General features: G+C 40.4%; 6 protein-coding genes and 1 long non-coding RNA gene across 7 annotated transcripts; 4 read left to right on the forward strand and 3 right to left on the reverse strand.

The window, feature by feature from the left end:
- Positions 1 to 26,671: 26,671 nt before the first annotated feature.
- On the forward strand, positions 26,672 to 28,043 carry LOC122724699. Its single transcript, XM_043960449.1, has 4 exons — positions 26,672 to 27,154; positions 27,240 to 27,321; positions 27,403 to 27,469; positions 27,558 to 28,043. The coding sequence occupies exons 1-4, from the start codon at positions 26,926 to 26,928 to the stop codon at positions 27,966 to 27,968; spliced, it is 789 nt and encodes a 262-aa protein (XP_043816384.1). The 5' UTR covers positions 26,672 to 26,925; the 3' UTR covers positions 27,969 to 28,043.
- A 208-nt stretch (positions 28,044 to 28,251) lies between these two features.
- Positions 28,252 to 30,460, reverse strand: LOC110621884 (AT-hook motif nuclear-localized protein 10). Its single transcript, XM_021766162.2, has 5 exons — positions 30,004 to 30,460; positions 29,201 to 29,268; positions 28,980 to 29,111; positions 28,647 to 28,805; positions 28,252 to 28,545 (listed from the first exon to the last, which is right to left on the reverse strand). Exons 1-5 carry the CDS (start codon positions 30,458 to 30,460, stop codon positions 28,267 to 28,269), a joined length of 1,095 nt encoding a protein of 364 aa, XP_021621854.1. The 3' UTR covers positions 28,252 to 28,266.
- Positions 30,461 to 35,383: 4,923 nt separating this feature from the next.
- LOC110622049 (protein PSK SIMULATOR 1) lies at positions 35,384 to 38,464 on the forward strand. Its single transcript, XM_021766399.2, has 2 exons — positions 35,384 to 35,630; positions 36,498 to 38,464. The coding sequence occupies exon 2, from the start codon at positions 36,525 to 36,527 to the stop codon at positions 38,145 to 38,147; it is 1,623 nt and encodes a 540-aa protein (XP_021622091.2). The 5' UTR covers positions 35,384 to 35,630; positions 36,498 to 36,524; the 3' UTR covers positions 38,148 to 38,464.
- A 148-nt stretch (positions 38,465 to 38,612) lies between these two features.
- On the reverse strand, positions 38,613 to 41,259 carry LOC110622048. Its single transcript, XM_021766397.2, has 5 exons — positions 40,661 to 41,259; positions 40,029 to 40,570; positions 39,767 to 39,949; positions 39,478 to 39,679; positions 38,613 to 39,381 (listed from the first exon to the last, which is right to left on the reverse strand). The coding sequence occupies exons 1-5, from the start codon at positions 41,196 to 41,198 to the stop codon at positions 38,744 to 38,746; spliced, it is 2,103 nt and encodes a 700-aa protein (XP_021622089.1). The 5' UTR covers positions 41,199 to 41,259; the 3' UTR covers positions 38,613 to 38,743.
- A 7,385-nt stretch (positions 41,260 to 48,644) lies between these two features.
- LOC110623189 lies at positions 48,645 to 49,591 on the forward strand. Its single transcript, XM_021768118.1, has 3 exons — positions 48,645 to 48,693; positions 48,772 to 49,210; positions 49,297 to 49,591. Exons 1-3 carry the CDS (start codon positions 48,645 to 48,647, stop codon positions 49,589 to 49,591), a joined length of 783 nt encoding a protein of 260 aa, XP_021623810.1.
- Positions 49,592 to 80,363: 30,772 nt separating this feature from the next.
- Positions 80,364 to 82,555, forward strand: LOC122724697. The gene is made up of 3 exons (XR_006352146.1): positions 80,364 to 80,815; positions 80,887 to 80,961; positions 82,468 to 82,555. It is a non-coding gene; the product is annotated as an uncharacterized LOC122724697 (long non-coding RNA).
- Positions 82,556 to 86,447: 3,892 nt separating this feature from the next.
- LOC110608319 (iridoid oxidase) lies at positions 86,448 to 88,260 on the reverse strand. Its single transcript, XM_021747543.2, has 3 exons — positions 87,791 to 88,260; positions 87,265 to 87,712; positions 86,448 to 87,176 (listed from the first exon to the last, which is right to left on the reverse strand). Exons 1-3 carry the CDS (start codon positions 88,255 to 88,257, stop codon positions 86,559 to 86,561), a joined length of 1,533 nt encoding a protein of 510 aa, XP_021603235.2. The 5' UTR covers positions 88,258 to 88,260; the 3' UTR covers positions 86,448 to 86,558.
- Between the last annotated feature and the right edge of the window lie 23,916 nt (positions 88,261 to 112,176).

The following is a 112,176-nucleotide window of genomic DNA, read 5'->3' on the forward strand; positions in this document are numbered from 1 at the left end:
GATCACTTCGTTATTGTCTTCATAGATGATATCTTAGTGTATTCCAGGAATGCAGAGGAGCATGCCCATCATCTGAGGTTGGTTCTGCGGACCTTGAGGGAACATGGCTTGTATGCCAAGTTCTCTAAGTGTGAGTTCTGGCTGAGGAACATTTCGTTCTTGGGGCATGTAGTGTCAGAGAATGGGATTGAGGTGGACCCCAAGAAGACAGAAACTGTGGCTAACTAGCCTTGACCCACTTCAGTGACGGAGATCAGGAGTTTCTTGGGTTTGGCAGGTTACTACAGGAGGTTCGTTCAGGACTTCTCGAAAATAGCAGCTCCTCTGACTAGACTAACCAGGAAGAACCAGAAGTTTCTGTGGACCGACCAGTGCGAAGAGAGTTTTGAAGAGCTTAAGAAGAGGTTGACTTCAGCACCAGTGTTAGCTCTGCCATCTAGTGATGAGGACTTTACAGTCTTTTGTGATGCGTCCCGTGTGGGACTGGGTTGTGTACTAATGCAGAATGAGAGGGTGATTGCTTATGCTTCTAGGCAACTGAAAAAGCATGAGTTGAATTACCCCACACATGACCTAGAGATGGCAGCAGTAATCTTTGCGCTCAAGATGTGGAGGCACTACCTCTATGGGGTAAAATGTGAGATCTTTACAGATCGTAAGAGCCTGCAGCACATCCTGAGTCAAAGAGATTTGAACTTGAGACAGATGAGATGGGTAGAGCTGCTGAGTGACTATGATTGCAAGATTCAGTATCATCCGGGTAAGGCGAATTTCGTGGCAGACGCCCTAAGCCGAAAGTCACTAGGCAGTCTATCCCACATCACGGCAGAGAGGAGACCAGTGGTGAAGGAGTTTTACAAGCTCATTGATGAAGGTCTACAGTTGGAGTTGTCTGGTACAGGTGCCTTGGTTGCTCAGATGAAAGTGACACCCGTGTTTCTGGAGCAGGTGGCTCAGAAACAGCATGAGGACCCAGAGTTAGTGAAGATTGCCAGGACTGTTCAGTCAGGCAAGGACAGTGAGTTCAGATTTGACAGTAAGGGGATCCTCCGCTATGGGAGTCGACTGTGTGTACCAGATGACATAGGGCTAAAAGGAGACATTATGAGGGAGGCTCATAATGCAAGATACAGCGTTCACCCCGGAGCCACCAAGATGTATCAAGACTTGAAGAAAGTTTATTGGTGGCCAGCGATGAAGAAAGAAGTGGCACAGTTTGTGTCAGCCTGCGAAGTGTGTCAGAGGGTGAAGCTGGAACATCAGAAGCCGGCTGGAATGCTTAACCCGCTACCTATTCCAGAGTGGAAATGGGAGAATATAGCTATGGACTTCGTAGTGGGGTTATCGGCGGCGTCCAACAGATTGGACTCTATATGGGTGATTGTGGACAGACTCACCAAATCTGCTCACTTCATCCCTGTCAGGAGTGGCTATTCTGTGGACAAGTTGGCACAGGTGTATGTGGATGAGATCGTCAGGCTGCATGGGGTTCCTGTTTCAATAGTGTCTGATAGAGGGCCCCAGTTCACCTCCAGGTTTTGGCGGAGTCTGCAGAATGCCATAGGTACCAGGTTGGATTTCAGTACTGCCTTTCATCCCCAGACGGACGGACAATCAGAAAGGACCATCCAGACTATAGAGGATATGCTTAGAATGTGTGTGCTGGACTTTGGCGGTTCTTGGAGGCAGCATCTACCTTTGGTGGAGTTTGCCTACAATAACAGCCATCATGCTAGCATCGGGATGGCTCCATATGAAGCTTTGTACGGAAGGAAGTGCAGATCACCTGTTTGCTGGGAGGAAGTTGGAGAGAAGGCCTTGGCAGGGCCTGAGCTAGTAGAGATCACCAGCAGGGTGGTACCCATAATTAGAGAGAGAATCAAGACTGCTGCAAGCAGACATAAGAGTTATGCAGACATCCGCAGACGGCAGGTAGAGTTTCAGGAGGGGGATCTGGTATTGCTGAAGGTGTCTCCAATGAAAGGAGTGGTTTAGTTCGGAAGGAAAGGTAAACTGGCTCCACGATACATCGGACCCTTTGAAGTCTTGCAAAAGATTGGGAATGTGTCGTACAAGCTAAATTTACCTGCTTCAATGGAAAGAATCCATCTGGTTTTCCATGTTTCCATGTTGAGAAAGTTCGTGTCAGATCCGGGCAAGGTTCTTAGTGAGCCTGATGTGGAGATCCAAGAGGATCTCACCTATGTTGAGCAGCCAGTGCGGATCATAGACACCCAGATCAGGAAGCTGAGAAACGAGGAAATCCCGATGGTGAAAGTCCTATGGAACCACCACAATTTGGAAGAATGCACTTGGGAGACACGGGATTCCATGCTCCAGCAATATCCTTATCTTTTCTGAGGTTAGTTCCTTGTGAGCGTTATGTGTTTCATGTGTTTTATGTGTATGTTATGTTGTATATGCCTTGCTATGTACTAGTTGAGGAACATTCGGGGACGAATGTTCTTAAGGGGGGGAGAATGTAATACCCGGCTAGACTCCGGTATCGGAATTCCTACTGTCCGGTGGAATCTCGGATGTCGGAGACCTCTAGAAGGGTAAAACCATGTTTTCATGAAATGTTTTAATGTTTTTGATGATTTTAAGTAAAGAGGAAATGAGTTTTTGAATAAAAACACCCTTGGAGGAAACTCAGGTTCGGCCGCCGAAACTCAAAGTTCGGCCGCCGAACATGCATGCTTTTCGGGTGAGCCTTAGGCCCCCGAAGGCATAAGTGAGGGAAGCCCAGGTTCGGCCGCCGAACCTCAAGTTCGGCCGCCGAACATGGCATGCATGCGGAGGCACGTTCGGCCCCCGAACGTGGCCTGGCCAGCCACTATAAAAGGGTCCCTTAGCCGAAAACGAGCGAGCTTTTCCCCATTTTCGGCCAAGGTGAGCTCTCCGCCGTCCCTCACCAATCTTTGATGTTTTTCCTTCAAATCTTTCAAGATTTTCACAAGCTTTTGCTTTGTTTTGAAGATTTTCGAGTTTAAAGCAAGTTTTGGAGCTTTGAGGTTCAAGAACTCAAAAATCTCCCACCTCCGAGTTTAGGACGTCTCTCTCTCGATCTTCAAGAGGTAAGAGCCGATCTTAAGCTCATTTCATGTTTAAAGTAAGTTTTATGCAAGATCTATGGGGTAGAATGCATGTTTAGCTCATAGTTAGGTTTTTGAGTTAATGTTATGTTTTGAGCAATGTATGTTGGATTTGTGTTGTTGTTGTGTGTTGTAGTTGAGGTTTTAGGTAGTTTGAAACCCCTAGGAGCCAATGTATGTATATTTGCATGATTTGGTGAGTTATATGCATGTTGGAATGGAAGGGAGAAGTTTTTGTGCAAAGGGAGCCAAGTTTCTGCCCTTTGGTAGAAACCAGGTTCGGCAACCGAAGGAACTTTCGGCCGCCGAACATGGCTTGGGAGGCAGGCCTTTCGGCTGCCGAAGTTGCCCCCGAAAGGAGACTTTCGTCTCTGTCTGGGACTTTCGGCCGCCGAAGGTGCCGCCGAACCTGCCTGGGTTTCGGCTCTGGAGGGACTTTCGGCCGCCGAAGGTGCCGCCGAACCTGCCCTGTTCTGCCTTCCTTTGCATGTTTTTGCATGATTGTTTTGAGGTGTTTTAGGGGGTTTTTGGGGGATGTTTTTAGAGTCATGTTCTAGTTGTTTGGTCTCTCATTTGAGTCCACCTGTATAGGTTCGAACCCGAGGAACCGAGGACCCCAGCAGTGAGTTCAGCTGCTTCTGAGTCAGTAGAGCTTCAGCCAGAGGTGAGTAGAACTGAACTTTATGTTTAACAAATGAATCAAATGTTTTGAGCATGTTCATGCATCATGAATGCCATGTGATTAATTAGGTTGTTTGCATTAGAATTCACGAATATGTTGCATTGCATTTATGATGTTGATGTGGATTGGTTATTGAATGATCCTTTAGTCCTCATATGGTATGATGATGCTACGGCATGATATGGTATGGAAGTCCAGGTTGTACCCATTCTACGTCCCTGGCACTATGTAAGAGAAAGTCCAGGTTGTACCCATTCTACGTCCCTGGCACATTGGTATGTATGATATGTTATGTTAAGAGAAAGACCGGTTGTACCCATTCTACGTCCCGGCACTTTGGAATGTAGAGGACTATTGGTGACAATACCATCCGAGATGTGATTTGTTGTGATGTGTTGCATTACATGATGGCATGAAATTTAAATGATGTTTTCTATTATTCTGCTCAATGGGCTCTAGTAGCTCACCCCTTTTCCCTAATCCCCCAGGATTGCAGGTACGGGCTAGACAGAGAAGTCAAGAAGAGTAAAGTCTTGTAATTGTAATAGTTAGAAAGTGGACATGATAAATTGTAAGATGATGTATAACTGAATAGTTATGTTATGTATATTGATATTGAGGATTAGAAGTTGTGCTTGACCCTATAGATGTTGTAATCCCTTTTTGTTACATGATCTTAATGTTCATTGACGACTATGTTAGCCAACTCAACATTTGTATGCCACCCATTGGGGGCATTGATGAGATCCCATAGAGGGGTCAAGTTTATGATGATGATTATGTTCAGTGCATGCACAGGTTGAGTTTGGCGTATGATAGAATGTATGAAAGAAAAGTTTTAATTTTTATGTATGTCGTTGATCATGTATGGGATTAAACAGGTTAACAGGATGCATGTTAGGTTTGCTACGGGTCTCGGCGGCCTTAAGTCGACCTGGATCCTAGCGCCGGTAGCGGTCCGATTTTCGGGTCGTTACAGAAAAGTGGAGGTGTACCTCTTGATGTTAAGTGTCCTTTTTATGATATGGATGAGACGGTGGTTCATAGTCTTATTCACTGTGTTCGGATTACAGAGGTTTGGAGGCTTGAAAATTTTCTTTTTATGCCTAATCTTTCTTCTCAAGATTGCTTTATGCAGGTTCTTCAATCTAATTCGAAAGAACTTGTTTCTCTCTTCACTGTGATTGCTTGGCAAATTTGGAACTCTCATAATGATCTTATTTGGAAGATAGTGGCATCGTCCATCTGATATTATAGTAATGCATGCAGATATTCGCATGAGTGGTCTTCTTCTTATGTTGGGGTCGCCTCTGTGCATGTGGTTGCGTCTCCAATGGTGTTCAAAGAAATTTTTCTTCAAGCTCTCAATCAGTCTTTTCATTGTCAAATAATCATTCTCGTCGCCTGTTGGTTATTAATGATCTTCAAGACTGGCAAGCGTATGTGGATGGAGCTATTTTTGAATCTTCTCTTTTTCCCTGGAGGATGTGCAAGGAGTGCAGAAGCCTCATGACGATGCCTTAATCATCAAAGCTGTCATCCATAACTTCAGGGTTCAAAAGGTGTTGGTAGATGATGACAGCAAAGTAAATTTACTACCTTACAGAGTCTTCTAGCAGATGAAGATACCTGAAGAACAGCTGGTCAGGGATCAACCCCCGGTCAAGAGGATAGGGGAAACCCCGGTAGCAGTGAAAGGGAAAGTAAAAGTAGCCCTCACCTTAAGGGAGCCGCCCCTGTTACAGACTTACTACACTGTATTTTTGGTGGTGAAGTTACCTCTAAGCTACAATGTCATTCTGGGAAGACCGATGCTTTATGACTTTGAAGCAATGACCAACATTCGATATCTGACCATGAAGTTTCCAATAGAGGCAAGGGTTGTTTGGGGAAGATAGGAGGAGGCCAAAGCTGTATGCATGGCCATAGTAGAGGAACAATGCCCCTAATCAAAAGAATTAAACCCTAAAGTTATGGAGGTCCGAGATTAAAAGAAGGAGACCAAGACTGAGCCTGTGGATAAGCTGGAGACCTTTCCATTATCCAAAGAAAAAAGCGATAAGTTCTTCAGGATCAATTCGAGCTTAGAAGAAAGCCAGAAGGAAGCCATTAGATGTGCTAGGGATTGATCCAGAAGTAATGACCCACAAGCTGAACATCCTCCCCGGAGCCAAGCCAATAAAATAAAAAAAGAGTCTTTGGGAAGGAGAAACAACAGGCTATAAGGGAAGAGGTAGAGAAGTTAGAGGAGGCCGGGTTTATTAGGGAAGTAATGTACCCATAGTGGTTAGCTAACTCTGTGTTAGTGAAAAAAGCCAATGAGAAGTACAAAATGTGTATAGATTTCACTGATTTAAACCAGGCATGTCCAAAAGATTGTTACCCCTCTCAGATATTAATAAAATAGTCGATACTATGACCGGTTTTGATTACTTATCATATTTAGATGCTATGTCAGGGTATCATCAAATCTCTATGGACAGGTCGAATGAAGAAAAAAAGACCTTTTTCATAACTGAAGATGAGACATATTGTTTCAAGGCTATGACTGTTGGTATGAAAAATGCCGAGGCAACATACTAGTGGCTGATGAATAAAATCTTCAAAGATCATATAAGGAGGATTGTGGAGGTATACGTCGATGACATAGTAGTGAAAAGCCAGACTAACTGTGCGGTTGTCGAAGCCGGTCAAAAATAACCTTTTTGGTTATCAACAATTTTACAACTGTAGATAGTGGCAAAATAATCGAATCCATATGTAATTGATACTTACTTATTTTTCTAATCAAGACCAAGTAAATAAATAGACAATAAAAGTAGATTGGGGAGTTTTGAAGTTTGATGACTAAACTAGAATTAAAAATAGCAAAGTAAAGCAAGTAATTAAGTAAAGAGAATTCAATATGAGAAAAGCTCTAGTTGAAGAATTGGATCCACTTTAGTTGTTGGGATTGATCATTGATACTTATATCCTTTTATTTGACTCAATAAATTAGTTATGGAGGTGGAAGACACTTCTCGCCTCCATATCCCTCCTTAAGTATAGATTAATTAGGGAATGTCCTCTAATTAACCACTAATCAACAAGTTGTCAAGGAACGTCCTTGGGCCTTTGGTATCTAACAACTGTCAATTGCATTAAGAAATAGAAAGACCTAATTCTAGCTACCCAAACGTATGGTGATATTACTAGATCATGCAATTTCCTAGGTTTTTACACCAAGGGTTACTTGTGTTTGAATAATTTAAGCCATTACGGACTTTAAACTATCCAAACTAACAAATTATCACTTTGCAATCAAGAATCAATGGGCCCTATTGATCTAAATAACAAAGCAACAATAGAATTAAGCATCAAATTGCATAAATATTGATAAATAAAAGATTAACATAATATGTTCAGATCTCCCAATCCATAAACAACTAAAGTTTCACCTAATCTTCAACTAGAAATAAGGGTTTCAGCCATTCATGGCTGAAACAAACATAAAAGAAAAGAAAGAAAGCAAGAAAAAGGTAGAAGAAGAGCCGGCTGGTGCGGTTGGAGGTGCGCGAGGCTGCTGGCCTTGATTCCTAAGATTGGAGATGATCCGAAGATGATAGGTGCTGGTTTGCTGTCTTCTATTTATAGATGAAGGGTTGCCTTAGTTTTCTTGTTTGGATTAGATTCCTTTTCCTAATTGCAGTTGAATTCTTGGAAGGTAATTGTATCTTGATGAGATTTGGCTTCCTAAATATGTAGGATTAAGCATTGAAGTGCCTTGAAGGGTTGCTGAGCTGTCCTTACGTGTTTGGTGCGAAGAAGACTTCTTGAAGATTCAAAATTTGAATTTCCCGCAATCTGCTGTCTGCTGGTGCAAGTGCTGTTTGTCCGGGTTGTTTGGGCAAACAGCTAGGGCAAACAGTCTGTTTTCCTTGCTGTCTGTGTACTGTTTCTGTCCTGCTAGTCTGTTTGCTCAGTCTGTTTAGGCAAACAGTCTGATCAAACAGCAGATTATTCTTCTCCCATTTCGGCTTCAACTTGGATTTGGGCAAATAGATTTGGGCAAACTAGCTTCTCTTTTGCTCTCTTTTGGGCAGTTTTAAGGCTATTTTTACCAAATTGCCCTTTTTACATCATTTTCTACAAAGTAAGATCAAAATCACAAAATTAGGTAGAAAATGTGTAAATTAACATAAATAACAATATAGAAAATGAGTCTAAATTTGGCTCTATCACAGACTTTCCAGCAACACCTGATTGACTTAGAAGATGTCTTTCTGGTACTATGGCGATATAGAATGAGACTAAACCCAGTGAAATGTGTCTTCTTTATCAGAGGAGGAAATTTTTGGGCTACATGGTCAGTGGGAAAGGTATAGAACCAAATCCAGAGAAGGTAGAAGCCATTTTGGGTATGCCCAAGCCAACTTGGGTATGGGATGTATAGAGACTCATGGGAAGAGTGGTAGCTCTTAATAGATTCATGTCTAAGTCAGCAGAGACATGTCTACCCTTCTTCAAGAATCTACGGAAAGCACCAAATTTTGAATAGCCGGAAGATTGCCGAGAGGCCTTCAAAAGTCTTAAGGAATATCTCAGCTCCCTACATGTGCTTAGTAGTCCCCTGGCAGGAAAATAGTTGTTGATCTACTTGGCTGCATTCGAACAGGCAGTAAGTGCCGTGCTAGTGAGAGAAGAGGCGGGGATCCTGAAGCCCATCTTTTACGTCTGTAAGATACTTAAAAACGCCGAGGTCATATATACGAATATTGAGAAATTAGCATTCACTCTCTTATTGGCAGTGAGGAAATTTAGGATGTATCTAAAAGGCCACCAGAGAATAGTGGTGACTGATCAGCTCTGGAAAAAGGTCTTACATAGGCCTAAAACTTCAGAATGAATGCTAGCATGGTCGATAGAAATTAGCCCATACTGCCTCATATACCAACCTCAAACTGCAATTAAAGCCCAAGTCTTAGCTAACTTTATAGTCGAATGCTCCTTCAACTTAGACAAGAAGGAGCAGGATAATGCGATGCCGAGTTCAGTGGAAGAAGGGGAAGGAAGTCAGCACCAACACGAATTCATGTGAAATCTGTTTGTAGATGGGGCATCGAGCACCACAGGCAGTGGGACAGGAATTTTGCTGAAAGGGCCTGATGAGTTTAAAGTATGCTATGCCTTGCGCTTTGGATTCCCATCATCCAATAACATGGCAGAATATGAAGCTCTCCTGAATGGAATGTAGATAGCTTCAGGAGTGGGAGCCACCAACCTTAAAATAAACAGCAATTCTCAATTAGTAGTGAACCAAGTGACAGGAGTGTACCAGGCAAAGGATCCCATCATGCTGTAGAGTCCTTATACTCCTGTAATCACTCCTTGCATGCCTGCTAAACCTTGTCCTCTACAGCCTAGGTATCCTTCAGCAATGAAGTACATGTCTCCTCCAGGGCAGACACCTCTTAGTGGATTTACTGTTGCTGAAGTTGAGACTCCTCCTCCGTCGAGTTCATGTCTCTTAGCTTCTCAATATATTTGTTGAGCTCTTGCTGGAGGACGGTGGCATAAGCCAAAGCCTTGTCGCGCTAGGCCCGGGCCTCATCACACTGACAGTGGGTCTCCTCCAAGGCAGACAGTTGTGCAAAGCTTTATCTCGCTGAGATTTCACCGCATAAGCTCATTGGGAGCCCTGGTTACCTCCTCCCTCATCTCCCCTAGCTGCTTGGTGAGGTCTTTGATTTGCCCTTGGAACTCGATAATATGCCCGTAGTCCTCACCAATGGCAACTATATTCTCATCCTCGCATTCCTCAAAGGTACACTGTTCCACCAAACTCTGGAAGGACTAGTTCCTCTAAAAGCCTGCCACAGAAAAGAAAAAGAGAGGTTAAGAAAGCTAAAAGATTAAAAATACTCTCAAGAGGACATATAACTTACCATGAGGAACATCTCCCTCAAGCTGTCCCCAAGGTCCTTCAGGGAGCGCAAGCTGATGGCCACCTGTTGCTTGGTGGAGTAGGCTAGATGGCTGACGAGGGCTAGGAAGTGGGGATCAGAAGCATCCAGGACCCTTCGAACATCCTTTCGCACAGCATCCTGGCTGCAGAGGTCGGCGTGGACTCAGCAGTCACCTCAGCAGCATTTAACAACTCGTTGTCTGGGGCAGATGATAGGTGCTCCACCACCTTTTTCCCTTTATCGATAGGAGGAGAAGGGGCTACCTCAATAGGTCCCTAGGTTCGGGTGTGCTTAGCAGCTCTGCCCTCGATTGTAGGTTCAGAAGTCTGCACCCGCTTGGCAGCCTCGTTGCAATAACGATAGCTCTCACAGCCTGGATAGGTGGGACATCCAGGGGAGAAGTCCTGATGCCCTCTTCTGAGCTACTCCCAGCTGACTTGCTAAGCATGATGGGCTCCTTAGGGGTTTCCTTGGGAGCAGAAGGAGTCTTGGCAGAAGTCGGCGCTTTAGAGGGGATCGACATCCTCAAGACGGCGGAGGGGGAGAGCCTCCTACTGCGGGCACCAAAGCCAGAGAAGGCGCAGGGATAGGGGTAGAGCAACGAGCTGCAAAAGCAGGATCTGTAGCCTAGAAGACCTCCCGGGTCACATTGGCTACAATCTTATTAGCCTTAAAAGCGGCCGGAGTCACCTTCATGCTCTCCTAGGACAGAGTGAAATTCTTTGGGAGCTTGATGGATTCCATCGATACTGCAGAAGCTGAAAAGAAAATGCCAATTTAGTTAGAGCCCGAAACAACAAAAAGAAAGCATAAAGGGAAAGAAAACCAGAAAAGAAAACCAGCTTCCCGCAGTCCCCCAGGTTAGACATAAACATGCACTTCTCAACATTATATTTTTTCTTTATAGAGGTCAGTCGGAGGGGCACATTCAATCCTTCTTTGTCCATTAGATTAGTCCCCAGTTCTTTTCTTCATCACGCGGGGTAGAGCAGTTTGGTAGCTCGCAAGGCTCATAACCTTGAAGTCACGAGCCTCCGCTTGAGCCTCCAACGATAAGGGTATATGAACAGCCATTTGATCCCCATCAAAGTCTGAAAAAAGTATAAAGGCCCAGCAGAAATTACTTGTTTTTCGAGACCTCTCCAGACCACACAAGTGCACGGCGAGCCCATGCAAAGGGTTTGGTTAAGATATGCCAGATTCCACCAAGTATACAAATGGAACCTAACCATACATGCCCTCCAATTATATCTTCCAAATCTTCCACACTAACAATCCATCCTATATTTTATATTATTAAATATTATTAATATTTTATTAATATTATTAATATATTATTAATATATTATTATATCTTAGAATTATATCTTAGATTATTATTAATTATTATTATATCTTATATTATTATATCTTATTTATCTTATTATTATTATATTTTTTATATTATTATTTTTATACGTATATATATATGTTTATACGTATTAAGAAAGCAAACTTGATCCACTAGGCTTAACCTAGAAAAGTCATTACAGCTCTAGGAGACCTTCCCCCAAGGTCGCTTCGAACTCTCTTTTAGCTCGACGACAACGAAAGCCTTGGCCCAACCTTTTATTGAGTTCTTTTACCCAGTAAATATTGATAATCCAGCCAAGACCAAAGTAGTAGAACCCATAGGTAGACCTAAAGGTGCATAATAGCTCAATAGAAGGGACAAAACCCCAGCACAGGCAAACAAAATCGAAACAGCACATGAACAAGATGGAATTAGGGGACAACATCCGAGGATTCATCCTAAAATGATGAAAGACCTCAATGAAAAAAAAGGGTAAAAGGGAAGGTCAGTCTGAAATCGCATTGTTTGACAAAAAAGACCAGATTGCGCTCCTGTTGGGCGTCTATCAGACTCGTCGGCGGTAGGTAGGGGAGAACGATCCTTTCATTAAGAAGGAGTGTCCTAATCCTATAGATGTAATGAGAAAGAGAGGAAGGGGGTAATGGAGGACACCAAACCCACTACGTCAAAAATTTTAGTAGAAGTCATAAGAAGAGTAGGACGTACCTCAAATCAGAAAGGCAAGAATCACAAAAAAGAGAAAGAGCAAGGTAGCAGAAGCAGCGTAAGAGGCAGAGCAACAAGTGAAATCAAATGTGCAAGTTTGAAATAGGTAAAGGCGAAGAGGAGACATTTTGACAAGAACTCTCCTAGAGCCACACAGTAATAATTGAAGTTTCAGGATTTACCCCTTCATTAATTATGAAATAATTAATGAGCAGGTAAAGGGGTACTTAATGATAATCGGACCCTAAATATCCCGGCTCAGGTTAGGCCCATACCGGAAAGGTCAAGCCTCAACTCTATTAAGGCCCATACTGGAAAGGTCAAGTCTCAACTCTATTAAGGTCCAACACTTAGGCCTATCTTACATATAAGCGCAGAACTTGTGTTGACGAGCCGGACCGGTCTCGAGCCTAAGCACGGGAGGCCTGACCTTATTCATTCCTTTGGCCCTATAAGATAACAAATCCCGTAACGTTCAGGATCATGTCCATATGGCGTCGGATGAAATTAAATGGCCGCCTAATGATGAGAAAAGACACAGTACATCTGTAAATACGGCCAACATGACTATGGTAGGAGAGTACAAACGCAGAACGACAGTTACACGTTATTAAAAGACAAAAAGGAAAAGGAATAAAGGAAGCAAGACAGCAATACACCAATACACCAAATCAAACTTACCAAAATATATTTAAATCTATCTTTTACTGAATTTCAAAACATCAATTAGTGTTATTTAATTAATTATTTATTTTATTAATAAATATTTTTATCATTTTTAATTATAATAAATACAAATACAACTCTCTCTCTATATATATATTTATATTTTCTTTTCAGCATTTTTTCACCCTTAATTTTAGGGAGAAATGATTAGAAAAAAAGCATATAATAATGGGTTTTACAAAAATTTAACTATTCAGCTTCTTCCCTAACAACCCTTCAATAATGGAGCTAATCAAATGTGTGGTTTAAAAAATGACCTCAATTCAAATTTCGAAGTTAAATATTTTTTCAATCATTAAACTAATAATTTAACGGTAAACCATTAGAATCAAACTTTTTTATAAATTATTTTTAAAATAAAAATTGAATAAAGAAAAAAGATTGATATAATAGTGCTTTAATGCCCAACTTCAATAATATATGATTAGTACAATTAATTAGTTAATAAATTGCATAGCTTGATTTCCATGACCATATATTATGAAAAAATTATATCATATATTTTTTTTATATGCATGAACCTAATATTTTCTGAGCCTAAATATTTTATAAATACCTGCTTTAATAATTAATTCGTTGCTGGTATCTTCCACCCGCTTACCAGAAATGATATATATATAATCTCCAACTATGCCATATTTATTAACCATTTAAAGATTTTTTAAAGTAAAATAAAAAATATTCGTAAATATATTTAATTTTTTTAAAATGTATTTAGTTGAATCTATAAGCTCCAAGGTTCAACATTTTAATCTCCAATTTTTATACTTTTGCCACCATAGAAAAATTGTGGCAAATGTATTGATATGACTCATCCCTCTTTAATCAGGTGTTAACTTTTTTGACAAAATCTCATTAGGTTCTAATTAGTAACATGACATTGATTCGGTCCTCACCTCTTAAGCATAGGTCCGCAAATGCTTCAGTTTTGAAATTTTGGCATGAGATTCTTAATTTAGAATATTTGGATTGACACCTCATATTTTGACTATTATAGGGGTTATCATTAGTCATGATATTTTTAAAATTGCTGGATCAAATAATTTTATTTTCTTACATAATAATTAAGAGGTCATCAACATTAAAAATATATAATTCCTAAGATTTAGGATATTATTTGTCCATATTCTTAAAATATTGTTCAATATTTTTATTAATTTAAACATCTGAATAATTGTTAACAAGCGTATTTATTTTACTCATAATTCCGTTCTATCACCAAGTCTAATGAAAAGTGATGATCGCCGGTCTTTTGACACCTGGACTTAGGCCGAACTCTAGAGAAAAAAACAGGTCTAAAGTCCAGTAGACCCTACCAAGCAGACCGACCTATTAGCGTGTCATTCAACCCGTGTATAAAACAGGCCGGACTGGCTCAAGGCTTGGATCCATAAGAGGAGAGCCTAGCTCAGGTGACGTAACGGGAGGTAGGAGAGCAGGTTCAGCTACCCCGTAACCCTATCAGTATGCGCACCGGAGAGGAATTAAATAGCTGCCTGATAGGAATGGGTACGCTAGTACATCAATACGTACGGATTTGTGTGATAGAGATAGGTGGCACTATAGTAGGGTGGCGGTTATGTGTCACTAGAGCACAAGAAAAAAGAGAATAAAAGAGAATATGTGATCCCTTAGACCAAATTTACACACACTCTTGTAAACTCTATCTTCTCTGAATTTCAGAAACATAAAAAAGATTGATGTCATAAAGCATGCTGTTTTATAATTTAAGAAAATGGGTTAGACACATCACAAATCAATGATTGTAAAATCTAAAATGTAAATTTTATATATTTTTTGTATACATAAAAAGTTTCATCATGGCCATTGGAGAGTAAGGTTTTTCTCCAATTACAATTTAATTACGAGGTCCAATATCCAAATCATTCAAGCCCAATTAAAAAATCTAGGAGCAGAATTGGTATTCTTCAAGGTCGCCTTGTCTCTAATAAAGGAATGCAAACCAGCGCCGTCATATCTAAAAATCTAGCGATTCAAGGGTGATATGTAAGCTCACTTCTCACTGGAACCAGGCCAAGAAGAAAAGGACGAGCCACGATATAGGGGGACATATTAGAGAGCTTTTTTTTTTCTTAAGTCATACGTTATTAATAAAATATTTTTTAAATCATGCAATTCAAAAAATATATATATTTGTAGAGTGTGTGTCAAAAGTACATGTTTAGCGGTGTGAAGTCATTATTCAACACTATTAGTGTCCAACATTGAATTCCCGTGGCAGGGGAGCTTGGGTGCCAAACATGCCATCCATCATTTTATCCAACACTCAGAGTAATGGCTAGTTTGCACAAAGACTAGTTCGGCACTGGAAGTATTGAACTAGTCCCAATGGCTACCAACCCCTCTATAAATTGCTTGCCAGCTCCCTATATCAATTGCTTGCTTGCTTGCTTACTTTCTCTGTCGTTGTCGTTGTCGTTCTCTCTTTTATAAATTTACAATTGTTTGCTTCCCTTGCCATTCTCTCCTCTACAAATTTGCTTGCTTTCCCTGTCATTCTCTCTCCTATAAATTTGCTTGCTTTTTGCTTCATCCTTTATAAAAATTAATTTTTCTTCCTCTACAAATTTCACAAAATTACTATATTTAATTGTTTTGACTCGACTATAATAAAAATGAATGTCGATAAGTTTTATATATATTTTACTTAGAATTTAAATTAATTTTATATTTTTATTAAATTTAGTAAATAAAAATAAAATTTTAACTCAATGAAAACGTGATATAGTGATTCATATCTAAAAGGTAAGTATATGGAAAATTATAAATTTTTATTTAAATAATGTATCATATTTATTGTACCTAATTTTAATTTATTGTAATTTTAAAAGTAAAAAAGTTTAATTAACAATCATCGAAATATTGATTTTTACATATTTATTTTATTTATTCTCAGAAAATGGAAGTTCCTACATATGCTAATAATCACTGGGACAAAAATATTATAAGTAGTTCTCATAGATATGATTATGATGGAGGTTTTTTAAAGGTTGTTCCAATAGGTAAAATGATAAGTTTTAATTAACTAGTCGGAAAAATTACTCGTGCAATTGAATTAGCTGAAAAGAATGAATATATAGAGACAAATAATTTTAGAAAGTCTACAATTTTGGATGGATCACTAAAATTTGAGTGCATGGAGATATGGGATGAAAATGATGTATCTAGTATGTTTAATTACATATATCAAATTGGTGGTATGACTAGTATAGAAATATATGTTAAGATATTTCGTTGTGTTGATGCGACGAATGATGATGCTGATATTGGTCCCTCTAGAATTATTGTGGAATAAAATGTTGAACGATGTGAAGAGCAGAATTCAATGGACGATTATAATTTATCTGATAGTCTTGGAGAGCAGTCAAATAATTTATCTAGTAGAGCAGAGGATGATGATGAGGATGGTGATGACGATAATTCATGGATGTCTACTGAGGATAATGATGATGATAATGGCAAGGAGGATAGTTTGAGTATGCGTCAATACTACAACACTTAATTTCCTAATGCTATTGTGCCTATTGTTCATCCTCCCCCATACTCAGATTTCGATTTACTGATGGTGGATCCCTATGATAAGCCAGAAGGTCATTCATTTTGAGATCCATCTTGTACTACCCGGCTAGAATCCGGCATCAGAATTCCTGCCTTCCGGCGGAATCAAGGGTGTTGGATCTTTCTAGAAGGGTAGAATGTGTTTTCTAAAATGTTTTCACATGATTTCATGGTTTTAAATGAAAATGAATTGAGTTTTGAAGAGAAGAAGACCAAGGAGGCAATTGCCAGGTTCGGCCGCCGAAAGTGAAGTTCGGCCGCCGAACATGGAAAGGCTTCGGGAGCGCCTTTGGCCTCCGAAAGTCTTGTTTGATCGAGCCAAGGTTCGGCCGCCGAAAGTCAAGTTCGGCCGCCGAACCTGCATGAGTTTAGGGGGCACGTTAGGCCGCCGAAGGAGGTTTTGACGGCCACCTATAAGAGGCCCTCAGACCGAAAATGGGAGAGTTATCTCCCCATTCTCGTGCTCAGGTGTGTTTATGCCTTCCTTTGGTCATTTTCATGCTTCTTCTTCAATCCTTCACATTTTTATGAGTTTATGTTGGTTTTGAAGAGCTTTAAAGCTTAAAAAGGAGTTTTGGGAGTTTTGGAGGCTTTTGGAGCTTGGATTCTCCACATCTCCAAGGTTCGGGTCACACCAACCCTCGATCTCCAAGAGGTTAGTGTAGATCCTTGCTTTTCCTTATGTTTAATGAAGTTTTAAGTAAGTTTTATAGAGTTTGATGGTTGAGTTTGGGTAGAAATGCATGTTTAAGGTTTATGTGGGTTTTATACCCAATGTATGTTATGTGATGTTTGTGTTGAGGAGTTTATGTTAGTTTATGCTCCTTTATGCTTGTGGGAGTGAGTATGCATGATTGGGAGAGAGTATGTGAGGATTTGGGTATATTTGAGTTTGGTTTTTGGCTTGGCAGAATCGGACCTGTCGTCCAGAGGGGACCAGGTTCGGCCGCCGAAAGGAGTTTCGGCCGCCGAACCTGCATGGGAGGCAGTCTTTAGGCTGCCGAACGTGCCCCCGAAGGAGGGACTTTCGTTTCTGTCCAGGGGTTTCGGCCGCCGAACCTGCCGCCGAACTTACCCGAGTTTCGTCTCTGGAAGGGACTTTCGGCCGCCGAAGGTGCCGCCGAAAGTGCCCTGTCCAGCCGTTTCTTGGGTGTTTCCTATGCATGTTTTAGTGATGTTTAGAGGAGTTTTTGGGGGTATGTTTATGAGTTGTTTAGAGTATGTTTGGCACCTCATTCGAGTCCACCTGTGTAGGATCGGACCCGAGGGACCGAGGAGGCCAGTAGTGCTAGCAGTTGCAGAGTCTGTCAACGTCTGCCAGGAGGTGAGTAGAACTAACTAAATCTTTTATTTTTAAGAAATCAAATGTCTAATGCATCTTTTATTTTAAGGAATTCAATTGCCTAAAGCATATGCATGCATCATGTTTATATGTAATAGGATGATTGCACTAGTTTCACGAATATGACGCATTGCATAAATTGCTGTGTATATGATGTGATGGGTGGACCAAGGCGACCCTCAATAGCCCACAAGTCTGTCAATGAGTCTTTGTCAGTCGGGCAAGTACATGTAGGAAAGCCCTATGAGAGCTCCTTCGGGGCCAAGTTTTGACAGAGGGAATGTTGGGGTCATGTCTAACCCTGAGGGGAAGGACGTTTCGAGAACCCTCTAAAATCACCCGCAAGAGGAAGAGATTGCTAGCGTGAACTCAAGCGGGGAAGAAATGTTTGATGTGTATTCGTTGTGATATGACGCATTTCATGAAAGCATGAAATAAAAAAATAAAATGAAATAAAATAAAATAAATAATGAATAATAAAATGAAATCATAATTAATGAACTGTTTTCTCTGTTTCTACTCACTGGGCTCTTGTAGCTCACCCCATTCCCTTAACCCCAGTTTTGCAGGGCCAGAGTAAGTAAGCCAGAGTAAGTCAGATAGAGCTATGGGAAAGAAGAGGTTCAAGCATGGGTTGCCATGTTTGGTTGTAATAGCTTAGCTATGTTTTGTTTATGTTTGAGTAAGGCTTGATGTGTATGTTTATGGTTATAGCGGATGTTATGTAAGGAAGTTGTTAAAGAGATGATATGTTATGTAATGCTATGCTTGTTTAGCTTAGTAATGGACATGATAGATAGATTTGATGTATGGTCCTTATGTATATAAAGAATATGATGAATGGAAAGAGTAATGAGTATGTTTTAAGAGATAGAGCCAAGCTAAGAAAAGTATGTGAGATGTATAGTATAGAGTTGTGCTTTGCCTAGTGTTGGTAAATCCCTTGGTTTTGCAGGATCAGTATGAAAGTTAAAGAAATGTTTTAAGAATGTTTTCAAGCTATATGAAATGTTTTAATGGTTTGAAGTATGTATGGCCGTAAGGGAAGAAAGGGTCTCAATCCCTTGACCCAAAGCGGATATGTTTTTACAGCTAGCTTGATGACTCATCTAGTATGAAGTGTTATGTTTCTATACATAAGTCAAGCTGAAATAAAGAAAAAGTTTAAAGATTTTCTGAAAAGCTTAAGTTTCTATGAAAATGCTGATCATGTATGGGATTATACCTAGAGTTCAGGATGTCTAGAGGCTTACTACGGGTCCCGGCGGCCTTAAGCCGATCTGGATTCTAGTGCCGAGCAGTTTGGGGCCGTTACAAGAGGTGTACCGGTTTCCGGGCTGTTACACATCTAAAAAGTTTTCAGTTAAGATGATATTTTCTTCGATATATGCAGTGGCTACAAATGCAAAAGAACATCACCTAAGATGTCATCATCAATTTTGCTAGCATGAAACTAGAGAGATGACATATTCTATAAAGTATAAAGACAAAGACAGTGGTTGTGCATTGAAACTTCGAGCATCCAAAAAATAAGGAGAAGATATATAAAAAAATTAGGAGATATAATAGACCGCACACTGACTCGCGGTTGTCGAAGCCGGTCAAAAATAACCTTCCTGGTTATCAACAATTTTACAACTGCAGATAGTGGTGAAAGGATCGAATCCACAGAGAATTGATTACCTATTTATTTTTCTCAACAAGACCAATAAAATGAACTGAAACAATAATAAATTAAAGATGAGATAAAAGACTGAAAGTGGGATCAAATGAGATAAACTGGAAGCAGAATAAAAATAAATTGCAATAAAAGTAAAATGGGGGGGTTTGAGATTGATTGTAGTAACTAATAATGAGAGTAATAATAGAAAGCAAATAATTAAAATAAAAGAGGAAATCAATATGAGAAAAGCCTAGTTGAAGATATGGATCCACTTTGGTTGTTTGGGTTGATCATTGAAACTTAAATTATCTTGATTGGTTCAATAGATTAATTATGGGGATGGAAGACGCTTCTTACCACCATGTCTCTCCTTATGATTAAATTAATTAGGGAACGTTCTCTAATCAATTACTAATTAACAAATTGCCAAGGAACGTCCTTGGGCCATAGGCATCAAAACAATTGTCAATTGCATAAAGAAATAGAGAGATCCAATCCTAGCTATCCAAACGTATGGAGATAACGCTAGATCATGCAATTCCTTGGTTTTTACACCAAGTGTTCTAAGGTCAGAATATTTCCAGCAATTACGGACTAAAAATAATCCCAACTAACAATCAATTAACTTTGCAATTAAAATCAAGTGGCCAATTTGATCAAAAGAACAAAGTAATCATATAATTAAAGCATCAATTGCATAAATATTGAACAAAACCAAAGACAATAATTTATGTTCAGATCTCACAACCCATTAAACAACTTTAGTTTCAACCAATCCTCAACTAGAATAAAAGATTTCAGCCTCTCATGGCTGAAACAAAACTAAAAATAAAATAAAAGGAGAAAGGTAGAAGAAGAGATGTGAATTTCGTAGGTGTCTCCCAAGGGGGGCTTAAGGGTCATGTAGAGGCTCCTTATGTGGCTTTTTATAGTTGAGAAGTGTTGCCCTAGGTCATACTTACTGCCCAAGAGGTATTTTCTGCCCAAGATGTGTCTGAAAAGGAAAGAATCGCGCTTTTCGGCTTCAGAAGGAAGGCTGCGCGAAAATGCACTGCGGAAGGAAGTTGGTGCGCGCGGTTTGGTCTCGGAAAGGGAAGGAGGCGCAGATTGTGCTTCCTAAATAAGTTTAGATGCTGACCTTACTTCCTAATTAGTATAGAGGCTGCCCAAGATGCTGCCCATGTGCAACTTGCTGCCCAAGTTGTTGCAGAAAAGGAAGGTGGCGCGCAGATGGCTCTCAGAAGAGGAAAGCGTGCAGATTGTTTCTGAATAGGAAGGATGCACGAATTTTGATCTTCAAAGGGGAAGATATGCTTTTCCATACATTCCTTTTTAGGTGGAGCCTCTTTTGAAATTTGAATATTGAATGCAGAAGAGGAAGAGCATCTCTTTGAGATCTTGCTGCCTAAATAGGAAGATATGACTGCTGCAGTGTGTGCACATCTTTGAACAAGGAAAGAAAGATCTGCGATTTGAATTTCAAATAATCTTCTGACTGAGCTTTCCATGTTTGCTTTTGCTTCTGCACTTTCCTCATTTGAAAACTTTCCTTTTCTGAAAACTTTCCTTATTTCGAAACTTTCCTTTTTTGGCACTTTCCATATTTGGCACTTTTTGGCAGTTTTAAGAGCATTTTCTCCAGATTGTCTCTTTACACCTAATATCTGCAAAACATAATTAAAACCACAAAATTAAGTAGAAAAGATGTAAATAAACATCAAGAATATAATGATAAAATGGACTAAAATATGCTCTATCACACACATATACAAATTCTCAATTGTCGAAAAACCATAGCCAATTGGATGAAAACTTCATCTATTCATTCATCTTTGCATTGATTAAACAACAGTCTAATATAAAAATTGCAGCTCTACAAGCAGAAGTGAGAGGTAAATTTGGGTACGAGCCGTCTTATCAAATAACATGGAAAACAAAGCAAAAGGCAATTATAAAGTTTTATGGGGGTTGAGATGAATCATATAGTCAGTTGCGTAGTTCATGACAGCTCTTCATTATTTCACTTTGGAAACAATATACATGATTGAGGAAAATTCACATTGAATAAATAAACGATTAAATCCGATGTGTCGTGTATTTGATTGAATGTTTTGTGCTTTTAAGCAATCGATTGAGAGATTTAAACATTGTCGACCTGTAATCTCAATTGATGGGACATTCCTTTATGAAAAATACACTAGGTATATACTGTGTGCAACCGCATTCAATAGAAATAATCAACTCTTTCCCTTAGCTTTTGCCATTGTTGATAAGGAGGATGGTGACAATTAGTTATAGTTTATAGACTGCATAAGGATATTTGTGACCAAAAGAGAAGAATTGTGTATAATTTTAGACCGTCATGCTGGAATTATTAAGACGATACAGAAAGATTAGTGACAACCTCCAGCCGGTCATCCTCATTACTGTATAAGATATGTATTGAGTAATTACAACAAGACATTAAAAAATGATGCAATAAAGGAATCGCTGCGTAGGGTAGGTAGGTATCATGTCTTTAAATACGATTTTCTTTATCTATTTAATTTAATGATACATTTTGTTGATAATAATTTTATTTTAATAAACTTGTAATTTATATTAGCAAATCAAAATGAGAAAGTTTTACGAGTCCATGAACAATATTCGAGAGATGCACCCTGAATCATATAATTGGACAGTTAAAATAAATTTAGAGAAATGGAAGAGATTATATGATGGTGGCCAAAGATATAGCGTGATGACAATGAACATGTTTAAATCCCTGAATGGCATGATGAAAGGATTTCGAGCGTTGCCTATAACGACAATGGTCGAGAAAATATTATTCCAATGTGTTTATTATTTTGATACGCGACGAACAACATTTTTTGATCAGCAAAGCAAGGGATTTATTTTCACTCAAGCTTGTAGTGAAACTCTGCGCGCTAATACAATTAAAGCGAATAGACATATAGTGAGAAGGTTCAACAGTCAAATAATGGTTTGTGAAATAATTACTGCTTAGGGTAGGCAAAAGCAAGTGGTTAAACTTATGGATCAAACATGCACATGTGGTAAATTTTAAGAGACGAGGATATCATGTTCAAATGCTATTGCTGTATGCATGTCTCATTCAATTGACTACGAGCAGTTTGTCTCTGATTATTATAAATTAGAGCATACCATCCAATGTTATGTATACACATTCCATCTTCTTGGACTTCTTGACTATTAGTCTGCAGCACATGGACTTCCTCTTATGCCTGACATTTCTATAATAAGGAAGAAAGGACGACTGAAGTCTTCTAGGATTCGTAATGAGATGGACTGGAGGTCGAGCAAAATAAAAGAAATGTCTAGAGTCCATTGTTCAATATGTGACAGGGTGGGGCGCAATAGGAAAACTTGTATGGGTCGGAAAGCAAATGGATAAATGTTGATGTTTATATTTACAATCACTTGTGTTTTTTATGATTATTATAAGTGTAATGTATTTTTTAATATCCATTTATTTTTATTAGTATTTTATATTTATTTTTAATTGCAAGCCAATGATCACATTTACAGGTTAATATGGTCGACCGCATTGTGTAAAAGAAGTCAGATAAGTCATTCATGTTGATAACATCTAAAAGTAGTTCAAATACAATAATTGAAAAGTATATTGATCCTAATTGCATAATATGGTATGTAAAAAAAAACCATTTATAAATATGTCAAATTACTCATGCCTTAATTATGATAATATACCACATATTTTCATTGGTTTACATTCAAATTCGTTACAAGATTTTGAACAAGTGATTGTATCGAGCATTGAACCTCCATGGGGAGACTATGGGAAAAACATTGTGAGTTGGAAGCATTTTACAAATTTCATGATTTGTCCATACCTAAAGTCATATATACTAATTTACAAAAAGATTCTAATGACGATATAGAAAAAATAAAAGCTCAGTTACTTAAAGAGATAAATATCATAGAGAGAAGACTCGAAGAATATCATCAAAGGCATTATCCATATTTTAATATATACAACAGTCTCACTCAAGACTCACATGCAGTTAATGCTAGAGATGTTTTTAATTTTAGTGATAATGATGAGTGTAACTTTGTAAAATTTTTGCCTAATTCTTTAACTCCATATTATTATACTAAACTCTTATTATGTCATGTTACTATGTTATTATTTTCTAATGCTACAATTATTGCTACAATTTTAGAATAATTAATAGTATTATTAATTTTATTCATCCTTATATCCAAATTTTCTGATATCATTATATGGAGTTTTTTTTTTTTTGAATCAATATTATTTGGAGTTATTATTGTTATCACATGCCATATTGAATCACATTTTAACAAAATCAATATAATTTCAATAAATACAAAAAAATAATGAATATAATTTAATTGAAACACATTTTAACATACATATACAGTTTACATATCAATTATGATCACCAGTACCACAACTTGAATGCCTTCTTTCATGTGGAGCCCGTAAACGACCTTGCTATGGTCTCAGTGCTAGAAATTATTAGAAATATGGATCATTCTGTGTCGTTGACATATTCAGATATGGAGTGAGCCCTTCAACCACAGATAGATCGGTCTGACCAAATAAATCGACACGAGGCATATACCCCAGTCCATCGCTATACCCTGCAAACATATGCTCTTTGCAGGTCTCTAGTCGCCACCGCTCATAATATATGCTCATGTGAACTTCTGTACAATTTCCTCATCAGTATCATCCGGAAGTTGACTAAACTCCTCAACTAGCCATATCATATTCAAATAGCACCCTCTGATGGCATTATTAGGTAAAACGACACCTAATAATGCTTCACATACTGTCGGCCAATAGTGACGTGATCGGCCCGTAATAGTTGCACCATCAACGGGCAATCTAGTAATCAACCCCACATCCTAAAGGGTAATGGTCATTTCCCCTTCTGGAAATATAAATATGTGAGTCTCTAGTTGCCACCGCTCAATAAGAACAATAATTAAGTGTCAATTCAAAACAAAAAATCTAGACGTATAATGCAATAAAAATTCATACACCGTATGTGAGGTATAGTTTGCTCTGAATTATCGTTCATATGTAAAATCGTACACGTTCTTCTACAGCCTATCGCTGCAGTTTCTATAGTTTGTTGTCATATGATCTCAGACCGATATTCTGATTGCACATATAGCAACGATGGGTCATTAAAACACGATAAAATATAATCACGATAGTTATGGCGGTCGCATCTTTCCTTCATATCTACTCATACAGAATAATACACTATACCACATTACAATAAAATATTATATTATTACACATTTACTAAATTTATTCTATTCAAAATCACAATAAATATTTAAAACCATATTAAATTATCATTTACAAATTTTTAGGACTTAATCACAATTAATTTTTTTATTAAATAAAAATTTATCACTACACTAATATATATTTATTAAATTTTTTCTATCCAAAACCACATTAAATATTTAATCATCATATTAAATTATCATTTATAAATTTCTAGAACACTTAATCACAATTTATTTTTTTACTACACTAAATACAAATTATTAATTCTTTCTACTTAAATCACATTATATATTTTAAAACTTAATTAATAATCAATATTACTAAATCACAATAAAAAATTTATCACTACACTAATATACATTTACTAAATTTTTTGCATCTAAAACTACAATAAATATTATTAATTGATTCTACCTAAAATTACTATAACTTATAGTAAACTAATTTCTTCAACTAAATCATAATTATATAAATTTTCAATATAAACAAAATACAATTACAAATTTTATTTTTATATATCAAACAAAAAAATATATATACACATTTAAAAGAAAAGAGAAAAAAGTTTTAAACATACTTGATAATTTGATGAAATAAATTGATTAACTGTATAAATGTAGAAGAGAATATTAGAGAGAAAATAGAAAAAAAAATTAATATTTAAGGTAAAATTTCTAGTGAATGAAGAGAAGATTTAAAAGAAAATTTAACCGGTGTTGTTGATGAAGAGAAAATGAAAATAAAAATAGTGTTGTTGATGAAGAGAAAACAAAAATGAAAATGAAAGGGAGAGGAAGGTGCTGCGAAGGAGAAAAATGAAAGGAAAAAAAGGTGTTGTGAGAGAGGGAAAAAAAAATAAGGGAGTGGAAGTAGACTGGCTTTTAAAGCTAAAGTCTCCTCCAACTCTCTTCAGTTAGCTAAGCAAAGTAGTGCATGTTCAGCATTTATAGTTTTGGAGTGATTGACTCGTGGATCGACGGATTAGGAGCGTAGAAATTCACTTCACTCCAACACTGATTGATTGAAGAGTCAATCAATGCTGAAATGATTTTGGAAATTAATTTTCATGGCATGGAAGTTTACCGTTTGACATTATTAATATCGAACATGCATATTCAATATAACTATCCAACATATTATATTTACCATATAAAATTTAAAAATATTTTTTATAATTTAAAATATATATATTTTTAATAATGCATGATTTAAAAAAACTCCACTACTTGCGGCTCAAGCTATTAGTAATCACCAACAAAGACAATGAACCGACATAGTCAACAAGAAATACAAAAACCAACAAAGTGGGCTTTCAGTGTGGCTTTCAGTGTGTTATAGTTTCCGAGTCATCTTAAAGAGCAAATTATTAAATACATATGGAAGTACCAAGGTATTTCAATTCAATGAAATTACAATATATTAATAAAAAATTAAGAAATTTATTTTTTTAACTAGTAGTGATATGGATTTAACTTCTAATTTTTATAATGTAATTTGATTCAATATACTATCTCAGCACGTAATACTTTTGGAGCATCCAATAATCTCTTCACCTTGAGGCACACAGCAAAATTGAATATTTACATTCTTTTATGTTGGGGAGAAAAACTCTATTATATAGGATAATTATTTTACAATATGACATTACATATTTTTTATATAATATTTGATAGTCTCCAAAATAAATTAAAAAACAACTGTTTTTAATGAATTTAATAGATGTAATGTTTCATTCATAAGAAAAATTAGTTATTTTATTCACTAGTCAAAAATAAAAATTAATCAAGTTTAATTTGGTGATAAGTATATCTGAATAAATATAAGAGATCTCGGTTCTAGTTTTTCGATTTCTAATCTCCATCTCAAAAAAAAATAAAAGCCTTTTGCTGGGAAAAGTAACTCCATACATGGACTGAATTTATTATTTATAGCAAATTCTTCCAAGCAACCCTTGTATAAGCTCATTTTTACGTCTAATTAATTAAAATTACTCCTCCCGTGCTGTGTGTTTGTTTCCAGTGCAGTCTCAGAATAAACTATTTTCTGCGAGAGTTGCTTGACCAGGAGAAGTTAACATGGGCCTGGAAGTGAGCTGAGGTCGATATGCCAGGCTTAGACCCATGGTGGTGTAATGGGTTCATATTTTGAATGTAGTGTAGACCTGTTTACGGGTCACGCCTTGAAAACTGAAAAGTTGATAATGATCATCCCATTTTCGAAGAGCTTTGAATTTAATAAATGTGAGTATTACAGAGCTCTTCTCAATGGTTTGAAGGCAATTGTATTATATGGAAACTTGAATTACAACGAGTCGATTCAATCCAGGTAATGGAACTCCTTCCCATGAAAAATCCAGTAACCGATGTGTGAGAGGAGAAAGGTCCATTCTCCTTCTGCATGGATCTCTGGGAAGCAAGAGATGGGTCTCTGGTATCATTAATAATTAACAGAAGCTCAAAATTTGGCAGCCGAAAATATAAATAGCCTAGTGAAAACTTGCTTCTCTAAAGCTTTGAACAAAAGATGGAAGGTAAAAGTGGCAGCATGAAGCAGAAGGCTGTGTGTTACTCTGGAAGTGATAGTGAAGAAGATAGAGGAGAGTTGAGTGGAATTTTGCTGGAGAAGCTGAGCCTTGGGCCGAGGAAGAAACTTCTTGTGTTTGCCCCTGGCGTTTTATGTCACAGGATCAGGTTCTTCAATAAAGAAAAGCCTAAAAATTGCACTCCTGATGCTACCTTTGGAAGCATTTTAGGTAATTGATCAACTCATCAATCTGGTTTTTCATTTTGAGGGATTGAGTCTACTTATCTTCTGCACTTAATTCATTTCTTTCTCAGTTTACAAGAGACCCCACTGTGAGGACTTCATGAAATTTTGTTTTGAAAGATTTGAAGGTGGAGTCTGGTCTTCTGCTATTGAGTAAGCTGAATTAACCGCTGTACTTTGAACTTGTTCTAGATTATTGTCGGAACTGATCTGTCCTTTAATGCCTATAATCAGGAAGAACTTGAATAATGCTCTTGATTGTGTTATGGGAAGATTGAAAAGCAAGCTTTTGTTTGTTTGGGTACGTACTCAAACTACGCATAACAAACCATGCAACCTTGCATGCAGTTACATATTAAAGCACTGGTTTGTCTGGATTTTCCTCGCAGGGACAAGAATATTGTACTGATTCAGGATTTAAGACCTTGGAGAACAGTAACAAGCCTGTTTTCTTGAAAGAAGTGAAGAAACTCTGGGAGGAAATTGGTAACTCCTCCAGGAATAAATATTCTCTGTTGAACACTTTGTTGATTGACGATGAGCCTTATAAGGCTCTTCTGAATCATCCACATTCTGCCATTTTCCTTAATGAATACAAGGCAGGCGAAAAAGATGTTGATGATGTTTTAGGTCCCAATGGAGAGCTTCGTCAATTCTTGTATGGCCTCGCCGAAACAGATGATGTCCCTTCATATGTGAAGGAGAACAACCTTGGAATCGGACAGCCTGCTATTACACCTAGTCATCCTGATTGGCGTTTCTACTCCAAGATTATTAAATTTTGGAGTGGGAAGGATTGATTGGCTATAGTGTATTTTGGTATTTTTACGCCTACTATGTTTTCCGTCAATGACAAATGTTGTCTTGTTTCCTTTTGGATTGCTTTTTAAAATTTTGAAGGTATGCAAATTGTGAAGCAAATGAATAGGTTATAAGATCTTGGAGATGAAAACTATACTGTAAGATGAAGAAAAGGAAACATAACTGTCTTCATATAGTTTCTTTTGGTTTGTCTTGAAAGTCTCCAACTTTCTATTGTAGTTATAAGCACTAAACATTTTCATAACAGACAATTTGATGTCAGGAAACGGACGATGATTAGATATGTTGTGATCCATTCAAACTAAGAGTCAAGGGACTTGTAGCATTCGGTATCTGCTGGTCGCTTGCACAGTGAGCTTTTCCTCTAGGCCTCTCTTCTTGCAATGAAGACGAGGATATCAAACATGTTTCACCTTCGAGTTTTGGCTGAAAGATTGTTCTTGCTTCTGTCAGTACATGTTGAGCAGCTGGCGTCCTAGAACCCGTTGCATTATCGCTGTGGTTCCTTCTCTTTTGTGCCTTGTAACCATTTGGCATGAAGCTGCCTACGACCATCTTTGCAAATAAGCAAGAAACCAATATCAGAATTCAGAAACCACTACTAATAAATTGGAACAAGTAGTTTAATTTTCGAGGTCACAAGAGGAAGGCCTTACTTGGATTGGGCTGGCTGCCAATAAAAGTCCTGCAACTCCTCCGCCAATTACACGACCGTCAGTGCCAGCTAACGACACACTCAGTCCACCGCTCCTTCTTACGCCACCAGTTTCACTGACTGTGAATGACCCAGATAGTGAAAGTATCTCAAAACGTCCCTGCAAATAATATTCTGTATTGATATTTCACAGCGTGTATGTATAACTATACTGTTATTTTATGTGTGGCTTAAATTTGGATATGGATTTAATAGAGGGTTCTAAATTTACCAAAAGTTAAGAAGAGAAATTGTCAATTACTGAAATTTAAAGAGTAATTAGCCAAAACAAGACCTCATATGTCAAGATACCACCAGAAGAACCTGGTTGGCGAATGGTAACATTAGAGACAGCTCCATTGGCAGACAGAATACAAATTCCTCTTGGACCCTTATGAGCAAGTGATAGAATTTTCCCTGCAACATCCTGCAAGTGATTTAAGATAATATAGCAAATTAATTCTTAAAAATCTTAATTTCTAGAATTTAAAACAAGAAAATTAGTAATTTGAGTACCTCTCCAGTATTCACAGTTATCACATGAGGAGTGAAGTCCCCTCCTGCTGTGTTTGCATACAACTCACCTTCAAGGATCAAAAGCTACATGTGAGATAAAATCTAACAAGAAAAAAGAAAGACAAAAAAATGTACAATCATCTCTTGCTTTTCCTCATTCAGAGATTTTTTTTTTTTTTAAATAATTTTGAAATCAGGTAGTTTTATGTCTTTAAAAATTTAAAAAATCTCTCTCTTTTTTTTTTTTTTTTTTTTTTTCCCAATCCTCTAAATTAGTGGGTATGAAGTTACTCTTTAAAAAACTTTCATTGTCATTTGCTTTTACGCAATGAAAAATTATGAAATATATAAAGTTGAAAAAACTATTTGAAAAATTCTATTTTTCTTTTAAAAAAAGTGCTAATTCCATGGATTCCCCTATCTTTAGACAGAATTTTTTCTAGTCCTTCTAAAGGCATTAACCATAAACGTTTTTGTTTTCTTTTCCCTGATTCTTCAATGTCATAATTGGGTATACTAGGTTTGGTTGGTGAGAAAATTATGAGAGAAAATTTAAGAAGAAAGCTGCCAAGTTTGAATCTTTTAGATTTTGTTTAGGAAAACAAAGGACAATTTTAATATAAATAAAATCGTCACACATATACTCGGGCTTTTCACACTTTCTTTTCCTAAATTTTCTCAGCAACCAATCAGTGTTCAAAAACCACAAAACAAAAGCAAACTTAAAAACAGCCAAGGCGCTACTTTTATCGCATAAAACTATTTTCTTTTCCCATTCAATTGCTGGGTTTCTTGAAACTTACCTAAAGATGCAAGCAACTGCCAGTTACCAGAGCCAGGAGGCCTGCCACGACCCCTCTTCAATGGCGATTTTAAGCCATCAGAAGGAGGAGAAGAAGGAGAGAAAGAGAAACCAGGTTGCAATGTTAATGCTCCTCCAGGCCCTGCTTGATGATGAGGATGATGAAATGGCTGCACTCTCAGGTTGCCGTCTGAATCGTACTTTCTTGGTCTTCCTCTCTTCTTTTTATTCCCAAACAAATCCAGGCTGCTACTTGCTTGGTTTCCTGATCCTGCATCACTTGTCAAGGCTGGTGGGATTGTTGTTGCTGCAACAAAGCTTCCTTCCACGCTCATGTCCTCTGCAGCCATGTTCATGTTTATATTCATCACCTGAGGTGCTTCAGCTCTGCTCACTGGAGGTGAGTTGGTCTCCGAGTCCCCCGGTGACCCAGAAACTGTGCTTTCTTTCTGCTCCATCAGAAGTGAGTGGTGGCCTTGGCGAGCTCAGTGAGAGTGAGAGAGAGAGAGAGCTAATATTGGAGTGAAGTTTCACAAATGGAGAAGACTGCATATGGCGCCAGATATAGAAGGTGTAACGTGCGGTTTTTTATTTAAAATAAAAAACAAAAATATTTATGAGAGATATATTATTTTCCTTGCTTAATTTTAATTTTAAAAATAAAATTATTAAAAAATTTATATATAAACTTTAATAAAGATGTTAAAGATAAAATTATTAAAAAATTTATATATAAACTTTAATAGAAATGATTTCTTATTAAATGAGAAAATAATTTTCATTAAAATGATTTATTTTTTTATTTAATTAAAAAATATTTTATATTGATTAAATTTTTTAAATATTTTAAACATTAAAAAATATAAATAATATTTTTTAAAAAGTCATGTGATAGGATTTCTAAACTTGAATTAGGGTGAGCATTTTTTCGGTTTGATTTAAGATTAAATCAAATCGAATAAAATGAAAATTAAAATTTTGGTATTTATAAAAATTAAACCGAATTGATTTTAATTAGAAATCAAATTGAATCGATTTAATTCTATTTGATTCGATTCGGTTTAATCGATTTGAATTTTTAATAAATTTTTTTATTTTTTACATTTTATTTTTAATATTTTAAAATCTAATTGGATTATTTTAACTTTAATATGATCTAATCTCTATATTATTGAAAATAATATACTATTATCACTAATTAGTTTGATTTAATTTTTTTTAATTTTTTTTATTAAAATCGAACTGAATTAAAATAATTAAAAATTTTAAAATTAAAAAGCGAATCGAATCAAAATGAATAAAAAATTGAATTAAATTTTTAAATAATTCGATTCTATCGATTTTTTCGATTTAAACCAATACGGCTGCCATTTGTTTGTCTGGACTCGCACAATCTCATGAACTCGATATTACCCTGAAAAAAGAATCGGTGAAAACAGGCGATCAATGGATGCAATTCAAATCCTTCATTGAAAAAAAATAATAATAAATTTGATTTCATGTATATGAGAAATTTTATAGCATTTAATAATAACACCATTTTGAAAATTCCTCAAATCAAATTTTTAAATGGCAAGAATTATTATATGTATATGAAAATTATCCCTTACATCCCTAAATCTCGTATTTAATTATGATTATCCTGTATTTTCATTTTTTTAAAAATATCATAAAATAAAGATACACATTATTATTAAAAATAAATTGTAGATAAAATTAATATAAAACATATGAAGGTATTCTTTTATTCATTAGATCGATCACAGCAATAAAAAAATTATAATTTAAGATAAAAATTCTAAAAGAAACTCAATAATGATGATACTCATGCTATAAACTATTAGAATTTAATAAGTATTAATGAATCAAACCAATCGTGAGTTATTTAAGTTTCGATTTAATAAAAATCAAATCATTAATTAAGGAAGAGTACTATTTTTATATAACAGGATAATTCTAAGATGGGGGATTTAATGACACTTTCAAATTCAAATTCTTTTACACTAAGTTGGGTAGCATATAATATAATCAATTTATTTTATGAATAATTGTTAATATTATTTAATTATAAAATGAAATTAAATATAATAATAAATTTTCATATTTTATTTATTATGATAATGAAAATAATAAATTGATAACAGGAGTAACGGACGGTTGGTACAGTAACGACAACGATAGTTGTTGAGTGACGCTGGCAATAAACAGATAATAATGGTAGTGATAGTAATAAAGTAACGCTTATTATTTACAGTAATATAATAAATAAATTTAAAGTAATTATTGTTATATATAATTAAATAATTATGATTTTATTATAGTTTATTTTTTTTGTTTACCATGCACTTAGAAATTTTTACTATAGTTATAGTTCTTACGGAGTGAAAGGAATCAAAGGGGTTAAAATGGGAAAAATTGACCAATTCGGATTATTATTGATAATGCTCTTTAAGTTCTTAGAAGATTGGATTCAGCCTAGGGATGGCAACGAATTGGGTATTCTGTAACGACCCGAAAATCGAACCACTACCGGCGCTAGGATCCGGGTCGACTTAAGGCCGCCAGGACCCGTAGCAAGCCTAACATACATCCTGTGAACCTGCTTAATCCCATACATGATCAACAACCATACATAAAAATTAAAACTTTTCTATCATACACCAAACTCAACCTGTGCATGCACTGAACATAGCCATAATCATAAACTTGACCCCTCTGTGGGATCTCATCAATGCCCCAATGGGTGGCATAACAAGTGTTGAGTTGGCTAAACATAGTCATCAATAAACATTAAGATCATGTATCAAAAAAGATTACAATATCCATAGGGTCAAACACAACTTCTAAACCTCAATCTCATAATCAACATATACATGGCATAACTAATCATAACTTTTACATCATCTTACAATTCATCATGTCCACTTTCTAACTATTACAATTACAAGACTTTACTCTTCTTGACTTCTCTGTCTAGCCCGTACCTGCAATCCTGGGGGATTAGGGAAAAGGGGTGAGCTACTAGAGCCCAGTGAGCAGAATAATAAAACATTTGAAACATATGATAACATGAAATGCATCACATCACAACTAATCACATCAATGATGAATTTGTCACCTATAGTCCTCTACATGTTCCAACTGTACCGGGGGCGTAGAATGGGCCTCATTGGTCTTTCTCTTACATAATCATAACATAGCATGACATAACATTTCATAATGCCAGGGACGTAGAATGGGCCTCACTGGTCTTTCTCTTACATAGTGCCAGGGGCGTAGAATGGGCCTCACTGGTCTTCCGTACCGTATCATCATCATATCATAACATACGAGGACTAAATGATCATTCAACATTCATCCACATCATCAACATATTATGCAATGCAACATATTCGTGATTTCTAATGCAAACAATCTAAAATATCTCATGGCATTCATGATGCGTGAATCATGCTAAAACGGGTTTATTTATTTAAAAGCATAAGAGTTATTCCACTCACCTCTAGCTGAAGCTCTACTGACTCAGAAGCAGCTGAACTCACTGCTGGGGTCCTCGGTTCCTCGGGTCCGAACCTACACAGGTGGACTCAAATGAGGGACCAACCAAACATGAACATAACTCTAAACTACTCCCCAAAAACCCCTAGAACATCATGAAACAATCATGCAAAACATGCAAAAAAAGGCTGGACAGGGCACTTTCGGCGGCAGGTTCGGCGGCCGAAAGTCCCTCTAAAGCCGAAAGTCAGGCAGGTTCGGCGGCACCTTCGGCGGCCGAAACTCCCAGATAGAGGTGAAACTCATGCATATTCGGCGGCCGAAACTCCCAGACAGAGACGAAAGTCTCCTTTCGGAGGCAAGTTTCGGCTGCCGAACCTGGTTTCTCCCAGAATGGCAGAAACTTGGTTCAAACATGTACCCGATCCGACCGAACCCTAATAGAACGGATTTGGATAGTTATAATCGGGTTTGGGATGGGTTCGGATTTTAAAAATAATACCCGTTGCGAGTTCGAGTTTTATGTACAGGGTACCCACTATCCGAACCCGTTTATATAAATAATTAATTTAATATAAAAAATATATTTTACAATAATATTTATAAATTTTTTTTATATATTTATATTTAAAATTTTAAATTTAAATATTCTTTAAAAATATTAAATTTTTTAAATGAAAATTATTAATGAAAAATATCTTTGATATAAATTATTAATTAAAATATATAAGATTAAACGAGTTCGGATTTTATTCGGATAATAATAATCGGGTTTGGGACGAATTCGGATAGTTTAAATTAATTTTTAATCGGGTTCGGAACGGGTTCGGATATTACTAATATAAATCGGGTTCGAATTCGGGTAGTTTAATTTTCGCGAATACCCTACCCGTTTACATCCCTAATTCAGCCTCACAACCTCTAGAGTGAAGCATAGCCAAGAGGGTGATATTAATCGGTAGGTTCCACTTGAGTGGTTAATGAAAGAAAGATAATGCAGTTGGTGGAAGGATTTGGGCCAAGTAAGTCAATTGGGCCGAAATCAGAGACTTGTCGGTCACTACTGTGAATGTGTTACGCCCATCACAGTCTTAGAATTTTTTTTAAAGGTTGTATTCTTGGTAATTATATAAAATTGTTAATCAAACTACAATAAGCAATTTTAGGCAGGAAACACCTTACCCCTCTTGGCTCTTGGAAATTGTAGAGAGACATGAAGTTAGGGTTTATGGGAAGAGGCCAGGCCTTGTTAATATCATATTCCTAATTTTGGTGAGTTGTTGTGTCCCTTGGACAGTTGTGCAAACAATTGCATTTCGCATATACCTCTCAATTTCCCCTATAAATTCCTTATTCCTATTCCTTTCCACTAAAAATCTACAATTCCTATCAAACACATGGAAAAATCAGAGTGAATTAGTCTATGTTTTCAATTGTTTTAACTAAAACGCTGTCGTTTTGGGAAAGATGCGTATAATTTTTACTTAGTTTAAAGCTTTTAACTAGTTATAGATAGGTCCTATGTTTACTTAATTTAAAATAATCTTCATTTTGTTTCAGAAATAATTTTATGAATATATTCTATTTTTAAAAAAAATTCATGAAAATAAATAAATATAATTATAATTTTCACAATATAATGTAATAAAAGTACAATTTTTAAATTAAAATAATGAACGACATATTTACTTTTAGTAATAAATAAATATGAAAAAATGCAACTCATTATTATTAGTTTAAAATAATGTATCATTACACTAATTTTATAAAAATATCATATTCTTTGTACTTATTATTATTATTTCTATGTTAATTTAATATATTTTATAAAAATAAAATATTACTATACATACAGTTTATATTTTGTAAAGCATAAACCCAGAAGTGAGAAGCCATATTCGAAAATGTTAACCTCGAGTTCACCGAATTTCACTTCTCTACGTTTTCCTCTTTGTTCCTTTCTGTCTTCAATCCCTTTTCGTCTTCTTCTATATGATGCCTGTGGTGGATGATATAACTTCTATGCATTTCAAATTCCCTGTTATTCTTTAGCTCAAATTGCCCCATTATTGCTACTTCCCACAGCAACTGTACGTGTTACTGCTTGTGCAGATACATATCTGTGGACATGTAAGCTTATGGACACAATTTTGTTTCTGGGTGTTTTATTTCATTGGGTTTTAGTTGCTACATTGTCGTTTTTGGTGTAGATTATGTGGCTTCATGTCTGGTATTTACTAGGAAGTGTTGGGGATTACATGGGGAACGGCTTAGCTTAGCTTAAAGTTCTGGTTTTTTTAATTTTACTTAGATGGTTTGGCTTAGAATTGCATGTTTAAGTGTGGAACCTGGAGTTTAGGTGATGAACTTGAGTTAACTTGACAGATCCTGGAAATGCTGTGTTATCCCGAAAAATCAAGCTTTTGGATTTTGCATGTTATGGGTATTTTCTCTTTGCCATAAGGTTTTGCTGTTTCTGTTGTTGTGAATCTGAAATCGCAATATTCCCACTAAGAAAAACAAGGAGTTTGGTAAGTGTTTGTGATTTGATCAGCTGTGGAGATCTTGACATAGATCAAATAATGCTTGTTTGGTTGCTGAAAGCAATGGGGATGATAGAAGAAAGCTTCAATTTTAGCTTCTATAAACTGATAAAATAGAAATTTTGAAGTCCTAAAGTGCTGCACGCACACACACAAGAGAGAGAGAGAGAGTAGTGATGCCATATTGAGTTGTTTATGTTTTTGAAGGTCTTATCACTTGTGTGGAAATCCCACATCGGTTTAGCAAGAAAAGTTTGTGAGATTTATATATAGTTAGCTCAAAATTTTGAACAATTTAGGTTAATTATTTTTGGCCAAGTGAAAATGTTATTTACGTTGGTTGTTAGCTCGGCCATTACAGCTTGATAGATACAAGACTAGAAATTTTGGTATTCTTATACTTTTATGCATTCAGTTGGCTGCCTGTGTTAACAAGTGTTGTCTAATTTTGTAGCCTATGCACTTCAATTGAACAAGATATATGGGGAGCGAGTTGTGGTTTAGTAATTTATTGTGGAATTCAGGGAAAAATGCAAGGAGGAGTGACAAGAAAGTAATTGGAGTTTTAGCATTTGAAGTAGCAAGTTTGATGTCCAAGGTTGTCAACTTATGGCATTTTTTGAGCGAGAAGAAGATATATAGGTTGAAGAAAGAGATTGTGAATTCAATTGGGATTCAGAAGCTTGTAGCTGATGATGATGCTTATGTTATGGATCTTGCACTAAATGAGATAATGGAGGAGTTTGGACTTGTATCAAGATCTGTGGCCAGGCTTGGGAAGAGATGCCTTTCTCTTTTTCGCCATTTTGAACATTTTGTTAATAATCCACTTCAGCGCAATCTTGAATGGTCTGGGTGGGATTATAGATTGAAGAAGATGGAGAGGAAACTGAAAAAGATGGAGAGGTTTGTTGCAGTTACAATGCAACTGGCTCAGGAGCTTGAAGTTCTTGCAGAGCTTGAGCAAACTGTAAGCAGAATACGGGCAAATCCTGATCTAAATCGAGGGAAATTGCTTGAGTTTCAGCAGAAGGTGATGTGGCAACGACAGGAAGTGAGAAATCTACGTGAGATGTCTCCATGGATTAGAACTTATGATTACATTGTCCGGCTTCTGGTAAGATCACTCCTAACAATACTTCAGAGGATCAAGCATGTTTTTGAGCTGAGCCAAATGCCATCTCAAGAGAGAAACAATGTTCATGAACATATGCATCCTAATTGTATTCCTCAGAGTGATTCCTTTTCTGCTGTGCACTCATCAATACATACTTCAGAGAGGATTTTATGTAGATTCTCCTCAGGGCCTGATTCAATACCACGAATTACGCCTGAGAAGAATAAAATAAACAAGCAGCTACAACTTCATCCTCAATCATCCACTCTACATGGAAAGCATCATAACTTTAGAACCAGCTGGTTGGCTCATGTTGGACCTTTCAAAGAATGTGTGATAAGTGGAACCGAGTCTCCTCTTCTTCTGGAGAGCTGCAAGCCAGATGTATGCAATTCCATTGAGTGCACTGCTGATTATATGAAAAATGTTGCCAAAATGGAAAACTTGAATATGGGATCTCTTATTTGCAGCAATAGAATTTATTCCAAATTAGCCCTTTTCAGTTCCAAGTGTGGCTTGTTGAATGCTCCTCCATCTACTCTTGGTCATGCTGCATTATCTCTCCACTACGCAAATATGATCGTGTTGATCGAGAGATTAGCTTCATCACCTCACATGATTGACCTTGAAACAAGAGATGATCTGTATAATATGTTACCCACAACCATAAGAACAGCTCTGAGAACTAGGCTCAAGGCTTTTGGCAATACTCTAGCTCCATCTGCATATGATGCTTTCATTGCAGCAAAATGGAGTCTCATGCTCAAAAGCATATTGAAATGGCTGTCTCCTCTGGCTCATAACATGATAAGATGGCACTCGGAGCGAAATTTCGAGAGGAAGCAAGAGGTTTCCAGGACAAATGTGCTTCTGGTACAAACACTTCATTATGCAAATCAAGCAAAAACTGAGGCTGCAATTACAGAGCTTCTTGTAGGCCTCAGCTACATCTGCAGGATTAATGGGGACCTGAATGAAAAAGGTTAGCCAGAGACTTCAAAATTTGGAATTAAATACAGTTATGTGCTTAAAAGGCAGAACAATATATGCAATAGGATATAGAATACAACGGATTCTCATTTTATTTTTGTTCAGCTGAAAAATATCACAGATTCACATTAGCAGTTGGTGAAATCTAGCTGTTCTTATGATCACCTCTCTAAAGATATTAGTAATAAGGCGAATGAGCGAGGCATCTGCACTCTGGTGCATACACCCAATCGATCTAGAAATGTTATATATGTTAAAATTATACTAGGTCCCATTTATAAAAGTATGGTTTCTTGTTGTTGGATGTTTAAACATCTTGATGTGGGTAGAATTTTTTTTGAAATAAAAATACAAGATTTTATTATATGGAATTGTTTATGAAAAATGCATAGCATACACAAAATAGACACATATCCAGGAGAAACTCATAAGCTTCATTTTAGAAACAGTAAATCAAGTTTGAAAACAAGCACACAATTATGAATTGAAAGCGTTATAGATTGAAACAAGTCATACAAATAGGGCACAAAAACAATGAATATAATCTTTTTTGGGGTGCAAAGGTGGCTAGACATCTTCAGCTTTCACCTCCCTTATGATATGCAAGGGCATGTGGGGGTGTAGGGATCATTTAAAAGCAGGTTCCATGTGGCATTAGGATCCTCAGTTGCAAAGATGGTCCAAGTAGGAGGGGAATTCTCATATCGACTATGCGTGATGCGTTTGAAATTCTTCACATTTTTATTTTTGTTTATGTTATTGGAGTCTATATCAATAATAAATATATCTCCATAAGGCCTCACAGAATGCAGGAAAAGAGGTAAAGAAATTGGATCAACAGACACTGCAGCAAGATCTGCAGTCACTGCGATGCTCTTTCCGTCTGGACTGAAGAATGGATGGTTCACATGCCCTGCAATGTTATCTCCACTTTTTATTACTCTTATAACAACTGATGGATCATTCGCCTTTACTAGAAACACAGCAAAGTATCCCGGATCAAGACCATTATCTGTTTCTGGTGCAGTTTTAGGCTTGTCACGAGTTGATGAAAATACTATCCAATCTCCTGTTGGAGACCATTGACAATGTGTGTCAATCCATGGCCCATTTGTTAGCCTTGTTATCTTGCCATCTCCGTATTCTCCCACTTCTGCATCCTCCATTATGTATAGATTCTTATAATTCTTTTTTCCTCCATCTTTCGTAGATCGAAAAACTAATTTCTTTCCTATAACAATTTTCAATCCATTAATAAATTATAGACAATAAAGGATCTTTGTTAGCCAAAATAGAAGTATACAATCTATTCTAATGAATAGATTACCGTCAGGACTAGTAGATGGGAAGGCATTATTGAATCCTCTTGTGAGCTTTCGACGCTGCCGTGCGCCACTAGACACATTAGGGATGGCGCAAATATCCAATGTTTTGCCGGAGTTGAAAGAAGGTCCCACACACACATATAGTAAATCTTTTTGTGGATCTTGATTCCACACCGGTGAGAAAATGTTGTCTGCGTCTTTCATCTACACAAACAAAATTCATCAAATTTCTATTCACAATAAGGATAAAAAACAAGCTTTAAGCTTTCCTTTTCGTTCTGTTATATGTACCTCGTAGACAACGCGCAATCCTTGGCTATCGGCTAACCACACCTCTTTAAACTCATTGTCAACGAATGCAAGCTTGGAGCCATCCTTGGAAAATGTCGGAAATACACCTGACATGCTAAAAAGCCCAACATCTGGATTTGGAGACTGGAGCTTGTGGAAATTTCTTTGGATATCATCTCCATGCTACTCAACCAAGCAACAATCTTAAATTAAATATACATTGCTTAATTTTGAAGGGATTCATTTGTTTGTTAGAACTTACCTTGAGAAGCTCGCTTCTGCAACAATGGTAGCCTATGCGCTTCCCACCATCTATGACAAATGGGTTGAAATGGTCAGTCTTTGGTCTGGTCATTTGAGTGATTTTTATGGAGTTTTTTGATGAAGTTGAATCGAAAACTTCAATATGCCTATACTGTGCTTCCACACGAACATCTTTGAAGGTTGACTTCTGACGGATAGTTGCCACTGCCACTTTGGTTTCATTGATGGCTGCCGGAGTTATTGCGTCAATACCGTCTGGAGTCACACGGACTGGTTCATCACCGCTGCTGATGTCGACTCGGAATACACCCCAAAATTTTCCAACCTTGCGATGGAAAAAAATGACATTGTCACTTCCCCATGTCGGCCACCCACCGTTTCTTATAACTCTCTTGCGCTCCAATGGCGGCTTATCTATATTCATCACAAAAATATCAGTCTGAAGATCTTCAATCTCGCCATTCCAACCTTTCCCCTGGAACGATGCCACTGCTATCTTTCTTCCAGATGGTGACACAGAGGGGCTCAAATCACTTACCCCTGTTGACGAGAAAATCAAAATCCCCATTTTATATATATATATAGGCACGTAGTAGTTAATAGAGAAATTAATAGAAGAATTAATGAAACCTGATGGGGTGAGGCGTTTAGTTTCTCCGGTGTTAAGGTTGGTTTTATAAACGGCAGTCCAGGGCTCACGGCGATCTTTTGCCGGCTCCATAGTGGATACATAGACGAGAGAATGATCGATAGTACGGTTACCGACCATATAACCACCGGCAATGCAACCACTGTCTTCCATTCTAACATCACTGTAAGTGTCGTAGACATCATTGAAACTGAAGACTTCGACTACTTTTTTAGTGAAGCGAAGAGCTATATGAATAGTCTCGAGGTTCTTATCTCGTTCGGAGACAAAGACCAATCCTGAGACACGGCCTGAATCAACAACCGCTTCTGTCGCTTGGGAAGACAATTTTGGGCGCTTGAGCATTGTCTTGAGAGCTTCTGGTGGAATGACTTTGCAGTTGTAATTAGATGACAATCCATCAGTCATGTGTAGCTCATCATGGCTCGTCGCCGGTGAAGCCGGAGATGAGAATATGTCCAGCGGCACCGGTGGTTTATAGGTAGCGAAGAAGGCAATGCTGCCTCTCTTTTCTGCCATGCTCTTCTCTGCAATGGTTGTTTTCTTAAGAAGATAAACGTCAACAATCTCTTGGAGTTGGGGACAAAATTGTGTATATATATATTAAAAAAAAATCCAGTTGTTTGAAAATTATTTAATACATTAATGAAATGGCAGAGATGGTTGAATATGAAAGCATTTAATGAATTATTGGAATAATAATATTTTTTTTTCAAGTGAAGTTCATCATATTGATGAGATCCTGATTGAGTTGTTATTAAAAACAGAATTTCATCGGTGGTTGGATGGTAAATTATTTTTAACACCGGCTTAAAATCCATGAAGACTTTCTCCCTGGTGATCGGTCCAATATCAAGTTTAAGACTAGTGAAAAATGATTCAGTTTGGTAATATAACACGAATAAGAGTAATTGATTCGGTCATTTCGAAATCATGTTTGCATGAATATCGAGAAAATTAAATATTACTGACAAATAAAAAGAGAGAAAGGTTTTTCTCCCTCCATTTAAACTTACACTCACATGGTAAATTATATTCTCTAAATCTCGAAACATCATATTATATCTTAATTACTTTCTTTAATTTTTATGAAAAACAGTCTAATTAAATTTAGAAATTAAAAAAAAATAATTAAAATATGACTTCCTAAAAATACAGGTCTAAGCTGATAATTTTCTATTAAATTTTGGAATTCAGCGTGCTGGGCGTGGCGGCATGCTTCGGCAGCAAGAAATATTAAGTATATAAAACAATACAGCCAAATTTAAAGTAGTTAGGAATATAATTATTTAATTCTTCAAATTAAAAAAAAGAATATAATTATTTGATAAATTATTGAATAGTAATTTTTTTAAGGAATAAATTATCAAATTAATAAAGTCTACATTGACTTAAGAAAAAAAAAAAAGGACTTCATAGCCACGTAATTAAGTATCATATTAAAATCAATAAGGTGTGAATTCCCGAGATAATTATTTTTTTAGATAAAAACTTATTTAAACCTCCTATTATATTTTGGCTCAATTATATGGATTTTGTTTTTATCATTAATGATCTTAAATTTAGTGAATTCACATGGTCAAAAGAATTGATTTCACGGGAAAATTATTAGGATTGGATAGATGTTTGAAAATTAATAAGACTGAATTTGGGTTCGTTTAGATTAAGGTTTAGAAAAAATTTAGTGTATATGGTGTGGTTAGTTCAAAGATTCATTTCGGTATGTTTTGATTGATGTCCTATGAGATTAGATAGTAATGTGTCGTGGTACATATGTCAGACGAATCATTAATAGTGAGCTAATAAATGCTAAGCCAGTTAGCTCATATCTTATTCATCCTGTGCATCATATTTGTCCGTTCTACCGCATGTTTTGAAGAGGTCCCGCGTGCTTTAAAGAGGTCTACTCATTGACTCCAGGCTATGAAGGAGTCGATCTACCCGTCCTGAGTATCGATAAAATATGGAGCGTTGGAGGTCTGATCTTTACATCCTATAAGTCGGACTTTCCACAGCTTAGTCAGACCGAATGAAATGGTTCATGAAGTATTTTCGTATCCTATATGATTATCTGAGATCCAGAAAGAGATAGGATTTTGATATGAGTGAGAAAGTTTGGTCTGAATGATTCACACCTTTCTTTTTTATTCATCTTTTCCTTATCCTCTAGTGTCGCATACCGTACAGTGACACCTGTCACTATCATACAGAGTCGTACTACGGGCGTATCTGTCTTCCCACCATCGTCAGACAACCATTTAATTCCCTTCCGGCGCTCATGCTGATAGGGTCGTGACATAGCTGAACTTACTCTCCTACTCCCCTACTCCCCCATCATGTTAGATGAGTTGAGTTTCTCTCTGATGAACCTGGGCTCCAGTCAGCCCGGCCTGCTCAACCGTGAACTGGATTGTATACTAATAGGTCAGCTTGCGTAGTGGGCTTGAATAGGTTTTGGGCTCGACTTTCTTGAAGGGCTTGACTACGGTCTAAATACCAGTGGTCCAGCGGTTATCACTATGTACACATGTTATGATCTCAATGTACCCTGTTATTTTTATGTTATAGGTTATATATCACAATGGATTTGAATTTTGATAAAATAATGAACATGGATAGATCATTTTGTTCATTGAACATCTCATGCAGAGCTAGTAATAGAGATTTAGAATATATTTTAATGATATAGAATTATGAGATATATTGCGAAATTGAGGTCATGATGGCTGCAGATTAAAATAGAATTCCATTTTAATTTTTTTATGCAGATTATTAATTATTAATTATGAAATTTTCATAATTTGTTATAAATTATGATTGTTTGGATGGAAAAAAATGTCATCAGAGTTTTAATATAAATATAGTGATAAATTCAAAAACAATAGTTTAATTTTAAAGTAGGATGTGAAGATATTAATTCTAAAGAAATTCCAGTAAATTCATTAGAAAATAGTGCAATACACACGATGCACACATCCAAAAGCAACTCATAAGCTTCACTCAATGTACAACAAGCTTTGAAAACCAGCACATGGCTTTTTATCTGTGGATTGTAGTTGTAATAGTTCTGTAATACCCGGCTAGACTCCGGTATCGGAATTCCTACCGTCCGGTGGAATCTCGGATGTCGGAAGCCTCTAGTAGGGTAGAAACATGTTTTCATAAAATGATTTAATGTTTTTCATGGTTTTAAGTGTGAAATTAAATGAGTTTTTGCATGAAAAGTCCTTGGAGGAAAACCCAGGTTCGGCCGCCGAAAGTCAAGTTCGGCCGCCGAACATGCATGCGTTTTGGAGGCACGTTAGGCCTCCGAAAGCATGAGTTAGGGAAGTCCAGTTTCGGCCGCCGAAAGTCAAGTTCGGCCGCCGAACATTGCATGGATGCGGAGGCACATTCGGCCCCCGAACGTGGCCTGGCCAGCCACCTATAAATGGGGCACTTAGCCGAAATGGGCGAGCTTTCTCCCATTTTCGGCCACAGCAAGCTTCCGACCTTCCCTTTGCAACTCTAGTGTTCTTCCTCCAAATCTCTTCCATTTTTCTTGAGTTTTAAACTCACATTGCAAGCTTTGAGCATTTAAACCAAGTTTTGGAGCTTTGGGAACTTAGGAGCTCATTTTCGTGGATCTCCAAGTATAGGTCGTCTCCCTCTCGATCTTCAAGAGGTAAGAGCCGATCTTAAGCTCCTTATGTGTTTTAAGTAAATTTTATGCAAGATCTATGGGTAGAAAGGCATGTTAGGTTATATGTTGAGTTTATGGGTTATATTGACGATTTGAACAATGTGTGTTGATTATGTGTGTTTGAAGTGTTGTAGTTGGGGTATATGCTAGTTTGAGACCCCTAGGAACTTGTATGCATGTTTTGGTTGAGATTTATGCATGATTTGAGGTTTTGGGAGGCAAGGGGTTCATGTGAACCAAGTTTCTGCCCTTCTGGCAGAAACCAGGTTCGGCCGCCGAAGGGAGTTTCGGCCGCCGAACCCCCTTGTGAAGGCAGCATTCGGCTGCCGAAGCTTGCCCCCGAAAGAAGACTTTCGGATCTGTCTGGGAGGTTCGGCCGCCGAAGGTGCCGCCGAACCTGCCTGACTTTCGGCTCTGAAGGGACTTTCGGCCGCCGAACCTGCTTCCGAAAGTGCCCTGTTCAGCCACTTCTTGCATGTTTTTATGTGATGTTTTCATGATGTTTTAGGGAATTTTTGGGGAGTAGTTTAGAGTTATGTTCTAGCATGTTTGGTCCCTCATTTGAGTCCACCTGTGTAGGTTCGGACCCGAGGAACCGAGGACCCCAGCAGTGAGTTCAGCTGCTTCGGTATTGTCAGAGTCAGCCAGAGGTGAGTGGAACTAAACTCAATCTTTTAAATTAAATGTTTTACCATGTTGCATGCATCATGATTATGCAGTAGGGTGATTGCATTAGTATTCACGAATATGCCGCATTGCATCGATTGTTGTTGATGTGGGTGAATGTTGGATGACCCAATTAGTCCAAGACAGGAAGACCAGGACCCCATGCTACGGCCTGGCACAGAGTTAAGGAAAGACTAGGACCCCATTCTACGGCCTGGCACAGAGTAAGGCACGGTTATGGGACTCGAAGACCAGGAGCCCAGAGGAGGCCCTGGGAAGATGGTAAGTAATGTATGTATGACAGGAAGACCAGGACCCCATTCTACGGCCTGGCACAGAGTTAACTTGGGCTAATTGGTGACAAGTTCACCCAACCCTTATGTGAATTGTTTGTGTTATGATGCATTTCATAGAGCATAGTGTTAACGTGTTTTGCTAGCTCTACTCACTGGGCTTTTAGCTCACCCCTTTCCCTTTACCCCCAGGCTTGCAGGTACAGTATAGTGCGGGAGTCCGGATAGAGTAAAGAAGTCATGCTTATGTAATAGCTAGATATGGACATGATCAGATTGTAATGTAAATGTACAGATTAGTTATGTAATAAGGTTTATGGATGTTAGTGTGTGCTTGACCATAGACTGTGTTATCCCTTTTACACATGATCTTAGAGATTTTTACGATGTTTATGTAAACCAACTCAACGTATGTTATGTCACCCCTTGGGGGCACTGATGAGATCCCACAGAGGGATCAATGTTATGTTAATGTTTATGCACAGGTTGAGTTTGGTTGATGTTCATGTAAAGAAAAGTTTTAAATTTTTATGCATGTTGTTGATCATGTATGGGATTATACAGGTTTACAGGTTCTATGTCAGGCTTGCTACGGGTCCCGGCGGCCTTATGTCGACCCGGATCCTAGCGCCGGTAGCGGTCCGATTTTCGGGTCGTTACAAGTTCAGCTGCTTGCTTAATTTGGAAAAGGTTTCACATCGGCAAAATTATGAAAAATCAAATTGTATATAATAGCTACTAAAAATCAAATTGTATAGAATAACTCACATGGAACAATTAATTTTAAAATTTACGGCAGATTTAAACCGGATCTAACTTTTGCTGCCGAGATACGATAAAGATTCACGATAGCTTTTTGGAAAGGAAATTTTGAGACGTATGACTTTCAAAAGTGTGACAAGGGCCGTAGGTCTGTCATAAAATTCGATGTGGAAATTTCATCGTTTAGGGGTTAATTTTATATTTTAATTATTTTTTTAATATTTTGGATATTTTCATAATATTAGGGTTTTATTTTTATTATAAATAGCCTCCATTGGCTATTAGAAACTTACTTTTTGCAATTTTTGAAGAATTTGAATAAGATTGCTCATCTTTTGGCCTAACTTTTCTCTTATATCGTTTTAGCCAAACGATATTGGTTAAAATTCTTGACGGAGTCTAATTAGTCTTTTATCAATAGCTAGTACGAAAACTACTAAATAATTTGGATTAATTATTTTGGACTAAGTGAAAAGTGGATCCAAAAGTTATTTGGATTAGTTTGGGCCGGACTGTTTCAATTGGTATCAGAGTCATGCTGAATCAGAAAAATTGTGCAGAACTAGTGGGACTGGTAGAAAAAGGGTACCTGTGTAAGACGAGGTGAAGCCGCCCGAGTTACTAGCAAATCACAATCCTCGAGAGTTCGATACTGATTTAACAATGATATCCAATTCAATTGCGACGAGAACATCGGAAGACGTCCTCCATTGGCAAAATTACGGTAAATTGTATATAATAATTAGTATGAAACTACTAAATAATTTGGGTTAACCATTTTGGACCAAGTGACTACTGAAAACTTGGGTTAACCATTTTGAATCTATTATTTCAGTAGTCGTGGGTTGATCCACATTTCTTGAAACAGAACATAAAAACAAGCCATGTAGGAAGGGAAATTTATTTAATACAACTGTTATATGTCCTTTAGAAGTAGGTTCCATTGTGCTTGGATTCTCAGTTGCAAACCTGATCCAAGGAGTTAAATTCTCATATCTACTATGTGTGATATGATTGAATTTTTTCACATCTTTGTTCTTATTTATATCGTCTGGATCTATGTCAACAGTGAAGACTTCTCCATAAGGTCTGACAGAGTGAAGGAAAAGAGGTAAAGAAATTGGATCAATAGACACTGCAGCAAGATTCACAATCATGGTGATGCTCTTTCCATTCGGACTAAAGAGAGCTTTTTTTTAATTCATGCATAATGAAGAAAATATTTATAAATTCACGCAGAATCCGAAAATATTTTCAGATTCTGTGTGTCAAAGCAGTGTGTTCGGCAGTCATAATGCTGAATACACTTGTTCGACACCATGGGTGTCGAATTGCCACAGGAGCATTAGCGTCGAACAACTTACTCCCTGCCACGGGAGCAATCTGACTGCTCTCGTGGCAGCATGCGTGGCGTGTTCGGCACCTTGGGTGCCGAACACGCCAGCACAAGCTTTAGGGGAGCAGAGATTCTCTGCTCCCCTAAAGTGAACTTGTTTGGCACTTAAAGTGCCGAACTAGCCGTTTCCACGCCAACAGCTACCAACCCCAGCTCTATAAATTACCCCACCCCACAACTCTATAAATTATCTCAAATTTGCACCCATATCTCAATAAATTGCACTCTACACACTGCTTATTTTCCTCTATAAATTTCACAAAATTATTGTATCCACTTATTTCGATTCGACTACAAAAAAAGAAACGCCGGTAAATTTTAAATATTTTATATTCTAAATTTTAATTTTTTTTATTTATATGGTAAATTGAGTAAAGAAAAATAAATTCTCAATACAAACTATTTTTCATTTGCAGGAATTGAGTGAATTGATTTTAGTGATCGATCCAGTGAAAATGTGATACAGTGATTCATACTTAAAAGGTAAGTATATTAAAAATTATAATTTTTTTAAAATAAATATATTATATTTATTGTGTTTAATTTTAATTTATTGTAATTTTTAAGAATTTAAAAGTTTAATTATCAATTATAGAAATATTGAATTTATATATTTATTTTTATTTTATTTTTTATCAGAAAAATGACAGTTCCTGCATATGATAATATTCAATTGGGATGGAAATATTATAAATAGTTCTCATGGTTACGATTATGATGGAGGTTTTTCAAAGATTATTCTAATGGGTAAACGGATAAGTTTTAATCAATTGGTCGGAAAAATTGCTCGTGCAATTGGATTATCTGAGAATAATGAATTTATAGAGACAATTAGTTTTAGAAAGTCTATAATTGTGGATTGATCCTTAAAATTTGAATGTATGGAGATATGTGGTGAAGATGATGTATTTAGTATATTTAAATACTTATATCAAATTGGTGGTATATCTGATATAGAAATATATGTTAAGATACTTCATTGTGTTGATGCGACAAATGAGAATGTTGATATAGGTCCATCTAAAACTATTGTGGAATCAAATGTTGAACAATGTGAAGAGCAAAATATAGTGGATGATTATGATTTATCTGATAGTCTTAGAGAGCCGTCAAATAATTTATCTGATAGAGTAGAGGATGACGATAACGATGACGATAATTCATGAATGTCTGCTAAGGATGATGATGATGATAATGGTCAGAAGGATAGTGGGAGTGAGTCTCGATATTACAACACTCAATTTCCTAATTCTATTGTGCTTGTTGTTCATCCTTCCCCATAAACAAAAATAGACTTCGATTTGCTTAGGGTGGATCCTTATGATAAGCCAGAAGGTCGTTCCTTTTGGGATCTATCTAAAAAGTTTTCAGTTGGGATGATATTTTCTTCGAGAGATGCAGTGGCTGCGGCTGTAAAAGAATATCACCTAAGACATCATCATCAATTTTATTATCATGAAACAAGAGAGAAGACTTATTCTATAAAGCGTAAAGACAAAGACAATGGGTGTGCGTGGAGGCTTCGAGCATCCAAGAAAGAAGGAGAGGATATATGGAAAATTAAAAGATACAGTGGATCGCGCACATGTACAAATCCTCAGTTGACGAAAAATCATAGCCAATTGGATGAAAATTTCATTTGTTCATTCATCTTTGCATTACTTGAACAGCAACCTGATATAAAAATTGCTGCCGTACAAGCCGAATTGAGGGATAAATTTGGATATGAGCCGTCTTATAAAAAAACATGAAAAGCAAAGCAGAAAGCAATTGCAAGGCTTTATGGGGTTGAGATGAATCATACAGTCACTTGCGTAGATTCATGACTGCTCATCATCATTTTAACCCAGAAACAGTATACATGATTGAGGATAATCTACATTGGATAAATGAGCGATTAAATCCGATGTGTCGTGTATTTGACTGTATGTTTTGGGCTTTTAAGCAATCGATTGAGGGATTTAAACATTGCCGACTTGTAATCTCAATCGATGGGACATTTTTATATGAAAAATACACCGGGTGTATACTGTGTGCAACTGCACTCGATGGAAATAATCAACTCTTTCAATTAGCTTTTGCCATTGTTGATAAGGAGGACAGTGACAATTGATCGTGGTTTATGGATTGCTTAAGGATCTTTATGACCAATCGAGAAGATTTGTGTGTAATTTCATATCGTCATGCTAGAATTCTCAAGGCAATGCAGAAAGATTGGTGGCAACCTCCAGCTGGTCATCATCGTTACTGCATCAAACATGTTTTGAGTAATTACAACAAGACATTAAAGAATGTAGCAATAAAGGAAGCGTTGCGCAAGGCAGGTATATGTCATGTTTTAATACGAAGTTTACTTTATTTTTTTAATTTAATGTCACTTTTGACTTATGCTAATTTTACTTTGAAGAACTTGTCATTTATATCAGCAAATGAAAACCAGAAGAGAAAGTTTTACGAGGCAATGAATAATATTCAGGAGGTGCACCCTGAATCATATAATTGGGCAGTGAAGATAAATTTAGAGAAATGGACGAGATCATACGATGGTGGACAAAGGTATGGCGTGATGACAATAAACATGGCTGAATCCTTAAATGGCATGATGAAAGGATTTCGGGCGTTGCCTATAACGACAATGGTTGAGAAAATATTTTTCCAATGTGTCTATTATTTTGATACGCGGAGGATAACATTTTTGGATCAACAAAGTAAGAGATACGTTTTCAGTCAGTTTTGCAATAAAACACTGTGTGCTAACGCAATTAAAGCGAATGGACATAGAGTTAGACGGTTCAACAGTCAGACAATGGTTTGCGAAATAATTACTGCAAAGGGTAGGTAAAAGCAAGTGGTGAAACTCATGGATCAAACATGCACATGTGGCAAATTTCAGGAGACAAGATATCATATTCACATGTTATTGCTGCATGTAAATCACATTCAATTGACTACGAACAATTTGTATCTGACTATTATAAATTGGAACGTACCATCCAACGTTACGCGTACACATTCCATCCTTTTAGACATCCTGACTATTGGCCTGCAGCAGATGGACTTCCTCTTGTGCCCGACATTTCTAGAACAAGGAAGAAGGGACGGTCGAGGTCTTCTAGGATACGTAATGAGATGGACTGGAGGTCAAACAAAATAAAAGAAACGTCTAGAGTCCATTGTTCCATATGTGGCAGGGTGGGGCACAATAAGAAAACTTGTATAGATGGGGAATCAAGTAAATAAATATTGATCATTTTATTTATTATAAATGTATAGAGTATTGCAAAAAATTCAGTTAATTATTAAATTATTTTTAATAAATTAGTTTATTTTTATAACATAACAATTATATATAAATTTGTAAGATAATTAAATATTTGGTGTAATAATTATTATGCTTATTTATATAAAAATAAATTATTATGTGAATATGCTGCGATCCACATCACACAGAGGAGCCAACTAATCTGCTACATTCATTCACGTAGCTTACCAACTTATAATTATCAATTTTCAACTAAATTTATTTTTTGTTATTTAATGTAACTCAATTAATATAAACAGTGAATTTAATTAATCGAATTCAATTAATATAAATTCAATTTAATTATTATTATTATCCGCAAATTAACAACTTCATTTTGACTCAAAATCTGAGTGAATTAAAAAAGCTAAAAGATGCTAAAACATAATTGAGATTTTAATTTATTTCTCCACAAAGAATATGCAACTGTAATAGCAAAGGGACAACTAATTTTCTGATTAATCACTCTAAATAATTAACAAATTCATATCCACATGCAATGAAGTCTGTAAGGCAATTATTCATTCAAAAGCATTCACAGTCCGCAACCATGTTAAACATAAGCAAGACAACCATCCAAACATAAATCATAATAGAAATTATAATGAAGCATAAGGTTGCAAATTGCTAACGTGATTCACATGGAAAAAGGGAAAAATCGACTTAATATCTAAGAAACCACTCATATAGTTGCGCTTCTGAATCTAAATATTACAAGGCTAAAAATTGGAAGGATTATCTGAACCTAAAATAAACCTCTCTGCTTAGGCTGCACCGACAACCTTAGTCTCTCCCTCTGCCATGGTTTCATCAGCAAGCATGTCCAACTTTACACCAATATCATCTGTTGAATAATCACTATGAACCTAGAGAGGAACAGCAAATCAAGGAGTCAACACATGTACCACTGGACAAATACTTTAATTAATGAAAATACCAATAAGGAACTATTGAATTCAGCAACTCACAATAAGAGATCACACCATTACACATAAATCAAACCAGACAATAATAAGAGTGTAATCGATTTAAGTTGAAAGAGATAATTATAAACATATCCGTATCAACCCAAACAAAATTATATTGTGAGTAACAAACTCATATTTAATACATCGAAAAATTTATTACGTAGTCTACTAAAGTGAATTCAATAGCTCACACTACACTAATGCAAGTGCAACTCACGATCAGAACAGAGTTATAGCTCAACTGCAAACATGGTAATTCAAAAAAAATACAAACAAGATCTTATCATAAAGCATAATTGATTCAAAAGAAAAAATTACACGCACCAATTTTACATGTGGAATGAACTCAGTAGCAGCTTTCTCAAGTGTCGACAAAGATGTTATGTCTAACTACCACTTGCATTACACAAAATGATAGTGAATCATAAGACTCAATCAATATCTTGAAATAGGCTCAACTAAATACCCAAAAAAAAATAAACATAATGAAAAGAATTTAATTAAAATACTTTTTACATACATATTCAACCCGCAGTCAGTTATGATCACCAGTACCACACTCTTGATGTCTCCTCTCATGTGGAGCCCGTAAGCGACCTTGCCATGGTCCCAGTGCTAGGAATTGTTGAAGATCCAGATCATCCTGTGTCGGTGCATTAACATCTGGATCTTGAACCTTAGCAGCAGAAGGATCGGACTGACTAAACAGACCGACACCAGTTTGACCATATCCTAATCTATGATTATACCCTGTAAACATATTCTCTATAGTGTCGCCTGACATATAAAACTGCCTAGAAGTAGAAGGCTCATGCGCAGGTTCAGATGCAAATGCAGAAAACATCGTCCTATTGGAATAAATGGTACACCATAAGTACCGGTCATAAATGAAGGCATTATAGTCGGTCCAGGCGTCCATCCCATGAACTGACTCTGAGTAGGATAAAACATAGAAGGTACCTGAGATGAACTGAATGGCACATGAGATGAACTTGGTGCATCTTCTTGTGCTGCTTGTGACGGATGATACTGTAACGGGAGAGGCACTGGATGCACATCCCTCTCACCTTGTGCTGCTTGTGCCTGATCCCTTCTATGGCCCCTAGCGTGACCACGAGTCCTACCCCTACTACCATGTGAAACTGAATCTAGAATAAGTGGGTTATCTGGGTCAGTCGTGCTAGGCAGTGTAGCAGGTGCTGGATGTGGAGCTAGCAACTGTGTTTGCCACCTCTCTTCCATCATACAAAAAGAAACAGACTGTATGAGGTCGCAAATAGTTGTCATGCTCCCAATTGTAACGACCCGGAAATCCGGACCGCTACCGGCGCTAGGATCCAGATCGGCTTAAGGCCGCCGGGACCCGTAGCAAGCCTAACATACATCTTGTATAGCTGGTATAATCCCATACATGATCAAACATAAGCATAAACTTTAAAGCATAAAACTGTAAACTTCTTCTTTAACCCGTTTGACCTGTGTATGCACTATGACTGAACTCATAGAACCCCTAGGGTCAGCATACCCTTTGTCAAACTCGGTCCATCACATGAAACAACATAAAATAAAACTCATGTATAAAGGGATTAACCAACTCGGGCCAAGCACAATACTATAACTCTGATCATATAACATAATATCATTATGCAATACAACTCTTTTTACATCAATACATAACCTTACATTACATCATGTCCACAACTATTCTATTACATAATCATGACCATGGACGTAACCTGCTGATCTCCTGACTATCTCTATCTACTCTGCACCTGCAAGACTGGGGTTAGGGGAGAGGGGGTGAGCTATAAAGCCCAATGAGCAGAAACTAAAAACATTTGCTTTAATTCCTCCATTTTTAGGTATATTATTATTCATTTTATTATTATTATAATTCCTCCATTTTTAGGTATATTATTATTCATTTTATTATTATTATAATTCCTCCATTTTTAGGTATATTATTAATTAACTTTTTCTTTCTTTTTCTTATTCATGCTTTCATGAAATGCAACACATCACAAACATATCACATCAAGGATGAATTTGTCACCTATAGCCCTCTACATACTGTAGTACGTCCAACTATACCAGGGGCGATGAGGCCACACCTAGTATTCGCTTACATAACTCATATCATAACAAGTCCAACTACACCAGGGGCGATTAGGCCTCACCTAGTGTTCGCTTACATAACATAGTACCAGGGGCGACCTGGTCTTTCTGTCTCATATCATACCATGGCATATCATATCATATTATCTCATCTCATACTGAGGGCTAAGGATCATCCAACATCCATCCACATCAACAACATATTATGCAATGCATCATATTCGTGAGTTCTAATGCAAAACAACCTAATACATATATCATGACATTTATGATGCATGGATCATGCTCTAAAAACATTTAATTTCTTAGTTTAAAACATTAGGTTTAGTTCCACTCACCTGAGACTAGCTCTGTACCGATTCTGAAATGGTTGACACTGCTAAACACCTTGGTTCCTCGGGTCCGATCCTACACAGGTGGACTCCAGTGAGGGACCAAACATACATAAACATAACTCTACTATACTCCCCAAAAAACCCCTAAAACATCTGGAAAACATCACATAGAAATATGTATGAAATGGCTGAACAGGGCACTTTCGGCGGCACCTTCGGCGGCCGAAAGTCCTGGACAGATCCGAAAGTCAGGCACTTTCGGCGGCACCTTCGGCGGCCGAAAGTCCTGGACAGATCCGAAAGTCAGGCACTTTCGGAGGCACCTTCGGCGGCCGAAAGTCCCAGACAGAGACGAAAGTCTCTTTTCGAGGGCAACTTCGGCAGCCGAATGCTGCCTCCACAAAGGGGGTTCGGCGGCCGAAAGTCCCTTCGGCGGCCGAACCTGAGTTTCTCCCGAATGGCAGAAACTCAGCTCTCTTATGCACATTTCGCCTCCCAAGCTCAAATCATGCATACCACTCAACCAAAACATGCATACAAGCTCCTAGGGGCCTCAAACAAACATATACCCCATCTACAACACTTCAACCGTACTCAAACATGCCACTTTGTTCAAAAATCACATAAAACCTAACATAGCTCAACTAACTCAAACATGCATTTCTACCCCATAAAACTTCATAAAACTTATTTAAAACATACTATGAGCTTAAGATCGGCTCTTACCTCTTGAAGATCGAGGGTTGAGGAGATCTAAACTTGGAGATGGGAGAAGTTCCAACTTTTGGTCTCCAAGCACCAAAACTCGTTCTAAGCTCAAAGATCTTCAAAACCAAAGTTATAAACTTGTAAAAATCATGGAAAAAGGAAGGAAAAACTCAAGATTGGGGAAGGATGGCGGAATGCTCACCTTGGCCGAAATGGGGAGAAAAAGCTCACCCATTTTCGGCTAAGGGGCCCTTTTATAGGTGGCTGGCCAGGCCACGTTCGGGGGCCGAATGTGCCTCCGCATCCATGCAATGTTCGGCGGCCGAACTTGACTTTCGGCGGCCGAAACTGGACTTCCCTAACTCATGCTTTCGGGGGCCTAACGTGCCTCCAAAGCGCATGCATGTTCGGCGGCCGAACTTGACTTTCGGCGGCCGAACCTGGGTTTTCCTCCAAAAACTTTTCATGCAAAAACTCATTTAATTTCATACTTAAAACCATTAAAAACATGAAAACATTTCATAAAATCATGATATTACCCTTCTAGAGATTTCCGACATCCAAATTCCACCGGACGGTAGGAATTCCGATACCGGAGTCTAGCCGGGTATTACACCAATGGTCGGGTTGGTAGCAATAGCGTACATATGCTCCAGACCATCCTCCTGCAATACATATATTCAATTATATTATTTAAAATATGTTGTTATTATTGAAAATGTTATAAAAATCATAAATTTTTTACCCCTAATCTTATTGCCGCTCCTTTAATCGAAATCCAGCGTCTGGACACCCTACGGTACCACTCCATATACTCTGAATGAAAATGGAGTGGCTCTGTTGCTAGCGGGTCAATTATTATTCTTCTATCTCGGGTGTTTCAGCGCGCGATCCAATGAAAGTGGACTTCTGCCTAATTTGTGTTGCTCTTCCGCAAATCAACATCATGGAGTGTAGGAGATTGTTGAGGTTCAGCAGAAATATGCTATTGCATACCAAACTGCCGCATGACCCGATCCGGTTGATGTCACTCTATAATATGAAAGCAGACTAGTGGAACAACAGCTCTCCAAATTTCTCGTCCTTGACGACAGTATTCGGAGAGCGACTCAATTAGGGAATCAGTATATGGCTCCCAAATCACCTGAAATGAACATTCAATTGTTATGCACAGATTAATGTACCTTTAAAATATTAATTTTTTTTAATAGTATTACATGCTCGGGTAATAATCGATTAAGTTGATAATGCAGCTCCACTAGTACGTGGATGACAACCTCCGTTATCTGTCTGGCATTACTCCACATGCACAACATATTATATTAGCAAGTATTATTTGATCTGAAATATCCTCCAAATATAAAATTGTACCCGCTCTTTTACAACCTATCACCCCACTTTCTATAGTTTGTTGCTATATAGTTTCAGACCGATATTCGGCTTGTGCATATAGCAACGATGGATCATTGGGATCCAGTAAAATATAATCACAGCGGTTACGGCGGTTACGCCTTTCCTACATATTTAATTATACAAAATAATATACAATATCACAGCACAATGAAATATTATACTAATACATATTTACCAACTTTATTATATTCACAATCATTAACAATGTTCAAACACCATTTTTTCACTAAATAGCAATACATAATTTAACACTACAATAATACACATATTCTAAAAAGATTCTATCCAAAAATCAAAACAAATACTACTAATTCAAAAATATTCTATCCAAAAATCACAATAAATTTAACACTAAATAAAAAAAATTGTAAAAATATTAATTTGTGGTGTTAATGTAATTAGAATAATACCATGGCTATAAAAAAAGTTAGATTTAATTAAATTATTTAATATTTTTATTTAATATTTTTCAAAAATATTACATTTTATTAACTTTTTAATTATATTTATTTTCAAAATATTAAATTTATTAAATATTAAAAAATATTTAAAACACTTAAACATAAAATAAAATTAATACTAATCGATTTATATATTATTATAATATAAAAAATAAATAAATAATCATTTTAAAGTAATAAAAAAATTTAAGACGGATGAAATATTTTAAAATTTTAAATTATTATATTTTTAAAAAATTATTAAATTTTATTAACTTTTTAATTATATTTATTTTAAAAAATTAAATTTTATTAAATATTAAAAAATATTTAAAAAAAACTTAAACATAAAATATAATTAATACTAATCAATTTATATATTATTATAATATAAAAAATAAAATAAATACTAATTTTAAAATAATAAAAAAAATTTAAGACGGATGAAATATTTTAAAAATTTAAATTATTATATTTTAAAAATATTATTAAATTTTATTAACTTTTTAAATTATATTTATTTAAAAAAATTAAATTTTATTAAATATTAAAAATATTTAAAAAAACTTAAACATGAAATAAAAATAATACTAATCAATTTATATATTATTATAATATAAAAAATGAAATAAATAATTATTTTAAAATAATTAAAAAAATTATAAGATGATTGAAATATTTCAAGAATTTAAATTATTATATTTTTTAAAAAAATTTATTCTTTAAACTATCATTTTAAAAGTTTTAAAAAATATATTTATAAAAATTTAATTGTGTGGATTATGTTTGTTTAACTTTATTTAATTTTTTTAATTATATTTTAGAGATAAATTTATATAAAAATAAATTTACAAATTCTTTTATTTAATTGTATAATTGATGGGGGATTATAATTTTTAAAAAACTTTACTTTTTAATATCTTATATATAAATATTAATTTATTATTTTTTATAAATTTAAAAATTAATTAATAAATTTTTTAAAATTATAAAAATTACATAAAAAATTTTTAATTCGAAATACTTTTAATTTTTATTTATTAACATTTATCATTTACATAATTAAATTTTAGAATAAGAAATATTATACTTAAATTTTCAATACATATAATAATTAAAATTATGATATACAAAATTATAATTTATAATTTTATTTTTACATATGAAGTATATGTATATATATATTCAAAAATGAAATTGAGTAAAAGAAAAATCCGATCATGGTGGAGATGGTGAAAGGAGATGAATGGAGATAATTATATATGGAGATCTGTTGAGGAGGGAGGTGGAGAGAAAATGTGGAGAGGGGGAAGAAACTATTGAGGAGATGGAGAAGAGCAGATGGAGAATGTAACGACCCGAAAATCGGACCGCTACCGGCGCTAGGATCCAGATCGGCTTAAGGCTGCCGGGACCCGTAGCAAGCCTGATATATAACCTGTAAACCTGTATAATCCCATACATGATCAACAACATACATAAAAATTAAAACTTTTCTTTCCATGTACATCAACCAAACTCAACCTGTGCATATACATTAACATAACATTGATCCCTCTGTGGGATCTCATCAGTGCCCCCAAATGGGTGACATAACATATGTTGAGTTGGTTTACATAAACATCATAAAAATCTCTAAGATCATGTATTAAAAGGGATAACAACAGTCTATGGTCAAGCACCCCTCTAACATCCATAAACATCATCTCATTACATATCTATACTGATTAAGACATTACATTACAATTTGATCATGTCCATTGCTAGCTATTACCCAAACATGACTTCTTTACTCTATCCGGACTCCTGCTCTATACTGTACCTGCAAGCCTGGGGGTAAAGGGAGAGGGGTGAGCTAAAAATCCAGTGAATAGGACTATAAAACATATTAACACTATGCTCTATGAAATGCATCATAACACAGACAATTCACATAAGGGTTGGGTGAACTTGTCACCAATTAGTCCAAGCTAACTCTGTGCCAGGCCGTAGCATGGGGTCCTGGTCTTCCTGTCATAACATACATTACTTACCATTGTCCCAGGGCCTCCTCTGGGCTCCTGGTCTTCGAGTCCCATAACCGTGCCAGGCCGTAGAATGGGGTCCTGGTCTTTCCTTACTCTGTGCCAGGCCGTAGAATGGGGTCCTGGTCTTCCTGTCATGGACTAATTGGGTCATCCAATATTCACCCACATCAACAACAATCGATGCAATGCGGCATATTCGTGAAAACTAATGCAATCATCCTATTGCATAATCATGATGCATGAAACATGATAAAACATTTAATTTCTCAATTTAAAAGATTAAGTTTTAGTTCCACTCACCTCTGGCTGACTCTGACAACACCGAAGCAGCTGAACTCACTGCTGGGGTCCTCGGTTCCTCGGGTCCGAACCTACACAGGTGGACTCAAATGAGGGACCAAATATACCTGAACATAACTATAAACTACTCCCCAAAAACCCCCTAAAACATCATGAAACAATCATAGAAAAACATGCAAAAGAGGCCTGGACAGGGCACTTTCGGCGGCAGGTTCGGCGGCCGAAAGTCCCTCCAGAGCCGAAAGTCAGGCAGGTTCGGCGGCACCTTCGGCGGCCGAAACTCCTAGAAAGAGACGAAACTCATGCATGTTCGGCGGCACTTTCGGCGGCCGAAACTCCCAGACAGAGGCGAAAGTCCTCTTTCGAGGGCAAGCTTCGGCAGCCGAATGCTGCCTCCATAAGAGGGTTCGGCGGCCGAAAGTCCTTTCGGCTGCCGAACCTGGTTTCTCCCAAAGGGCAGAAACTTGGTTCAAACATGCACAAATGCCTCCAAACCTTCCAAACATGCATCAAACCTATTCTACAACACACATACACAAGCATATATGTTCCTAGGGGTCTCAAACCATCATAAACCCCATCTACAACACATCAAGCATTCACATTGTTCATGAACATACATTTATACCCATAAACATAACCATAACCTAAACATGCATTCTACCCCATAAATCTACTTAAAACTTACTTAAAACATGCAATGAGCTTAAGATCAGCTCTTACCTCTTGAAGATCAAGAGAGAGACGACCTAAAACTCGGAGGTGGGAGAGATTGGGTTCTTGAACCTCCAACCTCCAAAACTTTGCTCAAAAGCTCAAATCTTCAAAACAAAGTTAAAACAAATGAAAATCTTGAAAGATCTAGAGGAAAAACATCAAAGATTGGTGAGGGACGGCGGAGAACTCACCTTGGCTGTAACGACCCGAAAATCGGACCGCTACCGGCGCTAGGATCCGGGTCGACTTAAGGCCGCCGGGGCCCGTAGCAAGCCTAACATGCATCCTGTAAACCTGTTTAATCCCATACATGATCAACAACATACATAAAAGTTAAAACTTTTCTTTCCATATACATCAACCATACTCAACCTGTGCATGCACTGTATATAACATAAATCATAAACATTGATCCCTCTGTGGGATCTCATCAGTACCCCCAAATGGGTGACATAACATATGTTGAGTTGGTTTACATAAACATCATAAAAGTCTCTACGATCATGTAATAAAAGGGATAACAACATTCTAGGGTCAAGCACACCTCTAATAAACCATAAACATCATCTCATTACATAACTATACTGATTAAGACATTACATTACAATTTGATCATGTCCATAGCTAGCTATTACATAAGCATGACTTCTTTACTCTATCCGGACTCCCGCACTATACTGTACCTGCAAGCCTGGGGGTAAAGGGAGAGGGGTGAGCTAAAAGCCCAGTGAGTAGAACCATAAAAACATATTAACACTATGCTCCAATGAAATACATCATAACACAGACAATTCACAGAAGGGTTGGGTGAACTTGTCACCAATTAGTCCAAGCTATCATTGTGCCAGGCCGTAGCATGGGGTCCTGGTCTTCCTGTCATAACATACATTACTTACCATTTCCCCAGGGCCTCCTCTGGGCTCCTGGTCTTCGAGTCCCATAACCGTGCCAGGCCGTAGAATGGGGTCTTGGTCTTTCCTTACATTGTGCCAGGCCGTAGAATGGGGTCCTGGTCTTCCTGTCATGGACTAATTGGGTCATCCAATATTCACCCACATCAACAACAATCGATGCAATGCGGCATATTCGTGAAAACTAATGCAATCATCCTATTGCATAATCATGATGCATGAAACATGGTAAAACATTTAATTTCTCAATTTAAAAGATTAAGTTTAGTTCCACTCACCTCTGGCTGACTCTAACAACACCGAAGCAGCTGAACTCACTGCTGGGGTCCTCGGTTCCTCGGGTCCGAACCTACACAGGTGGACTCAAATGAGGGACCAAACATACCTGAACATAACTATAAACTACTCCCCAAAACCCCCCTAAAACATCATGAAACAACCATACAAAAACATGCAAGGAAGGCCTGGACAGGGCACTTTCGGCGGCAGGTTCGGCGGCCGAAAGTCCCTCTAGAGCCGAAAGTCAGGCAGGTTCGGCGGCACCTTCGGCGGCCGAAACTGCCAGACAGAGACGAAAGTCTCCTTTCGGGGGCAAGCTTCGGCAGCCGAAAGGCTGCCTCCCCAGCCATGTTCGGCGGCCGAAAGTCTTTCGGCTGCCGAACCTGGTTTCTGCCAAAGGGCAGAAACTTGGCTCCCTATGCACATTTCGCCTCCAAACCTTTCCAACATGCATCAAACCTATTCTACAGCACACAAACACAAGCATACATGTTCCTAGGGGCCTCAAACCAACATAAACCCCATCTACAACACATCAAGCATCCACATTGTTCATGAACATACATTTATACCCATAAACTCCAAAAACATAACCATAACCTAAACATGCATTCTAACCCATAGATCTACTTAAAACTTACTTAAAACATGCAATGAGCTTAAGTTCGGCTCTTACCTCTTGAAGATCGAGAGAGAGACGACCTAAACTCGAAGTTGGGAGAGCTTGAGTTCTTGAACCTCCAAGCTCCAAAAACCTTGCTCAAATGCTCAAATCTTCAAAACAAAGTTAAAACAAATGAAAATCTTGAAAGATCTAGAGGAAAGACGTCAAAGATGGGTGAGGGGCGGCGGAGACTCACCTTGGCCGAAAATGGGGAAAAAGCTCGCCCGTTTTCGGCTAAGGGACCCTTTTATAGTGGCTGGCCAGACCACGTTCGGGGGCCGAATGTGCCTCCGCATGCATGCCATGTTCGGCGGCCGAACATGAGGTTCAGCGGCCGAACCTGGACTTCCCTCACTTATGCTTTCGGGGGCCTAAAGCACACCCACAACGCATGCATGTTCGGCGGCCGAACCTGAGTTTTCCTCTAATGCTATTTTCATGCAAAAACTCATTTTCTTTCATGCTTAAAACGTAAAACACATTAAAACATTTCATAAAAACATGGTTTTACCCTTCTAGAGGCTTCCGACATCCGAGATTCCACCGGACGATATGTAATACCCGGCTAGACTCCGGTATCGGAATTCCTACCGTCCGGTGGAATCTCGGATGTCGGAGACCTCTAGAAGGGTAAAGTCATGTTTTTATGAAATGTTTTTATGTTTTAAATGATTTTAAGTGTGAATTAAATGAGTTTTTACATGAAAATAGCTTTGGAGGAAAACCCAGGTTCGGCCGCCGAAAGTCAAGTTCGGCCGCCGAACATGCATGCGTTTTGGAGGCACGTTAGGCCCCCGAAAGCATGAGTGAGGGAAGTCAAGGTTCGGCCGCCGAACCTCATGTTCGGCCGCCGAACATTGCATGGATGCGGAGGCACATTCGGCCCCCGAACGTGGCCTGGCCAGCCACTATAAAAGGGTCCCCTTGGTCCGCACGGGCGAGCTTTTTCTCTCCCATTGTCGGCCAAGGTGAGTCTCCACCGTTCCTCCCTCGATCTTGAGTGTTTCCTCTAGATCTTTCATGGTTTTAACAAGGTTTCATCTTGCTTTGAAGTTTTTGAGCTTTTGAATCGAGTTTTGAGCAAGTTTTGAGCTTGGAGGCCCAAGGAGCTAGATTTCTCCCAACTCCAAGTTAGATCGCCTCTACTCTCGATCTTCAAGAGGTAAGAGTCGATCTTGAACTCTTGTAATATTTTAAATAAGTTTCATGCAAGATTCATGGGATTAAAGGCATGTTTAGTTCATGTGTAGGTTTATGGGTTTATGTTGTGATTTTGAGCAATGTAGCTTGATTGTGTATGAATGAAGTGTTGTAGATGGGGTATGTGCATGTTTGAGACCCCTAGGAACTTGTATGTGTGTTTTGGTTGAGAAATATGCATGATTTATGGTTTTGGGAGGCAGGAGGTTCATTTGAACCAAGTTTCTGCCGTTTGGCAGAAACCAGGTTCGGCAGCCGAAGGGAGTTTCGGCCGCCGAACCCCTCTTGTGGAGGCAGCTTTCGGCTGCCGAAGGTGCCCCCGAAAAGAGACTTTCGTCTCTGTCTGGCACTTTCGGCCGCCGAAGGTGCCGCCGAACCTAGCTGAGTTTCGTCTCTGTCCAGGACTTTCGGCCGCCGAAGGTGCCGCCGAAGGTGCCCTGTTCAGCCATTTCATGCATATTTTCTGTGATGTTTTCATGATGTTTTAGGGGGTTTTTGGGGGATATATTAGCGTTATGTTTGTATATGTTTGGTCCCCTCATTGGAGTCCACCTGTGTAGGTTCGGACCCGAGGAACCGAGGACCCCAGCAGTGAGTGAGCTGCTTCAGTGTCTGGTCAGAGCTAGCCAGAGGTGAGTGGAAACAAGCTTAATGTTTTAAATCAAGTAATTAAATGTTTGAGCATGCTTCACGCATCATGATGATATGTAATAGGATGATTGCATTAGTTCACGAATATGTTGCATTGCATTTTCCTTTGCGTTTGTGGGTGAATGCTGTATGATCCAATTAGTCCATGAGACTTAATATATGAGATGACAGGAAGACCAGGACCCCATGCTACGGCCTGGCACGAGACTTAATATATGATATGACAGGAAGACCAGGACCCCATGCTACGGCCTGGCACGAGACTTAATATATGATATGACAGGAAGACCAGGACCCCATGCTACGGCCTGGCACGAGACTTAATATATGATATGACAGGAAGACCAGGACCCCATGCTACGGCCTGGCACGAGACTTAATATATGATATGACAGGAAGACCAGGACCCCATGCTACGGCCTGGCACGAGACTATGTTGAGACTAATTGGTGACAGATTCACCCTTGATGTGAATTGTCTGTGATATGATGCATTCCATGAGAGCATGATTTTTAATATAATGTTTTTAGTTTCTGCTCACTGGGCTTTTAGCTCACCCCTCTCCCCTAACCCCCAGGTTTGCAGGTACGGGATTGATAGAGAAGAAAAGAAGAGAAAAGTCATATGTATGTAATAGCTAGAGTATGTGGACATGACAAATGATAAGAATGTAATGTAAAGTTTTGAACAGTTATGTTTATGTAACTATGTTATTGAGGATAGAGTTGTGCTTGACCATAGTTTATGTAAATCCCTTGGTATGTACATGATCTTATTTTATGATGTATGTGTGAACCAACTCAACACAGTATATGTATAGCCCTTGAGGCTTTGATGAGATCCCACAGAGGGATTAATGTTTATGTAGATGATGAATACAGTGCATGCACAGGTTGAGTTTGGTGTATGAAGAAAAAGAAAAGTTTTTTAATTCTTATGTATGTTTGTTGATCATGTATGGGATTAAACAGGTAAACAGGATGTATGTAGGCTTGCTACGGGTTCCGGCGGCCTTAAGCCGACCTGAATCCTAGCGCCGGTAGCGGTCCGGATTTCCGGGGCGTTACAGAGTGGTATCAGAGCCCTAGGTTCATATGGTCGGACCTAGAGTGTCGGGCTCATAGATGTTATAGAAGGTCAAGCACAATAGGAAAAGATCATGTCCACTAGGATAGGATGTGGAGTCCTGTCTTGTGTGATGATGTGAAATGCCATGATAATATGCATGTGCATTAATGATATGCTATGATATGTGATGCGGGTTCATGTGTGCTCACATGAACCATATGATGCTAATGTTTGTGCTATGTGTACTGTTTTTTTCAGAAAACAGGATGAGAGGAACTCGTCGATCAGCAAGATTGACTGGAGTACCACCTGAGGATGAGGGCACGAGCGCCCGTCCTCCAGCATTGCCTAGGGCAATGTCTAGCAGGTCCAACAGGGACAGAGTAGTGAGAGACCCTAGAAGGTCTTTAGATCTGGGAAGAAGCAGATCAGTCAGAGGAACAGTACAGGGAGGTATGTCAGAGGATATGGGAGATCAGATGGATGTTGATCAAAGGAGGGATGGCAGTTTGGGCGTCAGTATGTCAGAAGAGGGTATGGGAGAATCCCAAGGAGGCACACAGGCCTCGGGATTTGTTCAGCCACCTCACTATCCGCCCTACACCCAAAATCCCGGGTATTCGATGGGAGGTACATCGGATTACCCTAGTTTTAACCCTTACCCCACGCAGATGCCATACCCACCATATTACCCACCATATCCACAGTACCCAATGTACCCACCTCCACCATACTATCCAAATCCAGCAAACCCTACCCCTGGGGATGCTGTACCTCCACCACCACCAGCACCTACATGCCCAGATACCCAGATACCTCAGCCTAGCTCATCCGGGGGAAGTAAGGCTAAAATGACAGATTACATGAAGTTGGGTGCTCCCCAGTTTGAGTCAGGTGATGACCCGTTTGTATATTTGGAGAAGGTCAAGATGATCACAGAGGAGATTGGGGCTGATGATAGTAGAGCCATTCAGATGGCTGGTTTCACCTTGAAATGCAAAAAGGCCCGTGAGTGGTTCAAAAACTATGTGAAGCCGAGGGTGGATAGCCTATCGTGGGAGGAGTTCGCTAATGAATTTGCAGGATGGGCTTTCCCTGATAGTTCAAGGGAATTGAAGATGATAGAATTCGAGCAGTTGAGGCAAACTGATGACATGAGTGTAGACGAATATACTGACAGGTTTATGGAGTTGCTGCCATTTGCTGGGCAAGACCTTAGCACAGATCAGAAGAAGTCGAGGAGGTATATCATGAAGCTCCATCCCAGGTATTCCTCCTTGGTACAGTCAGCAGATAGAGAGAGTTTTCACGCCATAGTAGACATGGCTAGGAGAATGGAGGCTAGTGCCATCGTTCAGGGGACAGTTAAGCAGACAGTGGCACAAGCTTCGGGTTCTAAAACTCCTGGAGGGGGAAGGTTAGATCCCTCTACCTTGAGTGCAGCAGCTTCAGGCAGTAAGAGATGGGGTAAACCCAAGGGTAAGAAGAATAAGTTCTGGAACAAGGTCAAGTCTAGTCTGGGATTTGGCAGTGGTTCTAGTTCTGGGGCAGATAATGCAGCTTGTGCGAAGTGTGGTAGGCCACACAGGGGTTTATGCCGGTTTGGGACGACGACCTGCTACAGATGTGGGCAAGAGGGGCATATGTCATGGCAATGCCCTAAAACAGTTCCTATGGCACAGACACAGTAGACAGCTTCAGGAAGTGTGGCACAGCCAGTAGCTCCAGCTGCTACACAGGCCAGTGGCAGAGGCAGAGGGAGAGGGTCAGCTTCTTCCTCAGCAGGATTCAGAGGTGAAGGTCCATCAGCTCCAGCCAGGATCTTCACCATGACGCAGCAGGAGGCTAACACATCCAACACCGTGGTGTCAGGTAATCTCATCATTTGGTGTTCTGATGTGTATGCATTAATGGACCCGGGTGCATCTCACTCTTTTATTGCACCGAGAGCCGTTCAGAGGTTAGGGTTGATGGTCTCTGGATTAGAGTGTCCCCTATGGGTCAGTGGACCCAAGTGTGACCCGTCAGTTGCAGAGTCAGTCTGCCAGTGTAGTCCAGTTTTTATAGAGGGAAGATGCTTGTCCGCCGACCTTGTGGTTCTAGATTTGACAGACTTTGACGTCATTCTAGGGATGGATTGGCTATCTACCCATGGTGCTACCTTGGACTGCAGGGACAAGGTAGTTAAGTTCAGATGTCAGGATGGGTCAGAGGTCGTCTTCAGAGGAGACAAGAGGGGTACACCTAGAGGTCTAATCTCAGCTCTTCAGGCTCGTAGGTTGCTTAGGAGGGGATGTCAGGGGTTTTTGGCTCATGTGAGGGAGCTGGACAGTCAGGTTAGAGAGCCCGCCTCAGTGCCAGTGGTCAATGAGTTCTTAGACGTTTTCCCAGACGAGCTTCCAGGACTACCACCTGCAAGGGAGATAGAGTTTGAAATAGAGCTGATGCCTGGAACTAGGCCTATCTCTATCCCTCCCTACAGGATGGCACCAGCTGAGATGAAAGAGTTGAAAGAACAGTTGCAGGAACTGGTAGACAAGGGTTTCATCCGACCAAGTACCTCACCTTGGGGTGCTCCAGTACTCTTTGTGAAGAAAAAGGATGGATCCCTCAGGCTTTGCATCGACTACAGGCAGTTGAACAAAGTCACCATCAAGAATAAGTACCCATTGCCAAGGATCGACGATCTATTCGACCAGCTAGCAGGAGCGGGTTGTTTCTCCAAGATAGATCTGAGATCAGGGTACCATCAGCTGAGGATAAGGGAAGAGGACGTACCAAAGACAGCATTCAGGACCAGATATGGGCACTATGAGTTCCTTGTAATGCCGTTCGGGTTAACTAACGCCCCTGCAGCATTCATGGACCTCATGAACAGAGTATTCAGACCATACCTGGATCACTTCGTTATTGTCTTCATAGATGATATCCTAGTGTATTCCAGGAATGCAGAGGAGCATGCCCATCATCTGAGGATAGTTCTGCAGACCTTGAGAGAACATGGCTTGTATGCCAAGTTCTCCAAGTGTGAGTTCTGGTTGAGGAGCATCTCTTTCTTGGGGCATGTAGTGTCAGAGAATGGAATAGAGGTAGACCCCAAGAAGGTAGAGGCTGTGACTAACTGGCCTAGACCCACTACAGCGACAGAGATCAGAAGTTTCTTGGGTTTGGCTGGTTATTACAGGAGGTTCGTACAGGACTTCTCTAAGATTGCAGCTCCTTTAACCAGATTGACCAGAAAGAATCAGAGGTTCGAGTGGACCGATCGGTGTGAAGAAAGCTTTGAGGAGCTCAAGGAGAGGTTGACTTCAGCACCAGTGTTAGCTCTGCCAACCAGCAATGAGGACTTCACAGTGTTCTGTGATGCATCCAGAGTAGGCTTGGGTTGTGTGTTGATGCAGAATGGTAGGGTGATCGCTTATGCTTCTAGACAGCTAAAGAGGCATGAGGTGAATTACCCCACACACGATCTAGAAATGGCAGCGGTTATCTTTGCCCTCAAGATGTGGAGGCATTACCTCTATGGGGTAAAATGTGAGATCTTCACAGATCATAAGAGCCTGCAGCACATCTTGAGTCAGAGAGATTTGAACTTGAGGCAGAGGAGATGGGTAGAACTGCTCAGTGACTATGATTGTAAGATACAGTACCATCCGGGTAAGGCTAATGTAGTAGCTGATGCCTTAAGCCGGAAATCACTTGGCAGTCTATCCCACATCACGGCAGAGAGGAGACCGGTGGTGAAGGAATTTTATAAGCTCATTGAGGAAGGTCTACAGATGGAGTTGTCTGGTACAGGTGCTTTGATTGCACAGATGAAAGTAACACCCATGTTTCTGGAGCAGGTGGCTCAGAAACAGCATGAGGACCCAGAGTTAGTGAAGATTGCCAAGACTGTTCAGTCAGGCAAGGACAGTGAATTCAGATTTGACAATAGGGGGATCCTCCGCTATGGGAGTCGATTATGTGTACCAGATGACATTGGGCTAAAAGGAGACATTATGAGAGAGGCTCATAATGCAAGATACAGCATTCACCCCGGAGCCACCAAGATGTATCAGGATCTAAAGAAGGTTTATTGGTGGCCAGCTATGAAGAGAGAAGTGGCACAGTTTGTGTCAGCCTGCGAGATATGTCAGAGGGTGAAGCTGGAACATCAGAAGCCGGCTGGAATGCTTAACCCGCTACCTATTCCAGAATGGAAATGGGAGAACATAGCTATGGACTTCGTAGTGGGGTTACCGGCAACATCCAACAGACTAGACTCCATATGGGTGATTGTGGACAGACTCACCAAATCTGCTCACTTCATTCCTGTTAGGAGCAACTACTCTGTGGATAAGTTAGCGCAGGTGTATGTTGAGGAGATTGTCAGACTACATGGGGTCCCGGTATCTATAGTGTCAGATAGAGGGCCCCAGTTCACATCCAGGTTTTGGCGGAGTCTGCAGAGTGCTATGGGTACTAGGTTGGATTTCAGCACTGCCTTCCATCCACAGACAGACGGACAGTCAGAGAGGACCATCCAGACCATAGAAGATATGCTCAGAATGTGTGTGCTAGATTTTGGCGGTTCTTGGAAGCAACATCTACCTTTGGTGGAGTTTGCCTACAATAACAGCTATCATGCTAGCATAGGGATGGCTCCATATGAAGCTTTATATGGAAGGAAGTGCAGGTCACCTGTTTGCTGGGAGGAAGTTGGAGAAAGGGCCTTGGCAGGGCCTGAGCTAGTAGAGATCACCAGCAGGATGGTGCCCATGATCAGAGAAAGGATAAAGACTGCCACCAGCAGGCAGAAAAGCTATGCAGACATCCGCAGGAAACAGGTAGAGTTTCAAGAGGGGGATCTAGTATTGCTCAAGGTGTCTCCGATGAAAGGGGTGGTTCGGTTTGGTAAGAAGGGTAAGCTAGCTCCGCGGTACATCGGACCCTTTGAGGTCTTGCAAAAAGTTGGGAATGTATCGTACAAGCTGGACTTGCCTGCTTCTATGGAGAGAATCCATCCGGTTTTCCATGTTTCCATGTTGAGGAGGTTCGTGTCAGATCCGGGCAAGGTTCTTAGCGAGCCTGATGTGGAAATCCAAGAGGATCTCACTTATGTTGAACAGCCAGTGCGGATTCTTGACACTCAGATCAGAAAGTTGAGGAACAAGGAAATCCCGATGGTGAAAGTCCTTTGGAACCACCACAATCTGGAAGAATGCACTTGGGAGACCCGGGAGTCCATGCTCCAGCAGTACCCCCACCTCTTCTAAGGTTAGTTGAGATGCGTTCCATGTGCTTTATGTGTGTGTGTTATGTTTATGCTATGCATGTATTAGTTGAGGAACATTCGGGGACGAATGTTCTTAAGGGGGGGAGAATGTAATACCCGGCTAGACTCCGGTATCGGAATTCCTACCGTCCGGTGGAATCTCGGATGTCGGAGACCTCTAGAAGGGTAAAGTCATGTTTTTATGAAATGTTTTTATGTTTTAAATGATTTTAAGTGTGAATTAAATGAGTTTTTACATGAAAATAGCTTTGGAGGAAAACCCAGGTTCGGCCGCCGAAAGTCAAGTTCGGCCGCCGAACATGCATGCGTTTTGGAGGCACGTTAGGCCCCCGAAAGCATGAGTGAGGGAAGTCAAGGTTCGGCCGCCGAACCTCATGTTCGGCCGCCGAACATTGCATGGATGCGGAGGCACATTCGGCCCCCGAACGTGGCCTGGCCAGCCACTATAAAAGGGTCCCCTTGGTCCGCACGGGCGAGCTTTTTCTCTCCCATTGTCGGCCAAGGTGAGTCTCCACCGTTCCTCCCTCGATCTTGAGTGTTTCCTCTAGATCTTTCATGGTTTTAACAAGGTTTCATCTTGCTTTGAAGTTTTTGAGCTTTTGAATCGAGTTTTGAGCAAGTTTTGAGCTTGGAGGCCCAAGGAGCTAGATTTCTCCCAACTCCAAGTTAGATCGCCTCTACTCTCGATCTTCAAGAGGTAAGAGTCGATCTTGAACTCTTGTAATATTTTAAATAAGTTTCATGCAAGATTCATGGGATTAAAGGCATGTTTAGTTCATGTGTAGGTTTATGGGTTTATGTTGTGATTTTGAGCAATGTAGCTTGATTGTGTATGAATGAAGTGTTGTAGATGGGGTATGTGCATGTTTGAGACCCCTAGGAACTTGTATGTGTGTTTTGGTTGAGAAATATGCATGATTTATGGTTTTGGGAGGCAGGAGGTTCATTTGAACCAAGTTTCTGCCGTTTGGCAGAAACCAGGTTCGGCAGCCGAAGGGAGTTTCGGCCGCCGAACCCCTCTTGTGGAGGCAGCTTTCGGCTGCCGAAGGTGCCCCCGAAAAGAGACTTTCGTCTCTGTCTGGCACTTTCGGCCGCCGAAGGTGCCGCCGAACCTAGCTGAGTTTCGTCTCTGTCCAGGACTTTCGGCCGCCGAAGGTGCCGCCGAAGGTGCCCTGTTCAGCCATTTCATGCATATTTTCTGTGATGTTTTCATGATGTTTTAGGGGGTTTTTGGGGGATATATTAGCGTTATGTTTGTATATGTTTGGTCCCTCATTGGAGTCCACCTGTGTAGGTTCGGACCCGAGGAACCGAGGACCCCAGCAGTGAGTGAGCTGCTTCAGTGTCTGGTCAGAGCTAGCCAGAGGTGAGTGGAAACAAGCTTAATGTTTTAAATCAAGTAATTAAATGTTTGAGCATGCTTCACGCATCATGATGATATGTAATAGGATGATTGCATTAGTTCACGAATATGTTGCATTGCATTTTCCTTTGCGTTTGTGGGTGAATGCTGTATGATCCAATTAGTCCATGAGACTTAATATATGAGATGACAGGAAGACCAGGACCCCATGCTACGGCCTGGCACGAGACTTAATATATGATATGACAGGAAGACCAGGACCCCATGCTACGGCCTGGCACGAGACTTAATATATGATATGACAGGAAGACCAGGACCCCATGCTACGGCCTGGCACGAGACTTAATATATGATATGACAGGAAGACCAGGACCCCATGCTACGGCCTGGCACGAGACTTAATATATGATATGACAGGAAGACCAGGACCCCATGCTACGGCCTGGCACGAGACTATGTTGAGACTAATTGGTGACAGATTCACCCTTGATGTGAATTGTCTGTGATATGATGCATTCCATGAGAGCATGATTTTTAATATAATGTTTTTAGTTTCTGCTCACTGGGCTTTTAGCTCACCCCTCTCCCCTAACCCCCAGGTTTGCAGGTACGGGATTGATAGAGAAGAAAAGAAGAGAAAAGTCATATGTATGTAATAGCTAGAGTATGTGGACATGACAAATGATAAGAATGTAATGTAAAGTTTTGAACAGTTATGTTTATGTAACTATGTTATTGAGGATAGAGTTGTGCTTGACCATAGTTTATGTAAATCCCTTGGTATGTACATGATCTTATTTTATGATGTATGTGTGAACCAACTCAACACAGTATATGTATAGCCCTTGAGGCTTTGATGAGATCCCACAGAGGGATTAATGTTTATGTATATGATGAATACAGTGCATGCACAGGTTGAGTTTGGTGTATGAAGAAAAAGAAAAGTTTTTTAATTCTTATGTATGTTTGTTGATCATGTATGGGATTAAACAGGTAAACAGGATGTATGTAGGCTTGCTACGGGTTCCGGCGGCCTTAAGCCGACCTGAATCCTAGCGCCGGTAGCGGTCCGGATTTCCGGGGCGTTACACGATAGGAATCCCGATACCGGAGTCTAGCTGGGTATTACATTGGCCGACAACGGGGAGAAAAGCTCGCCCGTTTTCGGCTAAGGGACCCTTTTATAGTGGCTGGCCAGGCCACGTTCGGGGGCCGAACGTACCTCCGCATGCATGCCATGTTCGGCAGCCGAACTTGAGGTTCGGCGGCCGAACCTGGGCTTCCCTCACTTATGCATTCGGGGGCCTAAGGCACACCCGAAATGCATGCATGTTCGGCGGCTGAACCTGAGTTTTTCTCCAATACTATTTTCATGCAAAAACTCATTTCCTTTTTACTTAAAACCATGAAAAACATTAAATCATTTTATGAAAACATGTTTCTACCCTACTAGAGGCTTCCGACATCCGAGATTCCACCGGACGGTAGGAATTCCGATACCGGAGTCTAGCCGGGTATTACATTCTCCCCCCCTTAAGAACATTCGTCCCCGAATGTTCCTCAACTAGCACATGCAAGGCATACAACATATCATACACATAAAACACATGAAACATATAAGAAACTAACCTTAGAAAAGATAAGGGTATTGCTGGAGCATGGACTCCCGTGTCTCCCAGGTGCATTCTTCCATATTGTGGTGGTTCCAAAGGACTTTCATCATCGGGATTTCCTTGTTCCTTAGCTTTCTGATCTGGGTGTCTAAGATCCGTACTGGCTGTTCAACATAGGTGAGATCCTCTTAGATCTCCACATCAGGCTCGCTAAGAACCTTGCCCGGATCTGACACGAACTTCCTCAATATAGAAACATGGAAAACCGGATGGATTCTTTCCATTGAAGCAGGTAAATCCAGCTTGTACGATACATTCCCAATCCTTTGCAAGACTTCAAAGGGTCCGATGTACCGTGGAGCCAGCTTACCTTTCTTCCCGAACCGAACCACTCCTTTCATTGGAGACACCTTGAGCAATACCAGATCCCCCTCCTGAAACTCTACTTGCCGTCTGCGGATGTCTGCATAACTCTTCTGTCTGCTTGCGGCAGTCTTGATTCTTTCTCTGATTAAGGGTACTACCCTGCTGGTAATCTCTACTAGCTCAGGCCCTGCCAAGGCCTTCTCTCCAACTTCCTCCCAGCAAACAGGTGATCTGCACTTCCTTCCATACAAAGCTTCATATGGAGCCATCCCGATGCTAGCATGATGGCTGTTATTGTAGGCAAACTCCACCAAAGGCAGATGCTGCCTCCAAGAACCGCCAAAGTCCAGCACACACATTTTGAGCATATCCTCTATTGTCTGGATGATCCTCTCTGACTGTCTGTCCGTCTGTGGATGGAAAGCAGTGCTAAAATCCAACCCGGTACCCATGGCATCCTGCAGACTCCGCCAAAACCTGGAGGTGAACTGGGGTCCTCTATCTGACACTATAGAAACAGGAACCCCATGCAGTCTGACAATCTCATTGACATACACCTGCGCCAATTTGTCCACAGAATAGCCACTCCTGACGGGGATGAAGTGAGCAGATTTGGTGAGTCTGTCCACAATCACCCATATGGAGTCCAATCTGTTGGACGTCGCCGGTAACCCCACTACGAAGTCCATAGCTATATTCTCCCATTTCCACTCTGGAATAGGTAGCAGGTTAAGCATTCCAGCCGGCTTCTGATGTTCCAGCTTCACCCTCTGACACACTTCGCAGGCTGACACAAACTGTGCCACTTCTCTCTTCATAGTTGGCCACCAATAAACCTTCTTCAGATCTTGATACATCTTGGTGGCTCCAGGGTGAACGCTGTATCTCGCATTATGAGCCTCTCTCATAATGCGTCCTTTTAGCCCTATGTCATCTGGTACACATAAACGACTCCCATAGCGGAGGATCCCCTTGTTGTCGAATCTGAACTCGCTGTCTTTGCCTGACTGAACAGTCCTGGCAATCTTCACTAACTCTGGGTCCTCATGCTGTTTCTGAGCCACTTGCTCCAAAAACACAGGTGTCACTCTCATCTGGGCCACTAAAGCACCTGTACCAGACAACTCCAACTGTAGACCTTCATCAATGAGCTTGTAAAACTCTTTCACCACTGGTCTCCTCTCAGCCGTGACATGGGATAGACTGCCTAGTGATTTCCGGCTTAAGGCGTCTGCCACGACATTCGCCTTACCCGGATGATACTGGATCTTGCAATCATAGTCACTCAGCAGCTCTACCCATCTCCTCTGTCTCAAATTCAAATCTCTTTGACTCAGGATGTACTGTAGGCTTTTATGATCTGTGAAGATCTCACATTTTACCCCATAGAGGTAGTGCCTCCACATCTTGAGTGCAAAGATTACTGCTGCCATCTCTAGGTCATGTGTGGGGTAATTCAACTCGTGCTTCTTCAGCTGTCTAGAAGCATAAGCAATTACCCTCTCATTCTGCATTAGTACACAACCCAGTCCCACACGGGACGCATCACAAAAGACTGTAAAGTACTCATCACTAGATGGCAGAGCTAACACTGGTGCTGAAGTCAACCTCTTCTTAAGCTCTTCAAAACTCTCTTCGCACTGGTCGGTCCACACAAACTTCTGATTCTTCCTGGTTAACCTGGTCAGAGGAGCTGCAATTTTTGAGAAGTCCTAAACGAACCTCCTGTAGTAACCTACCAAACCCAAGAAACTTCTGATCTCTGACACTGAAGTGGGTCTAGGCCAGTTAGCCACAGCTTCTATCTTCTTGGGGTCTACTTCTATTCCATTTTCTGACACCACATGCCCCAAGAATGAAATGCTCCTCAGCCAGAACTCACACTTGGAGAACTTGGCATACAAGCCATGCTCCCTCAAGGTCTGTAGAACCAACCTCAGATGATGGGCATGCTCCTCTGCATTCCTGGAATACACTAAGATATCATCTATGAAGACAATAACGAAGTGATCCAGGTACTGGCTAAACACTCTGTTCATGAGATCCATGAATGCTGCAGGGGCGTTGGTTAACCCGAACGGCATCACAAGGAACTCAAAATGCCCATATCTGGTCCTGAAAGCTGTCTTTGGCACATCCTCATCTTTGATCCTCAGCTGATGGTACCCAGATCTCAGATCTATTTTGGAGAAACAACCCGCTCCTGCTAGCTGGTCGAATAGATCGTCGATCCTTGGCAAAGGGTACCTGTTCTTGGTAGTGACTTTGTTCAACTGCCTGTAGTCGATACAAAGTCTAAGGGATCCATCCTTCGTTCTCACAAACAAAACTGGAGCACCCCAGGGTGAGGTACTCGGTCGGATGAAGCCCTTGTGTACCAGCTCCTATAACTGCTCCTTCAACTCTTTCAATTCTGCTGGCGCCATCCTGTAAGGAGGGATAGAGATCGGTCGGGTTCCAGGCATCAATTCTATCTCGAACTCTATCTCCCTAGCAGGTGGTAAACCTGGCAGCTCGTCTGGGAACACATCCAAAAACTCTCTGACCACCGGCACCGAGGCGGGCTCTCTAACCTGACTGCTAAGTTCTCTCACATGAGCCAAATACCCCTGACATCCCCTCTTAAGCAACCTGCGAGCCTGAAGGGCTGATATCAGACCTCTAGGTGTACCCCTCCTGTCTCCCCTGAAGACGACCTCTGACCCATCCCGACTTCTGAACCTGACTACCTTGTCCCTGCAGTCCAAGGTAGCACCATGGGTAGATAGCCAGTCCATCCCTAGAATGAAGTCAAAGTCTGTCAAATCTAGAACCACCAGGTCGGCGGACAAGCATCTTCCCTCAACAAACACAGGACTACATTGGCAGACTGACTCTGCCACTGATGGATCACACTTGGGTCCACTGACCCAGAGAGGACACTCTAACCCAGAGATCATCAACCCCAACCTCTCAACGGCTCTCGGTGCAATAAAAGAATGAGATGCACCAGGGTCCATCAAGGCATAAACATCCGAACAACCAATGACTAAGTTACCTGCCACCACGGTGTTAGATGCATCTGCCTCCTGCTGAGTCATTGTGAAGATCCGTGCTGGAGCTGATGGACCTTCACCTCTGAAATCCGCTGAAGAAGAGGCTGCCCTTCTCCCTCTGCCTCTGCCACTGGCCTGAGTCATGGCTGGAGCTGCTGGCTGCGCTACACTGCCTGAAGCTGTCTGCTGGGACTGAGCCATCGGGACTGCTCTTGGACATTCTCGAGCCATATGCCCCTCCTGACCACATCTGAAACAGGCGTTCGTCCCAAACCGACATACTCCCTTGTGTGGCTTACCACACCTTGCACAAACTGCATTATCCGCACCAGAGCTTGAGCCACTCCCAAATCCCAGACTGGACTTGACTTTGCTCCAGAACTTGTTCTTCTTACCCTTGGCTTTACTCCATCTCTTACTGCCTGAAGCTGCTGCACTCAAGGTAGAGGGATCTAACCTTCCCCCACCCGGAGTTTTAGAACCAGAAGGCTGTGCCACTGTCTGCTTAACTGTCCCTTGAATGATGGCACTGGCCTTCATTTTTCTGGCCATATCTACTATGGCATGGAAGCTCTCCCTGTCCACTGACTGAATCAAGGAGGAATACCTGGAATGAAGTTTCATGACATACCTCCTTGACTTCTTCAAATCTGTGTCCAGACTCTGCCCAGCAAAAGGCAACAGCTCCAAGAATCTGTCCGTGTACTCCTCTACACTCATTTCATCCGTCTGCCTCAACTGTTCAAACTCTATCATCTTCAGTTCCCTTGAGCTATCGAGAAAAGCCCATCCTGCAAACTCATTTGCAAACTCTTCCCAAGACATGCTGTCCACCCTCGGATTCACATAATTCTTAAACCACTCACGGGCCTTCTTGCATTTTAATGTGAACCCAGCCATCTGAATGGCTCTACTGTCATCCGCTCCTAACTCCTCTGTAATAGTCTTGACCCTCTCAAGATACACAAACGGGTCATCACCTGACTCAAACTGGGGAGCACCCAACTTCATATATTCAGTCATCTTGACCTTGCTCCTACCAGATGAGCTAGGCCTAGGTAATTGGGTTTCTGGAACTGGGGTTTCTGCTGATGGTGGAGAAGGTGCAACATTTTCTGAGGTAGGGTTAGCTGGGTTTGGATAGTAAGGTGGGGGTGGATACATTGGGTATTGTGAATATGGTGGATAGTAGGGTGGGTATGGCATCTGTGTGGGATAAGGGGCGAAGCTAGGACAATCCGATGTACCTCCCATCGAATACCCGGGATGTTGTGAGAAGTGTGGGTAGTGGGGTGGCTGAACAAATCCCGAGGCCTGAGTGCCTCCTTGGGACTCTCCCATTCCCTCTTCTGACATGCTAACTCCCAGACTGCCATCCCTCCTCTGCTCTACATCCATATCATCCCCCATGTCCTCTGACATACCTCCCTAAACTGTTTCCCTCACTGACCTGCTCCCCCCACTGACCTGCTCCTACCCAGATCCAGAGACCTTCTAGGGTCTCTTGCTGCTCTTTCTCAGTTAGACCTGCTAGACATTGCCCTAGGCAATGCTGGAGGACGGGCGCTCATGCCCTCATCCTCAGGTGGCACTCCAGTCAATCGTGCAGATCGACGAGTTCCTCTCATCCTGCTTTCTGAAAAATAGTACACATAGCACAAACATTAGCATCATATGGTTCATGTGGGAACACATGAACCCGCATCACATACATCACATATCATAGCATATTATTAACGCACATGCATATTATCATGGCATTTCACATCATCATACAAGACAGGACTCCACATCCTATCCTAGTGGACATGATCTTTCCTATTGTGCTTGACCTTCTACAACATCTATGAGCCCGACACTCTAGGTCCGACCATATGAACCTAGGGCTCTGATACCACTCTGTAACGACCCAAAAATCAGACCGCTACCGGCGCTAGGATCCAGATCGGCTTAAGGCCGCCGGGACCCATAGCAAGCCTGACATATAACCTGTAAACCTGTATAATCCCATACATGATCAACAACATACATAAAAATTAAAACTTTTCTTTCCATGTACATCAACCAAACTCAACCTGTGCATATACATTAACATAACATGGATCCCTCTGTGGGATCTCATCAGTGCCCCCAAATGGGTGACATAACATATGTTGAGTTGGTTTACATAAACAGCATAAAAATCTCTAAGATCATGTATTAAAAGGGATAACAACAGTCTATGGTCAAGCACCCCTCTAACATCCATAAACATCATCTCATTACATATCTATACTGATTAAGACATTACATTACAATTTGATCATGTCCATTGCTAGCTATTACCCAAACATGACTTCTTTACTCTATCCGGACTCCTGCTCTATACTGTACCCGCAAGCCTGGGGGTAAAGGGAGAGGGGTGAGCTAAAAGCCCAGTGAGTAGGACTATAAAACATATTAACACTATGCTCTATGAAATGCATCATAACACAGACAATTCACATAAGGGTTGGGTGAACTTGTCACCAATTAGTCCAAGCTAACTCTGTGCCAGGCCGTAGCATGGGGTCCTGGTCTTCCTGTCATAACATACATTACTTACCATTGTCCCAGGGCCTCCTCTGGGCTCCTGGTCTTCGAGTCCCATAACCGTGCCAGGCCGTAGAATGGGGTCCTGGTCTTTCCTTATTCTGTGCCAGGCCGTAGAATGGGGTCCTGGTCTTCCTGTCATGGACTAATTGGGTCATCCAATATTCACCCACATCAACAACAATCGATGCAATGCGGCATATTCGTGAAAACTAATGCAATCATCCTATTGCATAATCATGATGTATGAAACATGATAAAACATTTAATTTCTCAATTTAAAAGATTAAGTTTTAGTTCCACTCACCTCTGGCTGACTCTGACAACACTGAAGCAGCTGAACTCACTGTTGGGGTCCTCGGTTCCTCGGGTCCGAACCTACACAGGTGGACTCAAATGAGGGACCAAACATACCTGAACATAACTATAAACTACTCCCCAAAAACCCCCTAAAACATCATGAAAAAATCATAGAAAAACATGCAAAAGAGGCCTGGACAGGGCACTTTCGGCGGCAGGTTCGGCGGCCGAAACTCCCAGACAAAGACGAAACTCATGCATGTTCGGCCGCACTTTCGACGGCCGAAACTCCCAGACAGAGGCGAAAGTCCTCTTTCGGGGGCAAGCTTCAGCAGCCGAATGCTGCCTCCACAAGAGGGTTCGGCGGCCGAAAGTCCTTTCGGCTGCCGAACCTGGTTTCTCCCAAAGGGCAGAAACTTGGTTCAAACATGCACAAATGCCTCCAAACCTTCCAAACATGCATTAAACCTATTCTACAACACACATACACAAGCATATATGTTCCTAGGGGTCTCAAACCATCATAAACCCTATCTACAACACATCAAGCATTCACATTGTTCATGAACATACATTTATACCCATAAACATAACCATAACCTAAACATGCATTCTACCCCATAAATCTACTTAAAACTTACATAAAACATGCAATGAGCTTAAGATCGGCTCTTACCTCTTGAAGATCGAGAGAGAGACGACCTAAAACTCGGAGGTGGGAGAGATTGGATTCTTGAACCTCCAAGCTCCAAAACTTTGCTCAAAAGCTCAAATCTTCAAAACAAAGTTAAAACAAATGAAAATCTTGAAAGATCTAGAGGAAAAACATCAAAGATTGGTGAGGGACGGCGGAGAACTCACCTTGGCCGACAACGGGGAGAAAAGCTCGCCCGTTTTCGGCTAAGGGACCCTTTTATAGTGGCTGGCCAGGCCACGTTCGGGGGCCGAACGTGCCTCCGCATGCATGCCATGTTCGGCGGCCGAACTTGAGGTTAGGCGGCCGAACCTGGGCTTCCCTCACTTATGCCTTCGGGGGCCTAAGGCACACCCGAAATGCATGCATGTTCGGCGGCCGAACTTGGGGTTCGGCGGCCAAACCTGAGTTTTCCTCCAATACTATTTTCATGCAAAAACTCATTTCCTTTTTACTTAAAACCATGAAAAACATTAAATCATTTTATGAAAACATGTTTCTACCCTACTAGAGGCTTCCGACATCCGAGATTCCACCGGACGGTAGGAATTCCGATACCGAAATCTAGGGCTGAGCACTGTTCGGTTCGAACCGAATAAACCGACTGAACCGATTTAATTTAATAATTTGGTTCGGTTTTAAAATAAAATCGATTCGGTTCGGTTTTAATTTTTAAAAATTTCGGGTTGGTCGGTTCGGTTCGGTTTTGGAGTCAAAATAATTCGGTCGAACCGAACCGACCGATTTAATTTTAAACGCAGCGTTTTATTATAGGTTATATCAATTCACTTCCTATCCCTCGACGTCATTCTTCACGCGGCGCATACCTTGTCTCTCTCAAACCAAATCCCTAATCTCCATCCTTCGCGTCTTCAATCCGTAGCCACAGCCACCCACCCCAGTCGCTAGTCCCACAGCCGCCCACCGGCCACCCACCCTGCCACCCTTCGCGTCTCTCTCTCACGGCCATCGCTCGCGTCTCTCTCTCTCATAGCCGTCGCTCGCGAGACTCTTTTCACTGTAAGTTTCATGAACTTAGCTTGTAAGTTTAGCTTGTAAGTTTCAGTGATTCACAGCCGTCTCTCTCACAGGCTGTAGAACAACACTCTAAATACTCAAAGGAGGTTCAGTTGCTCAGTCTCACCGTGTTGGTAGAGTTAGCTCAGGTATTTTTTTTTTAAGAAAATTTTTTTGTGAGTAATTTCTGGGTTCTTTCTAGGATGAAATTTGGTTGCTGTAAGTGTTTGAATTATGCTTTTTTGGGTTTTGTTTCGAGTGTTTTGGTATTGTGTTTCTGGTAAATTTTGTTGCTACTTTGATCTGTTAGTGTTTTGCTGATTTCTTTTTTCCTTTAGTTTTAGTGCTACAGTTCATTTGATGGATTTACTGCTTGTGGAACTGCGTCTTGTTTATGTTATTTGATTTTTTATGCTAAACGAGTGGTGCCAAGAATTATTTTAGAGATCTGCTCTTAGTTTTGGGAGCTTCTGTTTCCGAGTTTCTTGTAATTATATTTTTCTTTTCTATCATAATTGTCAGGTTGTACCAGAACTTGGAAAAGTTTGGTGCCCATGCAAGTGCATAACACATTAATAGGCTAGGTCAAAATTGTCTAGATGTTTGTGTTTTTTTGCAGAATGTAAAACTGGAACCTCTTAGGTTTAATCATTTGAATTTTATTTGGAGCCATACAATCACGACCAATTTATTTGGGCAAAAAGTGAAGCTTTACGTTATTCAATCATAATAAGAAATCTGATGAGCCATATCTCATTATGTGTTAGTATTCCCTAGAAATAGGCCATTTAGTCAGAAGTGGTCTTAGTAAAACATGCACGGAAGAGACAGAAAGATTTCTTGTTTTATTGCTTCTATATATTTTAGCCTTCAGGTTGTCCAGTTATGTTTCATGATAATGATTTGCTTGTTCAAATATTTACCTTTTTCTTTTTGCACTTCTGCATTTTGCCTAAAGCCTAATGCACTTATTCATGCAGACAAATCAAAATGATTAAACCTAAATAGGGATAGCTTATAGTTTTTCTCATTTCCACATTATAAATAGGGATAGCTCATTAACAGCTTTGCAAAATTCACAACTCTTCAACTACATAGAGAAGTCTTCTTTTTCTTCTTCCAATTAGAAAATAAAAAAAAAAAAGATATAGAGGGTGAGCAGTAACAGTTTCAGATTTTGGAGTGTTCAATTGGTTAGATATCTTGATTCCTTAGATTCCTTTTTTTTTTTTTCACAATCTTCAAATGTTTGGTATGATTGCTTTTATATTTTTAGCTGCTGTATGTATTAATCTTATTTAATTTGCTTTTTTATGTTTTATTTATTTTTATTTTAAAGTATCAATTTTACTTAATTTTTTTTTAATTTTTCAGCATTTACAAATGTGGACATAAGCAGTAGTACAAATGAAAATATGATAAATTTGGATAGTTGAAGGTAAATTAGGTAATTATATATATATATATATATAATATATATATACATATATATATATATATATATATATATCTGTGGATTTGCTCATTTAGTTTAACAATTCTAATATTTTTTTTTCATGTTCTTATATATATATATCCACAGATATATATATATATATATATATATTTGTTCATTTAGTTTAATAATTCTAATATTTTTTTTCATGTTTTTATAGAAATTAATTGGCATTTGAAGAATGGAGAAATTGAAGAATAGAGGGTTGATTGTTGGTGACATAACTGTTGATGGATATTTTGGAACTGTTGATGGATATTTTGGAATTCACTATTTTATTATGTTTTATGTTTATTAAATGGAGGATATCTGAAAATGGATTTATGATTGGTTGTTAGTGGATTATATGAAGTATGGACTAGATGATGTTGTTTTGATATTGTTTTGATGTTTGAATTGTTTTATAATTTAACTATTATATTTGATTAAGTATATTAGGTTAGAAGTTGTTGATTAATTTGGATTTTATGATTAATTGATTGAATTTTATGATTAATTAAATATATTAGGTTTAAATCAATTTTTATTAGGTCCAAATTATAATATAATTCAATGAAATTAGAAAAAAAAGTTCAAAAATCGGTTTCGAACCGAACCGAACCGAATCGGTTCGGTTCGATTTGGTTCGATTTTCTATCTTATTTGGTTCGGTTTGGTTTACATTTTGAAACAATTCGGTTAATTCGGTTTTGGCCGGTTCGATTCGGTATCGAACCGAACCGACCGATGCACACCCCTACCGGAATCTAGCCGGGTATTACAGAGAATGGGAAAATAACGATGGAAGGAGACTTAAGTCTCCCGGTCTGTGCATGCAGGTCTGCGGCGCTATGCATGCACAGCACCACGATTATAGTGTCGACACTTTTCTTGATCCAGACGATTTTGATCCATCAAAGTTGTTTGGGTGGTTCAGGAGTGCAGAGAATATCTCTGCACCCCTATATGATGGCTCATAGGTGTGTTCGACACTTTGATATGATAGGGCAATTCACACTGCTCCCATTGCAGAGAGCAAGTTGTTCGACACTATTACTGTCGAACAACGCGCTCCCGTAGCAGTTACGACGCTCATGGTGTTTGAAAATATTTTTAAATTCTAATTCATTAATATTTTTTTCATTATACATAAATTGAAAAAAGTTCGACTAAAGAAGGGAGGGTTCACACGTCCTCTAAGATCATCTCCGCTTATGATCGCTCTCCCCACAACATCTGGATCATTTGCCTTCACTAGATACACTGTAAAGTATCCTGGGTCAAGATCATTGTCAGTATATGGTGCACCTTTAGGCTTATCGAGTGTTGACGAGAATACTATCCAATCTCCTGTTGGAGACCATTGGCAATGCCTGTTAGTCCAATTCCCTTTTGTTAGCCTTTTTATTATACCATTTCCATATTCTCCTACTTCTGCATCCTCCATTATACATAGATTCTTGTATTTCGCATCCCCTCCATCTCTTGTCCGTCGGTAAACTAATCTCTTCACAATTACAAAAAAATTTACAATATAACCCTTAAAATTTTATTTGACTAATAAAATAATTTTTAAAATATATATTTTTATTTCGATAATGTTTTTTTTGTTAATTTTATTATTTCCTTTTTATTTTTATTTTTACATACATATTATAGTTTAATAAAAAATTAAAATATAAAAAAATTATAGTATAAAATATATAATATTTTATTTTATTTAATATTATTGATATGAAATATAATTTTTTATTGGATCAGCAAATAAATTAATATGCATTATAAGTTTATTTAGTAAAATAAAAATATTAAATATTTTAAATAATTTATAAGAGACATAATTAATATATTTAAGTTTTTATAAAAATCAGAAGAGGATAACTTTATGTACTAAAATATATAATATTTTCTTTTATTTAATATTATTAATATAAAGAATAATTTTTCATATGTTAAAAATACGTACATAATAATTTATAATAGTGAATAGAAACCTTCAATAAAATACTTTAATATATAATATTTATATGTGATATTTTATGTAGTGAAAAAATTTATTTGTAATAAATATTTATTTAATATTACATATAATAAATATAAAATAAATATACTTTCAATATAAAATTTAAATTAAAGAACTATATGTTTATTAATATAAAACTTAGGGTCTATATTAGAATTTAGTACTAACTTTTCCACACTCAATTTAATTATCTTGGTTATGATGGTAATAAATTGAAAAGATTTAATTTTATTATTCATGAATTAACGTAAATATTTGGATTTTTTATTTAATGGATCATTTGCGAAATAATTTTACTGTGTGTGAACTACAAATTTTTTTATCAAAATTAATTAAAGCAAATAGTTAAAATTAAAACAAATGTTTATGAAAAAATAATATTAGACCTACATTCATATATTTTGAGTTCATAATAAATAAGGTCTATTTAAGATTTTCCATAATACCTCCTAGACAATTAGCAATCCTTGGCTATCGGCTAACCATACAGCTTTAAACTCATTGTCAACGAATGCAAGCTTGGAAGCATCCCTGGAAAATGTTGGAAATACACCAGACACTCTGAAAAGTCTTACATCTGGATGTGGAAAGTGGAGCTTATGGAAATTTCTTTGGATATGATCGCCATGCTGTGCATGAAATAACAGCCTTAAATTATAAATGTATTGCTAAAAGTTTGAAGGACGATGGTAACCCATGCGCTTCCGACCGTCTATGACAAAGGGGTTGTAATGGTCAGCCTTTGGTCTAGTTATTTGAGTGATCTTTATGGGTTGCTCTTGTGAAGCTGAATAAAAAATCTCAATATGTCGATACTGTGCTTCTTCACGAATGTCATTGAAACTTTATTTTTTACGTATAGTTGTTTATCTTTATTTATTTATCATATGAATTATGTAATTTGTTTTTTAATAAATCAGTTGTCATTATTAAATTTTTATGTTTTATACATATCTAACACTTTGTACAGCTTATTCACATAAAACTTATTTAATTATAATAAATTACATTTTCTCATATGGATTTACCAACTTTTTCTGTATAGAATCTGATCCTTTTCAGTTTTCTATTTTCTTTCATATTCTATTTTTTCATTCTTTTTATCAACAGATCAACTCCAAACATTTAAAAGTTTTAGGACAAAAACCTAAAAATTATAAATAAAAGAAGTTTAGATGAAAATATATGATATAATCAACAAAATATACCAACTAAATAAACAGAATCTTAACAACACTCTTTTAACTGAATAAGAAAAAGAAGCAATAAATTTTATAGCAATCAAATAATGTGGCTAAAAATTGAACTAAACTGTAATTAGTCTATTGATAAAAAAGAAGATGTGAGATGGACCGGTTAATGCAATAAAAGGAGGGTGTATGGTTTTAGATCTTCTGATATTGTAAAATCAAAAACTACAAGAGCCTTTTTCATGCACATCAACTCATTGTGGAGATACTCCGATACTCAAGTCAGTAAACTGATATGATGGACAAATGTAATAAGTTTCTTAGAATTCAAACCCTCCATTTGGAATCAAGAATTTTGTAAGAATTCAGTTGAATTAAATTCTTTTCTTATAAAATTATTGTTTCGAATAAAGGAATTTAAAATTTTTTAACTTGAAGATTTTTCATGAAGATAAAATCATGAATGATTTTAAAAGAGTTCATTTAAATTTTTTTATTGCAAAATCATTCATACTAAACGAGGGAAAAATGAGTGTGTAAAAGTGTGTATCTTGATCTCTGTGCATATTGACTTTTATACTGTAAGAATATGGAGTTAGTTATTAAATCTCCTAAAAATCCGACTGGTACTAGCTAGTGGATAAAGAATCCTACGATTATAGGTAAAGCATTCCACGATTATAAGTATAGTAGGGATCCGCTGAATTGTATCCGCTAATAGTAACTTTTCGTGAAATCTCATTCTCTTCAAGAAAAAGCGAGTTCTGATGAAGAACTGAATATTATGGTATCCGGATCTTCACTTCTACAAATAAGACCGTATATCAGCTTATCAGACCCTTGTCACATATTCTGTTTTATAGTGACAACTCATAACTTATTTTAAACAATTATTATGTCGCATCAATAGCTCTGTAAAATTCTTAGAATAGCCAACAAAAAAACAGCTAAAACCAAAACTAAAAAATTATTCATCAAGAAATTATTCCATTTTATGAAATGGATATTAATCATGCACATAAATATATATCTAGCCTATATATGCTATTCTTTGTTTGTTTACACATTCATATTTTTTGGACGTTTCTTGGGTACTACACTCAATGGTACAAGCTTTCTCACTGTTATCCCAATCCTTTCATCCATATCCAAGGTGGAATCCTTGTCAAGCAGTTCCCAATCAAAATTATGAATCAAAGATGCCAAACCAAGGTGAACAACTCGATGAGCCAATGCTATACCCACACAGATTCGCCTCCCTGAGCCAAATGGAAGGAGCTCAAAACTTTGTCCCTTGTAATCAATGTCTGAACCCAGAAACCTCTCTGGCTTAAACTCCATGGGATCTTTCCATATCTCTGGATCTCTTCCTATGGCCCATACATTCACATAAACTTGTGTGTTTTTGGGTATATGATATCCCATGAAATTTGTATCTTGTATCGTGTTTCTTGGAATGAGCAGCGGAACAACAGGATGTAACCTAGATGTTTCCCTTATGACTGCTTGTAGATATGGCAGATTATCTATATCAATCTCTTCAACATCTCTGTTCTCTCCTATAACTACGTTGAGTTCTTCTTTAACCTTTTCCATGGCTTTAGGGTGACGGAGTAGCTCTGCCATGGCCCATTCAATTGTTGTGCTTGTAGTCTCTGACCCACCAAAAAACATCTCCTAAAACATCAAAGGAGACTAGCAATTAATAAATTTCAATCCAAAATATAGTTAATGGAAGAAAAAAGGGGGGAAAAAAAAATCTTACCACTATGATTATAATGATCTTCTCATATGGGATCTTTCCTTGCCATTCTTTTCCATCACCTTCATATTCCAACAACACGTCTAGAAAGTCCTTGGCTTTTTTATTTTCCTTTACAAATTTATGTTCCTCAATCCTCTCATCCACAAACCTTTGAACAATCCCTATCAACTTTCCAGTATCTCGCATCATGTTCCTTTTCAATCCTTGAGGATCAAACCATTTCAAGAATGGTAAAAAGTCCACAATATTTGGCTTCCCACCCCACTTCATGAACTTGTCCATAGCCTCAAAGAACTCTAGCCCTACTATGCATTGTGAATCTAAAAAGTCTCGAGATAGCATGAGGTTTCCAACCAAGTTAAATGACATTAAGAATAAATAATGAGCCAAATTCAGCTCGCCTGATTCTCCCCTTGCCTTTGCAGCTGTCGCATCATCTTCGATATTCCTATTACAGTAACATTAAATTAGAAACGTTAAATATTTCTTTATTTTATCCACAGCACAAAGAACATAAATTTATTACCGTAACATTTGATGGATGCATTTCCGGCGGATGGGAGCAGTTTCATTGACTCGCTTGCTGACGAGGAGTTCCATTGAGTAAAGACGTCTGAGCATGCGCCAGTAGGGACCATAGTGGCTGAAGGCGAGTGCAGCTTTATCGTAGTCATGAGACGTGAAAACATCTAAAGTCTTTCGATCACAGAAACTGGCGTCGTGATTCTTGAACAGCTCCGCCGCAGCTTTTGCCGATTGCACCACCATTGTGTCCATGTATCCAAGCCTTAACCAGAGGACACCTCCGTATTTGAACTTAAGGTCGTATAGAGCTCGGTATGGCATCTTTCCGAGGTCGAACATGTTTCCAAAAACTGGCCAACCTGGAGGCCCGGGAGGTAGAAGGTTTCCATTTCTCCATTTTCTTCCATTTAGCCACAGAATTAGAACCAGTGATAAGATAAGACTTGAACAAATGTAGATGGTCTCCATTTGCGCTTCTGTTTAGAAAAAATGGTTGTAGTATATATATATATATATATATATCTGCATACCCAATTTCTGAATATGTCATACGCTCAAATTATAAATTAATAAAAAAATTATTATTTAATCCTCTTTTACATGATAGGAAAACTAAATAAAATTATTTTAAAATTGCAGCAACCAATTATTGTGATATTAAAATTATAAAAATTAAATAATTGAATTTTGTTTGTACGAAAATATCTTAATTATTTCACATTTTAGAGTTAGAAAAAAAAAAAAACTTTTGAGATAGAGATAATTAGGATAGCCAGCTTCACTCGTTTTTTTATCCTCAATTAATTTTTAAAATTAAAAATAAAAAATAATAATAACAAATCATTTCGATTATCACGGTACACAGATGTCCTTTTCACTTGGATTATAACAGGTATTGAATTGACACCTTATTCCAAAAATAGTAAAATATCGGCAATTGATGGTCTTGTTTTTATGGTGTTCTCCCCGTAATGGAAAATTCTTTGCACGAATTTGGGTGGAAACACTCATTTAATTAAAAAATAATATATATAGTAAATTTTATTTAAAATAATTTACCTTTGAAAATAAAATATTTAAAATCAAATATTTTTTTAATTATTGAAAGTATAATTATGAAATAAAATACGATTGATATTATAAAATCCAGAAAATAAGATTTATAATGGGCGTGTAAATTTGTCTTGGGAAGATCACACCCTTCCATTTTATCATTTCCCATTTGTCTGCTAATGATGCATAACCGTCTTCTGTTATAGTGCCACCTGTCTCTATCATTCAGACTGTATATACGAACGGGTCAGAGTACCCTCCCACGCCAGACGGCCATTTAATTCTCCTGACGCGCATGCTGGTACGGCTACGAAATGACTGGACCGGCTATCCTCTCACACATCATATCACCGGGTTAGACTATCTCCTATTGGACCCACGCTCGTGGCTGATCCGGCCTACCCCTCATCAACAGGTTAAGGCTTGCGATATTGGGTTGATCTGCTTGAGGATGGCTTGATGGGATTTAGGCTTGTATTCCTCTTCAGGGCTTGGCCTCACCCCCAGGTGTGAGAAGCCCGGCGGTCATCAAATGCCCCTTTACCTCCTCAGCAGTTATTCCATGAGTGATGAGAGGGTAAATCCCTAGACCCCCATTATGACCGCACGGCCCGAGAGTGGCTTCTGTAAAAAACGTCCTTTCTTTGCCTCTACTCTTTTCAAATTCAAATTTCCCAATCTTCTCCAGACTCTTTCTTCTCGCCTTGCCCTCTGTACTTCGTCTCTTCTCATCTTCTGCGAAATCCTTTCGAGGTACGTCTTCTGCTTTCTCTAATGGTTGTTTCCAGACTTCTTGATATTGTGAATCTAAGGTCTAACGTCACCCATGCATCTCTTTCCAATTTCTTTTCTCGGGAATACCTAGATACCCCTCTTCCGCATTAGGGCTCCTCATCATAACGAGAGGATCGTTCTTCCTATTCCTCCACCACCTGGTCTGATTGACCCCCAGATGGATCGTAGCTTGGTTTTCATTGTCAAGCAATGCGAATTTGGTTTGACCTTCCCCTTTTTCCATTTTTTCATAGAGGTTTTCCGCTATTTCGGGGTAACTTCCCTTATGCTCGCACCCAACTCCATCCTCTTTATGTGTTCTTTTGAGTCCATTAGCCTGTGTTGGGGTTTTACTCCATCTGCTGTCCTGTTCTCCACCTTTTTCCGCTTGGTTAGGGCTAGCCAAGGATTTTACTATTTTGCTCCCCGAGGAGAATTGTCTATCTTCTCGGGGCATAAAGACTCCATCAAAGGTTTTGCAGTGGTGGAGCTGAAGGAAGACTCAGGACTATCTTGGGAGGTAGACCTCCCTTGGAGGGATGTACCCCCAGCCTGTAACGATCTTCCTCGGCTGCCCCTATTAGACCAAATCTGCCTTCTCAGACTGACCTCTATCTCTCGAAAGTATGATTTCGAAAAGTGCATATTCGTGTCCAGTCTTCAGGACTATCGGGAAGCTGGTATTTGCTTGTCAATGTTCTGTCTTTCTCCTATTTTTACCCTTTCTTACATTTGTTTCTAACTGTTTGGTTGTTTTTGTCTTTCATAGCCTCTTCTTTGCCAATGGAATAAATCAAGCCGCCGAAGAACTTCACGATCTCTAGGGAGGACATGAAGGCCACCCTGGAGGCCTTCCGGGCCGGTCATTCTATGGCCGACGTGACCCGGGAGGTCTTTCATGCCATCTCTCCTCCTGTGGCTGACCGGACTACCCCCCCTGCTCCGACTTCATCCCGTGCTCTGGTTCCGGTCTCTAAGGGCTCCCGTTCTGGGGCCTCTAAAGCTTCCACCCATGGTAGGACTCTGAGCTCCTCCAAGTCTCCTACGGCTCCTAAGCCCAAGTCGACCTCCACTCCAGTCTCCCAAGAGCCCATTACCATTGAAGAATCTACGGAAGGTGGTTCTAAGGGAAGGGCTGAGGTCGCCCCTTTTGCACCTCGACTCAAGCAAGCCGCTGCCAGTGGTGCTATCGTGATTCAGGATTCCACTGGCAAGCGAGCTTCATCTACCGAGGTCCCTCTCGAGGGCCCGACCTCTAAGAAGGCTCGCGTGGCTAGGTCGCCCGAGGCCACTCTTCCTCCTCCTGCTAAAAAGAGGAAGCAAGTTGTGGGGCTGTTGTCTTCTGCCACTGACAATGAGCTCCTTAACGCTGTCGAGATAACTCCTGGGTCCGCGGCGACCTTTGCGGCTGAGCTGTTGTGGGAGAAGATGTTTGACGGGACATCTGATGCATTTGATCCACGTTTCCTCGCTCTCGCCAGCCATCTGGCCTGCTCCACCAAGCAACAGGTGGCTTTCCCATTGCTGTAACGACCCGAAAATCGGACCGCTACCGGTGCTAGGATCCGGGTCGACTTAAGGCCGTCGGGACCCGTAGCAAGCCTGACATGCATCCTGAAAACCTGCTTAATCCCATACCTGATCAACAACATACATAAAAATTAAAACTTTTCTTCCCATGAACATCAACGAAACTCAACCTGTGCATAAACATTAACATAACATTGATCCCTCTGTGGGATCTCATCAGTGTCCCCAATGGGTGACATAACATATGCTGAGCTGGTTACATAAACATCATAAAAATCTCTAAGATCATGTATTAAAAGGGATACAACAATCTATGGTCAAGCACACCACTAACATCCATATACATCATCTCATTACATAACTATACTGATTAAGACTTTACATTACAATATGATCATGTCCATTACTAGCTATTACATAAACATGAATTCTTTACTCTATCCGGACTCCTGCTCCATACTGTACCTGCAAGCCTGGGGGTAAAGGGAGAGGGGTGAGCTAAAAGCCCAGTGAGTAGAACCATAAAACATATTAACACTATGCTTCAATGAAATTCATCATAACACAGACAATTCACATAAGGGTTGGGTGAACTTGTCACCAATTAGTCCAAGCTAACTCTGTGCCAGGCCGTAGCATGGGGTCCTAGTCTTCCTGTCATACATACATTACTTACCATTGCCCCAGGGCCTCCTCTGGGCTCCTGGTCTTCGAGTCCCATAACCGTGCCAGGCCGTAGAATGGGGTCCTGGTCTTTCCTTACTCTGTGCCAGGCCGTAGAATGGGGTCCTGGTCTTCCTGTCATGGACTAATTGGGTCATCCAACATTCACCCACATCAACAACAATCGATGCAATGCGGCATATTCGTGAAATCTAATGCAATCATCCTATTGCATAATCATGATGCATGAAACATGATAAAACATTTAATTTCTCAATTTAAAAGGTTAAGTTTAGTTCCACTCACCTCTGGCTGACTCTGACAACACCGAAACAGCTGAACTCACTGCTGGGGTCCTCGGTTCCTCGGGTCCGAACCTACACAGGTGGACTCAAATGAGGGACCAAACATACTAGAACATATCTCTAAACTACTCCTCAAAAACCCCCTAAAACAACATGAAACAACCATAGAAAAACATGCAAAGGAGGCCTGGACAGGGCCCTTTCGGCGGCAGGTTCGGCGGCCGAAAGTCCCTCCAGAGCCGAAAGTCAGGCAGGTTCGGCGGCACCTTCGGCGGCCGAAACTCCCAGACAGAGACGAAACTCATGCATGTTCGGCGGCACCTTCGGCGGCCGAAACTGCCAGACAGAGACGAAAGTCTCCTTTCGGGGGCAAGCTTCGGCAGCCGAAAGGCTGCCTCCCCAGCCATGTTCGGTGGCCGAAAGTTCCTTCGTCTGCCGAACCTGGTTTCTGCCAAAGGGCAGAAACTTGGCTCCCTATGCACATTTCGCCTCCAAACCTTTCCAACATGCATCAAACCTATTCTACAACACACAAACACAAGCATACATGTTCCTAGGGGCCTCAAACCATCATAAACCCCATCTACAACACATCAAGAAACTCACATTGTTCATGAACATACATTTATACCCATAAACATAACCATAACCTAAACATGCATTCTAACCCATAGATCTTGCATAAAACTTATTCAAAACATAAAACGAGCTTAAGATCGGCTCTTACCTCTTGAAGATCGAGAGAGAGACGACCTAAACTCGAAGTTGGGAGAGATTGGGTTCTTGAACCTCCAAGCTCCAAAACTTTGCTCAAAAGCTTAAATCTTCAAAACCAAGTTAAAACAAGTGAAAATCTTGAAAGATTTAGAGGAAGAACATCAAAAATGGGTGAGGGACATCGGAGAGCTCACCTTGGCCGAAAATGGGGAAAAGCTCGCCCGTTTTCGACTAAGGGACCCTTTCATAGTGGCTGGCCAGACCACGTTCGGGGGCCGAATGTGCCTCCGCATGCATGCCATGTTCGGCGGCCGAACTTGAGGTTCGGCGGCTGAACCTGGACTTCCCTCACTTACGCTTTCGGGGGCCTAAAGCACACCCGCAACGCATGCATGTTCGGCAGTCGAACTTGAGGTTCGGCGGCCGAACCTGAGTTTTCCTCCAATGCTATTTTCATACAAAAACTCATTTTCTTTCATGCTTAAAACATAAAACACATTAAAATATTTTATAAAAACATGGTTTTACCCTACTAGAGGCTTCCGACATCCGAGATTTCACCGGACGGTAGGAATTCCGATACCGAAGTCTAGCCGGGTATTACATTCTCCCCCCCTTAAGAACATTCGTCCCCGAATGTTCCTCAACTAGCACATGTAAGGCATACAACATAAAACACATAAAGACTAACCTTAAAAGAGATGAGGATATTGCCGGAGCATGGACTCCCGTGTCTCCCAAGTGCATTCTTCCATATTGTGGTGGTTCCATAGGACTTTCACCATCGGGATTTCCTTGTTTCTTAGCTTTCTGATCTGGGTGTCTAGGATCCGTACCGGCTGCTCAACATAGGTGAGATCCTCTTGGATCTCCACATCAGGCTCACTAAGAACCTTGCCCGGATCTGACACGAATTTTCTCAACATAGAAACATGGAAAACCGGATGGATTCTCTTCATTGAAGCAGGTAAATCCAACTTGTACGATACATTCCCAATCCTTTGCAGGACTTCAAAGGGTCCGATGTACCGCGGAGCCAGCTTACCCTTCTTCCCGAACCGAACCACTCCTTTCATTGGAGACACCTTGAGCAATACCAGATCCCCCTCCTGAAACTCTACTAGTCTTCTGCGGATGTCTGCATAACTCTTCTGTCTGCTTGCAGCAGTCTTGATTCTTTCTCTGATTAAGGGTACCACCCTGCTGGTGATCTCTACTAGCTCAGGCCCTGCCAATGCCTTTTCTCCAACTTCTTCCCAGCAAACAGGTGACCTGCACTTCCTTCCATATAAAGCTTCATATGGAGCCATCCCAATGCTAGCATGATGGCTGTTATTGTAGGCAAACTCCACCAAAGGTAGATGCTGCCTCCAAGAACCGCCAAAGTCCAGCACACACATTCTCAGCATATCTTCTATGGTTTGGATGGTCCTCTCTGACTGTCCGTCTGTCTGTGGATGGAAGGCAGTGCTGAAATCTAATCTGGTACCCATGGCATCCTGCAGACTCCGCCAAAACCTGGAGGTGAACTGGGGTCCTCTATCTGACACAATAGCAACAGGAACCCCATGCAGTCTGACTATCTCATCAACGTACACCTGCGCCAACTTGTCCACAGAATAGCCACTCCTGACAGGGATGAAGTGAGCAGATCTTGTGAGTCTGTCCACAATCACCCATATGGAGTCCAATCTGTTGGACGTCGCCGGTAACCCTACTACGAAGTCCATAGCTATATTCTCCCATTTCCACTCTGGAATAGGTAGCGGGTTAAGCATTCCAGCCGGCTTCTGATGTTCCAGCTTCACCCTCTGACATACTTCGCAGGCTGACACAAACTGTGCCACTTCTCTCTTCATAGCTGGCCACCAATAAACTTTTTTCAGATCCTGATACATTTTGGTGGCTCCGGGGTGAATGCTGTATCTTGCATTATGAGCCTCTCTCATAATGTCTCCTTTTAGCCCTATGTCATCTGGTACACATAAACGACTCCCATAGCGGAGGATCCCCTTGTTGTCGAATCTGAACTCGTTGTCTTTGCCTGACTGAACAGTCCTGGCAATCTTCACTAACTCTGGGTCCTCATGCTGTTTCTGAGCCACTTGCTCCAGAAACACAGGTGTCACTTTCATCTGAGCAACTAAAGCACATGTACCAGACAACTCCAACTGTAGACCTTCCTCAATGAGCTTGTAAAACTCCTTCACCACTGGTCTCCTCTCTGCCGTGATGTGGGATAGACTACCTAGTGACTTCCGGCTTAGGGCGTCTGCCACGACATTCGCCTTACCCGGATGATACTGAATCTTGCAATCATAGTCACTTAGCAGCTCCACCCATCTCCTCTGTCTCAAGTTCAAATCTCTTTGACTCAGGATGTACTGTAGGCTCTTATGATCTGTAAAGATCTCACATTTTACCCCATAGAGGTAGTGCCTCCACATCTTGAGTGCAAAGATTACTGCTGCCATCTCAAGGTCATGTGTGGGGTAATTCAACTCATGCTTCTTTAGCTGCCTAGAAGCATAAGCAATCACCCTCTCATTCTGCATAAGCACACAACCCAGTCCCACACGGGACGCATCACAAAAGACTGTAAAGTCTGCATCACTAGCTGGCAGAGCTAACACTGGTGCTGAAGTCAACCTCTTCTTAAGCTCTTCAAAACTCTCTTCGCACTGGTCAGTCCACAGAAACTTCTGGTTCTTCCTGGTTAGCCTGGTCAGAGGAGCTGCTATTTTTGAGAAGTCCTGAACGAACCTCCTGTAGTAACCTGCCAAACCCAAGAAACTCCTGATCTCCGTCACTGAAGTGGGTCTAGGCCAGTTAGCCACAGTTTCTGTCTTCTTGGGGTCCACCTCTATCCCATTCTCTGACACTACATGCCCCAAGAACGAAATGCTCCTCAGCCAGAACTCACACTTTGAGAACTTGGCATACAAGCCATGTTCCCTCAAGGTCTGTAGAACCAACCTCAGATGATGGGCATGCTCCTCTGCATTCCTGGAATACACTAGGATATCATCTATGAAGACAATAACGAAGTGATCCAGGTACTGACTAAACACTCTATTCATGAGATCCATGAATGCTGCAGGGGCGTTGGTTAACCCGAACGACATCACAAGGAACTCAAAATGCCCATATCTGGTCCTGAAAGCTGTCTTTGGCACGTCCTCTTCCCTGATCCTCAACTGATGATACCCGGACCTCAGATCTATTTTGGAGAAACAACCCGCTCCTGCTAGCTGGTCGAATAGATCGTCGATCCTTGGCAATGGGTACTTGTTCTTGGTAGTGACTTTGTTCAACTGCCTGTAGTCGATACAAAGCCTAAGGGATCCATCCTTCTTTCTCACAAACAAAACTGGAGCACCCCAGGGTGAGGTACTCGGTCGAATGAAGCCCTTGTCTACCAGCTCCTGTAACTGCTCCTTCAACTCCTTCAATTCTGCTGGCGCCATCCTGTAGGGAGGGATAGAGATCGGTCGGGTTCCAGGCGTCAGTTCTATCTCGAACTCTATCTCCCTAGCAGGTGGTAAACCTGGCAGCTCGTCTGGGAACACATCTAAGAACTCTCTAACCACTGGTACTGAGGCGGGCTCTCTGACCTGACTGCTAAACTCTCTCACATGAGCCAAATACCCCTGACATCCCTTCCTAAGCAACCTACGAGCCTGAAGAGCTGATATCAGACCTCTAGGTGTACCCCTCCTGTCTCCTCTGAAGACGACCTCAGACCCATCCAGACCTCTGAACCTGACTACCTTGTCCCTGCAGTCCAAGGTAGCACCATGGGTAGATAACCAGTCCATCCCTAGAATGAGGTCAAAATCTGTCAAATCTAGAACCACTAGGTCGGCGGACAAGCATCTTCCCTCAACAAACACAGGACTACACTGGCAGACTGACTCTGCCACTGATGGATCACACTTGGGTCCACTGACCCAGAGAGGACACTCTAACCCAGAAGTCATCAGACCCAACCTCCCCACGGCTCTCGGAGCAATAAAAGAATGAGATGCACCAGGGTCCATCAAGGCATACACATCTGAACAACCAATGATTAAGTTACCTGCCACCACGGTGTTAGATGCATCTGCCTCCTGCTGTGTCATTGTGAAGATCCGTGCTGGAGCTGATGGACCTTCACCTCTGAAGCCCGCTGAAGAAGAGGCTGCTCCTCTCCCTCTGCCTCTGCCACTGGCCTGAGTCATGGCTGGAGCTGCTGGCTGCGCTACACTGCCTGAAGCTGTCTGCTGGGACTGAGCCATCGGGACTGCTCTTGGACAATCTCGAGCCATATGCCCCTCCTGACCACATCTGAAACAGGCGTTCGTCCCAAACCGACATACTCCTTTGTGTGGCCTACCACACCTCGCACAAACTGCATTACCCGCACCAGAGCTTGAGCCACTCCCAAATCCCAGACTGGACTTAACCTTGTTCCAGAACTTGTTCTTCTTACCCTTGGGCTTACCCCATCTCTTACTGCCTGAAGCTGCTGCACTCAGGGTAGAAGGATCTAATCTTCCCCCACCTGGAGTTTTAGAACCGGAAGACTATGCCACTGACTGCTTAACTGTCCTCTGAACGATGGCACTGGCCTCCATTTTCCTGGCCATATCTACTATGGCATGGAAGCTCTCCCTGTCCACTGACTGGATCAAGGAGGAATACCTGGAATGAAGTTTCATGACATACCTCCTTGACCTCTTTGAATCTGTATCCAGACTCTGCCCAGCAAAAGGCAACAGCTCCAAGAATCTGTCGGTGTACTCCTCTACACTCATTTCCTCCGTCTGCCTCAACTGTTCAAACTCTATCATCTTCAGCTCCCTTGAACTATCGGAAAAAGCCCAACCTGCAAACTCGTTCGCAAACTCTTCCCAGGACATGTTGTCCACTCTCGGGTTCACATAATTCTTGAACCACTCTCGTGCCTTCTTGCACTTAAGCGTGAACCCAGCCATCTGAATGGCTCTACTGTCATCAGCCCCAATCTCCTCTGTGATCACTTTAACCCTTTCCAAATATACAAATGGGTCATCCCCTTTTTCATACTGAGGAGCACCCAATTTCATGTAGTCAGTCATCTTAACCTTGCTCCCACTGGCTGAGCTAGGTCTAGATGGCTGAGCAACTGGGGCTGCTGGTTCTGTAGGTGGTGGAGGTGGTGCAACATTTTCTGAGGTAGGGGTTTACTGGATTTGGATAGTAAGGTGGGGGTGGATACATTGGGTACTGTGAGTATGGTGGGTAGTATGGTGGGTAGTATGGTGGGTATGGCATCTGTGTGGGATAAGGAGTGAAGCTAGGGTAATCCGATGTGCCTCCCATCGAATACCCGGGGTTTTGTGAGAAGGGTGGGTAGTAAGGTGGCTGAACAAATCCCGAGGCCTGAGTGCCTCCTTGGGATTCTCCCATACCTTCCTCCGACATGCTAACTCCCAGACTGCCATCCCTCCTCTGCTCTACATCCATATCATCCCCCACGTCCTCTGACGCTCCTCCCTGAACTGTTCCTCTGACTGATCTGCTTCTACCCAGATCCAGAGACCTTCTAGGGTCTCTTACTGCTCTTTCTCTGCTAGACCTACTAGATATTGCCCTCGGCAATGCTGGAGGACGGGCGCTCATGCCCTCATCCTCAGGTGGTACTCCAGTCAATCTTGCTGATCGACGAGTTCCCCTCATCCTGTTTTCTAAAAAACAGTACACATCACAAGCAAACATTAGCATCATATGGTTCATGTGGGCACACATGAACCCGCATCACATACATCACATATCATAGCATATCATTAATGCACATGCATATTATCATGGCATTTCACATCATCATAAAAGACAGGACTCCACATCCTATCCTAGTGGACATGATCTTTCCTATTGTGCTTGACCTTCTATAACATCTATGAGCCCGACACTCTAAGTCCGACCATATGAACCTAGGGCTCTGATACCATTCTGTAACGACCCGAAAATCGGACCGCTACCGGCGCTAGGATCCGGGTCGACTTAAAGTCGCCGGGACCCGTAGCAAGCCTAACATGCATCCTGAAAACCTGCTTAATCCCATACCTGATCAACAACATACATAAAAATTAAAACTTTTCTTCCCATGAACATCAACCAAACTCAACCTGTGCATAAACATTAACATAACATTGATCCCTCTGTGGGATCTCATCAGTGTCCCCAATGGGTGACATAACATATGCTGAGTTGGTTACATAAACATCATAAAAATCTCTAAGATCATGTATTAAAAGGGATACAACAATCTATGGTCAAGCACACCACTAACATCCATATACATCATCTCATTACATAACTATACTGATTAAGACTTTACATTACAATATGATCATGTCCATTACTAGCTATTACATAAACATGAATTCTTTACTCTATCCGGACTCCTGCTCTATACTGTACCTGCAAGCCTGGGGGTAAAGGGAGAGGGGTGAGCTAAAAGCCCAGTGAGTAGAACCATAAAACATATTAACACTATGCTTCAATGAAATGCATCATAACACAGACAATTCACATAAGGGTTGGGTGAACTTGTCACCAATTAGTCCAAGCTAACTCTGTGCCAGGCCGTAGCATGGGGTCCTGGTCTTCCTGTCATACATACATTACTTACCATTGCCCCAGGGCCTCCTCTGGGCTCCTGGTCTTCGAGTCCCATAACCGTGCCAGGCCGTAGAATGGGGTCCTGGTCTTTCCTTACTCTGTGCCAGGCTGTAGAATGGGGTCCTGGTCTTCCTGTCATGGACTAATTGGGTCATCCAACATTCACCCACATCAACAACAATCGATGCAATGCGGCATATTCGTGAAATCTAATGCAATCATCCTATTGCATAATCATGATGCATGAAACATGATAAAACATTTAATTTCTCAATTTAAAAGGTTAAGTTTAGTTCCACTCACCTCTGGCTGACTCTGACAACACCGAAGCAGCTGAACTCACTGCTGGGGTCCTCGGTTCCTCGGGTCCGAACCTACACAGGTGGACTCAAATGAGGGACCAAACATACTAGAACATATCTCTAAACTACTCCCCAAAAACCCCCTAAAACAACATGAAACAACCATAGAAAAACATGCAAAGGAGGCCTGGACAGGGCACTTTCGGCGGCAGGTTCGGCGGCCGAAAGTCCCTCCAGAGCCGAAAGTCAGGCAGGTTCGGCGGCACCTTCGGCGGCCGAAACTCCCAGACAGAGACGAAACTCATGCATGTTCGGCGGCACCTTCGGCGGCCGAAACTGCCAGACAGAGACGAAAGTCTCCTTTCGGGGGAAAGCTTCGGCAGCCGAAAGGCTGCCTCCCCAGCCATGTTCGGCGGCCGAAAGTTCCTTCGGCTGCCGAACCTGGTTTCTGCGAAAGGGCAGAAACTTGGCTCCCTATGCACATTTCGCCTCCAAACCATTCCAACATGCATCAAACCTATTCTACAACACACAAATACAAGCATACATGTTCCTAGGGGCCTCAAACCATCATAAACCCCATCTACAACACATCAAGAAACTCACATTGTTCATGAATATACATTTATACCCATAAACATAACCATAACCTAAACATGCATTCTAACCCATAGATCTTGCATAAAACTTATTCAAAACATAAAACGAGCTTAAGATCGGCTCTTACCTCTTGAAGATCGAGAGAGAGACGACCTAAACTCGAAGTTGGGAGAGATTGGGTTCTTGAACCTCCAAGCTCCAAAACTTTGCTCAAAAGCTTAAATCTTCAAAACCAAGTTAAAACAAGTGAAAATCTTGAAAGATTTAGAGGAAGAACATCAAAAATGGGTGAGGGACGGCGGAGAGCTCACCTTGGCCGAAAATGGGGAAAAGCTCACCCGTTTTCGGCTAAGGGACCCTTTTATAGTGGCTGGCCAGACCACGTTCGGGGGCCGAATGTGCCTCCGCATGCATGCCATGTTCGGCGGCCGAACTTGAGGTTCGGCGGCCGAACCTGGACTTCCCTCACTTACGCTTTCGGGGGCCTAAAGCACACCCGCAATGTAACAGCCCGAAAACCGATACCCCTCTGTAACGGCTCCAAACTGCTCGGCACTAGGATCCAGATCGGCTTAAGGCCGCCGGGACCCGTAGTAAGCCTAACCTGAACTCCAAATATCCTATACATGATCCAACAACTGAAAAACTCTTCTGAAAGACTACCAGACTTAACGTAAAAAAAACCACTCAGATATACTAATCTGACAATACACCAGTGACACGTTACCAAGTAACCTCCATGCACTATGCGCTGTGTCATAGAACCCACTCTGTAAGGGTCAGCATATCATCAGATAACTTGGCTACCATAGAGTCACAGGAATCAAACCTGGTCTTCTCTAATGGACTCTCTATGGATCACAGGAATCAAACCTGGTCTTTCCTCCGCACTGGTCTTGGGTCAAAGGAAGTAATCCTTGTCTTCCCTCACAGTTATAATTCACTGGGTTTTCGAAACACAACAGGTATTAAGCCTGGTTTGACTCATTTCTCATCAAGAAACTGAAAACAGGATACATGCATATACAAGGGATGAAATATACTATAGGCAAAGCACATACTCATCTATAAGCACCTTAACTGATCATCTATACATCGGTAACAAATATCTCTTTAATTTACATCATGTCCATTACTCTATTACACAAGCAATACTGAAGCTAATACCCTGCTGCTTCTAACCTTCCCAGCTAACCTTGTACCTGCTGTACCTGCAAAACTGGGATTAAGGGAATGGGATGAGCTATAAAGCCCAGTGAGTAGAAACACTGAAAAACGGTCAGTTAAATACACTCTGTCATGAAATGCGTCACAACACAAACATTCCACATCTTGGATTAGACATGACCTCAAAACTCCCTCGACGGGCTATTGATGTCGCCTTGGTCCAATCCTCATTATCAATGTATAATGCAATGCACCATCTTCGTGATTCTAATGCAATCACCCTAGTATATACCATAGCATACATGATGCATGAACTATGCTGAAAAGCATTCTGTTTCTTTAATAAAAGGATTAAGTTAGTTCTACTCACCTCTGCTCCTCTGGCAGAAACTGTACTGACTCTGCAACTGCTAATCCTGACAACCTCCCTGAATTGTCGGGTCCACTCCTACACCAATGGACTCGAATGAGGTGTTAAACATACTCTTAGTAACTCACAAACAACTTCCCAAAAGCCCTCTAAAAGCTCCTGAAACAAGCACACAAAGCATGCAAAAGAACAGCTAAACAGAACCCATTCTGTAATACCCGGCTAGACTCCGGTATCGGAATTCCTACCGTCCGGTGGAATCTCGGATGTCGGAGACCTCTAGAAGGGTAGAGTCATGTTTTTATGAAATGTTTTTATGTTTTAAATGATTTTAAGTGTGAATTAAATGAGTTTTTACATGAAAATAGCTTTAAAGGAAAACCCAGGTTCGGCCGCCGAAAGTCAAGTTCGGCCGCCGAACATGCATGCGTTTTGGAGGCACGTTAGGCCCCCGAAAGCATGAGTGAGGGAAGTCAAGGTTCGGCCGCCGAACCTCATGTTCGGCCGCCGAACATTTGCATGGTTGCGGAGGCACATTCGGCCCCCGAACGTGGTCTGGCCAGCCACTATAAAAGGGTCCCTTAGCCGAAAATGGGCGAGCTTTTTTCTCCCCATTTCGGCCAAGGTGAGCTTCCCGCCGTCCCTCACCCATTTTCAATGTTCTTCCTCTAAATCTTTCAATATTCTCACTTGTTTTCACTTGGTTTTGAAGATTTGTGAGCAAAGAGTAAGTTTTGGGTGCTTGGAGGTTCAAGGAGCTCAATCTCTTCATCTCCAAGCTAGGATCGTCTTCCCTCTCATTTCTTCAAGAGGTAAGCTCGGATCCACCCTTATTATGCATTTTAAACAAGTTTTATGCAAGATCTAAGGGTAGAAATGCATGCTAGGGTATATGTGAGTTATGGATATATATATATTGATGTTTTGAACAATGTGTGTTGTTTTGAGTATGTTTGAAGTGTTGTAGATGGGGTATATGCATGTTTGAGGCCCCTAGGAACTTGTATGCATGCTTTGGTTGAAAAATATGCATGATGGGTAGGTTTGGAGGCGAAATGGGCAAAGGGAGCCAAGTTTCTGCCCTTTGGCAGAAACCAGGTTCGGCAGCCGAAGGTACTTTCGGCCGCCGAACATGGCTGGGCAGGCAGGCCTTTCGGCTGCCGAAGTTGCCCCCGAAAAGAGACTTTCGTCTCTGTCTGGGACTTTCGGCCGCCGAAGGTGCCGCCGAACCTAGCTGAGTTTCGTCTCTGTCCAGGACTTTCGGCCGCCGAAGGTGCCGCCGAAAGTGCCCTGTTCAGCCATTTCATGCATGTTTCCTGTGATATTTTCAGGATGTTTTAGGGGGTTTTTGGGGGATATTTTAGAGATATGTTCAGGTATGTTTGGTCCCTCATTTGAGTCCACCTGTGTAGGTTCGGACCCGAGGAACCGAGGACCCCAGCAGTGAGTTCAGCTGCTTCGGTATTGTCAGAGTCAGCCAGAGGTGAGTGGAACTAAACTTACTCTTTTAAATTAAATGTTTTATCATGTTTCATGCATCATGATTATGCAATAGGATGATTGCATTAGCTTCACGAATATGCCGCATTGCATCATTTGTTGTTGATGTGGGTGAATGTTGGATGACCCAATTAGTCCATGACAGGAAGACCAGGACCCCATTCTACGGCCTGGCACGGAAATGAAAGACCAGGACCCCATTCTACGGCCTGGCACGATTGTGGACTCGAAGACCAGGAGCCCAGAGGAGGCCCTGGGATAATGGTAAGTAATGTATGTATGACAGGAAGACCAGGACCCCATGCTACGGCCTGGCACTATGTTAGCTTGGACTAATTGGTGACAAGTTCACCCAACCCTTATGTGAATTGTTTGTGTTATGATGCATTCCATTTGAGCATAGTGTTAATGTGTTTTACTAGCTCTACTCACTGGGCTTTTAGCTCACCCCTCTCCCTTTTCCCCCAGGCTTGCAGGTACAGTTTAGTGCGGGAGTCCGGATAGAGTAGAAAGGTTATGCCTTTGTAATAGCTAGCAATGGACATGATCAAAATTGTAATGTAAAAGTACAGTATAGTTATGTAATGAGTTTTATGGATGTTAGTATGTGCTTGACCATAGAATGTTGTATCCCTCTTTATACACGATCTTAGAGATTTTTTATGATGTTTATGTAAACCAACTCAACAGATGTATTTTACCCATTGAGGGCTTAGATGAGATCCCACAGAGGGATCAAGATTATGTTTATGTTTATGCAGGTTGAGTTTGGTTGATGTTCCATGGAAAGAAAAGTTTTAATTTTTATGTATATTGTTGATCATGTATGGGATTAAGCAGGTTCACAGGATGCATGTCAGGCTTGCTACGGGTCCCGGCGGCCTTAAGTCGACCCGGATCCTAGCGCCGGTAGCGGTCCGATTTTCGGGTCGTTACAGAATGGTATCAGAGCCCTAGGTTCATATGGTCGGACCTAGAGTGTCGGGCTCATAGAGGTTATAGAAGGTCAAGCACAATAGGAAAAAGATCATGTCCACTAGGATAGGATGTGGAGTCCTGTCTTGCATGATGATGTGAAATGCCATGATTTTATGCATGTGCATTAATGATATGCTATGATATGTGATGTATGTGATGAGGGTTCATGTGTGCCCACATGAACCATATGATGCTAATGTTTATGTGTTGTGTACCGTTTTTCAGAAAACAGGATGAGAGGAACTCGTCGATCAGCAAGATTGACTAGAGTACCACCCGAGGATGAGGGCATGAGCGCCCGTCCTCCAGCATTGCCTAGGGCAATGTCTAGCAGGTCCCACAGGGACAGAGTAGCAAGAGACCCTAGAAGGTCTTTGGATCTGGATAGAAGCAGATCAGTAAGGGGAACAGTGCAAGGAGGAGTGTCTGAGGATATGGAAGTAGATCAGAGGAGGGATGGCAGTCTCGGTGTGAGCATGCCGGAAGAGGGCATGGGAGAATCAGAAGGAGGCATTCAGGCCTCGAGTTATGTCCAGCCACATCATTACCCACCCTATTCACACCATCCAGGGTATTCGATGGGAGGTACATCGGATAACCCTAGTTTTAGCCCTTATCCCACACAGATGCCATACCCACCATACTACCCACCATACTCTCAGTATCCAATGTATCCACCTCCACCCTACTATCCAAATCCAGCAAACCTTACCCCAGAAAATGTTGCACCACCTCCACCACCTACAGAACCAGCAGCCCCAGTTGCTCAACCTCCTAGACCTAGCTCAGCCAGTGGGAGCAAGGTTAAGATGACAGACTATATGAAGCTGGGTGCTACCTTGGACTGCAGGGACAAGGTAGTCAGGTTCAGAGGTCAGGATGGATCAGAGGTTGTCTTCAGAGGAGACAGGAGGGGTACACCTAGAGGTATGATCTCAGCTCTTCAGGCTCGTAGGTTGCTCAGGAGGGGATGTCAGGGGTATTTGGCTCATGTGAGAGAGCTAAATAGTCAGGTTAGAGAGCCCGCCTCGGTGCCAGTGGTTAGAGAGTTCATAGATGTGTTCCCGGACGAACTGCCAGGTTTACCACCTGCTAGGGAGATAGAGTTCGAGATAGAACTGATGCCTGGAACCCGACCGATCTCTATCCCTCCCTACAGGATGGCGCCAGCAGAATTGAAAGAGTTGAAGGAGCAGTTACAGGAACTGGTAGACAAGGGCTTCATCCGACCGAGTACCTCACCTTGGGGTGCTCCAGTTTTGTTTGTGAGAAAGAAGGATGGGTCCCTTAGACTTTGTATCGACTACAGGCAGTTGAACAAAGTCACTACCAAGAACAAGTACCCATTGCCAAGGATCGACGATCTATTTGACCAGCTAGCAGGAGCGGGTTGTTTCTCCAAAATAGATCTGAGATCGGGGTACCATCAGTTGAGGATCAGGGAAGAGGACGTACCAAAGACAGCTTTCAGGACCAGATATGGGCATTTTGAGTTCCTTGTGATGCCGTTCGGGTTAACTAACGCCCCTGCAGCATTTATGGATCTCATGAATAGAGTGTTTAGCCAGTACCTGGATCACTTCGTTATTGTCTTCATAGATGATATCTTAGTGTATTCCAGGAATGCAGAGGAGCATGCCCATCATCTGCGGTTGGTACTACAGACCTTGAGGGAACATGGCTTGTATGCCAAGTTCTCTAAATGTGAGTTCTGGCTGAGGAGTATTTCATTCTTGGGGCATGTAGTGTCAGAGAATGGAATAGAGGTAGACCCCAAGAAGACAGAGACTGTAGCTAACTGGCCTAGACCCACTTCAGTGACAGAGATCAGGAGTTTCTTGGGTTTGGCAGGTTACTACAGGAGGTTCGTTCAGGACTTCTCAAAGATAGCAGCTCCTCTAACCAGACTAACCAGGAAGAATCAGAAATTTCTGTGGACCGACCAGTGCGAGGAGAGTTTTGAAGAGCTCAAGAAGAGGCTGACTTCAGCACCAGTCTTAGCTCTGCCATCTAGTGGTGAGGACTTTACAGTCTTTTGTGATGCGTCCCGAGTGGGACTGGGTTGTGTGCTTATGCAGAATGAGAAGGTGATTGCTTATGCTTCTAGGCAGCTGAAGAAGCATGAGTTGAATTACCCCACACATGACCTAGAGATGGCAGCAGTAATCTTTGCACTCAAGATGTGGAGGCATTACCTCTATGGGGTAAAATGTGAGATCTTCACCGATCATAAAAGCCTGCAGTACATCCTGAGTCAGAGGGATTTGAACTTGAGACAGAGGAGATGGGTAGAGTTGCTGAGTGACTATGATTGCAAGATTCAATATCATCCGGGTAAGGCGAATGTCGTGGCAGACGCCCTAAGCCGGAAGTCACTAGGCAGTCTATCCCACATCACGGCAGAGAGGAGACCAGTGGTGAAGGAGTTTTACAAGCTCATTGAGGAAGGTCTACAGTTGGAGTTGTCTGGTACAGGTGCCTTGGTTGCTCAGATGAAAGTGACACCCGTGTTTCTGGAGCAGGTGGCTCAGAAACAGCATGAGGACCCAGAGTTAGTGAAGATTGCCAAGACTGTTCAGTCAGGCAAGGACAGTGAGTTCAGATTTGACAATAAGGGGATCCTCCGCTATGGGAGTCGTTTATGTGTACCAGATGACATAGGGCTAAAAGGAGACATTATGAGAGAGGCTCATAATGCAAGATACAGCATTCACCCCGGAGCCACCAAGATGTATCAAGATCTGAAAAAGGTTTATTGGTGGCCAGCGATGAAGAGGGAAGTGGCACAGTTTGTGTCAGCCTGCGAAGTATGTCAGAGGGTGAAGCTGGAACATCAGAAGCCGGCTGGAATGCTTAACCCGCTACCTATTCCAGAGTGGAAATGGGAAAATATAGCTATGGACTTCGTAGTGGGGTTACCGGCGACGTCCAACAGATTGGACTCCATATGGGTGATTGTGGACAGACTCACCAAATCTGCTCACTTCATCCCTGTCAGGAGTGGCTATTCTGTGGACAAGTTGGCGCAGGTGTACGTTGATGAGATAGTCAGACTGCATGGGGTTCCTGTTTCGATAGTGTCAGATAGAGGGCCCCAGTTCACCTCCAGGTTTTGGCGGAGTCTGCAGAATGCCATGGGTACTAGATTGGATTTTAGCACTGCCTTCCATCCACAGACAGACGGACAGTCAGAGAGGACCATCCAGACCATAGAAGATATGCTTAGAATGTGTGTGCTGGACTTTGGCGGTTCTTGGAGGCAGCATCTACCTTTGGTGGAGTTTGCCTACAATAACAGCCATCATGCTAGCATCGGGATGGCTCCATATGAAGCTTTATATGGAAGGAAGTGCAGATCACCTGTTTGCTGGGAAGAGGTAGGAGAGAGGTCCTTAGCAGGACCCGAGCTAGTAGAGATCACCAGCAGGGTGGTGCCCATGATCAGAGAAAGAATCAAGACTGCTACAAGCAGACAGAAGAGTTATGCAGACATCCGCAGAAGGCTAGTAGAGTTTCAGGAGGGGGATCTGGTATTGCTTAAGGTGTCTCCAATGAAAGGAGTGGTTCGGTTCGGGAAAAAGGGTAAGCTAGCTCCGCGGTACATCGGACCCTTCGAAGTCTTGCAAAAGATTGGGAATGTATCGTACAAGCTGGATTTACCTGCTTCTATGGCAAGAATCCATCCGGTTTTCCATGTTTCTATGTTAAGAAAGTTCGTGTCAGATCCGGGCAAGGTTCTTAGTGAGCCTGATGTGGAGATCCAAGAGGATCTCACCTATGTTGAGCAGCCAGTACGGATCCTAGACACCCAGATCAGAAAGCTAAGGAACAAGGAAATCCCGATGGTGAAAGTCCTTTGGAACCACCACAATATTGAGGAATGCACTTGGGAGACACGGGAGTCCATGCTCCGGCAATATCCTCATCTCTTTTAAGGTTAGATCTTTATGTGTTTATGTATGTATGTTATGTTGATTGCTATGCATGCGCTAGTTGAGGAACATTCGGGGACGAATGTTCTTAAGGGGGGGAGAATGTAATACCCGGCTAGACTCCGGTATCGGAATTCCTACCGTCCGGTGGAATCTCGGATGTCGGAGACCTCTAGAAGGGTAGAGTCATGTTTTTATGAAATGTTTTTATGTTTTAAATGATTTTAAGTGTGAATTAAATGAGTTTTTACATGAAAATAGCTTTAAAGGAAAACCCAGGTTCGGCCGCCGAAAGTCAAGTTCGGCCGCCGAACATGCATGCGTTTTGGAGGCACGTTAGGCCCCCGAAAGCATGAGTGAGGGAAGTCAAGGTTCGGCCGCCGAACATTTGCATGGTTGCGGAGGCACATTCGGCCCCCGAACGTGGTCTGGCCAGCCACTATAAAAGGGTCCCTTAGCCGAAAATGGGCGAGCTTTTTTCTCCCCATTTCGGCCAAGGTGAGCTTCCCGCCGTCCCTCACCCATTTTCAATGTTCTTCCTCTAAATCTTTCAATATTCTCACTTGTTTTCACTTGGTTTTGAAGATTTGTGAGCAAAGAGTAAGTTTTGGGTGCTTGGAGGTTCAAGGAGCTCAATCTCTTCATCTCCAAGCTAGGATCGTCTTCCCTCTCATTTCTTCAAGAGGTAAGCTCGGATCCACCCTTATTATGCATTTTAAACAAGTTTTATGCAAGATCTAAGGGTAGAAATGCATGCTAGGGTATATGTGAGTTATGGATATATATATATTGATGTTTTGAACAATGTGTGTTGTTTTGAGTATGTTTGAAGTGTTGTAGATGGGGTATATGCATGTTTGAGGCCCCTAGGAACTTGTATGCATGCTTTGGTTGAAAAATATGCATGATGGGTAGGTTTGGAGGCGAAATGGGCAAAGGGAGCCAAGTTTCTGCCCTTTGGCAGAAACCAGGTTCGGCAGCCGAAGGTACTTTCGGCCGCCGAACATGGCTGGGCAGGCAGGCCTTTCGGCTGCCGAAGTTGCCCCCGAAAAGAGACTTTCGTCTCTGTCTGGGACTTTCGGCCGCCGAAGGTGCCGCCGAACCTAGCTGAGTTTCGTCTCTGTCCAGGACTTTCGGCCGCCGAAGGTGCCGCCGAAAGTGCCCTGTTCAGCCATTTCATGCATGTTTTCTGTGATATTTTCAGGATGTTTTAGGGGGTTTTTGGGGGATATTTTAGAGATATGTTCAGGTATGTTTGGTCCCTCATTTGAGTCCACCTGTGTAGGTTCGGACCCGAGGAACCGAGGACCCCAGCAGTGAGTTCAGCTGCTTCGGTATTGTCAGAGTCAGCCAGAGGTGAGTGGAACTAAACTTACTCTTTTAAATTAAATGTTTTATCATGTTTCATGCATCATGATTATGCAATAGGATGATTGCATTAGCTTCACGAATATGCCGCATTGCATCATTTGTTGTTGATGTGGGTGAATGTTGGATGACCCAATTAGTCCATGACAGGAAGACCAGGACCCCATTCTACGGCCTGGCACGGAAATGAAAGACCAGGACCCCATTCTACGGCCTGGCACGATTGTGGACTCGAAGACCAGGAGCCCAGAGGAGGCCCTGGGATAATGGTAAGTAATGTATGTATGACAGGAAGACCAGGACCCCATGCTACGGCCTGGCACTATGTTAGCTTGGACTAATTGGTGACAAGTTCACCCAACCCTTATGTGAATTGTTTGTGTTATGATGCATTCCATTTGAGCATAGTGTTAATGTGTTTTACTAGCTCTACTCACTGGGCTTTTAGCTCACCCCTCTCCCTTTTCCCCCAGGCTTGCAGGTACAGTTTAGTGCGGGAGTCCGGATAGAGTAGAAAGGTTATGCCTTTGTAATAGCTAGCAATGGACATGATCAAAATTGTAATGTAAAAGTACAGTATAGTTATGTAATGAGTTTTATGGATGTTAGTATGTGCTTGACCATAGAATGTTGTATCCCTCTTTATACACGATCTTAGAGATTTTTTATGATGTTTATGTAAACCAACTCAACAGATGTATTTTACCCATTGAGGGCTTAGATGAGATCCCACAGAGGGATCAAGATTATGTTTATGTTTATGCAGGTTGAGTTTGGTTGATGTTCCATGGAAAGAAAAGTTTTAATTTTTATGTATATTGTTGATCATGTATGGGATTAAGCAGGTTCACAGGATGCATGTCAGGCTTGCTACGGGTCCCGGCGGCCTTAAGTCGACCCGGATCCTAGCGCCGGTAGCGGTCCGATTTTCGGGTCGTTACACATTCGGCGGCAGGTTCGGCGGCCGAATGTCCTCTCCAGAGACGAAACTCGCCTACTTTCGGCGGCCGAATCTCCACTTTCGGCGGCCGAAGCCTTCGGGGGCATGGTTCGGGGGCCAAACCACACTCCAGCGACGAAAGTCTCCTACCTTCGGCGGCACCTTCGGCGGCCGAACCTTCCCTCCAGAGACGAAAGTCCAATCCTTCGGGGGCAGGTTTAGGCAGCCGAAACCACCTCCTCAACACGTTCGGCGGCCGAACCCTCTTTCGGCGGCCGAAGCTGGGTTCTCCAGTTAGGCAGAACCTCGCTCACCTCATACTCAACTTCCCCCAAACCTCACTCAACATGCATCTCAACACACATAACAAGCATATACTCAACTATATGCACAAAGGGGTCCAAAACTACCTAAACACCCCAACAAACAACACCCATAACACATAAACATACTCATGCATAAAAACCCTCAAAAACCTCCTTTTACACCTCACCATGCAACTCTTCCCTTTCCCTCCATAAAACTTGCTGAAAACACTATAAAACATACGGATCAGCACTTACCTCTTGGCTGGTGTGATCCTAGCTTCAAAACATGGAGAAACCAAGCTCCTCAAGCTTCAAGCTCCACCACTTCCTCTTTTTACTCAACCCTTCAAAAACCAAGGGAAAACTCACGAAAACCTTGCAATAGTGGAGGAAAACATCATGAAAACATCCAAGGAGAACCTAAACCCCACCTTGACCACAAAGAGAGCTTCCAGCACCCTCCATGGCCAGTCAACGGGGCTTAAATAGGTGGCCAACCGCCCTTCCTTCGGCTGCCGAAACTGCATGCAAAACCATGCAACCTTTGGCGGCCTAACGTGAAGTTTAGGAAGCCGAACCTATCGCACTTTCGGCGGCCGAACTTCCCTTCGGCGGCCGAACCTGCATTTTGCCTCCTTGGTCTTTTCTCTTCAAAACTCCTTCCCTTTCCTTTCAAAACCATAAAACACTTAAAACCATTTTCGAAAACCTTGCTAAAACCTTGTAAAACCGTCAGTGTCCCGTGCAATGCCCCGCCAACCGAATCCGAAATCCGAGATTCCACCTGACGGGAGGAATTCCGATGCCTGAACGAGCCGGGTATTACAATCTACCCCCCTTATAACAACATTCGTCCCCGAATGTTCAAAAACAAAACAAACAAATAACAGGCAAGTAAAGCCTAACACGTCTCTTCAAAAAGAGAATTCCGAAACTCTACTTTCCTGATCTGAGTCCATACTCCAGACTTAGTATCCTAATCTTTCTCTGAACTCCACAGCTTTCGCTGCGCTACTCTGATCCTTACTCTTCACTTTTCATCTTAACTAAACTAATCTCGTTGTGAAACTTTCACTCTTTAATTCTCAACAGAGACCCATCTGTAGGTCCGACACCAATCTATACTCCTAATCCTTACCCGCCTTTCTTCCTCGTTATTAACCTAACCTTAATCTTTAACTCTCAAAGTAGATCAGCAACCGTAATCCTAATCTGTAACAATCAACTCTTCAGGA

This window comes from Manihot esculenta, chromosome 9, assembly GCF_001659605.2.
Source record: "Manihot esculenta cultivar AM560-2 chromosome 9, M.esculenta_v8, whole genome shotgun sequence".
In the NCBI taxonomy this organism is placed as follows: domain Eukaryota; kingdom Viridiplantae; phylum Streptophyta; class Magnoliopsida; order Malpighiales; family Euphorbiaceae; genus Manihot; species Manihot esculenta.

What these genes read in the sequence shown, in the direction of transcription:
- LOC122724699 (XM_043960449.1), top strand. Translation starts at nt 26,926, where the DNA reads ATGGAAGGTAAAAGTGGCAGCATGAAGCAGAAGGCTGTGTGTTACTCT. An exon ending in TACCTTTGGAAGCATTTTAG is followed by an intron (nt 27,155 to 27,239) that starts GTAATTGATCAA and finishes TTTCTTTCTCAG; the next exon opens with TTTACAAGAGACCCCACTGT. An exon ending in GCAAGCTTTTGTTTGTTTGG is followed by an intron (nt 27,470 to 27,557) that starts GTACGTACTCAA and finishes TTTTCCTCGCAG; the next exon opens with GGACAAGAATATTGTACTGA.
- LOC110621884 (XM_021766162.2), bottom strand. Translation starts at nt 30,460, where the DNA reads ATGGAGCAGAAAGAAAGCACAGTTTCTGGGTCACCGGGGGACTCGGAG. An exon ending in GTGGTATCTTGACATATGAG is followed by an intron (nt 28,806 to 28,979) that starts GTCTTGTTTTGG and finishes TATTATTTGCAG; the next exon opens with GGACGTTTTGAGATACTTTC. An exon ending in TGGCAGCCAGCCCAATCCAA is followed by an intron (nt 28,546 to 28,646) that starts GTAAGGCCTTCC and finishes TTATTTGCAAAG; the next exon opens with ATGGTCGTAGGCAGCTTCAT.
- LOC110622049 (XM_021766399.2), top strand. Translation starts at nt 36,525, where the DNA reads ATGGGGAGCGAGTTGTGGTTTAGTAATTTATTGTGGAATTCAGGGAAA.
- LOC110622048 (XM_021766397.2), bottom strand. Translation starts at nt 41,198, where the DNA reads ATGGCAGAAAAGAGAGGCAGCATTGCCTTCTTCGCTACCTATAAACCA. An exon ending in GCAGAAGCGAGCTTCTCAAG is followed by an intron (nt 39,950 to 40,028) that starts GTAAGTTCTAAC and finishes TTGGTTGAGTAG; the next exon opens with CATGGAGATGATATCCAAAG. An exon ending in GATTGCGCGTTGTCTACGAG is followed by an intron (nt 39,680 to 39,766) that starts GTACATATAACA and finishes TTGTTTGTGTAG; the next exon opens with ATGAAAGACGCAGACAACAT.
- LOC110623189 (XM_021768118.1), top strand. Translation starts at nt 48,645, where the DNA reads ATGTCTGCTAAGGATGATGATGATGATAATGGTCAGAAGGATAGTGGG. An exon ending in TGGTCAGAAGGATAGTGGGA is followed by an intron (nt 48,694 to 48,771) that starts GTGAGTCTCGAT and finishes AAACAAAAATAG; the next exon opens with ACTTCGATTTGCTTAGGGTG. An exon ending in GATAAATTTGGATATGAGCC is followed by an intron (nt 49,211 to 49,296) that starts GTCTTATAAAAA and finishes TCACTTGCGTAG; the next exon opens with ATTCATGACTGCTCATCATC.
- LOC110608319 (XM_021747543.2), bottom strand. Translation starts at nt 88,257, where the DNA reads ATGGAGACCATCTACATTTGTTCAAGTCTTATCTTATCACTGGTTCTA. An exon ending in TGCATCCATCAAATGTTACG is followed by an intron (nt 87,713 to 87,790) that starts GTAATAAATTTA and finishes TTACTGTAATAG; the next exon opens with GAATATCGAAGATGATGCGA. An exon ending in AGATCATTATAATCATAGTG is followed by an intron (nt 87,177 to 87,264) that starts GTAAGATTTTTT and finishes TTGATGTTTTAG; the next exon opens with GAGATGTTTTTTGGTGGGTC.